The sequence below is a fragment of the Onychomys torridus genome, chromosome 10, assembly GCF_903995425.1.
Source record: "Onychomys torridus chromosome 10, mOncTor1.1, whole genome shotgun sequence".
NCBI lineage: Eukaryota > Metazoa > Chordata > Mammalia > Rodentia > Cricetidae > Onychomys > Onychomys torridus.
Genome location: NC_050452.1, coordinates 27,235,171 through 27,379,349, shown reverse-complemented (window position 1 = coordinate 27,379,349; position 144,179 = coordinate 27,235,171). Strand labels below are relative to the sequence as shown.

The 144,179-nt window shown below is 44.9% G+C and overlaps 3 protein-coding genes across 5 annotated transcripts; 1 reads left to right on the top strand and 2 right to left on the bottom strand.

The window, feature by feature from the left end:
- Positions 1-22,841: 22,841 nt before the first annotated feature.
- Spon2 (spondin 2) lies at positions 22,842-29,609 on the top strand. Of its 2 annotated transcripts, none has more exons than XM_036201090.1 (6): positions 22,842-23,087; positions 23,573-23,792; positions 24,197-24,420; positions 24,492-24,683; positions 25,292-25,466; positions 28,903-29,609. In XM_036201090.1, exons 2-6 carry the CDS (start codon positions 23,576-23,578, stop codon positions 29,085-29,087), a joined length of 993 nt encoding a protein of 330 aa, XP_036056983.1. In that variant the 5' UTR covers positions 22,842-23,087; positions 23,573-23,575; the 3' UTR covers positions 29,088-29,609. The 2 variants fall into 2 exon arrangements, with proteins under 2 accessions (XP_036056983.1, XP_036056985.1); XM_036201092.1 differs by lacking the exon at positions 22,842-23,087 and adding an exon at positions 23,303-23,327.
- A 39,677-nt stretch (positions 29,610-69,286) lies between these two features.
- Positions 69,287-74,324, bottom strand: LOC118591856 (the record flags this gene model as incomplete). Its single annotated transcript, XM_036200320.1, is given in 6 exon segments — positions 69,287-69,519; positions 69,522-72,451; positions 72,453-73,657; positions 73,777-73,863; positions 74,009-74,116; positions 74,118-74,324. Coding segments are annotated over 6 exon segments (4,770 nt in total), but the record flags the coding sequence as incomplete, so codon positions are not given.
- An 8,104-nt stretch (positions 74,325-82,428) lies between these two features.
- On the bottom strand, positions 82,429-124,820 carry Slc5a1 (solute carrier family 5 member 1). 2 transcript variants are annotated; one of them, XM_036201147.1, is made up of 13 exons: positions 124,721-124,820; positions 123,579-123,638; positions 122,275-122,379; positions 104,060-104,165; positions 102,694-102,774; positions 100,927-101,147; positions 100,593-100,728; positions 99,274-99,381; positions 95,594-95,744; positions 93,206-93,374; positions 88,321-88,536; positions 84,916-85,021; positions 82,429-82,834 (listed from the first exon to the last, which is right to left on the bottom strand). In XM_036201147.1, exons 1-13 carry the CDS (start codon positions 124,739-124,741, stop codon positions 82,611-82,613), a joined length of 1,704 nt encoding a protein of 567 aa, XP_036057040.1. In that variant the 5' UTR covers positions 124,742-124,820; the 3' UTR covers positions 82,429-82,610. The 2 variants fall into 2 exon arrangements, with proteins under 2 accessions (XP_036057040.1, XP_036057041.1); XM_036201148.1 differs by having other exon boundaries at positions 82,429-82,828.
- Positions 124,821-144,179: the final 19,359 nt, after the last annotated feature.

Sequence of the window (144,179 nt, the reverse complement as noted above, 5' to 3'; positions counted from 1 at the left end):
TGTCTGTCCTGGTCTACACGGTCTTATGCAAGATGCTGCAGATGTTACTGTTTTCGGTTTGGTTGTTTTTGTGTCTTCATTTAGAACTGATGCCTATCTGTTTTTCTCTTTTTCTCCATGAAGCATTTCTGTATTAAGTGACAATGGAGTCATGAGTTGAACTGCAGATTTTCCATCTTTTCATGCTTTAAAAGGCCTGGAATGATGCCAGGCTGACTTCCAGCTCAGAGTCAGACCTGACCAGTATGAGCATCTGCTTCTCCAGTGTGAGCATCTGCTTCTCCAGTGTGAGCATCTGCTTCTCCTCCAGTGTGAGCATCTGCTTCTCCTCCAGTGTGAGCATCTGCTTCTCCAGTGTGAGCATCTGCTTCTCCTCCAGTGTGAGCATCTGCTTCTCCTCCAGTGTGAGCATCTGCTTCTCCTCCAGTGTGAGCATCTGCTTCTCCAGTGTGAGCATCTGCTTCTCCTCCAGTGTGAGCATCTGCTTCTCCAGTGTGAGCATCTGCTTCTCCAGTGTGAACATCTGCTTCTCCTCCAGTGTGAGCATCTGCTTCTCCAGTGTTAGCATCTGCTTCTCCAGTGTGAGCATTTGCTTCTCCAGTGTGAGCATCTGCTTCTCCAGTGTTAGCATCTGCTTCTCCAGTGTGAGCCTCTGCTTCTCCAATGTGAGCCTCTGCTTCTCCTCCAGTGTGAGCATCTGCTTCTCCAGTATGAGCATCTGCTTCTCCAGTGTTAGCATCTGCTTCTCCGGTGTTAGCATCTGCTTCTCCAGTGTTAGCATCTGCTTCTCCAGTGTGAGCATCTGCTTCTCCTCCAGTGTGAGCATCTGCTTCTCCAGTATGAGCATCTGCTTCTCCAGTGTGAGCCTCTGCTTCTCCTCCAGTGTGAGCCTCTGCTTCTCCAGTGTTAGCATCTGCTTCTCCAGTGCTTCCTGGACTGATCATTTCTAGCGCCTTTCCAGTTGCTTGTATTCACCTCGTTATGTCTTCCTGATTTGGAAACTCTGGCCATTTGAATCCACCAAGGACCACCTGTGTGCTGCAGGCTTCCTGAAAGCTTTCGGGTTGCCAGCTCTGACATCTTGACCCCTTCTGGAGTCTTCCCTCTTCATGACTCCCTTCCTGTCCCTGATTGTATATGGATCTGAATGTCAACATCTAGCAAGTTCTGGATAGTGGTGGTCATCCTGCACTGGGCTTTCTGACCAAGACAGTTGATTTCAGGAAGAAGCAAGTACTTTGCCTCTTGTTTTCTACTCCATTGCTTTCTTTTACCCTCATAATCCTCTCATTTTCATGATGTATTTTTATTGTTTCCAACCTATTTCCCCTTTTTTTGTTTGTTTGTTTTGTTTTCTTTAAGACAGGTTTCACCATGTAACTGTTGTTACCATGGTTGTTCTGGAACTCACTATGTAGATCAGTTGGCCTTGAACTCACAGAGATCCACCTGCCTCTACCTCTAGGGTGCTAGGAATGAAGGTGTATCACACCCAGCTCCATTTCTTTTCTTTTTTCTTTCTTTCTTTTCTTTCTTTCTTTCTTTCTTCCTTTCTTTCTTTCTTTCTTTCTTTCTGTTTTGGGTGTTTGTTTGTTTGTTTGTTTTTGTTTTTCGAGACAGGGTTTCTCTGTGTAGCCCTGGCTGTCCTGGAACTCAATCTGTAGATCAGGCTGGCCTTGAACTCACAGAGATCCACCTTGTCTTTGTCTCCTGAGTATTAGTATTAAAGGCTTGCACCACCACTGCCTGGCAAATTTATTCTCTTTAAGATGGATATAGGATCCTTTCTATCTATTTCCACCCAGTGCTGGGGCTCTGGCTGTTCATTTCCATGGCTTTCTAGAAGCAGATTGGAGTTTCTGCTTTAAATAAATGGTCACTAGGACTGTGTTACTTCATTTCTGAGTGGTTAAAGTTGGAGACATTTTTGGTTATTTTAAATTTTGCTGGATTATAAGATCATTTAAATCAAACCACTTTCAGTTCACTGACATGGCAGATGTGGACTTCTTTTCTCTGTGACCGCATGTGCACTACTGTGTTATACACCTGTCTGTCATTCTGTTTCCACCAAGACCCCACCCTTGGCATCCCAGCCCCCTGTGGCCTCTCGCATTGTGTCACAGCGACTCTGGTCAGCACATGCTCACTGGTGGCTCTGCTTAGGTTCTTGCTCTGCTCTCTGGCTTGTGGCCATCGGGTTGGCTGCCCTTTGTTTTTGCTGGATTGGGCATATGGATGACACGTGCTAGAGATTCTCTTTCGTGCTTTCTGGTGACATTTCTGGGCTGGTGTGGGATGCCTGATCCCTAGATGACATGCCACTGTTCAAGGATGGGAACTCCAGACCTTGTCAGAGCTTCTGAGGTCACAGCTCACTCTGTTGGCAAGTGAGAGCGTTTCCCCCCATACTCTGGAAGGCCTGGGAGGGGAAGTATAGTATTCTTAGTAATGACCCAGCCTCCCCAGGCTTACTCCACCATCCCTCATCCTTTCATAGATTCCTAGGGTTTTTCCGTGGGCACGTGGCCATACACCCTCAGGTGCATTTTCACAATGGCTGCCTTCCCCATATAATGGAAGAGCTGGAAAGTCCTGGTGGGGCACTAGAAGTGTATAGTGCCCTATGTTCCCAGGGAAAGCTGAGGCTCAGAGAGGCAAAGTCACTTTCTTGGGGACACACAGCTGTTTGTGAAGAAGCTGAAATTTTCTCATCTCTCTGACCTCTGAGAAGTGTACCCAGGAAGGGCTTAGGAAAAAAAAACTGCCCCTTTCCCAGTATGCACAGAGTACCCTTATGGGTGTGCTTAATGGTTCACAGGAACAAAACAAAACAAAACAAAACAAAAACAGGCAGGAGGCGGTCCCAGGGACCATAATTCCTTAGGGCCAGGGCTGGAATGTCAGCCAGAATAGGGGCAAAGGGGACTTCACTTCTGCATCTGCCCTGTGAGACTGCCAGGTAGATGGAGTTGTCTCTCCAGCCTCCACCAGGCTGTGCCGACAGCCCGAATGCAGAGGAAGCAGCGTTGGTATGGGTACCACTTCATACATTCTCTTGAGGTGGGATTGGGTAGGCAGGCAGCCCTTTCTTTGAATCATTAGTAATAAAAATTTATTGTTTACACCTTTTAAAACACTTTTTTCCAGCTTTAGTGTTGCACACCTTTAATTCCAACACCTGAGAAGCAGAGGCAGGTGGATCTTGGTGAGTTCCGGGACAGCCTGGTCTACATAGAAAGTTCCAGCCCATGGAAAGCTACACAGTGAGACCCTGTCTCAAGAAAATAGAGTGAAAAACATCTCTTTGAGAATTCCTAGAAGGAAGGGGAGCCAGATGCTGCACAGAGCACAGGCTTAGCAGCTGCAGGGAACACCCTGGGTTTGACCCAGGTCAAGGCTTTGTCCCCTATGCCTCAGGCATCTGTCTAGACAGCTCTGTCCATCTTCCCATTCTGGACAGATGAGGACCCCGCAGAAGGTGCCGTCTCTGGCACTATTTAAGAGCTGCTCTGGGACCGGGATACAGCTCCTTTCCATTAGGGAAGTGGAACTTAGCCTGGAGCCTGGATATGAGGCACCCATGGGCAGCCCTGAGGGGCTGAGGGCACTGGGAAGTAGTGAAAGCCCCAGAGCAGGGAGCTGGAGAGCAGACACAGGCCTTTCCGATATCTTGGGGGTAAGAGAAGGGCCGATCATCCTGGGCTGTGCTGTCAGGAGCCTGCAAGGGGCCAGCAGCTGGTCCAGTTGCCTCTAGGGAGAGAAAAATAAGGACAGAGAAGATATGGACATCATCTGCCTTGTTCCAGGGGCTGCCTCAGGAGTAAGCAGCCAGAAAATGAATGTGAGACTGATAGCCTTGGAGATGGGAGATGGCCCATAGGATGGGCTCGGGCTGTACTACATTCAGAGCTCTCTCTGCCAGCTAAGCGGGAGCTGGGGCATCTTCCCCACAGCCCTGACTCCTGACCCAGAATGTGGGCAGGAGGCTGCTGTAGGGCTGGGGCTTTGCCAGGCAGCTGGGCCTGGTGTTTTTCCTTCCACTGGGCCTGGCCCCAGGCCTGTGAGCAAATGCTGACCCATATTTCCACTGCGCAGGGTGGAAAGTAGGACACCAGTGAGTCTGGAGCCAGGGTGGTGGGAGGCAGGCGGAGGTGGGAAGCCAGATGAAGCAGCTCAGACTTTCCAGGCTGTGAAGTGGGTCCTTAGGGAGGGAGTGCCCTTCCCTAGGCCTCTGGGCTTCTCTGGGCCAGGGAGGGAGGCAGACAGAGCCAAGCCAGAGGAGCTGGGAGCTGGGGGAGGGGGGCAGGTTGTGGTTCTCTGTATGCCCCAACCCGGCATTTTGAGGACCTTGCCAGGGCACAAGGACAGAATAGCTAGTTCTACTTTCTCCTACTGAGGGGCTCTGCTTATTTCCCTGGGGCTTGGGGGGCAGGTTCCCCTAGAGGTAGACCCCAATATTGGCCACCGTGACACCTGGACACAGGGCTGACTTCTTGGGCTAGCAATTCTCTTGCTCCAGGTTCTGGCCTTGGCTGTGGCCTCAGCCAGCCTCTCGCACCGGTGGTATTACCTGCTGGTAGAACTGGTGAAGTGTGTGGCCCTGGCGTGTGTTGGGTACATCAAGAGAATGCTCTGTGGCCTGGGGAGCAGAGCCTTCTTGTGGGCTCTAGAGTTATCCTTGTCCTCCTCATGAAGAGACTGAGAAGCAAGGAGAGTGTGCACAGGCAGATCTCTGTCCCAGGGAGCCTTGGCACTGCCTGCACCATACACCCCTACTCATTTTCAGATACAGTAAGGACCATCCACATCTCAGGGAATCACAACTGGAGTTACTGGGCACACTGAAGCTCTGCTTCAGAGTTCAAGTCTCCTCAGGATCCATGACCAATCCTGGTCAGCCAGCAAGAAACTACAAATAGCTCCTGTGGGTCTGACTCTGAGCTCAGATGGAGTCTGTGCTGTTAAAGTGCTTGGCTGGCTTAGGCCACAAGGAAAATGCTCGTCTCTGTGCTGGTTGCTCTCGAAACTTCTGCGGATGTTTCTGGAAGGGAGTGGATCAGCATGGAGACTGTATCTAACAGACAGGAGCCATCCTGCACTCTAGAGGTCAGCAGAGTGTCCTGGATTGGATGCTCAGCATCTTTGCCCTGATTTTCTTGTCATAAGGTGGGACAAAGACCGCTCACAGGGCTCTTGTGAGATGTTAGATCCCAGGCAAGGAAGGCGCTGGCCAGTGAAAGAATGTCTAGTGACTCTACCACATTGTGTGACTCCAACTATGAAGATACCAAACCACCTCCCCCCTTCCCCCCGCCCTCGAATATTTACACAAACAAGAGTGAGGTACCAGCTGGAAGAGAACATGAGACACTTCTGGCCCAGATACTCTGGTCATCTGCCTGGGCTGGGCTGGGCTAAGAAGCAACATGGAGTCTCCATTATATCAGAAGCTAATAAATAACAAAGGTTTATTTCTCACTTGTGTTCATGTCTTCTAGATGGCCCAGGGCCTCCTCTGCCATGACCTTCTCCAAACATCTAACTGGGAAGCCTCTCCTTTGGTGTTGCCAACGACAGAGACAGAATGGTGGCCTGGAGCATGGCAGTGGTCACCAATGACCCAGGCTGCAGTGGTCACCAATGACCCAGGCTACAGTGGTTACTGATGACCCAGGCCACAGTGGTCACCGATGACCCAGGCTGCAGTGGTCACCAATGACACAGGCTGCAGTGGTCACCAATGGCCCAGGTCGCAGTGGTCATTCAGCACATATTCTACCCTGTAAAGGCCACACATTCCAGCAGTTCCTCAGAACCTGGACCATTGATCTCCAGAGACCAGAGAAGTGCTGGAAATAAACATTTCAACAGCAGCCTGAGGCAGGAGATCTGCCTGTCCAGATCTGGGTGCTGTTCCTGCCTTGGGGTCTGAACTGTCCAGCTCACTGTTTTCCTCATCCGTTCCTGGGGCTCTCCAGAATGGCTCTTTCCTGGGAAGCAGAGCCACAGGTAGCCTGCCAGCTCCTGAATGTAAGCTGGGTAGTGGGGTGTTCCCACTACCAGTGTGGCCAGGGCAGAGAGCTATGAGAATGAGGTCCAGGGCCCGGAGGGTAAGCCAGGACTGAGAAAAGCTCACAGCTGACTCTGACGGTACAGAAAATAGTCTCATTTCTTCACATAGTGGTTGGTCAAGAGGTGCTCTTAGGGGAAGGTGGACAGATTTGCCCATATGAAAGTCAAACTTCATGTTCAACAGAAGGCATATGCAAATTTGAAGAGGTGACTCAAGATGATGTCTTCTCTACATGTATCTGCCAAAGACTCATATCTATAATCTACAAAGAACTTCCTATCAGTCAAAAGGTAGGGAGAGGGAATGGGGATGGGTGGGGAGCAGGCAGGCAGTCTAGTCATTCAGATGGCTAGGAGCATGAAGGACATCCAGAGGCTAATGTGGTCAAGACTCTCAGGCTCACCAGGAACACTCACACTCACACACTGTTAATCCCAGCACAGCCTGGTCTACAGAGCGAGTTCCAGAATAGCCAGGACTGTTACACAGAGAAGCCCTGTGTCTAAAAAACAAAACAAAACAACAACAAAATCCACAGGCAGCATCCTCAGCATAGTCAACATGAAGGAGACAGGAAGCTGGTGTTGGGGACAGTGTAGGGTAGATTCTGGAAGCTCAGATTGCCCTCACCTTTTCTCAAGGCTATGGAACAGTGTTTACAGAGGTCTTGCCTCATTTATGGGTAGAATTATTTTGGCTCTCCTGACACTTGGAGCTTCTCTTACATGCCTCGCTGGAAGGACTGCAAATTTTAACATCAGTTTTTATACTTTCTGCAAACAAACACCTCCCCCCAATGGGATCTGATATGTAGCTCAGGCTAACTTTGAACTTGTGATTCTTTGGCTTCAGACTCAAGAACACTAATTCTTCCAATTCTTTTCAATCTGTTTGCTTCCAATTTCCCTTTCTTGCCTAATTTCTCTGGCTAATAATGACAGTGGAATCTCTGTCTTGCTCCTAATCTTAGTGAGAAAGTTTTCAGACTTTCACCATTAGGTATGTTGAAGTGAATTTTTCCCACAGAGGCCATTTCTGAGATTAAGGAAATTCTGTTCTGTTCCGAATTCTTTTTTTTTTTTTATCATGAAATGTATTAAGTTTTGTAAAATGCTTTGTGCCTTTTCTGATAGGATTGTGTAGTTTTTATACTCTGTTAATATGATATTGTAGATGTAACTGTCTTGTTAAATAAGAAACACAGAGCCAATTGCAGAGTTAAAAGCCAAGAGGTCAGAGCAATAGTTAAGAACTATAAACCTTACCCTTCACTGCTGCTCCTATCCTTCCCTCAGCAAGAGATCTACTTCCTGTGTCTCTGTCTTTTTATAGACTTTCTGTTCTGCCTTCTCATTGGTTGTAAACCCAACCACATGACCTCCTCGTCACTGCCTGTCTGTACAGACCTCCAGGTCTTCTATGGTTGGCATTGAGATTAAAGGCGTGTGTCTCCATGCTGGCTGTATCTTTGAACACACAGAGATCCGCCTGGCTCTGCCTCCCAAATGCTGGGATTAAAGGCCCAGCTTCTGCTATGGCTTGCTCTGACCCCAAGGCAACTTTATTAACATACAAATAAAATCACATTTCAGTACAAATAAAATATCACCACATGATAAAGTGCATTGATTGACTTCTATGTATTAAACCAGTCTTGCATTCATTGTGCATAATAGTTTTTGATATTATGTGATTGAGTTGAGGTCACTTTGATGAACACTTTTGTTTCTACAGCCATAAGAAATATTGACCTGTTGTTTCCCTTCCTTATGAGGACTCTGTCCAGTTTGGGTATCAGGATGGCATTGACTTAAGGAGTATGCTGGAACTTGTTCCTTCCCTTATTTCTAGAACACTTGAAAAGTTAATTCTCCTTTCAATGTCTGATTAAGTCCCCATGAAGCCTTTTGACTCCTGGCTTTTCTTCATGGGAAGTTTTGTTTTGTTGTTGGGCCCATCCCCTTATTTCTAATTAAGCCTGTTCAGATTTTCTGTTTCCTCCAGCCGGTGTTGACAGTTGTGTCTTTCTTGGAATGTATGTCTTCACTCATCTATTTAGGTGGCACGTAGCTATCCATGGGCCCCTCATAAGTCTTCTTTTCTGGGAGGCCGTAGATGTGTCTCCTGTGTCACTACCCTGACTCTTCTCACTACCCGACTTGGTCTAGCTCCTCAATTTCCTGATTTTTTTTAAAAAGATGCAACGTTGTTTATTGATTTTTCTTGAGTACCTCTCTATCCTCACTAGTTCTACTGCCATACTTCCTGTCTCCCTTGCTTGCTTTCCATCTCCTTCCCTTTTCTAGCTTCTTTAGGTGGAAGCTTAGCTAGAATGTTCCACCTGCGCTTGGAAATAAGGGCAGTCACCTTCTATAGGAGGAAGAATTTAGGATCAAGGGGGAGAAAGAAAAAGAGACACCAGGGGCCAGACAGACAGACAGACATGGAGGAAGCAGGAAAGTAGGACATGCAGAATAAAAGAAAGGTAAAAAGACCTGAGGCAAAACATAGATGAATAGAAACAGTTTACATTAAGTTAAAAGAGCTAGATGGACAAGCCTAAACTAAGGCTGAGCATTCATAATTAGTAATAAGTCTCTGTGTCTTTATTTGGGAGCTGGTTGGCGGCCCAAAGAAAATTCCAACTACACATAAATATTTATAAGACAGTTTAACGACATGACTATTTAGAAAAAACAGTTATCAATAAACTTTCCCCTAGGACCTATAACTTCCCTAGCCATGGATTTTGATCATGTTTGTAGTACCAGGCACAAATTCCCTCCTGTGGAGCAGGCCTTAAATCCAATCAAAACAGTTGAGAACCCCCATAAGCATCTCTAGATGTGGGTACATCTTACCTGGTAGGTGGGTCTCAGAGCATGGAGGGTCTAATGGTAGGTAGGACCATTGTTATCTTTTCTTCCTCAACAACCTTCACATCCCTTTCCAGCAATATGAAAACTAGCCATTGGAGAGAGTTCCCTAGTCAGTTAAAGACTGATTTCTCAGCCACCCACTAGGCTGGAGCTGCCACTCAGCCGGAAGGTCCAGCCTGCAGCAGGCATGGAGCTGACATCAGCAGCTCACCCCACTGGGAGGAGGAGAGTGCAGGGCTGAGTGCTGTCTGGAGGTTGTAAGCACAATGGTCACACCCAGGGATCCTGTGGAGTGGCTGGTGCACTGCCTAGCCCCACAATCACCCGAACTCTGGGCAACAACAGGATATCCAAGATGAGTCTCGGCACTATTTCAGTATTCATGGTGCTTCAGAAACCTTGAACCAGATCAATGACTCCTTGCAATAATTACTTGCCTGTCAAGCAGTTTGGGCAAAATAATATACTATGTGACACACAGCAGATTGCAACACCACTTTAATAAATGAATGTGCAATAGAAAGATGGGAAAGTTGGCAGAATGGAGTGGTGTGCGTGGTGGAGAGACACAGAGATGCAGCGGCTGGTACGGGAGCACAGCCATGGTGGACAAAGAGGCACGTTATTGCTGAGTAGGGCCAGTCCTCAGGCTGCTGGGAGCCTGGGACCATCACCAGCCCACCTCCCCTCCCCTCCTCTTGCTGCCAACTAGGTTGGTGCTGCCGCTCAACCCACAGGACCAGCCTGCAGCAGGGAGCTGCCACTGCTGCTGCTTCTTGAACTGCTTGCCCTGATGTGGGAAGGAGAGCATGGGGTGGCATTGCTGCACACAGGCTGCAAACATGCCTGGGGGTAGGGTGGCTGGTACCAAGGGCAAGGTGGTGTACCGCATCCTGGAGCTCTTACAGGTACTGCCCCTGAACATGCTGTCCAACCACATGTTCATGCTGACTTTGAGCAAGAACAAGATACCTGAAATGAAGAATGGTTCATTTTCTGGATTAAGCTTCCTGGAAGACTGCCGTGGTTTTTGCTGCCAGCCCCGAGGTCATGTTGATATCTGTGGTCCGTGCTGTTACTGCAGGCCGTATTGATGTCCATGGTCTCTCTGTGTTGTTGCCGGAGGCCAGGTTGATGTCCATGGTCTGTGCTGCTGCTGCCAGAGGCTGTGTGGAAGTTTGTGATCCATGCTGCTGCAGGCTGCTATGGGCAAGGAAGCTCCTTTTGCAGTGGTGTTGATAACTACAGACTCATTACTGAGAATTAGAGACATGGAAGGTCTCTGTGACCACCCCTCCCCGCAAAGTAAAAGAAACAATCCAGACAGGAAGCTATAGAAGAGAGTCCTTAAAAACGGTGATAAAGATGATGAAGCATAGCTCTTCACAGGTGATAGCTTCTGGTGGGGGTGGTTGTGGGTGGGGATGGACTCAGTTTTCTTTAAGGGGCTGGCCACTGGGAGCTTGACCAAGGGCCAATGAGTATATGGGCAAAATAAATTGGACCTGGTGTATTTTTCTTTTTCTTTTTCTTTTTGAGGGAGTGTGTGCAAGGGTGGGAGGGTGGACCTGAGAGGAATGGGAAGTGAGTATTATCAGGTTCATGGTACGAAATCCCCAAATAATTAATAAAAATATTACATTGGGAAAAAGAAGATTCATTTCTCTGTGTCTTGCAGCTAAAGTATGCGGTGTCTTAGGCGATAGTTTTGCCATCTAGTTGTGGTGGGCAACCCAGAGAAATGTTAATGGCTTCTATTATTTTGGGTGCCTCTAGGGCCTATCTGACCAATAACTCATAGGGAGCTAATCCATGCTTGGCACTAAGACTTTCATTGAGGAGGCCGCATCTTCCGGAAGCAGCATTGTTCAATGATGTGGGGGTGCTTCTGTTCACAATTCATAAAAATGCTTCAATTACTTTATAAACTGGGTTTCAAAAGTCTCTTCATGCTTCTCTAGTTTTGGTTAACCTATCCTCAGCCCTTCCTTTTCCTCACCGCACTGTCTCCATTCCTGTACATTCTTCTTTGTTTTTTGAGACAAGGTGTCCTGTAGGCAAGGCTGACTTTGAATTTGCTATGCACCTGAGGTTGGCCTTGAACTCCTGGTCCTCCCACCTCCATCTCCCAAATGCTAGGATTACAGGCATATGGCACCACACTCCCCTTATTTGCTGTCTTTTAACTAATTAATATAGCTCTGGTCTTGAATTCTTAATTCAAATGATCCCCTGTGTAAGTGTTTTAGCTCTGAGGAGAAAGGTATCCTGGCAGCCAGGAGCCAAAGAATACCACAGAGTCACACTGCACAACAGACCTCACACAAGAGATTTATTAGGAAAGACACAAGAGGGTTGATGCCTCTGTTTGGGAGAGAAGCAGCAAAAAGCTGAGCAGGAGGCAGGCCTTATATAGGGTTTCTTGGTGTGTGTGTGTGTGTGTGTGTGTGTGTGTGTGTGTGTAGCTTTCCAGGATAAACAATCCAGACCTCAGACTGGTGAGATTTTGTGGCTTGATCTTAGGGTAAACTCAGTGATTGGTGGGATTTTGTGGTCCAAGCTTTTTTTTTTTTTTCCTCTCTCTGTAGGGTGGAGCTTAGCCACCTACCTCTAGGAGGGCTGGAAGATGTTAAGGACATTAGAGCAGTATGTGGGTAAGGCCTGGCCACTTGCACCTTGAGGGGCTTGCACTCTGGCCTCAGCATCCCAAGTATGGTACTACAGGGATGCATGATCATAACTGGTTTATTATTCCATTGTGTTTAACTGATACTTTAATTCAATAAGGTAAGATCTAGGTGTGTCATTTGCTTTTTGTTTTCTATGTTTCTTGTGTTCTTTTGTCCTTTCATATTAGACAAATACCTACCAACTAATTTTAAAGTTGCTGTTTTTTCTTTCTACTGTATTTTTTATTTTCTTAGTGGTGGCCCTATGGGTTACAGTTAATATATTTTTAATTTCTTAAATTTTATTTTATGTGTGTGGGTGTTTTACCTGCATGTATGTCTGTGCATTACTGGTGTGTCTGGTGCTCAAGGAGGCCACAAAAGGGCATCCAATCTACTGGAACTGGAGTTATAAGTGGTTGAAAGCCACCTTCTGGGTTCTGGGAATCAAACCTGAGTTCTCTGAAAGAGTATCCAGTGCTCTCAACCTCTGAGTCATTTCTCTATCCTCCACAATTAATATTTTAATATCTTAATTTATAACAAGTTTCAGGAGTATGTAAACATTTTACTTATATACAGCTCTGATCCTACAACCCCTCAGGATATCAGTGTTGTAAAAATGAGATTGTTGTATATCACCCATTGCTACATAATCCTAACTATTACTTTATGTAAGACTTTTGTTTTGTTTTGTTTTTTGAGACAGGGTTTCTCTGTGTAGCTTTGCGCCTTTCCTGGAACTCACTTGGTAGTCCAGGCTGGCCTTGAACTCACAGAGATCCGCCTGGCTCTGCCTCCCCAGTGCTGGGATTAAAGGTGTGTGCCAACACTGCCCGGCTATGTAAGACTTTTAAATCAGATAGAATAAAAGAGTTACAAATACAAAATAAAATTACGAGGTCTTTATTATTGTATTATATTACAATTTCCCCCACTTTTTTATTGTGGTAAAGTATATATATATAATACAATATTTATCTTCATAAACACTTTAACTATACAGAGCTTCCTGCATGACTTCAGGTGGCTGAACAGGTTAGGGTGTTTCTTTTTTCCAGCAATTGTTGCTGCTTATTTAACCTTCGGGAAGAGCCTTATGAGTCTTGTTTCAGGAACTTCCTGAGACTTGTGAGTTCTGTTTACTTTTGAAGTTTTATGAGCTTTTCTTCTCTGTAAACAAGGGAATGTTTCAATTGAGAGAAAATTGCTACATTCCACTCCACCCCTTCCTCCAAATCTTTCTCTATGTCACCTCTTCCATGATGTTCCCTGAGCATGGGTAGTATGGATGTCCATTAACGGCTTAGCACTAGACAGTGATAGTCACCTATGATTATGCATTTCTGTGGTATACCACCTATTACAAAAAGAAACCTTCCTTTCATAAGTAATTGCAGCTGACAGCATCAATAACGTTTGGGATAAGCGCAAATGTTTATAAGGCAGTTTGCCAGGCACATCACATCTATTCAACAAAACCATAACAACTACTTCCCCTGAGGCCTATGGACTTCCCAGCTACAGGCCTTTGCCCTGGCTTACAGTATACGATGTGAGTTCCCCCATGTGGAGCTGACCTTAAATCCAATGGGAAAGCAATTGGTTGTAGTCATAACAGTAGTGCCACTATTACACCAGTGGGCACATATGCTGGACGTGTTGGTATCTATTTCGCAAGGTTCACAGCTGATCAGGATAGTTGAGAGGATTCTCTCCAGCCGCCTTTATAGCACTGTCCAGCACTATGAAAGTTAGCCGGTGAGGAGGGAACTTCTTGTTTAGTCTCAGATTTATTTCTCTGTGTCCTGCAGTGAAATTATGTGATGTCTTCAGCACTGGGGTCTTATCATCTAGTTCTGGTGGACACCAATGGCAACAGCAATAGCCCTTATGGTTTGTGGGGCTTTTGGGGCACCGCTGACCAACAGTTCATAGGAGGTAACTGATATCTGCTACTGAAATTTTTACTGAACAACCCTATGACTCTTAGGATTGTCCTTTCCTGTTTATGCAAGATGCTTTTGTTTAAACTTCTTTGTTACTATTTACTATTCTTCCAGATGTTCTTACAAATCTGTAAGATCGTCAAGGATTAACATGATGTAATAAACCATTTTATAAGGGAGGCAGGATCTCTAAAGGGCTATTATCCATTCCAACTAAGTGCCGTTTGGTCTTGAGCAGCTTAAGGGGATATTTAAAAGGGGATGTTAACAACAACCAATACAGCAGGAGAAGATCTTATAACTTCTATCAATTCTTTTGTCAAAAGAGCAACATTGGGTATGGTGGCATGGGTTGGAGACACTTCTGTCCCTCTGTAATCCACAGACACTTTACATAAACTATGGACATTTTACATGTGCTGTTCAGCCTCTTCATCCCTGGGTACTGCAGCTGCTGAGGGTCTATTGTGCATTTTCCTACCCTGATGGTCTTGGAAAAGCTGGCTTGAGTTGCCCAGATTGGCTCAGGCCCAATGACTCTGCTTTAGCTGGCTATGCCTGTCACTGCAGCTGGAAACCCAGTTCTGATAGGATCCGGGACAGCACTGTGGAGTGTACCTTTCTATTGGCATATGGCTTGTGCAAAGACCTCAGGCTGGGCAATGAATCTCTACCCCCAGAATGTTTTGTATCATATACTCTGGGGTGATAATTGTCCACCCCTAGGTTAACCTTAATCTTTCTCATCTGTGTTGTTTTCTCACATATATTTAATGAACTGCTGCACATGGGGTGCATTTCCATTTCATTTTTCCATCATGTGACTGGCTTTCTCTGCATCTCACTTTAGTTCTCTGACCATCTCACGACAGTTGCAGAGTTTTTGTATAGCCAGTTCATCTTCAGGTCTTTTTATTGACAGTTTCTACTTACTTTCCCTCTGAGATGTACAATACTTTCCTGTTTCTTTGTGGGCACTGTGATTTTTGCTTTTGTTAGAATTGGGAATCTGTATCTGATAATGCCTTGATGCTGTGACGATCAGCTTCTCCCCGAGGTTTGCCTTTTGTGTTATTGATTTGCTCTCGTTCATTTATCCTAGGTTGCTTCTGGGCCAAGGACCAGCTTGACATGCAATCTTGTCTGCTCAGGCCCGCACCTTTCCCGGTGTGCATGGTATCACTTTTTAACTTTTCCCACATGTACAGTTCCCCACTGATAATTTAATCTTAGATGTCTGAGATCCCAAAAGAGGATGATGAATGGGGGTGGGGAGAAGAAGGCCTCGATCCTTTAAAGCCCCCGGAAGTTACCAGCTGGAATGGTGGGGTGTAGTAGCTACTTTACGCAGCCGTGACTAAAATGCCTAGCGGTTCCTCATGGTGGAGAATGCAAGGCAGACATGTCCTGTGATGGTAGAAGCTTGTGGTGAAGGCATCTTACAACAGACAGGAGAACCCCAGACCATAACCTTCAAGACGTTCCCTTAGTAACTCACCTCTGCAGTGAAGCCCCATACCTAAATGTTCCACAACCTCCCTAAACAGCACCACCCGAGTGTTCAAACACAAGAGCCTATGGAAGGAATTTTACATTCAACTCATCATCACAGGGGCTTGCAGCAATTAGAGACACAGCAATGACCATCCGTCTCTGTGAACTGCTGTGATCACAGCCTTGGTTAGACATTTGAGTACAGGTTACAGACAATCTGGAAGACAGTCCTTCATGGCCACTTACCAGGAATACACTCATAACCTGCTTGGTGGGGGAGGGGGTGGGACAAGCAGCTGCTAATATGGAAAGCAACTGCATTTCACTTTTGAGCCTCCCTGGAAGTTGCATACCTCCAATAGACTTCACAGTTCCAATGGAGTTATACCACCCAGACTCTCCAGCATAACTGTTATCCATGTTGGAAACAGCTTCCTGCCCACCATCTGAACCTCTTGCCCCCAGGGCCTCCTGGCTCGCTGCTGTTTGGGGGCCTATTCCTGTCTTCACATGGCTTTGAGTTACTGTCCCTTCCATTTCAATCTGAGGGGTTCCCTTGAGTATTTCTTTGGGGGCAGCTTTCCCAGTGATAAATTCTGGTCTGGGTTATTGTGAAGCGACAGTCTTTTCAGATCAAGAGTTCTTGGCTTTTTGTTGTTCATTTCATTGTCCCGTTGCCTACTGGCTTACATGGTTTCTGGTGAGGGTGAGCATTCTGTCTTCCTCCTCTCCTCCCCTACCCCAAACTCCATCTAGCTCATGGCTTCCATACCCCCAACTTCTCCTCCTCCTTATAATCCTGCTATTCAAATTAGTATGAAATCTAACGAAGTAACTCTTGCATGTGATGGATTCCTTTTCTCTTGCAGGTTCAGGATTCTTTAGCTTTTGAATGTTTAACTGTGTCTCTGGGAGGGTCTTTTTGCATGTTCCACGCCTAGAATCAGTTATGCTTCTTAGATATATAGATTACATTTTTTTCATCAGTTTTGGAAATTTTCAGCTGTTATTTTTTTCACATAATTTTTCCCTCATGAACAAAAATTCCTGAAAAGAAACTGTCTGGCTGTGAAGGAAAAATCTCCTGGAAAGAGCCTGTGTCTTTAGAGACTGATGGGCAGACTGGAAATTCAGTACCATGGAGAGATTGGGATTTTGTAGGCTCAGAGGATAATTTACTTTATCTTGGGCTAGTTTTAACCTTCTGGAACAGTCATTCCTTGCCCCACTCTGTATCTGAACTAACACCTCCTGATAATAAATAAGAACTTAGAAGCTATTAACTTAGAATTAACATCTTGTAATAATAAATGAAAACCTCTTGAGGTTTTTCTTAGCACAACACTAGCTTCCACCAATCGGAGAACTAAGAATGTCATCTATGCCATCTTGGGCCTGTAAGATAGCTCCCCCATCTCATTGGACCCATCCCTCTGGTGCACCCACCAATGTCTTTTAAAGTTGCCCTGATTTATGACTTTCTTTGTTCTGTAAAACTATAAAAACTCTGTAAAACTACTTCCACACTGGAACGTGGAATTTGGGGTAACCTAAATCTGTGTTCCTGGGCCATGGTCACTCAAAATGGCTCCAGAATAAACCATTTGTTTTTCCCTTTAAGATGAGAACCGTAACTTTTATATCGACACTCTGCATCTCCTCTTCTCCCCTTGGGACTTCAATTATGCAGTTGTTTGTGTTTGATGCTCCCTGAAAGTCTCTAGTGTTTGTTTGGTTTTCATTTCCCCGTTTTCTTTCCCGGACTGGATAATCTCAGCTCCTTTTATGGACTTTTTATTCCATCTCCTCAGATCCATCTCCTGCTGAGTTTCTGTAGTGAACTTTTTGATTCAGTTTTCGTACTTTGCAACTTCAAGATTTCTGTGGTTCTGTAATCTCTACCATTTGCTGACATCATTCCTTGGTGAAGCATCACTTTTGTACTTTATCAGATATGGTGGGATGGAGGCAGTTTGTGGCGGGACCTTCCTACATAGTTCAGGTGGGCCTGTAGCTTGTTCTGTAGAAGAGCCCGGCTTGGAATCTGTGGTAATCCTGCTCTTGCCTCCCAAGTGCTGGAATTGGAGATGTGAACCACCATGCCTGCTCTTAGATCTCTGAGCATACTAACAACTGTTAAAGTCTTTATCTAGGGTACCCAAGGCCTGGGCTTCCTCAGGAAGCTTTTGTAGCTGCTTTCTTATGCCCTGTGTATGGCCTGGGCTTCCTTCTGTTTTTGCATATTTTGCACATTTGTGCTGGAACCCGAACAGTTTGGAGAGTATAATATGACCACTCTGGAAATTAGATCTTTCCCCTCTTCAGGGGTTTCTGTTTGTTGAGGTTTCTTTAGTGACTGTCTGACTTAAGTTTGAAGTATTTCTATTCTTTGCCATGCATGGCGGTAAAGTCTTTACTTGGCTAACTTGGTGGTCAGTTAATTACTGGACTGAAGATGTCTGGAATCATTTAATCTCCCAGTTGTGGGATTCTCTATGTGTGTTGGGAAATGCTTGAAGCACTTAGCCAGGCACTTAATAAGGGTGCTAGTCCTCACTTCCTGCTTGTGAAGAGCCTCAAGGTCAGTCAGAGGAGAGTTTTCAGGGGCCTTTCCTGAGCACTGGACTTTCCTCGTTCCTTGGAATGTGCCTTCTAGGTTCCAAGGGATGTATTGGAAGTTCTCTAAGTTTCCTGTGCACTTCCTGCTGCTAAACTTTTCATTCTAGGTTTTTGGCCCCGACTTTTAACCAGCCCTTGGGCAACTGCCTTAACCATTCATTACCTGTAGTTGTTTTCAACGACAGCCTCTGGGGAAAGGCTCAGAATCAAGTTAAATAAAGACAGCTTCCCAAGAGGGAGCTACCAGAGAGGGGAGATAGAGAAAACTTTCTGGAGATGAGGTTTGAGAAGGCTCCAGTCCCTTGTCCCATGTTAGCCAATGCAGAGGCTTCGAGACTATAGTTTCACTATTAATGGAGAGGAAGTCCGGGTCTGAGGTAATTAAACATTTACCACTTTCCCTGTTTTCTTGATAAAATAACTTCACATTTACTGTTGCAAGCCTTTGGTTAGTTTCCAGAGTACCAAAAACCATGCTCAGACATTTCTTGCTTTTTTTTTTTTTTTTAAAGATTTATTTATTTATTATGTATACAGCATGTTTGACTGCAGGCCAGAAGAGGGCACCAGATCTCATTATAGATGGTTGTGAGCCACCATGTGGTTTCTGGGAATTGAACTCAGAACCTCTGGAAGAGCAGTCAGTGAGCTCTGAGCCATCTCTCCAGCCCCCCCCCCCCCCACACACTTTTAACATTTTATGAAACAGAATCTCACTATGCAGTCCTGGCCAGCCTGGAGCTTGCTATGTAGACCAGGCTGAGCTTCTATTCACAGAGATCCACCTGCCTTGGCCTCCTCAGTGACTAATCCAAAGGAAACGCAATTCCCCAAACTCTAAAAGGCAGTCCAAATATCCAGAAATGAGTTCAACCTGGACTATAGGAGGATTTCTGGAGCTAAATTAAAGGCAGCATTCCTCAGGAGTTTGTAAATCTGGTTCTCCTCTACCAAAAGTCATTTCCCTTACCTCTGGCAGAAGAGACATTTGGCTACTTGTGGCACCTATCAGCACATCAAAGCCCATGCTGGCCTCTAGGCTCCCTCAGTATCATATGTACCTGTTACACATTTCAAAGCCCAGGCTAGCATTCTGTCCTCCTCCTCTCCTTCTACCCTAAACTCCATCTAGCTCATGGGCTTCCATACCCCCAATTCCTCCTCCTCCTTATAACCCTGCTATTCTCCTCCCTCTCTCTCCTCCTGCTTCTCTCACTGTATTTTCCCCATTCTTTATCTCCTGTTATTCTCTCTTCTCTCACAGACAGCCCTGGCCATGTCCATTCTGCTGGCCATGTCCAGTCCACTTCTTTCTCTCTCTGCTCTGGACTCTTCCAGAGTCCGCTAGCTGTTCTCTCTCTCATGTCTACAACAAAAGCCTTCCACTTAACCATACCACGGAACAGTCATGCCATCAGTTCACATACCAAGTGCTGGCTCTGTCCAGACATTCCTGTCAGCTTCCTTGTTGCTTTGATGGAAAGAATTCCCAGGCACTCTTAATCTCCCCCTCCCCTCCCCCCTTTTTTGCTGAGGTCCTGGCATCTTACTTATGTCAGATATGAAGAGACACTGTGGCAAATGCTACTAGAGATGGCCAGACTGACATTTATTTTATTTTCTACCATGGGGATCTCACAAGTTGAATTTTCTGGAATGGTTTTCTCCTTTCACCTTTACCTGGGTCTAGGGATGGAACTCAGGTCACCAGGAGGGGAAGAGTCGCTCTGTTGATTTGGGAGGACATTTGTTCAGTACTCCTTCCTGGGTTGCACAGCTGTGGTGCTCACACTCACATACGGGAAGCAGCTGGACGTGGCCCCGCTTGCATCAGCTCAGAGACTGAGGCGAGCAGTCAGGGATGGGTGCTATGGGTGTTGTGGTTTCTCGTTCCCACTTTCTTCTTAGGTGTTTTCCAAGAAAGCAAAGGCCACAAGGCTGAACACAGGACTTGGCTACTGGATATAGTTCAGGCCCTGAGTCAGAGGTGCTATTTGAAATCCAACCTAGAATAGTGGCATGGGAGACAGGAAAGGAGAGAGGGAAGCATGGAGGGAGGGAGGCAGTTGGGCAGCATTGCCCTGTGGGACAAGTTCCTGAGCTGGTTGGGCCAGCAGCTAACTTTGCAGCCCAGCTGCCTGCATAGCTCTAGAAGTTGTGCCCAGAAACCTAGTTCAGAGTCTGCCTTCAGCCTACTACTGCCCCTGTGAGCACTGAACATCCTGCAGCAAAATTCAGGCTGCTTACAAGGCTGGGATGGATGTCCCCCTCTGCAGGAGATGGAAAGTAAAGCCATCGAGTGGTCTAAAAGGCTAGTGTGAATGAATGAGCAGATTCTCCTCTGGGCTGGGCTGGCTGAAGGGCTTTCCCTGAGACCTGAAGGACATGAAGCCAGATTGAGGGAGCTCTCTTTAGGTAGAGAGTTTGCAAGCAAAGACCCAGGGCTGGGACTGCTCAGTGCCTAGCAGGAAAGAGAGGGGGAGCTCACGAGAGAGCCAGTCTGGTGGCCCCATTGGTGCCTAAGGATGGAGGCAGCTTCTAGAAAGCATCTGTATACAGAGCACAGATCATGGCAGGGCCGGAGCCGGTGAGCAGACAAGTGAGTTTGGGGGGACTGGCATGTGTAGTATCTGAAAGTGAATAATTCACAGCCGGGCCACCTGGCAAGCCAGACATGCCTGAAGCCTGTGTGCACTGCAGGAGACTGCCATCCCGTGGGTGGGGATCCAAGCTTGAGTCAGCAGATGTGGCTCAGGAGCATGTCTCTGCCCAGGTCAGGCCTAGGGGCCCATGCCACACCTAGGGAGGGGTGTAGGTAGGCTCTGAAAGAGCCGTTGTTCTGCTGTGGCAGAACCCTTCCCATGTCCCATCATGTCCACGAAACTTCTGAGGCATTTTCCTCCCCAAGGGGACACTGCCACCACTAAAGGGAGTTCTTGCCTGGCTGTCCTCCTGTCCAGCCCTCCTGGGGGCAGCCCTGGCTTGGCAGTTGCAACTCTGCTTGGAGGTGACTGGCTTTGACCCATTCTCATTGCACAAACCAGTGGATCCCCAAGTCACACAGCCTGCGTGGACTGGAGGCTGGGAAAGGGGCCTCCTGCTGCCTTGGGCTGGATTGTTCACTACTGTCTTGTCCTATGGAATGGAGTGAGCTTTAGGGCCTCCAGCTGGGCTTGGGGCAGGAGCCGGACTGAAATGGGGCAGGCGTCATTTCCAATCCTCTTCCTAGGAGCCTAAGCTCCTGTCGGTGGAACTGGCCTGGCTAGCTCTAGGGACAGCCCAGTAGCTGCTCCTAAGAAATCCACACACAGGGGAATGGGGTATGTTTATCCTCATGTGCATACTGCATCTACCTGCTGAAAAAGCACAAGCAGCACTGGCCCCTGCAGCCTCCCTCCAGCAACACCATGACGTCCTGGCCCCCACAGCCCCCGTCCGGCAACACTGTGACGTCCTGGTCCCCACAGCCCCCCTCCAGAAATCCTGTGACGTCCTGGCCCCCACATCCCCCCTCCAGCAACACTGTGACGTCCTGGTCCCCACAGCCCCCCTCCAGAAATCCTGTGACGTCCTGGCCCCCACAGCCCCCGTCCGGCAACACTGTGACGTCCTGGTCCCCACAGCCCCCGTCCGGCAACACTGTGACGTCCTGGCCCCCACATCCCCCCTCCAGCAACACTGTGACGTCCTGGCCCTCTCTCCCCTGGAACTCTCGTTGGAAGTGAGAAACCTGGATCCTGTGACAAGCATGGTCCATAGCTAGTTACAGAACACAAGGCGGGTTAAAGGGAAGGAGGCCTCTGAATCAAAGGTCAGTGTTTGTGTGGAGTGGTAAAGATCCTTCAGGGTCCATAAGGTCAAGTTCGTCTCAGAAGAGCATCTGTCTGTCTCTGCCTGTCCTCTGTCAAGAGACTGTGGGATTTTCCAAGCTGCCTTAGGGCACCTTTATCTGAAAAGGGGAAGAAAGTTTTCGTCCTAATGTCCACTCAGGCTGGATTGCCTTCCCGCTTTCACTCAGCATTCTCATCCAATGAGCTGTGGTAGATACACTAGTCTAACCATCTTCTCTCGGGAATTTGTACTGCCGACAAGCCACGCCACGTTTCTAATCAATTTGTGAAATGTATGTGCTCAGCTTAAGGCATTGTGCAATTTCTGTTAACACAGAACAGCTTTGCTGTTTTAAGTGAGTTACGTTTTCTTTGCGTTTGCTGTGACTTGGTAAGTGTGGAGAGCCAGAACCCACACAGACAGAGAAGTCTTAGATGACTTGGTGACTTTCAAGCCTGGTGACCAGTGCCGACACACCGACAGCTTGAGCAGAGCCCGAGTGGTTTGTCTTTGGCCTCTAGGCCTGGGGCCTAAGTGCTGTGTTCGCGGTTCCCGCTCGGTGGCGGCGCTGTTTGTTTGAAATGAGGGTGAAGTCATCTGCTCTGTTTGCATTCTAGCCTCGTTGATTCTATTTATTCTCCCTCACTGTGTGTCTGACAGTGAGGCGTTAACTTGTTCCAAAACCCAGAATGTGTTTTGGATCAGCTCTCTGGATATTTTGGTGTGTGTGGGGGACCCGGCAGAGGCTGAGTAAGATGTCTCCACTCTCTCCTGCTTAGTTCCTAGGCTCCACAGTAGTTTTGAAAGTATTTTCCTGACACTGAGCTGCAGTAAACTCCAGAATCTACTACCCAGTCCAAAGGAGGGACAGTGGCCTGGAGGCCAGGAGGAAGCACACCAAAGAGGAGCCTTGACAACCTGAGCGGTTCAGATCTCCTTTGGCTGGCAGTGTCGGCCTTTACTGCTGTGTAGCCCAGACCCTGATGAGAAAGAAGTGACTGTCTGCCTCAAACCCAGAGCCCCAGAGCCTACTACAACTGAGCTGGCAGACCTGGGGCTCCCCAGCTCCTCACCCCCAACACACACACACTTGTCAAGTGGAAAGTGTGGGCCACATTCTGGTAACATCTGTGGCAAAGTTCAGACAGGCACCAGTGTGGTCTCTGGCCCCAGACCCCTATCCTTGAACACAGAACTCCTTGCAACAACCACCCAGAAGATTCTTGTTAGAGGAGGGAGGGGGGCGGAGAGAGAGAGAGGCAAAGACAAAGAAAGGGGTGTGGCAGGGCAGCAGCTAGCCGGAGGGGGCGGAGAGTGAGCTCAACCAGGAGCAGGTCACTGCAGTCAGAACTCTGGGATGGTTGAGAACAGCCCTGCAGCACTCCAGCAGAAAAGCTTCTTGCTTCCTTGTCTCAAGTGCCCTCTGCCACTTTCTGAGGCGGAAGACAGGAGGAGCTGGAACCTCTCTGTTGGCCAGAGGCATTAACCTTGGGCGTACATAGGATCGTGGGGCTCTGGGACCAGTCCTACAGCAGCCAGCCCAGCAGCCTGCCCTGGCTGCTCCTTCCAGGTGAGTGTGGTGTTCACACTGAAAGAGAGCCTGGCGCTCCTGGATCAGGAGTTTGTAACACTCCAGAGATTACCCTGGGGGCTGGCCATGACCTGAGCTTTGTTGGTCTAGTCATGTGCACAGCTAGTACATTAAGTGGGGCAGTCAGGAGGTGTGCGGCTCTAGCATGCTGCAATCAGCAAAGAGAGCTATGAGCCTGCTGAGGTTCTTTCTGTGCCTTGGGCCGTGATTCTGGGGACTGTAAGTCTGCAGGTTCAGGGAGGTTCTTGTAGACACGCAGTGAAACTAGCCACGTACCCCATGACTTGGTGCCCTTCTCTTCCCCGGATGAATCTGGGAAACTCTCAAAGGAACATTTTGGGGACCCAGGAATGCATTTGCAAGCTCTCACCAATCTGGGAGTTCATTCTTTTCTCGTCTGGGGCTGGATGGGCAGGAGCCTTCCTGGGACTAAAGGTGCCAACATTTCTCTCCCTCTACTGTAGGTGATGGAAAACGTGAGTTTTTCCCTGGACAGAGCTCTTTGGGCCTTCCTCCTGGCCATGCTAGGCTCCACCACAGGCCAGCCGCTCGGGGGAGAATCCGTCTGTACCGCCCGGCCCTTGGCTAGATACAGCATCACTTTCACTGGCAAGTGGAGTCAGACGGCATTCCCCAAGCAGTATCCTCTGTTCCGGCCTCCTGCACAATGGTCCTCCCTCCTGGGTAAGGGCATCCCTCCTCCTCTGCCCCACCCGGGTAGCTACAGGGCAGTGCCTGCTGGTTTCACAGCACACAGCATGGGTCATTCTCCACTAAGAAACTTCCAACACTAAAGATACTTGCTAAATACTCACTATATGCGTGGCTGGTGGAGGGCACAGTGGTCACAGGAAGGCTGGTGGGACACCAATCACCCAGCCAGGTGTGTCCTAACAACGTAAGTTTAAAGGATATTACTGTCTCTCCGGGAGTGGGTGCAGCTCCTAGCCATTCAGCCAGGGAGCTGATATTTGGGGGAGGAGGGGGGGACATGGTGTGCACTAGGGGCAGCCACCTGAGACTGAAGTCCATAGCCCCCACTGCCACCCATCCCAGCTGGCTACTCATGCAGTCAGGCCTTTGCACAGGGGCAGCTCACAGCTCTGACTACAGCATGTGGAGAAAGAACGAGTATGTCAGCAATGGGCTGAGGGACTTCGCTGAGCGCGGTGAGGCCTGGGCACTGATGAAAGAGATCGAAGCTGCAGGGGAGAAACTCCAGAGTGTACACGCAGTATTCTCAGCTCCTGCTGTCCCCAGCGGAACCGGGCAGACGTCCACAGAGCTGGAGGTGCACCCTAGGCACTCGCTGGTGAGTCACGGCTAGCTGAGGAGAGGGTATGTCCTGAGGGTGCAGCTGCTGAGCCTTCTGGTCCCATGCAGGTGTCCTTTGTGGTACGCATTGTCCCTAGCCCTGACTGGTTTGTGGGCATTGACAGTCTGGACCTGTGTGAGGGAGGCCGCTGGAAGGAGCAGGTGGTCCTCGATCTTTACCCTCATGATGCAGGGACAGACAGCGGCTTCACCTTCTCCTCCCCCAACTTTGCCACCATCCCACAGGACACAGTGACTGAGGTGAGCCGTTCACAGCCCTTCCCCTACTGCATAGGCTGCACGGTCACCCCCACTGCATGCAGGCAGCTCTGGAATTTGTGGGACAAAGGAGGTGGCTGGCTTGGTTGTGAGGATTTGTGAGGACAGGGCAAGGGCTCTGGCCTGCCCCAGGTGGACCTCTGGGCACCCCAGGCTTTGGCTCCTCCTTAGAGAGTAATCCTGTCCTTGGTGCCTGCCGGTTAGGAGTGGAATGCTGTTCTGTCAGGGATCTGGAAGTACTATAGAGAGAAGAGAAAGATGCGGGGGCCTGGCAAGTCCTTGCTTTCCAGCAAGGAGGCACATGTAGTTCTGCCTGGTGTATACGAGGAGCCCTAGAGACAAATGTCTCCACTGACAAATGTCTGCAGCATTGCCTCTGGGAGTGGCCAGTGTTCCTCAGTCTTAGGGAGAGGTCATGTGGGCACCTCCAGCTCTGCTGGGCTTGAGGGCCACTCAGATGAGACCCAAGTTGGGAGTCTTTGCTGGCACTGTCCTGCTCTTGATGCTGGGTACTGACTCAGGAGACCAAACATACACTGGAAAGCGGGCTTCCCAGACCCCCATGCCAGCTCTCCTCTTCCATCATCCAGATAACATCCTCATCACCCAGTCACCCGGCAAACTCATTCTACTACCCACGCCTGAAGTCCTTGCCTCCCATTGCCAAAGTGACCTTCGTGCGACTACGGCAGAGTCCCAGGGCCTTTGCCCCACCTTCCCTGAACCTGGCCAGCAGGGGCAATGAAATTGTCGACAGCCTCTCAGGTAATTTTCATGTTTCCCATCTTCTGCTAACCCCAGGTGGACAGGCTGAGAAAGTGTCTTTTTTCATGTCACTCTTCCATGTCACCACTGGCTGAATCAGGAAGAGAAGCCACAGTGAGTGTGTGCCCTGGAACCTGTGGGGTATATGTCATCCAAGGTCATACTAGGTCCTAAAGCCCAGTACAAGGCACAACATGTGGGTTCCTTTTGTCCCAGGTTAGCCCTTGCCATTAGCACAATCTCTTGAGTCTACAGACTCTCCCAGGCCTCCAAGGTCGCAGGAAACTTGAGCCTGAGCAATTTCAAAGGGGAATTCTTGCTTTTCTTTAGGAGATGGTATTAATTTTTAAAGGTTTAGCACTTGGTGGATTCAAATACTGTAGATAAAACTTTGACAATATCTACTGTTGAAACACCCTGAACAACAGAAAAAGACCCCAGATACAGTTAGGAGGTTGTATGCATCAGAAATGCACCTGGTGACCTGCATGTCATAGCTGATGGAGATGGATGTGAAAATTCAGAGTTAGGTTCTAGCTGTGCCTCCACTGGCCAAGACAGCAGAGGGTATTGGAGGAAGCAGGACACTCCCTTGGGGGCTTGGGTCCTGTCTGGCTGTGGCCAGTGCAGAGTTCCCAATTCACCAGGGCCAGTCTAGAGTTCTCATCTTTCCATGAATAATTTGAGAGTCTGCTAATAGGTACCTTGGGCATTCATCCCTCAGGGGCATCAGCTGGAGCTGAGAGAGCTATGCACTGAGGGTGAGAATCATAGTTCCCTCACTGCACAGCAGTCTCCAGTCAGTCAGATGCTCAGCATCCCCTTGCATGAGGGTGTAGAGAATGACTGGGCCATTTGAGGCCATGTTTCTCCAGTCCTTAACACTGGAAGGGTAGAGAGTGCCTCTCATCTGTTGGCAGGCCCCAGGATGGGTGAGAACCCCTTCAGAAAGCCATAACTTATTTTCTTAAGGAGTGGGGAATCAGCCAAGACCCGCCAAGCTTCAAAGCCGTTTCTACCTTTGGCAAGAACTGAAGGAGGCTCAGCAGCCAACTCATTTTCCTGGCCACTTAGGACAGTCTCTGCCCTGATGCATTGGCCAGGCCAGGTTCTGGCAGGGGGGTGAGCTTGTTGATGGGCTATGTAGCACAGGCACTTGAGGTGTGTATCTCCCACCCCCAATCTTGATGGACAGTCCTGCAAACACTGGACAGTGGCATCACCTGGGCAGACATGGTACAGTCTTGTGGGAAGAGCCAGTTGCAGGCAGGCCACTGGAGAGGTCCTTTCGCCTCACCATTGGGGCACTTAGCCACCTAATCAGGTGTGGGATAGTAGCATGCTGGGAGTTCAGGGGACACAGCACAGGTAAGGACAGCTGGTGGAGGGTGACGTGCAGAGGAAAGGGTGGGAGTGGATGCAGCCCTCTGCTCTGGCTGGGGACCACATCTCTGGTGACAGGGAACTTTGGGGAATTCTACCCATAGTTACCACTGGATGGCATAGGAGCCAGCTGAGCACTTCCCCACCCTGTGTTGCTGAGCAGCACATGGTACATTGTCCCAAGGTGTTCCCTGTCCTGAAAAGCCATTGCCTATAGCTGGGGCCTCTTACATCTGCCCACATCTGGTGTGTTCTACCTAATTCCCTCATGTCCTCATGACGGCCGGTCTGTCAGTGGAGCAGGGGCAGAATACCTGGCAGGGCCCACATGAGTTTCTCTTGCTACTTTTGGCTCCCCAACACCAGACACCAGACCTTGCCCGGGGTGAGTGTATCCAGGAAGCGCCCACCAGGCACATGCCTGCACCTGTTTCACTTTTGATCACACAAGGGTCTTCCTGGGTCTGCTCCTCACAGGGATCTGCAGGGTTCAAGAGCCCCATTTGGGAGGTTCTCTCTGCAGACCAGGGCTGCTGCAAGCATTCAGTCAAGCTGACCCTCAGCTGCTACTTCACTGTCAGGAAGCTGGGAAAGACTCAGGCTTCCAGCCCCATCTGGAAGATGGGGGCTCAGGTATCTCATCCAGGCCGGCTGGCTGAGAATGAGCGCTCACTCAGGCAAGGTTCTGGGCAAAAATTGGGTCTGTTTGTCTTTCCAAAGGGTCTCTGTAGGCCCTGTTTCACCCTTTCTTCTGTGGAGAGGGCTGTTTCAGGAGTGGCCTACCTCATCTACTGGGATATTCCAGGTACTGTATCTGGCATCCCCAACCTCCTTATGTTCCTTTCTGAATTCTTCCAACATCTGACTTGTTTCTGGGAGTCCCACACACTGATTGCAGCAGCACAAGGACTCATAAAAAAATGGGGCCCTGCTCTGGAAGCTGCTAACCTGGCTGCTGCCAGTGATGCACTGTCTGTTCTCTTGTGACTCCAGTGGCGGTGGGGGCTCCTGGTCTCCTGTCGGTGATTGTCCTCTGGGGGCTGGCTGGCTAGTTTAGCATGTGCTGGATATAGGGTGTAGCTGGAGTTTTCTCCAGTCCTGCCTGGCCCAGGGTCAGGACAAATCTCTCTCACCCGCCAGTCCCGCAGCTGCTCAGACCCAACCAAGTAAACACACAAAGACTTACATTACTTATAAACTGTATGGCCGTGGCAGGCTTCTTGCTAACTAGTTCTTATATCTTAAATCAACCCATTTTTATTAACCTATAAGTTGCCACGTGGCTTGTGGCTTGCCGGTATCTTAACATCTTCTCATGGTGGCGGCTGGCAACATCTTTCCTCCTCAGCCTTCCACTTCCCAGCATTCTCTTCTCTCCTTGTCCCGCCTATACTTCCTGCCTGGCTACTGGCCAATCAGTATTTTATTTATTAACCAATCAGAGCAACACATTTAACATGCAGAACATCCCACAGCAATAGGGACATTTGCATTTTGCTCAAGAAAATGGAAATTACCAGGTTATTTAGCCACAACTCCAAACTGATAATTTTTAAATTTGTGACTATGATAGAAGCAGAAGAAGCATAATAAAAAGGAACACTGTTGAAAATGTGTGAACCTCCTGGAGGGGGGTGGGGAGGTAAGGTCCCATAACCCAAAGGATTTTCTGGCATTTGTAGGTCTTCAGAAATGTCAGTTATGAAGGTCACTGTGGCTGGATAGCCACCTCCCCTCAGAGAGGCCCTCACTGTTGTATGCCTTTTCCGCAGCTGGGAGGATCCTAGGACTCAGGCTGTTGCAGTTACCCAAGGTTTCCTGAAGTTCATGTCTAGGAAGGAACAACCCCAGCCAGTCATTTGGTTCTTGTTTGAGTCTGTATCAGTGATGCCTGTCATGCATCTTGCTCTACACTCCTGAGAAAAGCCTTTCTTTCAGACTTTGGAGCAGAGTTGTCTCCTGGGATGGGTGCACATGTGGGGGTGATCACTTCTGCTTTTCCCAAGTGACTCCTTACAGAGTAATCACTGGGTCTCCCCTGTGCTTTGTCTAGTTCCAGAGACACCGCTGGACTGCGAGGTTTCCCTGTGGTCATCCTGGGGACTGTGTGGAGGACCGTGTGGAAAGTTGGGAGCCAAGAGCAGAACTCGTTATGTCCGTGTTCAGCCGGCTAACAATGGGACCCCCTGCCCCGAGCTTGAAGAAGAGGCTGAGTGTGCCCCCGATAACTGTGTCTAACCCCAGATTTCCAGTAGCTATCCCTTAGGGTCCCCTCAAGCCTTGGTCTCAGATCTGGGCCATAAAGCATTCCTGGGAGGCACAGGCAGACAGGGATAGGAACTTGGGCAGTTTTGCACCATTTCCCACCATGGCTGGGCTGATGAACACTCTGGACACAGAGGTCCTCAGTGGCAGGTAAGAGACAGGCTGCTTCTCCCGCCGCAAGATCCCTGAAGGCTCATCGTCTGCTCTAGAGAATGTCTCATGTAACTTATTACTGTGGTGGAATGCTGCCTTTGATGCAGAGAGCTAGCACTCCAGGAACAGGTAGAGGATGCTGTAAGCTTGTGAGCCCCACAACCACACCATTGTCAGATACCTCAGATCTGCTGCCAATGCACCTGCTCCTGGAGGCCAACGATGCAGCTTCACATTGCTCTTGGCTTCAAACAGGGGTGACCACAGGAGAAATAGATGAAGAGGGACAGTTTCGGAAACTTGGCCCTCTGGTGTCACTGATCCCTTTGCATTTGAATAAAGGCTGTGTTCCTGAAAAATGCCAGAGCTGGTGCTCCCACTTTTCCTGGACACCCTGTAGCAGAGGTGCTCATGGGTATGTACAAATAGAGGTCACACATTCACAAGTACCTGCAGCAATGTCATGGCTGCAAAGCGGGTGCTGAGCCGGAGATGAGGATGCAGGCTCATGGAACCTGTGCTGAGGACTCAACGGTCAGACAAATCACCAGGAAAACAGTGCTAACTCATTCCAGACTCTACCACACAAAGATGGCGTGACATAGCGGGATGTTCAGAGCAGCGCCCAAAGACCTGTCACAGCTACAGCGGCCCTTGCTCTGTTCCTTCTTTCAGAGAAACAACTCGACTGGCCATGAACAGGCACCTCTCGGGAACCTGAGTGCAGGCCCCTACCTTCATATATGCCCCTGTGCCTGCTTTCTGTCATTGTGACAAAGCATCCGAGACAACCAATTTAGTTTCAGTTTGGAGCATCTCAGTGCATAGTCTTGCAGATCTACTGTTTAGGACCCCAGATGGGGTAGTGCATCATGGCAAGGAGGGCACAGCAGAGAGAAGCCACTAGCCTTGTTACTGACATGAAAGAGGAAAGGAGTGATGATAAGGTCTTATCACCTCCTTCAAGGATGCTTCCCAATGATTTAGGGACTCCCAAGAGGCCCTGTTTCCCAAAGATCCCACAGTCTCATACTGCCACTCTAGGGAACCAGCCTCAACACATGAGCTTTGTAGACATCCCAGACGCAACTGAAATGGCCTTGAGGGCTCATGTTGACCTGCCAGGGCCTTTCCTATGTGTCAGGACTGCCTCTTCCCCTCCCACTGAATTCTGAAGTCACTCTAGCATCTGACCCCAGGCCAGGGGAACTCCGGGGATATCCTCCTAGCCCTGTCCCACCAGCTTGGATATGAAGACCATGTCCTTCTCGCTTCAAGAGGACCCTGGTGGACTACTCTTCTGACTGATGGAGAACTTTGCTCCTGATGTTTCCAGAGTCAGTGCCAGGCCCACTTCCTACCACTATTATCATTGAAAATTCTTGAACATGAACCAAGATCACAGGGTCACAAGTCTGGAGAGTGTCATGGAGATCTGAAAAACCTTTATTAAAAGTTTTCCTTAAGCATTTAAGAGGCTAGACAGGAGGACTGCCATGAGTTTGAGGATAGCCTGGGCTACATAGTGGGTTAGAGTGAGATCTTGTTGCAAAGAAAACCAAAAAGAACAAAGAAAGAAAAGAAAGGAAGGAAGGAAGGAAGGGAGGGAGAAAGAAAGGAAGGAAGGAAGGAAGGAAGGAAGGAAGGAAAAGAAAAGGAGGAAGGGAGGAAGGAAGGAAGGAGGACAGACAAAGGTTTTCTCTAAAGTTCCCTGGAGGGTAACACCAGAGGAACTTTGGAACAAGGAACATAAGACAGCCTGCAGGCTGTACTGGATATGTCCCCAGGAACATGTGGTCACCAGCCAAGTCACACAGAACACCAGCCTTAGGCATGGCATTGACAACCCATTAGAACAGACCCAGGAGACACTAGGGTTGGAGTGATCAGGATATCAGTAGGGTGTATCACTCCAGGAGCTCAGAGCCCAAAAGAAGACCAGGGAGGTGTCAGTAGGGTATATTTAAACCCCAGCAGATGGACTTGATGATGACAGGTACGAGACCAGACTCACAAAATCATGAGCTGCTATGGAGTCTCCAAAATCCCTGAGAACACTGAGTCTGGTGGAGCCCCTGCTAGATGCCAGCCACATCTGTCTCCTTTCCCTCACAGAACCTGTCGCTGGATGGGGCCCCAGGAGAGTTCTGAACAGAGATCAGTGAGCGGTGGGAAGGCAGGAGAGGGAAGAGAGACACCCTCAGATTCACCCAGGAAGGTCAATGAGACCTCTGTGGAAGAGGTGCAAGGGACATCTACTGACCTGTCTATTGACAATGTAACATACATACAGATCAATATTTGGCCTGCCTCCAGAGGCATCTGAGCAATTGACCCCATTCCAGTCAGCCCACGGAAGGGAAGAGCTGAACAAGGAAGGAAGCCACACTGAAGGCCCTATAGAGGGTCTGTGACCCTGTCATGCCCTGAACAGTGCAGGGTAGTTGAAGGCATGTGGGCCAAATAATGTGACCTGGTACCTGTGCTGATGTCTGCTCAGTCCACTGGCCATATGGCATTGGGTGTTTAGCGGCTGCAGACATCTGCACACAAGATAAAGGAATCATGGATGACAGCCCCCTGTGCTCTGAAACAGCAGGTGACAAACGGGCCTGGCGGGCTGCGGCACTGCAAGGGGGAATGTGGACATGGTGGGAGGGGTGGACACTGGAGACATGAGAAAGAGTGTGGGATGGCATCACCGAAATGCTGCCCCAGGCTCCCAGCATCCTCCACCCTCACAGGACAGCCAGTTTCTTCTATCTGATGGACACACCCTCTGAGATACTACCCTTTCCAGAGTTTTCTCTATACTTCCCAAAGTAAGAAAGCCACGGAACCAAAGCAGGGATGGTGCCTTAGTTCAGGTTTCCGTTGCTGTGACAAAACACCATGACCTAAAGCAACTTGGGGAGAAAAGGGTTGGTTTTAGCTTATAGTTCTCAGTCACATTTATCACCAAGTCAAGTGGGTGAAGGAACTCAAGCAGGGAAGGAACCTGGTACAGGAACTGAAGCAGAAGCCATGGAGGGGTGCTGCTTCTTGGCTTGCTCCCCCTGGCTTGCTCAGCCTGCTTTCTTCTGTAACCCAGGACCACCTGCCCAGAGGTGGCACCACCCACAGTGAGTTGGGCCCTCCTGCGTCAATTATCAATGGAGAAAATGCTCCACAGTCTTGCCTACAGACAGTCTGATGGCGTTTTTCTCAACTGATGTTCCTCTTCTCAAATAACTCCAGCTTGTGTCAAATTAACAAAAAAAAGAAGCAAAAATAAACGAACAAACAAAAGGCCAGGACATTGTGATTGTGTGTGTGTGTGTGTGTGTGCCCTAACGCAAGTGTGGAAGTTGGTTCTCTGCTTCCATCTTCAAGTGGGTTCCAGAGATTTAACTCAGGTGTCAAACACGCATGGCAAGTGCCTGTACCCTCTGAGCCACCGTACCACCCCGTATCAACAAAGCAAACAGACACAATGTCCAACCCCTACATAATGAAAACAGCTGAGCTAACCAAGCCATGCTTCATGACTAAAGACTTAGTTCAGTGGTAGAATATTTTCTCAACATGTGCAAGGTCATGGGTTCCATTCCTAACACCTACAAGAAACCCACAATAAATGAGGCATACTTGGGATGAAAAATATCACTTGAATAACTTTGCTACACACACACACACACACACACACACACACACACACACACACACACACTTTCTAAGGGAATTAGTAAAGATTTAAGGAGAATGACGAAGGAATATTAGCAGCTAGCCATCTGGCACAGCTCTCTAGAAACTATTATAGGTCTATGGAAGAATAAAATAAATAATTCAATGAATACCTGTGAAGGCTAATCTTGATTGTCAACTTGACTACATGTGGAATTAGCTAAAACCCAAGCAGCTGGACACACTTGTGAGGATTTTTCCTTGATTGGATTGTTTGAGGTGAGACGACCCACCCTAAAGCCAGACCTTTTGAGGTGGGAAGAACCACTGGCAATCTGGGCCAAATCTTCTGGTGTCAGCCAATACAAAGGTTGTGGAAGAAGGAAGCTTTCGCTTTTGGTCTGCTTGCCCTCACCCTTACTGGCAAGTTCGTCTATCTTGCTACTGAGGCATCCTTTGCTTGTATTAGAACCTACGTCTTCGGGACTCTAACACAGACCAAAGACCAGCTGAGACCTCCAGCCTCATGGACTGAGCAACTACAGGACTCTTGGGCTTTCCCTCAGGAGACAGCCATTGGACAAGCCAGACCACAACCGATAGTCCACTCTAATAAATCCCTTTTTTAATAAATAATTTTTTCTTTATTATTATGTGTTTTAAATTTTATACATCAGCCACAGGTTCCCCTGTCCTCCCCCCTCCCCCCCAACCTCACCTTCCCCCCAACCCCTCCCCTCCATTCCCATGTCCTCCAGGATCAGGGCTCCCCTGGGGATAATAAATCCCTTTTTAATAGATTCATTCTATCAGTTCTGTTCCTCTGGAGAACCCTGAATAATATAATACCATTAAGAATGGTTTTTAAGATAAAAGACTTATAAATACCTAATCAAAGAAGTTAAGGAAAATTATTTTTAGATTGTAATGTATACAAGAGTGTGAAATGAACTCATTATTCTTGTTTGTAGGTGATTTTAGAAAACTGAAGTTTATAGCAATGACGCTCGAGGAAGCAAACACCTTCATGGATACGTCCTTCCAATTTGACTTACTACTAGTAGTAAGTGTGTGTGGATGGGAAGGCACACACACGACTTGGTGACATGTGTGGAGGTCAGGTGACAATTTCTGGGAGCTGATTTTCTTCTGTGAAATCTGGGGAATGAACTCGAATCCTGTGTCCTGTGTGTTGAGCACTTTCACTAGCTGAGCCATCCCCCTGGCTGCACTGACATTTTCATATTAAAGATTTAATGTTATTATATCACAAGGACAGGAGTCAGAGAGAAGGAGCTGTTACTGGTCAAGAGAGGCAATGTGACTTTCAGAAACAGTAACGACAGGGACAATAGGAAAGAGGGCTGCCTAGAGATGCCTGGAACACTTCCTTCTAAAAGCCATACAAACAAAATCAAGAGTTGTTTCTCTAGGGCACCTACAGCAGAGTTCAGGTGCAGCAGGCTGGTAGACATGTGAGAGAGAATGAAACCGAGCCCACGGCATCTATGGATTCATTTATTGGGGTCAAGCCCGAGCTAAGCCAAGAATGACAGATAGCCAAGGAAAAGCAAACAGGAGGCCCCCGAGGTTCTCATTCATGACCTAGATCACCAGGGATTCAGGCCATGAGTCCAGTTGGAGAGTTAGATAATCACATTACTGCTCGAAAGAATGAGGCTTTCACTTCATGGAGCCATTTTGGAACCTACTCACCCGCCAGCTCCCTGGTTTCCTTGGAAGCAGCTGAATATCCCTGTCCACCTATTCCAGCTTCTAGGAAGCAGCCAGAAGCTGTCTTGGAAGCAATTGGGTGACACCCCCCTCCACTCAGGTGCTCTTTATCCAAGCTCCAGTGGCTCAGTCTGCCGAGACTCCCAGGAAGCCCCGCGGTATTCGCTCATCACTGTGACAGACAACACCAGGAGGAGAGGTCTGTTTACGTTCAGTTGAGAGAGTGTGGTACAGTGTGGCAGGGAAAATGGCGTGGCTAGCACAACTTGGTCTGCAGCACCAGCTGCTATGGCACAGCTGGATCACAATCTCAGCAAATGAGGAGGTAGAGAACAGACCAGAAGTGGCGCTGGACTAGACCTGGTGAAGATTCACCTCTAGGAGCTTACGCCTGTCAGCCAGGCCCAATATCCAGCCTCCCAGAACAGCACCAGCAGCATTTAGGAGCAAATGTTCATTCAGGGAGGGCTCACAGACAACCCAAAAGACCCAGTCACCTTTCCCGGCCCCAGAACGAGTATTTCTAGTGCTGGAGTCCTCTTCATACAAAGCAAATATCATTCTATCTGAAAGGAGAGACAGACTCCATCACAACAATAGTTGGGAACTCCACAGCTCAGGTGCATTGATGGACAGATCACATGGACAAAAAGAATCAACAAAGAAACCCCTGAGTATAACAATACTATAGACAAAGTGGGCCGTACAGATATTGACAGGGCACTTCATCCGTGATGACTGTTCTCGGTTGTCAGCTTGACTACATCTAGAATGAACTAAAATACAAAACTGGAGGGCACACCTGTAAGGGTTTGGTTTTTTTTCTTTCTTTCTTAATTTGAAGTAGGTATATCTACTTCTAATCCAGACCTCTGAGATTGGAAGACACAAGCCTTTGGCAGGAAGACCTTTAATCTAGGCCACACCTTCTGCTGGAAGTCTCTCTATATATGGACACAGAGAAAAGAAGCTTTTGCTATTTGCCTGCTCACCCCAGTCTTGCTAGCACATCCATTAGAGCTTACCTCTTCGGGATTCCAGCATATACTGAAGACCAGCTGAGACATCCAGTCTTGTGGACTGAGCAATTGCTGGATTCTCAGACTTTCCATTCCCAGTCACCATTGTTGGATTAGCTGGACTGAAGACTGTAAGTCGTTCTACTAAATTCCATGTCTATACATGTGTGTATAGATATACATATATACATACACACATATATATTCACTCTGTAAGTTCTGTTACCCTCGAGAACATATTAGCACCTGGAACGTTCTCCACAAGGAGCAACAGGTATGTTAGATACATCAGGCAACAAAACAAGTCTTGGCAAATTCAGAAAAATTAAAGTCATAGCTCATAACTTTTCAGACCCCAGTGAAATAAAACTAGAACTCAATAAGAATAATTTTAGGAATGAACAACTACATGGAAGGTAAACAACACTCTCATGGACAACTGATGGATTGATGAAGAAATTAAAAAGTAATTTAAGAATTTATTAAAAAGTAGAAATAAGAATGCAGCATACTCAAGCCTACAGCAGCACTAATTTTTTTAGTGGTGCTGCAACTCCATGGATTGCTCTGAGAGGTAGTGAGTTAGCAGTTCTTCCTCTATGTGCTGCTGGGGATTTCATTGTCCTCACAGTCAGGAATGTGTCTAAACACAGATCCACCCAACACCAAACCCTCAAAACAACAAAAATCTCAACAGCTGCCTTCTTTATTACGCACTTCTGAGATCAGTCAGAGCAGCGGATTTCATATGACTCCCAATGTAAGTCCGTGCAAGACTGCTAGGAGACACCTGCTTTAGCAGTGGTGACCCTGAAGTCTGCCGACCTCCCAATACTCAGAAGCTCAGAAACCAATCTCGGTGCAAACTTTCCCACTTGTTTCAAAGTAGCCTGTAATTGAGTATTGAAGCATTCGTACACAGTATACACTCACACTAAAAAAGTGTGTTCGGGACTAGGGTATAGCTCAGTGGTAAAGTGCAAACATGTGTGAGGCCTTGGGTTCATTCCCCATTACTGCAAAACAGAACAAAATGAAACAAGAGTGTGTATAGAAACTGGAGAAATTGACAACATGTCCGTAGAGCTCCATGGAGCTGTAGCAAGCCCACTGGCTGGGGTCCTGTAGTTCCACCTAAATGTAAACTATGCACAGGTGAAGGGAAGTGCTTCAGGGTAGCAGTCTTGGGTTCTCAGTGTCTAGGACCTGGCATCTGGCTTGACACATCCAGAAGCTCACAGTTCCGAGTCCTGAGAGCGAGGGGCCTTTTGCTCTAAGCTTTACATGCTCAAGGTAGAGGCTCGTTGCTCTGGTTTTTAACCACAACTAGCCAGCCACACTTGTTCCCGATTCAACTTGGCAGGTACTGTAACCAGCAGGAAGAAGTAGTGGGCAGTGGGTCTCAGGTTCTGGAACCCTCAGATCTACCTCCTCAAGTGTTAAAACTTCACTAACGGTACAGTTGTTAGGCTTAAACTATTGGGACCTTCCATCCTTGAGAGCAGCTAATGTTGGAGCTTTTGGAACTCGGGTGTTTAGAAACTTGGCTCCGAGGCTGGGACCCTTCTAGCCACCAGGCCCTCTAGTTTGCCTTCTCCAGCCCTCCTCAACCTTCTTTCTTCAGCCTTTGCGTTCTTCCCTCTCTACCGTCATCTCCTGCTGTATCTCTCCGATTTCTGTTTTCTCCATCCACTTTCTGGAATGCTCTATCTGCCATCTCATTGCTATTGTTGTTATTGTCACTGTCTTCGTGGAGCCAGTCCACTGCTGCCAGCTTCCTTATTGCCACTGCTCAATGCCACATCCTCTTCCAGTTACCAGCTCACCCCAGTCTACAAACGGTAAGACCAAAAGGAGGCAAGAAAAGGCCATCAGGAGAAACCTAGTGTTTCAGTACCAGAGGGCAGCACAGGCTTGTGTCTTGGTTATAGTGGTCTTCTGTAGCTGCTGGGTCCTCAGGGTGACTTCAAAGTGTCCAAAGCAGCTTGGACAGCTGCTGCCAGTGAAAGGGTGGCCTGTCTGCCCAAGGCCGCCAGGCATAGGAAAGGACAGTTTTCATCCGCTGCAGAAGGCGTTAAAGGGTAGTCACAGTGAAGAGTTCATGGAAGTTCGACATGGAACAACTCCACTGGCATTTAGCAGTATGCAGTAGCATTTAACAATATTTAACAATGCTTACTTAATTCCTGGTCCAGAAGACGTGAGTCCCTCTGCTCTGTCTCAGAGTGATCTCTGGCAACTTCTTCTACTGTTAGTACAAGGTCTGAGAGTCTGCAACCGTTTTAAAAGAAAAGGCTTTAAAAAGCCAGGCATGGGGGTTCACATCCCTAATCCCTGCATTTAGGAGGCTAAAGTGGGAGAATCATGAGCTTGAAGCCAATTTAGGCTACATAGGAAGGTGAAGGCCAGTGTGGCCTCTAGGAAAAGACTTGTTAGGAGAAGAAGGAGAAGAAGAAAAAGAAGAAGGAGGAGGGAGAGGAGAAAAAGAAGAGAAAGAGGAGGAAGGGGGGAAGGAAGAGGAGGAGGAAGGCTTAAAAAAAAAACAAATTCCACTGGCTGGGGATGTAGCTCAGTGATAGAGTACTTGCCTAGCAGGAGAGAGGTTCTTAGGTTCAGTTTGTCATACCACAGAAGGAAGAAGTGACACTGGATGGTGCCCTGCGAGGTCACTAAGGGACTGCCACTGACTGTCTTATGAGTCTTCTCAAGGCCAGGCCTCAGCTAAAATCCATGCTCTTTCTGGGCACGGTGGCACCCAGGAGGCAGAAGCAGGCAGACCTCTATGAATTCCAGTCCAGCCTGATCTACAGAGTGACTTCCAGGACAGGTAGGCAGGGCTACGTAGAGGGAACCCTGTCTCAATAAAACAAAACAAAAAAGCCAACAAAACAAACAAAAAACAAATTTAAAAAACTCCTAAAACCAAAAAAATGAAAACCCAGGCTCTTCCCACTTCTCAGTGCAGAGAGGTGGGACTTTGAGCCCCGGGCATTAGAAGAGTCCCTGGAAGCTGCCAAGCTAGTGAGCTTCTCAAACGCTCTAGTCCCAGAAACAATCACTCCTTCCTCTCTCCACACTTCCATGTCCTCTTCCCACATCTCACATCCCCCTCCTCCTCCTGCCACGCAGTGGAGGCAACCAGAAAACTTCAGGCTGGCCACTAGGGCCAGCTCTGGGCTCCACGTTGGGATCCTTGTAAAGCAGGGCACTCAGGCTTCCCCCAGCCCACTGACCTGACAATAACTGTCACTGTATCAGCACACCTCAACATCCTTAAAAGCCAGCAGGCTGCAAGGACCTCTGACATCATCATCCCTGAAAAGGCCCCGAGGTCCAAATATCTTTTTCTCTGGCTCACTGGGGTTTGCAGCAATTATCTGCCCAAGTCTAGGTACTATACGTCACTTCTTACAAAAATCAACTTGACAAAATTACTCACTGAAATGCAAACGCCTACTAAGCAGTCCCTTGTAACTGGTCCATTTCAAAGAATGGGCCACCAGGAGTGGTTAAGGCTATAGAGATGGAAATGCTTTTCATTTTCAGCTGCTTTTTATTTCCATGCTGGAGAGCTAGAGGAGACATGCCAAGGGACATGCTGATAGCAGGTGGGTAAGATGGATTCTTCTACTGCAGGCTGAGACACAAAGTCATTTTATGGCATCACGCTAATCTCCTAAAGTCTGTATTATTCAGCAGTAGGTATAATGCTAAACGTTTCTTCCTGCGATAGTTTATCGAGTTACAAAAAACTGACTCGAAAATTGCCTTGAGGGTGAATTATATAATTTATAATACAGGAAGCCTACTCTGACACCTTGGAATCCAAGCTTGATTTGTTTTCTGGGCTGTCAGATTTCCCCTCAAGCAGAAAATCTCTGATGTCACTTAGCCTGCTAATTGTGGTTGAATATGCAGAGCGTATGTGGGGAATCTTGACCTGTCCTGTAAAGCAGGGCACACAGCTCAAGTCTACAAGCACTCAGCTTTCTGGAGCCTACTGCACCCATGGGTAGGGAGTACCACGAGGGAGATTTGCCTCACAGAACCTGACTTTGCCAACTACCCTGTCACCACATTGATTTCTGTGTGCTCCCAGATGCGAGCACATTTCTACACAGGTGAGCCTCACCTGCTTCTGAGAGAGACACAAACATCCAGTAGTTTCAACATCATATAGAAAGTCCAACAAGTCTCCCAACATGTAAGTTGGAATCACACCAAATTTCCCGATTTGAATGCAAGGAGAAAATAAAATTTAAATGTAGCACGAGTCTTCGCAAATACTGATTATGTATTTTCATACTCTCTTCTCTTGATTAGTATTAAATTCTTTCAGTTCACCTTGACCATTATCCAGTGTTCTATTTCCAAGACTAATAATCTGGTTTGAAAATATTAAGTAAACGCAACAAGCATGGAGGCAGAGAACAGAGATGGTGTGAGGCAGGACTCGGAGCAAGCAAAATGGGAAGGCACACACTAGAGGGCAGCTGAGTAGTTCAGTTTTCCTGGCAGTCACTGAGGGAAGACAATGCGCTTTAGGCCAGGGACTTTGATCGCTACCCTGGTTCCAGATATGAGTCCTGCCACCTAACACTGAGCATGTCCCCCTACCTCTTCTCTGGGCTTAAAAAACAATGGAGATGATGTGACAGCGGATACGTCCTTGGATTATGAGGCTGAGCCTAGCACACAGGAGACTCCGGTGTCTGCTCAGTGTGCTCTGGGCGGGTGCACTCCTGGATACCTGGAGAAATCCTGGCACACTGATCAGTTTCCTAGTAAGTCATGAGTTTTCCAATCTGGATGTCAAGGAGCCATGAAGGAATAAGAAGAATGAGTAATCTGTCCATCCTGCCTGCTGCCCACGTTTGTGACGACAAGCTGAAGAGTCCCTGGGCCCCTGGAGTGGGGAAGAGGCAAGACCAGCGCGGCTGCTGTGCTCTGGCTGCTGCATGCTTGTCCAGGAGCTCCCCTCTTTCAGTGTGCTGATTTCTCATGCTTCAGGTAGCCTCCCTGACCTTCACACCTCTCTTTTCTCGACTCTGGTGACACACACACACACACACACACACACACACACACACACACACACACCACTCCATGGAGCTCTTTACACTGAGTTCAGCTTCTGCAACTCAATGTTCACTATAGGAAACTTTGAAATGCATCAGGTCGTGAGGCATGCTTAGAGAAACATCAAATTACAAGACCCCAAAGACAAACAGGCAATAGAGGAAGATCTACAGACAATTCAGAAAGGGACTTAAAGAGTTTTAACCACTCAAAGAAAACAGGGAAACAGATGAAAATAAGGGGAATTTTAACTATTGGAACCTTTAAAATAAACTCACATTTACCCATAGGAACGGGAAACTCACGGCGAGAAGACACTAACGAAGGAGGCTGAATGTCAAGCTGGAAGAGGGTGCAGCAGAAAAAGGAGTGAGAAACCAGAAGAGTGTGAGAGACACAGAGCCGGGCAGATGACCACACTCGTGCCTGAAGCCCACATGGAGAAAATGTAGAGAAGGCAACAGGGGCCATATGCAAAGAGATATGAAAACTGACGGGATTTAAAGAGCTTGGAGTGTCCAGAGGAGGGTGAATGTGGGGAGCCACACCCAGGCATACCACAGCCCAACTGTGGAAGGCCCACTGGAGCCTCTTATCTCTAAATTACCACTGCATTTCCGCATATACCAGACTATTTACTAATATCCTACAAAATACAATTCCTAACATTTAGTTTTAAAAGTCCCTTTAACGGGAACATTTTTTGTATGTTTATTTTTTCGTTGTTGTTTATGACATGTTATGAACCCCTATGGTTAAGCTAGGATTTGGCTTAGTTCCGTTTGCTGTGTGAACACACTAAGGACAGCTTCACCAGGTTCACTGGAGTCAGTCAGGCATGCCTATGTTGCCTGTTGTCAACAAAGGTTCTGTGTTCTCACATCCCTGCTCCACTGAACTGGAAAGCTCACAGAGCCTGTGATACGCCTTGGCTTTCCATAGCGCACATGATCACAAATATGCACCTATCTTAATTTTGAAGTTACTAGTGAGATGCAAATACGTGTTTAAAATGGTCTGGAATTGCTGGGCTATGGTGGTGCATACCTTTAATCCAAGCACCCGGGAGGCAGAGGCAAGTGCATCTCTGTGAGTTCAAGGCCAGCCTGGTCTACAAAGTGAGTTCCAGGACAGCAAGAACACACAAAGAAACCTTGTCTCGGAAAAAAACAAAACAAAACAAAACAAAACAAAACAAAAAACCAATAACAACAACAAAAACCAAAAACAACAAACAATTTAAAAAAAAGATCTAGAATCTGTGAAACCTGAGACTGTGTCCTAAGGCCCTACAGATACAGCAAGAACTATATGTGGAGTCTCATGAAATGTACTCTTCTAGAAAGTTCAGGAGATGACCTGACAGCCAGTCATCAAAGTATATTTTTCTCATTAGGACTAAACACGGACCACAAGGGACCTGAGAAATCTACCATTTTAGAAACAGAAAATACTTTAAAGTCACTTTGGCTGTCTGGTAGCTGGTGACTCTGAGCCATCTTGGTTAGTAGCAGACAAAGCGGCCCTGGACAGGAAAGCCCCTGGCGTGTGTCTGGCCTGCCGCAGGTGCTCTGTCAAGGCTGGTTCCCACCTCTCTGGGGCTTTGTCTCCAACCTTGCTAACTTGGCTTCGGAGTTCCTGCTCTAAGCCTGATGGAGAAGCCGGTGTGTGTCTTCAGCGCTAGTCCGCCCTGAACGAAGAGGTGTCTAAGTACGAGCCTGCCTTACCTGCTGGAAGCTGAGAGGGGGCACTTGTCGACTAAGGGTACTACAGCCAAGCCCAGCATCAGAAACCCTGGCCTGGAACCTTCTGAGAGACACATCTGTGTATGTGATCTGGAGATCTTTTTTCATTTCTTCTTCATATTTGTTTGTTTTTACATCCCTATTGCAATTTCCTCTCCTTCTTCTCCCAGCCCCTCCCCCATTTTCTCTATTACCCCCCGCCCCCCCCCCAATCTATTCCTCCTCCACTGTTCCTCTTCAGAAAAGGGCAGGCTTGGATATCAATCATGGATATCAACCAGCCATGGCATATCAAGTTGCAGTGAGACTTCCTTTTTTTTAAATAAATATTTTATTTTATAATTAATTTAATTTTACATATCAGCCACGGATTCCCCTGTCCTCCCTCTTCCCACCCCCGAGCCTTCCCCCTCACTCCACCCCCCATTCCCACCTCCTCCAAGGCAAGGTCTCCCCTGGGGATTCAGTCCTTCCTGGTAGATTCAGCTGAGGCAGGTCCAGTCCCCTCCTCCCCGCACCAAGGCTGAGCAAAGTGTCTCAGCATAGGCCCTAGGTTCCAAAAAGCCAGCTCATGCACCAAGGATGGTCTTGGTCCCACTGCCTGGGGGCCTCTCGTTCAAGCTGTTAAGAATGGATGGGGCAACCAGGTAGGAGGAAAGGGATTAAAGCACCAGAGAAGAATGTGAGAGTATGGGGGAGAATGTGTCTTTTCTCCATGTGTTTTGAAGCCCTTGCCATGTGGTGAGCACAGTAGCAAGGCACCGTGTCCACAGGTGACTGTGTGGAAGCTTCTATCTCAAGTTGTTCACTCTGCACACTCTGTCCCTGGCTTCCTCCTCCCATAAACAATGCTTCTCTTCTGACATCTGCTGGCCACACAGGGTATGGCATCTCCCCCTGTTAATCTTGAGGAGGGGAGTTGCATGTGCGTAGGACCAGAAGAACCTGGGCAAAACCAAGCAGAAACCACCCTCTACTCCTTCTGATAATGTGATATTCCAGGAACACTGGTATTTTAACAGGAGGCTCAAACTGGCGTTCATCAGTTCAGAATCCCTCATTGAGCATATGCTTTAGGACACGCTTTCATTCGACTCACAAATATTTACGGAACCTCTACCACGTAGCCAAGCCCCGCTCTATCATCTACCACATAGCCAAGCCCCGCTCCATCATCTACCACATAGCCAAGCCCCGCTCCATCATCTACCACATAGCCAAGCCCCGCTCCATCATCTACCACATAGCCAAGCCCCGCTCCATCATCTACCACGTAGCCAAGCCCCGCTCCATCATCTACCACGTAGCCAAGCCCCGCTCCATCATCTACCACGTAGCCAAGCCCCGCTCCATCATCTACCACGTAGCCAAGCCCCGCTCCATCATCTACCACGTAGCCAAGCCCCGCTCCATCATCTACCACGTAGCCAAGCCCCGCTCCATCATCTACCACATAGCCAAGCCCCGCTCCATCATCTACCAAGTAGCCAAGCCCCGCTCCATCATCTACCACGTAGCCAAGCCCCGCTCCATCATCTACCACATAGCCAAGCCCCGCTCCATCATCTACCAAGTAGCCAAGCCCCGCTCCATCATCTACCACATAGCCAAGCCCTGCTCCATCATCTACCACATAGCCAAGCCCCGCTCCATCATCTACCACATAGCCAAGCCCCATTCCATCATCTACCACATAGCCAAGCCCCATTCCATCATCTGCCACATAGCCAAGCCCGGCTCGAGGCTTATAACAAGGCTGGAGGTTAGAATAAAGGGGAATAGAATGTCTCCTGCTCTCTAGCACTTCAAAGAGCATAGATGAATGCATACTTTGTCCCCAAGAGGCATGCACAGAGACAAACACGCTGGCAAGGACAGTTCCTTGGGTGTGCTTGTGGGACTAGCAATGAGCAAATCCTGCAAAGATAAGGTGTGGCCACTGTCAGAACAGTGGCACTCCAACCATTCCAGCGGGTGGCAGCCAGAAGGGTGAGCCACAGGGGCTTTGGTGCTAGAGAAATGGAGACCCCCCCCACCCCTGAGTCCATACACAGCAAGGCTCTGGAAGAGACTCAGTAGGAAAGACACAGCTAGAGCCAGATGTTTCTGAGAATGGCAGACACACAACAGACCTCTAGGTCATGTTTGGAAGGTGAAATTCCACACTGACTGAGTTCTTCTCCAGGAGCAGTGAACACCCTCAGCAGAATGGTTTGTCACCTTCGGGGCCCTGCTGCCTAAATTGTGCAGTGTTCCCCATGTACTTGAGAAGAAATGCACACTCTACGGTTGCCTCGCACAATGATCTCCACGCGTTAAGAGGGTCTGTTGCTGCTGCGGTTCCCTGTTGGCTTCCTGCCCAGTTCTATGAAGTACTCAGAGGGCTGTGGGAGCGTCAGTTTGCCTGGTTCTTTCTTGGATTCTGTCACTGGTCCCCATGTGTTTGGAAGCATTATCATTTGGTGAACTTCTGTCTCTTCTACCTCTGTGTGCGGTCGCTTATCCCCAGTAACTTTTTTTTTTTTTTTCTGTTGAGACAGGGTTTCTCTGTGTAGTTTTGCCCCTTTCCTGGAACTCACTTTGTAGCCCAGGCTGACCTCGAACTCACAGAGATCCTCCTGCCTCTGCCTCCTGAGTGCTGGGATTAAAGGCGTGCGCCACCACCGCCCGGCCCCCAGTAACTTTTTGCTCTGATGTGAACCATCCCAGCTTTTTTTAAGTCATGCCAGACGGCCTGTCTTCTCCTTCTTAGCCTCCTGCCAGCGATATGTTCAAAATGGTTTTCCCATAGACTGCACTGTGGCCAGGTCATTAAAGTCCATCCTAACAATCTTTGTCTAGTCCCTGTTTAGACTATACCACACACCTTGTAATGATTAATAGCAGAAGTTATGCCTGCCATTTTATTATTTTCTTTTCATTCTTTTTTGCCTCCTGTTTCCCATTTCCTATCCACCTGTGGACTGCTTGAACATTTTATATTTTACTTTGCTTTATCTCTAATGTTTTCCACTGTATATTTCTATAGTTTTATTCCTCATTAATATCTCCTAGTATGAATATCTTATCGTTTTAAGAGGGACATAAAACCTTAACTATACTACTTTTAATTGTTTTAAATATTGTCTCCTTAGACACATAATGACACAGCAATGTTGCAATTTTGCTTTCAACTGTCAGTACTTTAAAAAGTGGAGAATAGCAGGTGTGGTGCTGTGGGACAGCACTGGGGAGGCAGGGGCAGGAGATCTCTCGGAGGCCGACCTAGTCTACATAGTAAGTTCCAGGCCAGCCGAGGCTATACAGTGAAATCCTGGGATGGAAGGCATGTACTACTGTGCCTGGTTAAGAATTCTTTTAGCTTGGCCTGGGAGAGATGGCTCAGCCATTTAAAAGCTGGGCTCACAACCAAGAATATAAGCATTCTTTGAACCCAAGTGTCGGTGAGTTTCTCTTTTTAAATCTTTTTTCCCTTTCCTTTTTTTTTTTTTTTTTTGAGCTGAGGATTGAACCCAGGGCCTTATGCTTGCTAGGCAAGCGCTCTACCACTGAGCTAAATCCCCAACCTTAAATCCTTTTTTGTTAAATTAATTTTAAAATTCATTTTACATACCAACCACAGTTCCCTTTCCCTCCCTTCAGTCAGCTCCTCACCTCCCCCAGGCAACCCCCATCCGCTCCTCAGAAAGGGTAAGGCCCTCTTGGGGAGTCAACAAGGCCTGGCTCCTTCAGTTGAGGCAGGACCAAGCTCCTCCTCCCTGCATCAAGGCGGAGCTAGGCCTCCCACCATACGGAATGGGCTTTAAAAAGCCAGCTCATGCACCAGGGATAGAGATAGATCCTGGTCCCACTGCCAGGGGCCCCACAAACAGACCAGGCCACAAAACTGTCACCCACATGCAATAGATCAGTGCCTTATTCAGTCATCACCATCAGCTTTGCAAGAGCTGCTGCCTCACTGAAGCAGGATAGTCACACAAAACACCTTTCTATCATTCAAGAGACACCTTCATGTCTCCTTTCTATCATTCAAGAGACTCCTTCCTGAGCACGGCAGCAGCCTCTGGATGTCTGGTAATACAGCTCTTCCTTGGTGGGGGCCAGTAGAGGATCATAAAAGTCATCATGGTTGACAGATGCAGATCTTAAGTCAGAGCCAAGTTTACATGCTGATTGTCACTGACAGTTACAGTCATTAGAAAGTCTTGTCGATATGAGGTGTAACAGTGACTGCCACGTCACAGCTGTGCCAGCCCAAGTCTCTGCATTGCTCAGTCACAACTCATGCACAGTTGTGCTGCAGCTGTGTTCAGAGGTAGCAGGATGCAGCTGAGCTTTCATGGAACAGGACAGGTGTCTCTCTAGAGAGCAAGAAGTCCCTTGTAGGAACTGCAAAGTCTCATTCTCATGAAAACTAACCAGATCATTAATTGACCCAAGCTCAGTCTACACATTTGATCACTTAATTATCTGCTACATAAAAATTATGCCACTGGCTATCAGTCTCAAGTCCACACTGAAGATGGACTAGGAATGTCCTGGCCTATTTCTAAGCACACCTGATACCTCATGGACGAAGTTCCACTGGGACCAACTTTTCCCTAACTCAAGTCACGACAGTGATCTTCTCCCCCTCCAGTGTCACTTGCTCTATCAAAGCCTTGTTTTCTCTTCCTATTCCCCAGGAATAAACTATCCTAAAGCATCTCCAATACTTATTTAACCAGATTAGCATTTCCCTTGGGCTAAAAAAAAAAAAAAATCAAAGCCAGTTTGCCATTTTCAAAAGTCAGAAGAGAATAGTTCTTTAAAATACTTGATTCCTGAGTTGGGTATGGTGGCATGCACATGTAGTCCTGGATACTCAGGGACCTGAGGTAGGTGGAGTTTGATCCCATAAACTCAAGGTCAGTCTGGGAAACACAGGAAGCCTCTAACTCTTTTTTAAAAATCACAATTGATTGAAACAACATTGCCTCCTAAAAGAGAAGAATTTTTTTCAATCTGTTATGTTAATAGTTCAACTCTATTCTTGGACTAGGAGAGTGACAACATTCTTGTTCCAGATGTCTGATTTTTTCAGGAAGTTTCTCTCCATTTAGAGATAAAATGACAAGTAACAGCTGTAGTTTCAATGTTTCTTACAGTCTCAGAACCCTTGAGAGTCCTATGAAGTCAGGCATGGTGAGATGGAGAGGCAGGGGATCCCTGAGTTTAAGACTAGACTGGTCTACATAATAAGTTCCAGGTGATCCAGGCCTACATTGTGAGACCCTGTCTCAAAAAAATAGTCCTATCTTACCCCCCAAGAACCCCATTTCTGCTTGGGACAGCATGTTCAGAATAGTGTATTCTGTCTCCAGCCTTGAACATCTGCTTATTGTTCTGGCATGAGATCGACAACCTGGCTAAGGAGAATGAGCATTGCCAACAATAGCAATAACTACGGGCCATATAAACCTCTACATTCTGCATTCCATTTTCATTTCCAATAGTCCTGTCCCGCTGTAAAGAGGTTAAATGACTTACGTGATGTCATTCTGTCAACAGTGATGACACTGAGATTTTTAAACCCAAGTATGCTCTTTCTTTACACTAAAACAATAGGTATTCAAAAGTATTTACTGAATTGGGCGTTCTTGAAAAAGGACCATATAGAGACTCAAATATGAAACAAAATATCAGAAATTCAAATGAACATGGAATTTTTAAAAGATCGATTTTATGTGTATGAATGTTTAGCCTGCGTGTATGTATGTACACAACACACGGTCTTGATGCTCAAAGAAGTCAGAATAGGACTTTGGATTCCTGGGAACTGGGGTTTTGGATGGTTGTGAGCAGTCATATGGGTGTCTAAGCAAAATCTTGGGAATCTGAACAAAGTCTTCTGTGAGAGCAACAAGTGCTCTTAAGCGCTAGGCCAGCTCTCCAAGTGTTTTCCATTCATTTTGACATTTTGTCCTTTTTCATTTGTGCTGTGGATATCGCTCTGTGTAAATAAAGTGCTGATTGGCCAGTAGCCAGGCAGGAAGTATAGGCGGGACAAGAGAGAAGAGAATTCTGGGAAGTAGAAGACTGGAGAGAGACACTGCCAGCCACCGCCATGAAAAGCAACATGTAAAGACACTGGTAAGCCATGTGGCAAAGTATAGACTAACAGAAATGGGTTAATTTAAGATAGAAGTAGATAACAAGAAGCCTGCCATGGCCATACAGTTTCTAAACATTGTAAGTTTCTGTGTGCTTTCTTGGTTGAGTCTGAGCGACTGTGGGACTGGCGGGTAAGAGAGATTTGTCCTGACTGGGCCAGGCAGGACAACTCTAACTACACATTTGTTTGTTTGTTTTGAGACAGGGTTTTTCTTTGTAGCCCTGGCTGTCCTAGAACTTGCTCTGTAGGCCAGGCTGGCCTCAAACTCATGGAGATCCACCTGACTCTGCTTCTCGACAATTTTTTTTTTTTTTTTTTTTTTGGTTTTTCTAGACAGGGTTTCTGTGTAGCTTTGCGCCTTTCCTGGAACTCACTTGGTAGCCCAGGCTGGCCTCAAACTCACAGAGATCCGCCTGGCTCTGCCTCCTGAGTGCTGGGATTACAGGCGTGCACCACCAATGCCCGGCCTGACAATTTGTTTTTAAATTGATGTATTTAGACCATTGACAATTAAAGTGATTATTGATATAGTTTGGGACTAATATCTACTAGGTTAATGTTTTCTATGATTGCCCTTGTTCTTCATTCTAACTTTTATTCCCCTCTACTCCCTGCTTTGTGTGGTTTTAACAGCACTTTCTAGAATCTCATTTCCTCTTAATAGTTTCATTAAGTCCTTGAGAATCTCATACATGTATACATTGTATTTTGGCTGAATTTATCATCATTCCTCCACTAACTCCTCTCACACCCATCCCTCCCAACTCCGTGTCCTCTTTTCTTTCTTTTTATAGCCCACGGAGTGTAATTTGTGTTACCAACACACTCGTGGGTGGAGGGCCATCCTCTGGAGCACGGCCACATTCATAAAGAAAACCGACTCTCTCTTCCCCAGAAACCATCAGTAGCCTCACTCTGTGCTGGGATGTCAACTGGCTTGATATCGTGCAGGTCTTGTGCAGGCAACCCACTGAGTGAGTTCATGAGCTGAGCAGTACTGCTACATCAAGCTTTCATTTTCCTCCGGTCACCTCTGACCTCCGGCTCTTAGTCTTTCTGCCCCTTCTTCTATGGTGTTCCCTGAGTCCTGCAGGGAAGGGATGGGATATGAAAGTTCCACTTGTGGTTGAGCTGCCCCTCACACTCACTCTGCGTTAAACCAATTGTCAGTTCTTTCCATATTCTTTTTTATTTTTTAATATGCATGGGTGTTTTGCCAGTTTGTGTGCCTAGTGCCTCTGGTGGCCAGAAGAGGACGTCAGATCCCCTGGACCTGGAGTTATTGATTGTGGGCTGCTGTGTGTGTGCTGGAAATCAAACCTGGCTCCTCTGAAACAGCAGTCAGTGCTCTGGCTAAGTCGTCTCTCCAGCTCTGCCTCTCCTTTTTGAAGTGTATATCAATCACCCAACTTTTAAAATCTTTCCTAAGTTGTCCCAGAACTGGCAATACACATTTAAAACAAAGCCAAGTCCACTTCAAATAGCAATTTGTTACTTTACATCATGTGTAAGCGCGTATAAGCTAAGTATTCCCAGTCATCCTGGTTTTGATACCATCTCACTTGTACGTAAATTATTATTTTATTAGGAAAATTGTTGCTAATATCTGAACAAATTATTATCTGTTAGGTAAATGAAGAACAAGGATAATTTAATTTTACCTCCACTTGTTCCCTCTCTAACCCTCACCTTTTCTTTACACAGATTTTTATCCCTGCAAACCTGCCCCCTCCCCATCCTCTTCTCTTTGAAGAACTCCCTTTAACATTTCATACCGGTGACAAATTCCCTCAGTTTTGACTTTTCTGATGCAATATTTCTGGTCAACTCTTGGAGGATAATTTTGCAGAGGCCTAAGTTGGTGGGCTCCTCTCCTGTGACACATCTCCCCCCCCACACACACACACCTTGTATGATTCGGAAAAGTTAGGCGGACTTACCTTTACTCCTCGGTAGGTAAAATCCCCCTCTGGCTCCTTTTCAGACTTTCTGGCTCCTGTCACTTTAGTATGATGTAGCCAGTTGTAGTTTTGTTGATATTGCTGTTAGTTTTGCTTTGGGCACTAACCCTGCATGATGTTTCCCCAACCCCTTACATCCACGTCTGGCATCTGACATTAACCTGAAGTGTTCCTTTTTGCTTCAAATCCCCTTCAGGCTTTGGGTCAAGTTATCAATGCTGCTTTAACTATTTCTTCCTCTCCTTGATCCTTCTCCTTCTGACACCACCATCTGCATGTTAGGTTTTTATAGTTTGCCCACACTTCTTGGATATTCTCTACCACTTATTTTTCTTTTTTCTTTTCAGTTTGAGGAGATGGCCCATTCTCAGACTCAAAGACCTTTTCCTCAGCTCCAGCCAACCACTAAAGAATACTTTTAAAGAGACTTCCCTTCTTTTTATGGTGTATTTTGTCTCTGGCATTTACTTTTTTAGAACTTCTCAATTCCTATGGCCCACTTTTCTGTCATGGTATCTACCTTTTCCATTAGATTCTTTAGCATCACTTTTTAGAAAACTTCTTGACCTGGTAATTCTAATATCCTTGCATCCAAGCACTAGTGTTTATGCTGTCTTCACACATGGGTTCCACCTTTCAGCATGGCTTGTGATTTTTGTTCAAAATACAGACATGATGTGCCTAGTACAAGGGACCTTGTACCAGCTTCTGTATGCTTTTGCTCATACGTTTTTTTTTTTGCTCTGGTGAGTTGTGATTCCTCGTATCCATCTGTCTGTCTCTCCAAATTGTGAACAGAAGTTTATCATGTGAACTAAATTCTCTAAACCACCTAAGAACTGATGATTTTTAGTTTGTTCAGATTTTGCTTGTTAGGGTAGATCTCTCTCTCTCTCTCTCTCTCTCTCTCTCTCTCTCTCTCACACACACACACACACACACACACACACACACACACAGACGTATGTGTGTACTTTTACAATGATTTTTTTTTTTCGACAGGGTTTCTCTGTGTAGCTTTGTGCCCTTCCTGGAACTCACTCTGTAGCCCAAGCTGGCCTCAAACTCACAGAAATCCACCTGCCTTTGCCTCCCGAGTGCTGGGATTAAAGGTGTGCTTTTGATTTTTATAAAAATAGTATCCTATAAAGTCTTTTCTTATAAATCAGTATGGAGAGCCGTGTGTGGTGCATCTGTAATCTCAGCAGAGTCAGACATAGAGGATTAAGAGTTTGATAACAACCTAGGACAGTGAGGCACACACACATCCTGCACCAGTGCCTGGACATCTTTAGTAATGGTGCCTGTTTCTTGATTTCTTTTGCTGTTACATATGGTTCCTTAGCTTGTTTGTTCTTTATTTCAAAGCCACAATTTTGCTAGCACAGTAGCACAGTAAATATTTTTTATATGTAACCTTGTATACTTGCGCATGTTCAGAGAACACTTTTCTATAGGTAAATTTGCTAGGGCAATAATTATATATTTTGTAAGTTTCAACATACATTGCTTAACTGCCTGAAGATAGACTTTCTTTTCTGCTGAGCCTCAAATAATGACATGGAGACTTCTTATCAACTATGAAAGATCAGCCTATAGCTTAGGCTTGTTCCTAACTAGCTCTTATATTTTAACTTAACCCATTTATGTTAATCTATGTTCTGTCATGTGGTGTTACCTCTCTTCCATTTTGTCTCTCCTGTTTCCTTTCTGTGTCTCCTGGCTTATTTTGTGCTTTGATTATTTCCTCCTACTTCCTCTCTCTTCCCGGAAATCCCATCAACCTCCTGCCTAGCTATTGGCTATTCAGCTCTTTATTAAAACAACCACAGCAATATATCCCCCACAGTGTTCAAATATCCCACATCACTGCCCCTAAACAGTTGCCCCGTTCTTCCAGCAGTGTTTGGAGGTGTTTATTCCTCCATATTATCCAAGAATTTTTAAGTTCTTAACAATATGACAACAAAGGATGTTTCACTATAGTTTGAATTTTTATTACTTGTAAGAATGGATATTTTTCATGTTTATTAACCATTTTATTTCTTCCTTAGGACTGCATAATTTTAGTACACCTATTAAAATTAAGACTGGAAAATAGAGAATAATAAACTGTCAAAATTCTCAACCCTTGGTGCTATTATCCAGGTTATATGGTGCATAAGGGATGTTCTATTTTACTTCACATTCACCTGGTGAACACATCATTTGCTTAGGATCTAATTCTACATGGTTTGTGTCATTCTGAGGGAGGAGGCCAGTGAGTCCATGCCTGTGTGTCTCGTGGTTGAACACAATATCGCTATTCAAGCATAAGATTGGTATGCAGAGCCATCACGCTCAGACTGACTGGAAACTTATTAAAGTTCAGTGTCCAGATCTCAGTGCAGCAACCACAGAGGGAGCTGGAGAGCTTGGGAGGCATTCAAAAGAGAGCCATAAAGTTGATTAAAGGGTTTGAAAAATAAGAGCTGAGAGTGAAGGTTAAAAGAACTGTGGTTACTCAGGCTTGAAACCAAGTGATGGCCGAGGGCTGAATTAATAATGGAATTCTAATAAAGAAAACTCTTACATGGTAGATGGGTGATTGGCTATTTTCTAAATGTGTTAAGAACAGATGAAGAGCATCTATACTTGAGCATACACAAAGAGAGACTTCCCCAGAGCATTCATAAGATTTTCTAAGCACCAGAGGCATTTACATGACCGTGAATTTGATGTTCATGAAGGTGTAAATATACTTTCAGGTCAACTGGTTACTGCACAATTCATTGTTATTATAAGAATGACTGGTGGATAGTCTAGAGAACTGAGTGGCAGTGTGGGCAAAAAAGTAGATGAAGATGATGTGACACCTCAATTGTGAAAATCGGGGAGAGATACTGGGAAGACAACAGCACAAAGAGAAGCAAGGGAAGAGACCGAGACGTTCTAAAAAGCATGCCGGGGCCCACCTCTTCCGTTTGTACAGCCATCTGCTCACGTCATTGAGTTTGAGGACACTGCCCTGATGCAGCTATTGTTCAGGCAAAAGACAGAATTAGTGAAGTTGCCTTCAAGCTTCGGCATCTAATTGAACAAATGAGCAAATACTCAAAGGACAAGACTGTCAGTCCGTCTGTCCATCTTATTTGATCTCTTCCTGTCATAAATTCATTTCTCAACAGAAAACCTTTGACCAAGGAAAGAAAAAGCTGCTCATTCCTCAGTCTTTCTAAGCTAGAACGGTGCAGGTTGAAGGGAGTCAGAGAGCCATCCTTCTTCACTCGTAGGGACCATGAGGTCCTCTAGGAAAGGGGGGAAGACCCATCTTTCTTCACTCGTAGGGACCATGAGGTCCTCTAGGAAAGGGGGGAAGAGCCATCTTTCTTCTCTCTGTGGGACCATGAGGTCCTCTAGGAAAGGGGACTGAGGCTCATTTGTCTTTTCATCCTCCAAACTTACTAGCAAAGTGCTCACCCAGGAGTAAAGGGTGTGAACTTCCAGAATAAATAAAGGACTGCTTGCAGACATCCATTCACCTGTAGAGACCTAAGTGTGCATACATTCAGGATTACACTTCATTCTTATGACATCAAGTGTTTTCTGAGTCACCGTGCTCAATGGCTCCTGGTCAGACATGGGCTCAAATCTTGCCTGTGTTATCCCCAAGGTTCAGTTTCTTCAGCTGACAAATAAGGACCAGGTCATTAGACAAGGCAGGCAAGTATGTGCCATGGAGCACAACATAAAAACTTAAATGATGAAATTCTGTCACTATTAAGTGATGCACAGTTTGCCTGATAATAGAAAAATGTATAAAGTAAAAGATCAAGTTCCTGCATTTTACGTCAAAGCAAAAGAATAGATTTTGCTGGGTTGCTGTCTCACACTGGGTTAAATAACAGATTCCAACTTAGAAAATGATATTCTACTTTTCTATACGATATTAACTGGATAATATTAAATACTGCAAATGCACACAGCAACCTTCTCCTCAAAAATCACACATGAAGCACTAAGAAACTAAAGCTATTTATTTATTTTCTGCATGGGACCATGAGGAAAATTTCCAACTGACCAGTGAAGATACAAATAGAAATATTTCATGATAGGCTTTTGTACAAATATTAATCTTAATCTCAGTTGGAGTCTTTAAAATGAATCACCTTAAAGATTTCTTCATAGCTAAGTAGCTTGTTTAAAATATTGTAATTGAAAGCAAATAATTTGCATAATGCTTGATTTAATAAACCAAAACATATGCATAAATGTGTGTTAATTTTATGATTTAAAAAATATTAGTGGGGTTGGGGATTTATCTAGTGGCAGAGAGCTTGCCTAGCAAGCGCAAGGCCCTGGGTTCGATCCTAAGCTTCCAAAAAAAAATATATTAGAGCTGGGCAGTGGTAGTGTACACCTTTAATCCCAGCACTCACAAAGCAGAGGCAGAGACAGGCAGATCTCCAAGTTCAAGGCCAGTCTGGTCTACAGAGTGAGTTCCAGGACAGCCATGGCTACACCGAGAAACTGTCTTGAAGAAAGCAAACAAAACAAAACAAAAAGATATTAGAAGTTGAAGTTAACATACCAGTATTTTTCTTTGAGGCCACCAACCAGCTCCCAAATCAAGACATGGAGATTTTTTATTTGTTCTGAGTTGTTCGGCATTATCTTATGCATGTCCCACTAGCTCTTATAACTTAACCTGTTTCTCTTCATCTAAATTTTGCCTCAGGGATTTTTACCTTTCTTTCCTTCTGTATATCTTACTTTCACGCTTCTCCTGGCTGTCTGGCAGCTGCCTGGTTTCTGGCCCTGGGAGTGTCCCTCTCTTTCTCCCTTTTTCTCTTCTCTCCTCTTCTCTTGAAACTAGATTTCCCTTCTGCTGAGGATAGCGCTCTGTGTAAATAAAATGCTGATTAGCCAGTAGCCAGGCAGGAAGTATAGGCAGGACAAGCAGAGAAGAGAATTCTGGGAACAGGAAGCCAGCCACCATGACAAGGGAGATGTAAGGTACCAGTAAGCCATGAGCCACGTGGCAAAGTATAGATTAATAGAAATGGGCTAAATATAAGAGTAAGAGCTAGACAATGGTAGGCCTGAGCGAATGACCAAGCAGTTTAAATAATGTAAGCATCTGTGTGTTTATTTTATAAGTGGGCTGTGGGACTGACAGAGCTTGGTGGGGGCTGGAGAGAAGCTCTCCAGCTACACCCTTCTATTTATTCTCTCTGCCTGCCAGCCCCAGTTATCCCTCTCCTTCCTAGCTATTGGCCATTCAGCTTTTTATTAGGCCAATCAGGTACCTTAGGCAGGCAAGGTGAAACAAAGGCAACATATCTTTACGTAATTAAACACACATCTTTATATTGTTAAACAAATACAGCATAAACAAATGTAACACATTTTTACACAGTTAAAATAATATTCACAACTTAGTGTTATAGAATTGCATTTATGGTGAAATGTTACTTTAATAATATAACTTCTGAATTTGGTAAGAATAAGCACACCATCTTATTTTAAACTTGATGTAAATCAGCAATGACCAATGAGCTAGAGACACAATTTTAAGTTATCTGATCATACATTAAAAATGATTTTACAAAAAGCTACAGTTTTAACCCTTGTGACATATAGTAAACTTCATATCTAAAATACTGTCAGGCAGGGCATGGTGGCATGGGCCTGTAGTGCTAGCTCCTAAGGAGCCTGAGGTAGGAGGATTCCTAGTGCTCTCAAGTAGAAAGACCAGCCTGACAGCAAAAGGAGACCTAACCTCACAAACATGACAGCTCAACACAAAGAAACCAAGAGCTTTCCTCTTAATGTACACTCAGTACAAAGTTACTAAAAGATATCTCATATCCTTTCATTCATGCTAAGTGTGTAAACCTGGGTTCTGTCTTACACACACACACACACACACACACACACACACACACACACACACACTGCAATTTGGAGCAGCCAAAATTGAAGGGCTTGATGAAACTCAGCCACAGTGCTGCACAGATCAAATAATATCCCATCCCCAAATCATCCCATTAAGAAAGAGTCACCTGAATCCCAAACCCTTGAAAGACAGTAAACGTTTCCACATACAAGTAAATAGCCCAAGAAGGTCATCACACAGCCTCTACCAGTCCTTGCAGACTTATGAAGTGAGGAGGAGAGATATGTAGGATATACATCTTCCTGCTGTTTCAACCTGGAATGGTCTCTCAGATGGCCATGGTCTCTTTCCCCCACCATTTGGGTAGGTCTGTATGAGTGTCCTCTTGGTTGTTCTATGTAACGTGCCCCACTACACACTTGGATTTCTCTCACTGCAGACTACTTTCCACTCAACCACCAGAATCCCTTTTAAATGCACATAAGAAACACAGCAGTTCCTGGTCACACATGTGTGCCTATGCTCAACAGATGCATGACTTATCATAGAATGACCTCTGTAATGTGCTCAGTGTGTATCATGTATACTGTGCTTATGTCCAGGAAGTAAGATTCAGGGAAGTGGTTAATCTCCATGTGTAGTGTCCTCTGATGGTTTCTAGTTTGATCTGTCTCTTCACATATGTTCTATAAGCAGGGTCTCTCAGACCAGCAATGTCCCAGACATCAAAAGGTACCCCCTGGATGCTCTTACAGCAGACATATATTTATGTGTTGACTTATTTGACGTTAAAACGGGCCATTACTAGTCTCACACATGAAATACAACACCAGTGCAGTATTAGTCAGATGATTACAAGATGCAGGGGCAACTGGCCTCTGGCAGGAAAGCCTCTGGGGACCTCAGAGCAAAGCAGAAGGAAGTGTTGGAATTTGCCTCCCTGAGGGACCACAAGGAAGAATGAGTTCAAGCGAGGTGGCTTTCGTGCAGAGGTAGAAAGGAATAGCTAACTTGAATGTGATTGATGCTACAAGACACTGGAAAATCTCTGCCTTTTAGACTCTGGGTAATATGGTCATGTCTGTAACAGTAAAGACCACCCTGGATAGGGCAAACTCCTTGTGCTCCTTCCCCTTGTAGAACCTCCCAGAAGACAGAACCAGGGCTGCAGACAGAAGGAAAAGTCCCTCAGAAGGCAAAGAAGGTCCAACAAAGATCTTCCCCAGAACAGGAACCCCCAAGACCTATGTCCTTCTGTCTCTGGACCATTGAGCATTTTTCCACCATCTTACCTAGGTCCTATTAGATATTGAGCCATGATGAGGGCCCAAAGATAATCCTTATGGTCTAGTTCATAGGTTGCAGATCAAATCAGGACCCAAAAGATAGGGTCACATGTTGCCAGAGAACCCGGGCAGTGACATGGGAAGTGACAGTGACTTTGGTGTGTCCCACTGGGGAGAACCTAGGTATTGACATAGAAAGTGATAGTTGCTTCAGTTCTTCAATTTTAGAATGGTAGTGTTTAGTCTCTACCATTGCCTGGTAGGAGGATATAACTTGTTTTTTGTTTTTCTTAGAGCTCACAGTTAAGAGATTGCCTTGAATTTCAAATTAGATGTAGGCTTAGGACTAATTAACAGTTTGGGGGTTGTTAAAGACTATGGCTTGTAGCCATAGCTCAGTGGTTTAGAGCACTGGCTACTCTTCTAGAGGACCTGGGCTTGACTCTAACCACCCACATGGTGGCTCACAGCCATCTGAAACTCCACTCCCAGAGGATCGAATGCCTTCTTCTGGCCTCCACAGTCACCAGGCACGTATGTGGTACACAGACATACACATAAAATGCAATAATAAAATGTAAATTTGGATTATATTTTATATTAGAAGGTTAGCAAGACTTTGGAGACAAGAGTGGAAGGTTGTGGTTTAAAATAGGTTCACCTGGTACAGTGCCTGTGAACTTTAAATCCCAGCACTTGAGAGGTAGAGGCAGGCAGAACTCTGTGCATATGATGCCTACATAACGAGTTATAGGAAAGCCAGAACTACACAGAAGACCCTGTCTCAATAAAATAAAACAATGGCTATGAAGTTGGAGGTGTCATGGTTAACACCAACTGTCAACTTTATGAAATCTAAAATCACCTGGGACACCTTTCGACATGTCTGAAAGGATTAATTGGATTAGGTTAACTGAGGAGGGATGACTTGCCCATTATTGGTGGACTGACTTTATAAAAAGAATTAATGTGCTGTGCACAAGCATTCATTGATTGCTGCTTCTTGACTGTAGATAAAAAGTGACTGGCTGTCTTCAACCCTGATGCCGTGACTCTATGATGGACTTTACTCTGGAACAAACTCTCCAGCAGGTTTTTTTTTTTTTCCTCAGAGTATTTTTTATCATAGATGTCCTACTTTGCTTTTTGTTGATGTGAAGAAAAAACCCACAAAATTTTACAAAGTAACTAAGACAACTATATTGGTGAAATTATTAAGGCCACTCCACGTAGTTAAAAGGGAAGTTTATTTTGTGGGGTAACTCACAAGTGAAGGGATAGGTAACAGGGTCTGGGAAAGGTGTAGCACAGTCCAGCAGTGTCCTCTGAAGAACTCTGCTTGGTCCACCTCCAGCGATCAGGGTCCAGGAACCAAGAGCAATGGTGCATCCAGATCTCGAGTCTGCAGGGTCCTCTCTTGGCCCCGCCTTGTAGGTGTGACAGTAACTGACGCCTCAATAGGGGCTGGAACTTCCAGATCAAAGCTGGAATGGCTACCCACTACACAACTGTTCAGATAAGAGTGCTTAGCCAGGCAGTGGTAGCACACACCTTTAATCCCAGCACTTGAGGGCCATAGGCAGGAGATCTCTGTGAGTTCAAGGCCAGGCTGGTCTACAAAGAGAGTTCCAGGACAGCCAGAGCTACACAGAGAAATCCTGTCTTGAAAAACAAAAAACAAAACAAGAAAGGTAAGAGTGATATATCCATGGGGTCAGAGAGATGGCCCAGTGGTTAAGATCACTACTTGCTGCTCTTGCAGAGGACCCGCATTGAATTCCCAGCATCTATTAGCACAGCTCACAACCACATGTAAGTATAGCTCTAGAAGATCCAGTGACCTCTTCTGGCCTCTGCATGCATATGATGCACTTAACAGGCAGACACACACACACACACACACACACACACACACACACACACACACACACACACAGAGAGAGAGAGACAGAGACAGAGACAGAGACAGACAGACAGACAGAAATAAAATTAAAAATAACAAATGATCTATTTTAAAATCAGAGTGCTATGTTCAGAAAAAATTACTATTCAAACTTTATGAAGAAATAAGGGCATTTCGAGACAAGCACAGGCCAGAGCAGTGCGTGGCCACCATGTGAACACACCAGAATATACTTGTGCTGAGACATTTTTTTTTTTGTCAACTTGACACCAACTAGAGACACCTGGAGAAAGAGAGAACCTTGATTTAAGAACTGCCTCCACCCGAGTGGCCTGTGAACATGTCTGAAGCATTTCCTTGATTCGTGACTGATATGGAAGGGCCCAGCTCACTAGTAGTAAGGCCACCCCTGGGTAGGTGGCCTTGTGTTGTACAAGAAGCAAGCTGAATAAGCCATGAGGAGTAGGCAATAAGTACACTTCCTCTACGGCTCCTGCCTCTGCTCCTGCTTAAGTCCCTACCCTGAATTCCCTCCAAAATGGACTATGATTAGGACATGTAAGTTGCTTTGGATCATGATGTTTACCCCAGCAATAAAAAGCAAACTATGGGAATACTTGACAGAATAGTGTAAACAAAGGGCAAAGATGGTCTTAATCATGAGAACATAGAAAAGAATAAATTTCAGAAGAGATCATATTATTTCTCCCCATCTGCTATACAGTGGTTTGAATAACAATGCCTTCCATAGGCTCATATATTTTAATGCTTAGTCATCGAGAAGTAGCACTACTTGAGAAAGATAAGGAGGTATGGCCTTGGAGAAAGTGTGTCACTGGAGGCAGACTTTGAGGTTTCAAAAGCCCAAGTTAGGCACAGTGTCCTTCATGCCTGTGGATCAGGATGTAGCTCTCAGCTACTGCTCCAGCACCATGTCTGCCTGCATGCCACCATGTTCCCTGCCATAATGATAACAGACCACTTCTGAAACTATAAGCAAGTTCCAATGAAATACTTTTTAAAATAAGAGTTGCTGTGGTCATTTTGATTTGCATTTCCCTGATGGCTAAGGATATTGAACATCTCCTTAAGTGTTTCTCTGACATTTGAGATTCTTCTTTTCAGAATTCTCTGTTTAGATCTGTACCCCATTTTTAATTGGATTATTTGGTTTGTCAATATCTAGTTTCTTGAGTTCTTTATATTTTGGAAATCAGCTCTCTGTCAGATGTCAAGTTGGTGAAGATCTTTTCCCATTCTGTAAGCTGCCATTTTGTCCTATTGATGGTGTCCTTTGCCTTACAGAAACTTTTCAATTTCATGAGGTCTCATTTATTAATTGTAGGTATTAGTGCCTGTGCTATTGGTGTTCTATTCAAGAAGTGGTCTCCTGTGCCAATTTGTTCAAGATTATTTCCCACTTTCTCTTCTATCAAGTTCAGTGTATCTGAATTTACATTGAGGTCTTTGATCCACTTGGACTTGAGTTTTGTGCAGGATGATAAGTGTGGATCAATTTGCATTCTTGTACATGCAGATATCCAGTTAGACCAGCACCATTTGTTGAAGATTTTTTCTTTTATCCATTGTATAATTTGGCTTCTTTGTCAAAAATCAGGTGTCCATAGTGTATAGGTTTACATCTGGGTCTTTGATTCAATTCTGTAGTAGAGTTTAAAATCAAAGATGGTGATACCACTGGAAGCTCTTTTATTGCACAGGATTGTTTTGAATTTTTTCCATATGAAATTGAGTATTGTTCTTTCAAGGTCTGTAAAGAATTGTGTAGGTATTTTGATGGGATTGTATTGAATCTGTAGTGTTGCTGGAATCTAACAGCTCCCTTGGGGGAGGGAGTGACAAGGTGCGGCATCAACAACACAGACACTGGAAGTCAGCTGAAGGCAAACATCAGATTCAGGGAGGAAGGTATATAAAGTTTTCGCCATTGTTGAATAAATGAGTCTGCTGTTTGCCTTCAATGGACTCATGGTGTCTGTGCCATTGATGCCTTCTCACCCCCTCCCCTGAGGGAACCATTAGAATCCAGCAACATCTGGTGCAATGTAGAGCTTCTGTTACTTTCTCTTTCCCAGTGCAGATTCTTCACTGTCTCCTTCCTTTCATTCATGGTGCTTGACAGCCCTCCCAAGATGGTGTGTTTTGGTAAGAAGACCCCTCAGTGTAGTATTCTTTCTGTCCCTTCATCAGATAAATGTTAGGACACCAATTTCTTTCCCTCTTTTGTGTTGTCTGTCATGTTTGTCTGCCTGTGCTGTTAGGAAGGCACATTTGTTTTTTTCTGTTTCGGTTTGCCCAGTGCCTCCATATAAGGATTGACCCCCCCCCCACAGGGGGTAAAACCAAGGCTCAGCTCCTGATCACCATCCCTCATCCAGAGACACCATGTGGGCATAGGGCCATAGCCTGAAAAACCATTGAAGTCCCCCACTAAGCACAAGACATAAGGGTCCAATACAAATTCCACCCCTGTTGACTGTCCTCTTCTCTCTGACTGTTTTTTGCTTACTGTTTCCCTCTAAAAGATGGTTAATCTTTTCATCACCCCCATCACTTCTATGATGGATATCTCTACAATATCCAATGATGAGAAGACAAACAATTTGGGCCATGTGAAATCTGTCAAGGAGAATGCAGCTGTAAGTTTGGGCCCTGAAAAAAAATCTATCAAGGAGAAGGCAGCTGTCATTAAGTCATGTACTACTTTCCCCTATGCTCCACCACCATCATGGGTAGCTATGCCTCCGTTGCAGTACTCTTGGGGCTATCTATCCCAATACCACCTGCCTCAGGAGGAGGCTACTTTCCTTCAGTGCCAGATGCTTTACAACCCTCACAGCCTGCACCACTGTCAGTCTGTAGGCCCATAGAAGTCTTCCCAATCAATATGGGCCCAAATGTCAATGTCCAGCCCTAGATTCTCACCTCCATAGCTGATCTCTCCCTTATCTGGAAGACAGCCAATGAGTCAGGCCCAGATTCTCTCTATTTTCAGCAAGTCCTTGATCAATGGTCCATGCAGTTACAAACCTATTTCGACAAACTTATTTCGATTGATACCATTTGCTTAAAGCTGTGTTGGAGCCTGAAGTCTTTCTCAGTTGGAGATTGGCCTATGATGATCAGACAGAATCCCAGGCCTGGACAAACATCTTATTTAACATCCCAGTGACCTATGATATACCCATAGGGCTCAGGGAATATATCCATCCTGTGTACCAGGCACAGATTGGCTTGAATGTGTATTTTCAAAAGGTGTCAGACCTGGCCCTCAAGGCCCTCAGAGCCTGTACTCCCTGGGACCCCTCAGCTTACTTTCACAATCTTATCCAACAGCCAGGGGAACTCTTCACTGGCTTCCTGGCCCATGTCAGTGAGGCAGAAGAGCACAGAGTGGATGTGGGCCCCACTAGAGCTATGTTGATTAAACAGCTGACTTGGGAGGGGCTCAATGTCCAAACCCATAATTTGGCTGCAGCAGTGCATAATAAGGACATACAGAAATGGGCGCAGGCCACTAGAGATCTTGACCCCATCACTGGGTCCATTGCCACTCTTACTACCTTCCTGGATGCTCTCATCACTGACAAGCAGCATGCTAATGACACCTTTTGAGGTGAGGAACATTAGTTTAGCAGGCCTAGAGCCAGCTAAATATATTAAGGGTCCCATGGTCAGCTAAGTTTCTATATTATTTATTACAGCTAACACAAGAACTTTTCCAATTAAATAAAACAGGGGCAGAGGTTATGGCCTTTGGCTATTTTTGAAATGCTTTGGCATGATATAAAAAGACTGATCCCTGGATTTTCACTTATGTTTTGATTGGCAGGATGGTGCTTACAGCACATTGGGAAACAATGGGCAGTCACTAAGGTGACTCTACAGGTGTTAATGGCTCTTAAACAACTAACTCACATCCCTCCACAGGAGGTTATGTATACCTTGCTTTCTGAAATTCAAAAGGCCTGATCCTCCCCATTTGGGGTGACTCCCCAGAGATGGATGCTCTTTGGGGACTGATAGTCAATGACAGGTAAGAGCTTGTTTGGAAAGCCAACCTAAGACAGGCACAATCCAGTTGCTGAGCCCCCCCCCACCCCCCACCCCCAGCAGGGTCAATAAGACCAGAGCAAAGAACTCTGACTTCCACTGAGCACCCACATAATAAAGTAAAAGGGTAGTATGTAGTAGGACAGGCTTATAGGGTCAAGGAAATTGGCTCAAACCAGTAGCCAAGGCATGCACATAACTTACGTCCTTATGAGCCAACCTGGAGTCTGCCTGAGGGCCTAGCAACAGGCTCTGTCAGAGTTCCTGATCATGCCCAGCCAATGAGAGATGACCATACAATGCCACCAGATTGAGACACAGACTGGGTTCTGAGAGGAAGATATACAAGGCCTTCCCTGCTATTGAATAACCGAGTCTGCTGTTTGCCTTCAACTGACTCCCAGTGTCTGTGCTGTTGACTCCACATCTTCTTACCCCCTTCCCTAAGGGAGCCATTAGGATCCAGCAACACTGTAGATTGCTTTTTGTAGGAAAGCCATTTTTACTATGTTAATCCTATCAATCAATGAGCATGGGAGATCTTTCCATCTTCTGATATCTTCAATTTCTTTCTTCAAAGATTTGAAGTTCTCATTATACAGGTCTTTCACTTGCTTGGTTAGAGTTACCCCAAGATATTTTATGTCATTTGAGGCTATGTAAAGGTATTGTAAAGGGTGTTAATTCTCTGATTTCTTTCTTAGCCTGTTTATTGTTTGTATATAGGAGGGCTACTGATTTATTTGAGTGAATCTTGTATCCAGCCACTTGACTAAAGGTGTTTATCAGTTGTAGGAGTTCCTGTCTGAATGGCTAAGATCAAAAACACAAACAATAACTCATGCTGAAGAGGATGTGGAGCAAGAAGAACACTCTTCCATTGCTGGTGGGAGTGCAAACTTGTACAGCCACTTTGGAAATCAGTGTGGTGGTTCCTCAGAAAACTGACAATCAACCTACCACAAGACCCAGCTATTCTACTCTTGGACATATACTCAAAGAATGCTCAATCATATCACAAGGACACTTGCTCAGTTATGTTCATAGCAGCTTTATTTGTAATAGCCAGAACCTGGAAACAACCTAGATGTCTCTCTACTGAGGAAATGATAAAGAAATTGTGGTGCATTTACACAATGGAGTATTACTCAGCTGTTAAAAAACAAGGACATCAGGAAATTTGAAGGCAAATGGATGGAACTAGATAAAATTCCTTCTGAGTGAAGTAACCCAGATTGATAAAGACAAACATGGTATATACTCACTCATAAGGAGATATTATCTGTAAAATAAAGGATGACTAAGCCACAATCTACAGACCCAGAGAGACTAGGTAACAAGGAGAGTTCATGGGAGAACACCCAGATCTCCCTGAGAAGGGGAAATAAATGAGATTTCGTGAGTGGACTGAGGGCAGGTAGAGAGGAACATGAGTGATCAGGTTGGGGGGCACGGAGAGGTTGAGTGCTTAGGGGAACTGCTGGGAGGGGGGTATTTCAGGTTGGGATGGAAGCCTGATGCAGGGGAATCTCTCAAGAGTCTATGGGGAGGACCCCAGCTTAGACTCCTACCAATAGTGGATAAGTAACCTGAACTGGCTATCTCCTGTGACCAGACTGGTGCCTGGCCCAATTGTCATCAGAGATATCCTCCAACAACTGATGGAAACAGATGCAGAGACCCACAGCTAAATATTAGGTGAAGTTCTAGAATCCTGTGGAGAAGGAGGAGAAAGGAGTATAGGAGTCAGAGGGGTCAAGGACAACATGGAACTCCTGGTCTTATAGGGGCTTGCAAAGACTGAACTGACAATCTCAGGGAGCCTGAATGAGACTAACCTAGGCAGTTTGCATATATGTTACAGTTGTGTAGCTTGGTCCTCTTATGGACTCCTAACAATGGGAACAGGGTCTGTCTCTGATGCTTTTACTAGCTTTTGGGACCCTACATCACATACTGGGTCACCTTGCCCAGCCTTAATACATGGGAGGTGCTTAGTCTTACTGTAACTTGATATGCCATGTTTCATTGATGCTCATAGGAGACTGGCCATTTCCTGGATGGAGGCAGAAGAGGAGAGGACTGGGGAGGAGGGGAATGGGGGAGTGTAGTTGGAATCTTAAAAGTTCTTATTAATAAAAACAAACCTGAGGCCAGTTATTGGGGTGAATGCTGGAAGATCAGAGAAGCAGAACAAGCCACAGCTTCCTCACCTCGCCAGTTCCTCAGCTGGTCTTGTTTCCTCAGATTGGTAGCGCCTGAGTCCTCATCCAGAATGAATCTCAGCTGAACTGCTGCTCCAAAGCCTAAAAGCTTAACCAGCCAAATGCTTAACTAACTTAGTTCCTGGTCCTCAGGCCTTATATACCTTTCTGCTTTCTTCTATCAGTCCCTGGGATTAAACGCTGGATTTCTGGGATTAAAGGCTGTGTCACCACGCCTAGCTGTTTCTGAAGTGGCCTTGAACTCAGAGATCTGACTAGCTCTGCCTCCCAAGTGCTGGGATTAAAGGCGTGCACCACCACCGCCCAGCTTCTGCTATGGCTTGCTCTGACCCATTTTCTAGCTACCATTTCTGGCTCTGTTCTAGTGGCTGTCTGTTCTCTGACCCCAGATAAGTTTATTAGGGTGCACAATATTGTGGGGAACACAATACCACAGGGGAGAGGGACTGGGAGGGGAGGAGAGGAGAGGCTGCAGCAGAGATGTAACATAAATAGATGAATGTAACAAAGAAAAAGTTGCTGTGGTCATGCTGTCTCTTCTTGGCAGTAGGACAGTGACTGAGACACATTGCTTTTAGCTTTGGTTTGTTCTTGTTTTCTGACACCCTAAGATTCATCATTAAGTCATTTATTTATATGAGATCTCTCTGATTTTTTAATTTTTCTTTTTAGTCTAGGCATTTAGAGCTATAAAGTGCCCTCATAGGACTGCTTTCATTGTATCACACAGGATTTGGTGTATTTTCATTTTCAGTTATTTCTAGGAGTTTTTAAATCTACTTCTTGATTTTTGCAGTGACCTATTGTTAGGGTCGGCGTACAAAACAGAGAGCTTCACTCCGATATCGGGTCACAAATGAAGCTTTATTTTTTAGGCACGAGGCTCGTGGGACACCAGCGCGAGGAGTAGCTGGTGACCCCGAGTTTAAGGCTCACAGGCCTTTTATGAGGCAGTTCTACCAGGGCAGGGGAGTGGGGTCCCTCAGAGTGCAGACACCTCGACGCCAGATGTCTTCACGGTCTTTTCTCAAAGTCTGGGTAGGTAAACGAATTCCAAGCTTATCTAGCAAGGGGTTATTTGGCAAGCATTCTTCTTAAGCAATTCATCTTGCAAACACAACCCCAGGGGTTATTTGGCAAGCATTCTTCCCAAGCAATTTATCTTGCAAACACAACCCCAGGGGTTAATTGGCAAGCATCCTGTTAGCACAGCATGGTGGGCTAACTTTTCTGATATGGGGCGTGGGGGCAGAGTGCAGTATTTCCCACTGAATCTGCAATTAGCCCTTACAATGGCCCTTTCATTCCTCCCTTTCTCTTGTGCCGGCCTTTAATCCTAAAGGCCACTGCCAGATACGGCTGGTATCGTTGCCTCAGGACCATCATCTTAACCCCATTTACCTGGGATCGTACGAAAGCCGAGATTCGATTGAGGATACATGGTCCAATCATGAGGATAAGGATTAATACAACAAGTGGTCCTGTGAGGGCTGACAATAATGTAGTTAGCCATGGGGATTGATTATACCATCCCTCAAGCCAGCTTTGAGAGCCTCGTAAGTTCTTTTCTCTGGCATCTAATCTTTCTCTAAGTTTGGTCATCGATTCCCTCACCACACCTGTATGATCCGTGTAGAAGCAACAGTTTTCCTTCAGGGCAGCGCACAGACCACCTTCCTTTAAGAACAGTAAGTCCAGTCCTCATCTATTTTGCAGGACCACTTCCGATAATGAAGTTAGAGACCTTTCTAAGGCAGTAACGGAGGTCTCGATTGCTCTCAGGTCTTGTTGGACTGCCGCTTCTAGGATCCCCAACTGCCTAGGGCCTTCAATTAATGCTGCTGCTCCGGTTCCTACCCCGGCTAGCACTCCTGCTCCTAGAAACACGGCTAGGGTGGCACTGACAGGTTCTCTGGGGAACCGAGTCCTGCCCGCAAAGTGCTCCTCGAACTCTTCAGCTGGGTAATAGACTAGCCTTGGATAGACTCGGACGAGGACGCAAAAGTCTCGGGACTGGTTGAAATTAGCAACCGAGACACATGGGGTGAGTCCTGTGTTGCATGCCCAGTAAAGACCAGGGGCTGGGACAAGGAAAAGAGACTGATCTGTGGAGGTGATGCTTTCTGTTTGGGCACAGAGATTTCTCTCCGAAGCAGTGGGGTGTCCCAGACAAGTTCCCAAGCCAGTCACTTCAGGTAAAGTTAACATGTGTTTTGTCCCCCAATTACAGCTAGTCGAGGTATTGTAAGTGAATTTTGCACCTATAGCCATTCCCTCATAGTAAGGGGGGCTAGCTTGAAGACAGAGCCAACAGGACTTAGTGAGATTGGGGTAGGTCGAATTTAAAGCCTGGTATCCTCCTCTTATTAAGTCCACGATCTCTCTCCTGACCCTGGGGGTGAGAGATTCACCGGAGGGTCTGGGATATCCTGTGGTGAGGGGTGGACCTCGGGTTGGAGGGTCTGGGACATAGGGGTGTGAGGTCAGACCGTTTGTTGATAGACCTTAGGTGGGAATCCCTTTTGGTCCATAAGGACTGTGTTTGGGCCGACGGCTGTGCGCGTTAGCATACTATCCTTATTTAACCTTATCTTAAAGAGGAGCCCGAAATCATCTCCATGGGCATAGAATCTCAGACCCCAGGTTCGGCCCCTATACCAGTCGGCTAAGGATGTGGACTTTTTCCCTTCAGCGGTGAAAGTTATGTTTAGTACATTGCATAAAGGGGTGCTCTGGCATCCAGTGACATGTCTACCCTGCGATTCAAGGTTCCCAGGGGGGCAGGGATTGTGGGGGCCAAAAGGGCTGCTAGCTGGTTCAGGATGAGTGACATTTTGGCCTACCTGGATCCAATCCCAACTAGAGCTAGGTTTCCAGTATGTGGTTCCAGTGGTTTCGCACGCCCAAGCCTTACAGTATAGGGATTCTGGTCCCCCGCACCTATGAATCCACCCTCTTTTTCTTCCATCTTGGGGGCATACATAGAAAGGTAAATAGTTAAGGAGACACCTCCTCAGGGGGGTGGCACATCCCTGAATCCTTCCCCTGGTCAGCAAATCATTAAACATTCCCCCTCTAACTGTTAGGGGAAGGACGCTACCAGGTTCCTGTTCTGGTAGGTCCCAGGTATCTAGTCGGCTGCCAATTGGCAAATGTCAGGTTGGAGAGTTGGCCACCAAGCTCCCAACGGGTGGCTTGAGCTAGACACTGTCCATACCACATTTCCCGTCCCAGATATCACTTGCCAAGTTCCCGGTGGGGGTTTGTCTGGCCGGCTTCTGCGCCTAATGCAGAGCTTGAGGGGATGCTCAGTCCGCTCCACAGTCCAGTCCAAATCAGCATCCAGGTCAGGGGCGGGGGCAGGTTTGAGATGGGAGCCATGAATCCAGGCAGCAATCCCGTCCACCTTGACTGCCGTCGGGGTGGTCAGCAGGACTTGGTATGGTCCCTTCCACCGGGGTTCCAAAGTCGGCTGCTGGTGTCTGCAGATGTATACGAAGTCCCCCACGTGGAACTGATGGGTAGCGCTGTCCCACCGGGGTGGTACGCCGCGGACAGCTGCTTCCACAGTGTATGTTGGACAGATGCTAAAGCTTGCAGCCTGTCAGACAGAGAGGAAGGCATGATTTCTCCTTGCTGGATGGTTAGGTTCTTAACTGGGGGTGCACACCCAAAGAGCAGTTCAAAGGGGGTAAGACCCATGAAGGAAGGGGTATTTCTAGCTCTAAAGAGGGCATACGGTAGGAGCATCATCCAATCTCTAGAGCCAGTCTCCGTGGTCAATTTGGTTAAGGTCTCCTTAATGGTTCTTTCTACCTGTCCAGAACTTTGGGGTCTGTATGCACAATGCAGCTTCCAGTCCATCCCCAGTATTTTTGTCAGTCCCTGCCTTACCTGGGCCATGAACGCTGGGACATTATCTGACCCAATTACCTGAGGCAGTCCAAATCTTGGGAAGATTTCTTCCAGGATTTTCTTAGCGACTATTGCTGCAGTCTCCTTTTTGGTGGGGTAGGCTTCTACCCATCCTGTAAAGGTATCTACAAACACTAGCAGGTACTTTAGGCCATACTTAGCTGGCTTTACCTCGGTGAAGTCTACTTCCCAATGCTGGCCAGGGCGGGTTCCTTGTAGTCTTTTTCCGGGGGCCAGTTTCCCAGGATATGCATTTACCTGCTGGCAGGCCCGGCAAGCAGCTACCACCTTCTCTGCCATTTGTTTCTTCTCAGATGGGGAGAGAGTCTTATCTTCTGCAGTCAGCTGGATCAATTTTTTGCTGCCCAGATGGGTTAATTTGTGGATCCTTTCCAGAGTATCTTTCAGAAGTTCCGGGGGTGGAGCCTCTTCAGGGGCTGGATCCTCCGGAGTTGAGGCGTGAATGGTCAGGCTCCTTGGATCCCGGAGGGCAGCCTCCTTTGCCTCTTGATCGGCCTTCCTGTTTCCCGCGGCCACTGGGGAGTCCCCTTTTTGGTGCCCAGGGCAGTGTACGATAGCCAGCTCTCGGGGTAACATTACAGCCTCCAATAGGGCCTCAATTTCTCTTTTATTTTTAATTTCTTTTCCGGCTGAAGTTAACAGTCCCCTCTCCCTGTATATGGCCCCATGCACATGCGTGGTTGCAAATGCATACCGGCTGTCTGTGTAGATGGTAGCCCGTTTACCGGCTGCCATGGTAAGCGCTTGGGTGAGCGCAATCAATTCGGCTTTCTGAGCCGAGGTTCCCTCTGGGAGGCTGCTAGACCAGATGACCTTATTTTTGTCCACTACTGCCGCTCCCGCTCTCCGCTGGCCCTCATTTAGGAAACTGCTGCCATCTGTATACCATATCAGGTCAGGGTTGGCCAGCGGTTGGTCTGTTAAATCTGTCCAGACCCCGGTTTCTTCTGCCAGAAGGGCACCACAATCATGAACCGGCACCCCCTCCTCTCCTTGTTCAGCAATTGGGAGGAGGGTGGCCAGGTTTAAGACATCTGGAGGCCCGAAGGTGATGTGGTCCCGGTCCAGAAGAGTCGTCTGATAATATGTGGCCCGAGCATTGCTAAGCCATCAGTCAGACGGCTGGCGGACAATGCTCTCCAATGCATGGGGAGCTATAACAGTCAGATGCTGTCCCAAAGTTAATTTGTCCGCGTCCCACACCAGCATGGCTGCCGCAGCCACCGCCCTTAAACAGATTGGCCATCCCCTGGCCACAGGATCTAGCCGCTTGGATAGGTAAGCGGTTGGTCTTTTCCACGGACCGAGGGCTTGTACTAGGACGCCAACCACCACCCCACCCTTCTCATGCAAGTACAAGGTGAATGGCTTACTCACATCCGGGAGAGCGAGTGCCGGAGCGGATAAGAGCGCCCTCTTTAACTTTTCGAATGCAGCCTGGTGTTCTTCCTGCCAGACAAAGGGGGTCTTTTCTTTTAACAAGGGAAGGAAAGGCTCCGTGATGGCAGCGAACCCTGGAATCCAAAGCCGGCAGTACCCAGCTGCACCCAGGAATTCACGTAACTGCCGGCGGTCCGTTGGAGCAGGTCTGCTGGCCACGGTTCGCTTACGAACGTCGGTGAGCCACCTCCTCCCTCCCTCCAAGGAGTAACCGAGGAAGATGACTTTGTTTTGGCAGATCTGCACCTTCTTGGCAGACGCCCTGTACCCCAGCCTGGCCAGGGTATCCAGAAGTTTCTCAGTCCCTTGTTTGCAGGCATCCCGAGTCTCAGCTGCCAGGAGTAGATCATCTACATACTGGAGGAGGGTGACATCAGGGGTGGTTTCTCGATACTCCCAAAGGTCTCGGTGTAGGGCCTCATCGAAGATAGTTGGAGAGTTCTTAAATCCTTGCGAAAGTCTAGTCCATGTCAGTTGCCCTGTCCCCCCTCCCTCAGGGTCTGACCATTCAAAGGCAAAGAGCTTTTGAGAATCGGGGTGGAGGGGGAGGCAAAAAAAAGCATCCTTTAAATCCAGTACAGTATACCAGTTGCGCTCTGGAGGTAAGGTACTCAAGAGGTTGTAAGGGTTGGGCACTGTAGGGTGAATGTCTATTACCCGGGAGTTTACTTCTCTCAGGTCCTGGACTGGTCTGTAGTCATCTGTTCCTGGCTTCCTTACCAGCAGGATCGGAGTATTCCACTCTGATTGACATGGTTTCAGTATGCCCAGTTCCAGAAACCTCTTGATGTGGGGTTTTATGCCTTCTCGGGCTTCTCGACTAAGCGGGTATTGTCTTACTCGCACTGGTACCGCGGTGGGTTTGAGGGTGACCACCACCGGGGGTTGCTCCTTAGCCAGTCTGAGGCCCCCTGTCTCTGCCCACGCATTAGGGAACCTATGAATCCACTCCTCGTGGTACGGTGAAACAGTGGCTACAGAGGCTTTTGCCACTGCTCCATACAGCCGGTATTCCTCAGCAGCTGGGAGTTCTAGTGTGAGGAGATGGAGGTCCCCTACTTTTGGGTGGGCAAATTTTAATTCTGGGCCCCGAGGTAAAGGAGATCTGAGCTCCCAGTTTTGTCAGGAGGTCTCTACCTAATAGGGGTGCCGGACAGTCAGTTAAGACCAGAAAAGAATGCTGCACAGTACCTTTTCCCAAGTTGACTGTTCTCTGGGTGGTCCAGGGTCTCTCTCTGCTTCCATTTGCTCCTTGGACCAATGACTTTTGGGTAGACAGAGGGCCTAGTGGATGCTTGATGGCTGAATAGACTGCCCCCGTGTCCACCTCAAAGTCCACTGGGGTCCCCTCCACTTCAAACGTTACCCGGAGTTCGGGGAGGGGGTCCGAACCCTGACTCCCTCAGTCCCCAAGGGCGAGGACCTGCCGGCCCCGCCCTTTCTGCTTCTTAGGGCATTCTCTGATCCAATGACCCTCCTCTTTGCAGTAGGCGCATTGATTTGGTCCCAAAGGAGGACGGCCTCCCCCACCTCCTCCTCCTCACCCCCGCGGCCCCGGCCCGTCTCTTACCGCGGCTGCAAGAATCCGTGTTAGATCCCGATTTTGGCGTTTCCGCTGCTCTTTTTCTTTTTCCTCTCTTTGTTTTTCTAACCAAGCCTCTTTTTCTTCCCGCTTATAATAGACTTTTTCTGCCTCTTTAACCAGGTCCCTCAGGCTCAGCCCTTGTAACCCATCTAATCTTTGCAACTTCCGCCGTATATCTGTGGCAGACTGCCCTATAAAGGCCATGCTCACTGCTCCCCTCAATTCCTCTGACTGTGGGTCAAAGGGTGTATACCTTCTATATGCTTCCATGAGTCTCTCAAGAAAGGCAGAGGGGGTCTCTTCAGGCCCTTGAAGAACCTCGCCTACCTTAGCCAAATTAGTGGGCCTTCTGGCCGCTGCACGGAGACCTGCCATTAGAGTCTGGCGATAGAGGGACAGATGCTCCCTACCTTCTGGAGTGTTCGGATTCCATGTTGGGCGCCACAGGGGAAAGTGCTCATCAATGAGATTGGGGAGCTGAGTTGGCCGCCCGTCCGGTCCAGGGACCAACTTCCTAGCTTCCAGGAGGATGCGTTCCCTTTCTTCTGTGGTGAAAAGGACCCCCAGAAGTTGCTGGCAATCGTCCCATGTAGGCTGGTGGGAAAACATGACGGACTCTAGGAGTCCAGTTAGGCGGGAGGGGTCTTCAGAAAAGGGTGGGTTATTGTTCTTCCAGTTATACAAATCTGAGGAAGAAAATGGCCAGTATTGGAGGGCAGGCATGTCTCCTCCAGCCCCATCATCAATAGTTCCCCCAACGGGGCGTAGGGGCAGTGTGACTGCCAGTGGGGCCTCATCATGAGGGCGTGCCCTTTTCTGGCGGGTGCCCTGTGCAGGCCCCGAAGGGGAGACCGGGGCCGATCCGGATCCTGCCCCCGCTGGCGGCGGTGGCGATCTGTAAGGCGGTGGGGGGTCTAGGTCAAGAGAAATGAGATCAGCCTGGGACTCTGGCAGGGATGCAGGTGTCGGGATCAATGGGGGAGGGGAAGATTTAGGCGAATCAGAGGTTTTGGTTAGAAGGAGAGAGGTATGATCAGTAGGTGGTGCAGATGGGCCAACCTGAAATGACCGGACCCACTTAGGCGGGTCCACAACTAAATCCTCCCAGACCCAGATATAGGCTTGTTGGTCTGGATGCCCATGTGAACCTGGAATGAAGATTTTTTTGTTTGACTGCTCTGATTATATTAAGATCAAAAGTACCATCTACCGGCCACCCGACTCCGAAGGTGGGCCATTCAGACGAACAGAAAGTCTGCCATTTCCCTTTCCTCACCCAAACCGCCAGGTTCAACACGCGGTCCATCACTGCCGACCAATGAGAGAGGGTTAGGGACAAAGGGGTGGAGGCAGACTTGGCGGCCGACTGTCCCATTCCAAACAAGTAGATACCGACACAGAAGGACACAAAGATAGAGACACAACACACAAACAAGACAAGCCGGCAAAATGGTAGGGAAAATGAAGCCAAAAGATTGTCTATTGGCCCCGGGCCGTCTGAAAAATCTCCTAGACAAAAGGGAATCAGACAGGGCCCCTGTTTCAGGGTCCCCACACTCCGGAGCGTCCTCCAGAGCTGCAGCCTGTGGGTTCAGGACACGTCTGTCCCCCACCGTCCAAGGGTCCTCACGGGCCGCTTGAACAGCTGCTTCTCTGCCGACTCACCACCGTTCTTACCAATCTCGGTGGGACCTCCAGATGTTAGGGTCGGCATACAAAACAGAGAGCTTCACTCTGATATCGGGTCATAAATGAAGCTTTATTTTTTAGGCACGAGGCTCGTGGGACACCAGCGTGAGGAGTAGCTGGTGACCCCGAGTTTAAGGCTCACAGGCCTTTTATGAGGCAGTTCTACCAGGGCAGGGGAGTGGAGTCCCTCAGAGTGCAGACACCTCGATGCCAGATGTCTTCACGGTCTTTTCCCAAAGTCTGGGTAGGTAAACGAATTCCAAGCTTATCTAGCAAGGGGTTATTTGGCAAGCATTCTTCTTAAGCAATTCATCTTGCAAACACAACCCCAGGGGTTATTTGGCAAGCATTCTTCCCAAGCAATTTATCTTGCAAACACAACCCCAGGGGTTAATTGGCAAGCATCCTGTTAGCACAGCATGGTGGGCTAACTTTTCTGATATGGGGCGTGGGGGCAGAGTGCAGTATTTCCCACTGAATCTGCAATTAGCAGAGCTAGTGGGGGGGGGGCTTGTTTCCCTTACAATGGCCCTTTCACTATTCATCTTTAAATGGTGTGCTATTTAATCTCCATGAGTTTATGTGTTTTCTGTAATTTTTTCCCTGTTATTTCTTGTTTTATTCCACTGTGGTCAAATAGAATACAAGGAGTTATTTTAATTTTCATATATTTGTTCAGACTTATTTTGTGTTCCAATTCATGGTCTATTTTAATGAGGTCACCATGGACTTTAGAGAAAAATGTGTATTCTGTGGTATTTGGGTGGAATGTTGTGTAAAAGTCTATTAGGTTCATTGACCCTATGACGTTATTTAATTCCAGTGTTTATCTGTTTAATCTTTAGTGACTTGTCTAATAGTGAGAACAAGGACAATGACATCATATATTATTACTCTGTTGGGATTAGTTTGTGATCTTTCATCTAGTAGTACTTGTTTTCTGAATTTGGATCTGTCTGTGCTCAGGACATATATGCTTAGAATTGTAATAAGCTCTCAATGGCTTGTTTCCTGAGTCAGAATGAAACGACCCTTTGTCCTAGTTAGGATTTCTATTGCTGTGATAAAACACCATGATCAAAAGAAAATTGGGAGGAAAGGGTTTATTTGTCTTACACTTCCACATTGATGTTCATCATTGGAGGAAGTCAGGTCAGGAACTCAAACAGGGCAGGAACATGGAGACAGGCTGATGTAGAGGCCGCAGAGGAATTCAGCTTACTCTCCATGGCTTCTTCAGCCTGCTTTGTTATAGAAGCCATGACCAACAGCCCAGGGGTGACTCCATGCACAATGTTCTGGGCCCTCCCCCATCAATCACTAATTAAGGAAATGCCCTACAGGCTTGCCTACAGCCTGATCTTATGGAGGCGTTTTCTCAATTGTGGTTCCTTCCTCTCAGAGGACTGTAGCCTAGTTTGACACACAACTAGCCAGCACACCTCTTTATTTCTTCTAACTAGATTTGATTTGAAGTCTGTTTTGTCAGGCTTTATAATAGTAATGCCAGCTTGTTTCCTAGTTCCATTTGCTTAGATTACCTTTTCCATACTTTCATACTATGATACTGTCTGTCTTTAATGGTGAAGTGTTCTTGGGGACAGCAAAAATAAAAATCCTGTTTTCTCATCCAATCTGCTAGTCTGTGTCTTTTGTAGGGCAATGAGACAATATTTAGAATTATTATTGAAAGGTATGCATTGATTCTTGACAATTTGTTAATACTGTAGTCTTTTATATTTTTTAGTCTTCTATTTCTTTCTTGCTTTTTTTTTTTTGAGACAGAGTGTCTCTACATAACTCTGGCTGTCCTGGAACTTTCTGCATAGACCAAGTGGTCCTCAAACTCATAGAGATCTGCCTGCCTTTGCCTCCCAAGTGCTGAGATTAAAGGTGCATACTTCAGTCTTTTATTTCTTAATAATTATATTAGCATAGTTAATTTTTCCCCTGTTGGCTCTTGGGAGTATTTTTCCTTTTTCCTTCTTTCTTTCTTTCTTTCTTTCTTTCTTTCTTTCTTCCTTTCTTTCTTTCTTTCTTTCTTTCTTTTTCTTTCTTTTTTTTTTTTTTTTTTTTTTGAGCTGAGGACCAAACCCAGGGCCTTGCACTTGCTAGGTAAGCACTCTGCCACTGAGCTGAATCCCCAGCCCGGGTGTATTTTTCTTTCCCTTTATAGTGAAGTATTCCTACTTGTATCCTCTGTATTTATCTTGGTAACTATAAATTTATTTAACCTGTTTTTATCATAGAACGCTTTGTTCTCTCCTTCAATTCTGATAGATAGTTTTGCTGGGCATGTTAGCCTAGTTTGACAGTAGTGATCTTTCAGAATGTGAATTACATCTTCCCAAGCCCTTCTGGCTTTTAAGGTTTGGATTGAAATGTCAGCCATTATTCTGATGGACCTGTCTTTATATGCTGTTGGAGGCCAGCTCCAGCCTGTCAAAGGGTTCTTGGAGGGAGGAGAGAGGAATGAGGAAATATTAGATAGAAATTAGATGGGAATGAGAAAGACAGAGACACAGGATAGGTTTGGAAGGGCCCTGGGTCAATACCCAGTCACCCTGAGTTTAATCATGATGGGCTTTTATACATTAGCAAAGGGAGGAGCAAAAGGTCTCCCCCTTTCAAGATCAAAGCACAACATACAAACAAATGTAGACCTTTCAAAATACCTGGTAACCACACCCTGGTCAAATCATCCCATTATGCAGCCCTGCTGGGTAAAGCAAACTCATACTTTCTGACCTTGAAGAAGGCCATACTAGGGAACCTCTGTGGCCCCCACAATATGCATGTGATCTTTCTGCCTTACAGCTTTTTAATATACTTTCTTTGCTCTATATACTCATTACTTTAACTATAACATGATCTATGGTCTCTTCTCTGGTCCTGTTTGGTGGTCTGTGTGCTTCTTATATCTGGATGGGCATTTCTTACCCTAGATTTGGGCAATTTTCTCCTATTACTTTATTAAAAATATTTTCTGTGCCTTTGGCATGAAATGCTTCTTTTTCTTTTATACCCCAAACCCAGCTTTTTTCATGGTGTCCTCATGGTCTCTGACCTTCTGTTCATTGTTTTAAATTTACCATTGACCTCGACTATGTAATCCAATTCTTCTACCTTGTCTTCAGGCCTGATAGTCTGTTCTCCACATGAGTCAATCTATTGATGATGATGCTGTCTGCTGCATTTCTTATTTGACTTATTGAACCTTTCATTTTCATCATCATTTTAGTTTAGTTTTTTATTAGAAAAGGAGACATATATAAGAACATATGTTCTCTTTTGTTATAAGTTACATAAAGTTGTAAAAAAACACACAAAATTAATAAAAATGATTATTAAGATGTGAGGCAGGAAATGGCAGCAAATGTTAGTGGGGAAAGGAGAAAGGCAAGTTGCATCTTTTAAAATATTTTTGTTATTCTTCAGAATTTCATACATATATACAATGAAATTTGATCATATGCCACCCCTACTTTCTCTCCAACTCCTTCCACATACCCCCCCACCAACATGTCCCCCTTTCAACTTCATAACCCAGTAAGTCCAGTTAGTGAGGCCCATATGTGCATGGGCATTAAGTCACCCACTGGGCCAAGAAACCTAACAGTGGCCATACCCTCAAAGAGAGAGAGAGACAGAGACAGAGAGAGAGGGGGGGAGAGGGAGAGGGAGAGAGGGAGGGAGGGAGAGGGAGAGAGGGAGAGGGAGAGAGGGAGATTTCCTTTTCAATCAGCTATAACCTGCCAAAAGCTCTTCAGTAAGGAGAGGGGCCTAGAGATCTTCTATCCCATCTGTGTGAAATTTTGGTTGGCTTGATCTTGTACAGATCTTGTGCAGGTGCCCACAGCTGCTGCGAGTTCAAGATTACAATTGTCACATCATGTCTGAAAGATGTCATTTCATAGCATTCCTCCAATGTTCTGGGTCTTACATCCTTTCCATTTCCCTTCTGGGTGTTTCCTAAGCCTTGAGAAGTAGGGTGTCTGATAAAGATGGCCAACTTGGGGTTGAGCACTCAGTCTTTGATTCACAGCATTTTGACCAGTTTAGAGTCTCTGTATTGTCTGCTGTCCATTGAAAAAGGGAGCTTCTTGACCAAGGTTGTGAACAGCCCAGGTCTATTGCTAGAAACATAATTGAATTCTATTGTTCTCACATCCTGAATTGATTTTTTTTTTTATCTCATTCAGCTCTTTATGTTCTCTTGGAATTCATTCAGGAGGCTATTCATGACTTCTTTGAACATATTTATAGTCATTCTCTTGGCTTTCTTTCCAAGTTTAAGTTGCTGTCATTGAGGGTTATACTATGATTATCTTTTGTACTGGGATCTACTCATACAGAATTCAGTCACTGGCTAAGTGTTAGTGTTATTGCTGTTGCTGTTGATTCAGCTCACCTGCAGTGGAAGTGTTTGTGGTCTCATAAGAGACTGGGTTGTAGATGTTGAGATGATAATTCCTTATTCTAGATGGATGTTTAGGGCATGAGGCCCAATTCTCAGACCTCTCCTGAGAGTTGATTACTATCTGCAACAATAGTTCCCATCCAGCAATAAACTAACTATGAAGAGTAGCAGCTGAGTACAACACAGTCACTCCTTAATTACCAATTGCTTTAGGAAATAAAGGAACAGCATTAGTACCACACAGTATTAATGCATTGGTTATTGTGGGTATAAAAATAAGAAAGAAATATCACATAGGAAGTGGGGGGGCATACATAGAAGGGGGGTGGCTGAGTGGGGAGAGAAAATTTGGGAATGGGGGAGATGTGGGAGTTTGGGTAAGGTAGACAGAAAAGAGAGGGGGAAATATCCACTCAGATAACACAACAGCCTCAGCTCCCAGGAGGCTGAGTCGCAGGAAGCTAGGTAGGTTTAACTGGCAACTTCAGCCAGTCTAGAATCACCTGGGAAGAGACCCTCAACTAAAGAGTTATCTAGGTAAGGCTAGCTCCTGTGCTATCTGTGGGAATTTTCTTGTTACCCTGAGTGTGGGTGTCACCATTTCATGGGCTGACCTGTATACAGGTGAAGCAAGTTAGCTGAAAGCAGGCAGGCAGACAGCATGGGTGCATTGTTTCTCACTTCTCTTGGCTGTAGATGTGATGTGACTAGCTTGAGTTCCTACCACAACTTCCCTGAAATAGTGGACCACGACCTGGAATTATAAACTGAATAAAGCCTCTCCTTCCCCCATGTGGCTCTATGTCAAGATACTTGTCATAGCAGCAGAAGTGAAACTAGAGCATCCTGTAAACCAGGGAGCATCCTGTAAACCAGAGAGCATCCTGTAAACCAGAGAGCATCCTGTAAACCAGAGAGCATCCTGTAAACCAGGGAGCATCCTGTAAACCAGGGAGCATCCTGTAAACCAGGGAGGCCTCTGTCCTTAGAGACATGGAAAGAAAGTTACAGAGAAATGAGAGGAAAGGCATGAATAGCGGGGGACTGAGGAGACCAGCTACGGTGACCTTGGGTATTGCATAAATCAGGAATAGCTACAGAGGGGAATGAGAGCTGTGTGGAGACAGGCTGCAACCAGAGTCTCTACTCACTCCCTAACCTCTGAGGGCGACTGTCAGTGTGAGGCTGAAATCTCACTGCACTCCCTTGTCTCTGAGGATGCTCTGGCTGGGGGACCCAAGTCTTTAACCTTGGAGGGGGACTGATGGAGGAATCCAAAGTCTCAGCATACTCCCTGACCTTGGAGTAAGGACTGGAATGTTGGCAAACTTCCCTGGCCTTAGAGGTGACTGTGGGAGGGGAGCTAAGACTTGGTACACTCCCTAACCTCAAAGAACCAACTAGAAGATCCAAAGTCCTACAACAATGTCTGAACTCAGAGGACAACCTGCATTTCAGGCTGAATAGATACATTTTTCTTGACTTGGGATATGGTTATGTTGCCCAACTTATCTCAAACTCTGGGGCTCAAGTGTTCCTTCTATTTGGGCCTTTTTAGTACCTGAGAGTATAGGCTCACACCTTTGTACCTGGCTTTGGCAACAATTTTCAATTGTTCAAGTGTGTGTGTGTGTGTGTGTGTGTGTGTGTGTGTGTGTGTGTGTTACCCATATCTGAATGCTAATCACAATTAGGATCACTATTTACCTGTAATTTCAAAGTTGTTCAAATTTTAATGTTTTTGTTTTTATCAACATAAATACCCTTTAGCCAATGGGACTATAATACAACTTAATATAGCATCTACATGGCATTTTCATGCATGTGACTCCCATCCCCTTTTCAAAGTGTCTTCTCCACACCACAGGACATCCTATAAGCACCAAGATTTTCCATCATTCCTAAAGGAAAACACACAGTTCAGACAAAATAATTTATTACAATATATACAGTAAATCATTGGCAAACAATCTAGGTAGTTTACAGTGCCCTTCCCAGCACAAACTTCAGTTCCTCCACTCTTTCCTCTCACAACCTACCACAAAGCCCACCCAAGATGGCGCTCTGTGCAGTGCCGGCCATGACGAAGAATTCCCCAGTCCCCCTCTTCCCAGCCTAGCTGCACGGGAACAAGAGGATCGCCGTCAGGTCTCTCCAGATTTTCTTTCTTCTCTGACAACAAGCCATCCACTTACTCTTGGAACCATTTCTATGCCCAATCTGCACTCAGCTCTTTTCTAAGCTAGCTTGAAACTATTCTACATGCTGATTTCCTAACTTCAATGGGATCATATTACAATATAATTGAGATTTTGCAAGTATAATTTTAATTAATTCATTAATCTTAAGTTAAATGAAAATTATTTTTCCCATGGAAAACTAGCTCAACATAAACATTTTCTTCTATCTAAAACCACCAAGCACTGCCATCCAGAACTCGGCCATCTGCCCTAGCCTTGTCATGGGATGGTCACCAATCAGGACACCTTAGAAGGCAACCATGGTGGTCATGGGAACACATGGGAAAGAGGAGCTCAGGCTGATTGTGTCAGTGATTCCTGGGAAGGTATGCTGTACTAGGGTAGCGTATGTCCCTGCAGGTTAATTTGCTCTGTCCTATCATGAAGTGTCAACTTCTCAGTCCATATTTCATGTCAATATCAGCACCATGAAGCATTCTTCTCCATAATAGACACCATAGATATACTTTGTGTGGCCACAAAAAAAAAAAAAATTAAACTAAGCAAGGACCAGGGAGCACCCGTCAATAAATGCCATAAAAATCATGGAGTCATTGAGCATTCCTGAGTGGCTAAGACATTTCAGGCTCAGTAAACACCAAGGTGAGTAACAAACACAGGATACACACACTGGGCATTTCTTTAAAGACAAGAAAATTCCCAGTACTTAAGATTGTCTGCACCCCCAACTGGCATGAGTCCCAGCACTTTAGATAAATACTGTCTCCGTGAGACCACCACTTTAAAGAAAAATTCCTAGGACCAGGTCTTTATCCTCAGCTTCTGGGCATCCATTCATTTGTCAAATTGATTTTCTTTTTACTAGGAAAAAAATCTAGAGGTATGTGATGACAGGGGAAAAGATTTCTTTTAAAAAAAAGAAGAAGAAGAAGAAGCTGGAGGGGGAGGGGGAGGAAGGAGGCGGAGGTAGGACACTGACAGGAACCAGACTACAATTTTAAAAAATAGTATTGAAGGATTATAAACAATAGTTACAAGTTGGATGTCCTGAAGCAGGGCAACATGAGGCCACACAGGTTTCTATGTCTAAGTTTGACTTTCCCTAGATCTGGGTCAATTCCTCCCTCCTCTAAAGCTCTAATAGAAAGAGGTAAGTGTGCCCCACCAGCTTCAAATGCAAAAATTCACAGGGATGTAATTATTTTCCTCCAGCAAGCCTAAAATCACATATATACATATTTTATCCCAATGGGTAAAATTTACAACTGGCCGATTTCCCCTTACCACCACAGAATGGTCTAAAAGGAAATAACAAATCCAGACTTGTCAAGTCTACAGCAGGAGGCGGGATTCAAGCAAAGTAGGCATAGCAAAAGACAGCGACGGCCAGCAGAATGATGCCGTTGATGTTCACCACGGTCCTCCACAAAGGCTTCTCAGAAGTGTCAGTCATCTTTAGCTTCATGGCTGCCTCCTCTTCCTTAGTCATCTTTGGTCCTTTTTCCTGGTCCAGCCCACAGAACAGGTCATATGCCCTCCTAAAGCATCCTTTCTTCTTTTGGGGAGCTTCTGTGTCTGCAGAAAGGCATAAAGGGATTATTGGGTGCAAAGCCTAAAGCAGTGGCTCTCAGCCTTCGGAATGCTGTGTGACCCTTCATTTTCGTTGCTACTTCATAACTGTAATTCTGCTGCTGTTGTAAACTGTAATGTAAATATCTGATATGCAGATGGTTTTAGGCAACCCTTGTGAAAGAGTCATTTGACCCCCCCCAAGGGGGTCATGACCCACACGTTGAGAACCACTGGGCTAAAGGGACTAGAAAGGGTTTCCTGGGAAGATGGGATACTACAAAGTGTTTACCATTCTATAGAAGCATCCCAGTTCTCTTGTTTTCAGGGATGGAAACTGAATACAATGTTCAAAGCATGAGACAATGTTGAATTGGATTCTGCCTTCGCATGATCAACTAGTCTGAGTCTTATCTCTTCCAGGACCAATAAAAAATGTGTTTTGATTTGGAATAGTCAGATAATAGATTATGAGAAGGACTTGCTAACTATGAGGAGATGGACAGCTGACTTAGGGAGAACGTGGTGAACCCACCTCTGGAACACAGAGCTTGTGTCTGTTTGCTACGTCACTGGATGGCAGTGAGGCTGGCCTGACTCAGAGAGTTGGCTGCACTTGCCTGTGCTAAGGTTTCACAACAGGCCCATCTGGAGGGGAAGGGACTACTCTGCACAGGTCCCGACGCAGAACAACAACAGTCAGTACTTGTTGGGCTGAAAACATGCTGATGGACATTACTCCGAGCGGTGCTGACACCCAAAGAGGTTGCCCGACAGAGGAGCAGATTCCCTCATTGGAGGTCAGGTGTGGCACTGGAGACAGACAGACATAGTGTCATATGCCAGCTCTGCCAGTCACCAGCTGTGAGATTCACTCTGCTCTACATTTTATCACAGCGTTGAGGGACTACTGATTGGCATGTCCTGGTTTTTATAAACAACTGCTATGTTTTGTTTCGCTTTGTTGGGGGTAGAAACACAGTCTCAGTATGTAGCCAGGCTGGATGATGGGTATGTACCACCATTCCTAACTCACACACTTATTTAAAAAGAGCTTTAGTGATCAAGTGCATCTGTATACCAGAACTCTAAAGTGAGGTGATGAGGGCCAATGGTCTCTAGGCCATAGTGAGTTAGACATCTAGTGGGCCCCTAAGCTAAGAATCTTTGTTTCTGATGCCAGATTCATAACTCATTCTGCTTCATCCAGTGCTGTCCTGAAGGTGCCTTCCACTTCAGCACCAGATCAAGTGCATGGGCCTGACTGCCTCACTTTCCCAGACGTCTTCTGCACACCATACACACACGTTCCCATGTGTATGTATGTCTCTTCCACATAGAGAGGAAATGTTGCAACACTAAAGCTGAAGACAGCCTTAATTTAAAGGGTAAGCCTGGGGCTAGAGTGGGGTAGCTTAGAGATACCTCTCCTCACAATGTGCTAAACCTAAGTAAGGCTTGATTTCCAGAACTGAAAAAAAATCACAAAGGATAAGTCTATGGACACTAAGCATCATCTTAAGCATCCAGAGAAATTTTCTTTTCTTTTCTTTTTTCCTTTTGGTTTTTTGAGACAGGGTTTCTCTGTGTAGTTTTGCACCTTTCCTGGAACTCACTTGGTAGCCCAGGCTGGCCTCAAACTCACAGAGATCCACCTGGCTCTGCCTCCCGAGTGCTATGATTAAAGGCGTGCACCACTACCACCCAGCCGAAATTGGATTTTCTAATCTAAAGTGGGGAGACATAAGATGCCAAGAGCCTCTGGTCCATACCCCTGTTGTCATCAGAAGTCAACATAGCTTTGCACACGTCTCTGTCTCAGGCCATAGGATATGTCAGTAAAGCCCTAACTCTGCCCCGCCAACTATGCTCCAAATCAAGAAAAAATTATTCTTCATTCACTGATTCAACAAGTTCTGCAAAATATGAGGAGTGAGGCAGCTGAAAGTGTTTCTCCCTCACCTTCACCTATTTGGTGAGCCTCCTCAAATGCATATCTGACTTTCACCCTGCCCTCCCCAGTCCTCAAGGACATGAGCATTGATGAAGGCATTTGCTAGAGATCAGTAAATGGCTTAGGAACACACCTATTTCAATTGTATCCTTAGGGTCCTCTTGAATGTGCTCATCTTCTGCATCCAGGTCAATACGTTCTTCTTTGCTGTTACGTAGACTCCAACACAGACGGTACAGCTGCGGAGAAAGCAGAGCAGATTCCCAGAGTGTGGTGACATACTGTGTGCCCTAATAAACTTGCCTGAAGATCAGAGGACAGAACAAGCCACTAGATTAAATATAGAAGCCAGGCAGTGATGGCACACACCTTTAATCCCAGCATTCAGGAGGCAGTGAACTCTGTGAGTTCAAAGCCACCCTGGGGTTGGGGATTTAGCTCAGTAGTAGAGCGCTTGCCTAGCAAGCGCAAGGCCCTGGGTTCGGTCCTCAGCTCTGGAAAAAAGAAAAAAAAAAAGCCACCCTGAACTACATGAGATTGACTCAATCTAGGAGAGAAACACCCGGGCAGTGGTGGCACACACCTTCAATCACAGTACTTGGGAGTCCCACGCCTTTAATCCCAGCACTAGGAAAGCTGAGACAGGAAATGATATGGTGGGTGGAGAAAGGTCTTATAAGGCCTGAGGAGACAGGAATTAAAGCCTTTCTGCTGAGGAAAGCTGATCAGGCTGAGGAGTCCTAAAGGTGAGAGGTGGCTTGTTCCTTTGTCTCTCTGATCTTTCAGCTTTCACACCAATATGTGGTACCGGGTTTTTTTTATTATAAGACCATTCAAGATTTGAACAACACCAGAAAGATCTAAATAGGCCAAGAATTTGGGAAAACAAAAAAAGTATACACATGAAGACCGGAAAAGCATATGGCCTTTCCATACCAAGAAAACATGGATCACTGTCCCATTGACATCCTAATTAATATATATATAGCATAAAGAGAGAGGCTGAGAGACTGCCTCAACTCATCCCTAAACAACACATGTGCATCTTCGCCTCCAAGGCTCAGGGAGAATCACCGAGAGAGGACAAAAAGAATGTAAGCGACCAGACGGAAGGAGTGCTGTGAACAGTGTCTTTCTGACGTGACACACCACTGTCCTCAGGAACTCACTGCAGCAGTGACCCGCACCAGTTGTGGCCTGTCACCACTTCCTCGTGCATGGGGAAGGCACTCGTGAGACCCCACCCCGTGTAAGGGACGGTGGACAGTCACAGAATGCTGGAGAGGAAGTGTCATTTTCTTCAGTGGTATAGCCAGTGATAAGTTCCCATGTTCTGTCTGACTCCCCACTCATTCTCATGTAAGCAGCCTTAACTAAACTCTGTGAGTCAAAAGATAAGATTCGAAGTTAAGCGAGGGCTTGTTGGAAAGAAAAGTTTCAGGACAGACATGGGATGACAGATGGTAATAGATGGTGTAAATGGCCAAAATTCAGTATATTCATATATGAAAGTATCAAAGGAGTAAAATAATATTAATAGTAATAAAACAAAAAAAAACAAAATAAAAGACAAAGTGAAATAAAAATAAAATAATTGTAGAAATACTGGGCCAGTGAGATAGCTCAGTGAATAAAGGTGTGTACAGGCAAGTCTTTAGACTCGAGTTTAATCCTGAGGATCCACTTGAGTAGCAGCAGACCACCTCTCACAAATTATCCTCTGACCTTCATGTATACACTGGGGCATGCAGATGCCCCCCCCACATGCACAAAATATATAAATAAAATGGAGTTTTAAAAATTAAACATCTCATGAGAAGAGACTGCCTTAAACATAAATGTTTGTTATGTGGATGAATTCACTTTTCTCCTGATAAAGGAGTTTGTCCCTCTCAGCACTGCTTCTAAGAACAGGACTAGAATTCATCTTTCCAAACCAGCATTGTAAGATCTTATTATGGAACACTGCCACATTAGGGAAATAAAAACTGTAAACATGAGCTATCAACACAGGATAGAGCAGGGCCAGTTTCCACTGATAAACTTTGGAATGTGAGGTAGGAATTTGCAAACTCCTGTGAGAACCAATGCCATACTTCCATCCCAATCATGCTTTCTGGTGAATGTCTTGCTTTCTCCACTTCACAAGGAAGCTCAGAGCTAAATATGTTTGAGGCTTCAATACTTTTGAAGACTGAGATACAGCAAAATGTTTGATACAATGTAAAGATCTCTACCACAGAGCCTGCAAAGGACGAGCTGGCGAATCTGCAGCTATAAACGTGGATTCTGGTTTACAATATAAGGTTGTCTCAGATCTTGATCATCTGACAGGGAGGTTAAAGGGATTCCATGGGTGTTTATATTTGTGTATGCTGGAGTAAATTGTTCATACAATCCTTTTCCCACAGATAAATGCTACATTGGTTTCACTTTTTTGTTTTGTTTTGTTTTTAGCTCTGTTCCCTTATAAACTTGGGAACAAGAGAATGCTGTATGTGTTGGGTCATGAGACTATTTTGACTATAATAAAATGGGTTCCTTATTGATTATCCTTCTTTGAATTGTTAAAGCTATGAAATAACTTTAATCCAGTGGCAGCATATGCAGCTAAAGAAGTGTTTTATGATTGCTGAAGGCTTGAAATGGGTGGGCATTGATAGTGCATTGTGGTTTGAATGTCCAAAACAAATATTGGAAGGCAATTGCCAATTGACAATATCAAGAGTGGGGTTTTCTTTAGATAATCTTTGGAGGTAAGTAATCAAATTACCACTTAATACTGTTATCCTTGGAGAACCTTTCTGATTAAAAACAAAAAGATGAAGTTTGGCCCCTCTCCTTTCTCCCTCCCTCTCGCATGCAGTTTCTGTCATGACGCCAGCTGCCACGTCATTATTCTGCAAAACCCCCACCACACAAAGCCTCTCAACCCTGGACTTCCCAGCATCCACATGGTGAGAGACATAAACCTCTATTATTTGTAATATTATAAATATTACTTATACTAGTATAATTATAAATATTGTTTCTAATATTATTTATAATCTACCTAGTCTGTGGCATTCAATTAAAGCAGCAGAAACAGAATAAAACATATTGTTAAAAATGTCTCATTTAGGAAAAAGTCAAAAAGTAAACCATAGTTTAAGTGGTTTCCCTGAGTGGGTGATTTTTGTAACTAGGCATGTCCCTTTCTAGGACTTCTGGATGATTTGGCCATGGAACTTTCACAAGAAATACAGCTTCTTATTTTGGCCATGGACTTCTAATCTAGAGTATTATGTTGCCTGTGAGTGCCCTCTCTTCACGTTGTATCTGTCACTCAGGAAGCCGAGTCTACAGAACAGCCCAGACTGAAGTCTGGGCTCTAAGGATTTGCACCAGACAGTGTCGATACAGCAAGCATTCCATGTTTCCCATCCTGAATGCTCCTACATGAAAGCAACGATAAGCTGGAACTATTTCGGTCACGGAGAGTGTGAGCTGCTCAGAGGGGTGTGGAAGAAGGGCAGGGTTAGCTCAGATGGATACTCACATGCACATCAGGAATGGGCTTGGTGAGGAAGGAGACGATCAAGATGGTGATAACACAGACAGAAAAGAGGATGATGGCGAAGTACAAATAGTGCACCCCGCAGATGATGGTGGGGCAGTTGCTGGGCTCCATGCAGCTCCCAGTTCCATAGGCAAACTCGGCAATCATACGGGAGATTCCAGCAAAAAAGCCTAGAATCAGTCCCCAGAAGGCTCCCTGCAAAGGAAACCCCTGGGTTAATGGTGCTGAAACAAGAAAGCAACTGACATGTCCCTAAGGAGCAGAAGACAGAGATGAAGAAACAAAGGAGAAAAGGTTCCTCCCGGCCATCTGAGGCCAAGGCACTGAAATTCAGATTCTGGCCAGAACTGGTAAGTAGCACTTTTGGTGATATATATGTATATGCATATGCATATGTATATGTGTGTGTAACAATAGTTAATGAAAAAAGAGACCACACATTTGAAAGAGCAAGTAGGAGTATACTGGAGTAGAGGGAGGAAAAGAAAGTGATAAATGATGTAATTATATTATAGTGAATACTTCTTCTTTACTTTTACCTCTTTGTTTGTTTGTTTGTTTTTGTTTTGTTTTTGTTTTGTTTTGTTTTTAGAGACAGTGTTCCTCTGTGTAACAGTCCTGGCTGCCTGGAACTCACTTTGTAGATCAAGCTGGCCTTGAACTCAGAGATCTATCTACCTGTCTGCCTCCCAAGTGCTGGGATTAAAGTTGTGCACCACCACCGCCCAGTTTACCTCCCTTTGTGTATGCAACGTCACTAAGTTTAATCTGAGAGTGAAATTTTACTATGTGATTGACATTAAATTTGAGTGGGGTTTGTGTGTGAGAAATATAAAAGACTTTTCAAAGCTGCCAATTTCATTTTTAGCGACCTGTTTCCACGCTCCTTTCCTCTTTCTTCCCTCCCACTTTCCTCCCATCCTCTCTCTTCTTTTACCTGTTTTCTTTCTTTCTGGCCAGTCCTCACCTAGAAAACCATACCTCCTTCCAAAGGCCACATTTTGAAAGGGTCAGTGACAAATTATAGTGTTATCAGCAAGATGGTCAAAAAGAGACTTCACGATATTCTTCAAGTGTTGAGCACTCCCTTTGCCCTTTGTTTCAGTGGCTACCTGAACTCAAATACTTTATATTTCAAGGTATCATCTTAGTTACTTTTCCTATTGCTGTGACAAAACACTGTGACCAAGGCAACTTATAAAAGAAAGCATTGTAATGTGGGGCTCACAGTTCCAGAGAGCTAGAGTCCATGACCATCATGGCAGGGGGCATGGCAGCAGACAGGCACTGGAGCAGAAGGGGAGAGCTCACATCTGTTCCAAAGCACAGAGTAGACAGAGACAGAGCCATTGGGGACTGGCATGGGCTTTTGAAACCTCAAAGCTCATCCCCAGTGACACACCTCCTCCAACAAGGCCACACCTCCTAATCCTTCCCAAACAGTTCAACCAACTGAGGACCAAGTATTCCAATATGAGCCTATGGGGGTCATTCCCATTCAAACCACCACACACTAAATTACTGGCTATTTGATGATGCCGTCTATGCTCATCTCCCAGGATCCTTGTCTGTGTTGTTTTCTCTGTCCAGACGAGTGTGGAGTGTATTTTCCTGTTCTAGGCTAAGTAAGTGATTCAGAACTAGGTGGGCGTGTCCTCCTTTCTGTGGAGACACCTCCCTGTGAGCACTGATCCAATCTCTACTTCATCATTTATTCATGTCTCTAGCTCCCCATCTGAGCTTAGAGCTTGCCTGGAGAAAGAACCAAATGTTACTTGCTTTCATTTGGTAGTGCCTAGCCCGTGTCTGAAATCTGAAATCTGGAAGTTTCTTTAAGACGAATAAATTAAAATGGGAAAAGGGAAAAATAGGTTTCCCATTATTCTGCAAACACTTTTCCTTTGAAGTTTTTCTTTCGTTTTGAAAGATTTGTTTTATGCTTAGTTGTGTGTATGGGGGTGCACATGTGTGCAGGTGCCTGTAGAGGCCCAAAGCATCAGACCCCTACACCTGGAGTCACAAGTAGTTGTGAGCCACTGGATGTAGGAGTGGAGAGCCAAACTCCAGTCCTCTGCAAAAGCGGTGCATGCTCTTAACCTCTGAGCCATTCCTCCAGACCCACAAAACAGTCTTAGCTTTCGCATTTTTGACTCTGTGTGTGAGTGTGTGTGTGTGTGTGTGTGTGTGTGTGTGTGTGTGTATGCACACACACATGATGTGGGGGAAGGGTTGTGCACACTACAGCATGCACATGAAGATCAGAAGACAGTTCTGTGGAGTTGGTTCTCTCTTTCCACCTCGATGTGGGTCCTGGGCTTGAACTCTGATCATCAGGCATGGAAGCACTGTTACCCACGTAGTATCTCACTGACCCACATCCTTCATTTTACTTGAAAGAAACAGCATTGATGAGGCTCTCCTTTCTTCTTTTTTTCTTCTCCTGCTCCCCGGCTCTTCCTCTTACTCCTCTTCCTTCACCTCCTTATTTTAAGTCCTCCCTCTTTACAATTAACCTCTCCATTCCTTTATCCTTCCAAAGCTCTTGGCCTGTCTGGAAGCCATATTTTCCTCAAGGCCTTGAGGGATGCCTCACCAAACGCCATTCCTGGCCATTCCTAAGGACTCTGGCAACCTGTACCTGCTGTTCTCCAGACTCCACCCCAGGGCTCCTTGACCTTGGTACCGTGTTAAACTGACATGAACAGATGCTACACATGGTCTTAACCAAACTCCTAGAAAAGAGCAGCCTTGGCTCTGTGGTAGTGCTGACATGTATTTTAAGATGTATCGCTTATGCCTCACTGTTACTCACCAGATCTGTGTAAACATTCTAGACATTACCTAATGTCCTGCTTGAAGTAAGGGAAGGCAAAATCTCTTATAGCTGATAAGCTGTGGAACTCTATGACAATCCTTAGCTTTAGTATTTGGAAGTGTTGAACTGAGTATCCTTGTGGACTACTGCAAGAATAAGTAAGGCTTTTGGACACACGGTTTTAATTTGTATTTTAGGAATCTCCAGTGAACCAGCGCTCTGATAATCTCTTCTAAACTTATCCCAGGATATGTACTTATCCCAAGGTATATACTTATAATGTACTAATCTGTGAAAATCAACTCCAGGTTTAATTCTGCTATCTCTGGGTCTGTTCATCTATCTCTGCATCCAGGTGTGTGTTATCAGAACATCTGGACTATCTTCTTCATGGATGATGAAGGAAAAGAGGCACATTATGGATTTGTGTACCTCAAAACTGTGTACTCCAAAACTGTGTGCCTCAAAACTGTATACCTTAAAACTCTACCAAGGTACCTCCTTGGTAGAGTATTCATCTGTTTCTGCCTACAGGAAGAAAATTAAAAAGCATGTCATCGTTTGTATTGTGTCAGACAATTAGCCTGACACTTGGGTAGCAGCCACCTTTTCCTGTTCTTCCCATGTGGGTGGATGGCTGAACAGCACATCCATCTCTAGGTATCATGTCTATTGTACTTTAAACTTGGCATCACCCTCCTACCAGGTTAGTCGACTCAGACTCACTAACCTGGGTTTCAGTGTGCTGCTCCTACCCTGGTTTCTCAGCTCTGCCTCCCATTCTTCATGCACATAACTCCATCTCTGGACGGGTTAAGCTCCTTACAAGGCCCTCCCTTTCCCCTTTCCACACTGGCCAAGGTTGTGAGCTCCATCTTGGATGCCCTCTTTCTTCTTGACTTTTAATCCTTTCTGCCCTGTGCCCTCCAAGGAGCCTTCCCTGAGAGTTTTGGTGTCTGTTGACATGGCCCTTTTTGAATCCCTGCCTACTTACACTTTGTCCCATGTTTCATGGCTCATTTGCCATCTCTCTTACAGTTTCACAGATGAACTTCTTGACAAGGACTTTGCCCCTCACTGGGCCCTGAAGAATTCTGACGAAAAAGGCAAGTTCACATTGTAGGTAACATCCTCTGGTGCTGTTCACCCAGGTACTACAAACAAGACTTCCTAGTGGGAGCCACATAGTCAGGTCAGAATTACAAAGACTGGATGGATAGAAACAGGGATGCCATACTCATGAGAAGCCATATGTGTGCAGAGCGTGCAAAGTCTTATTGTGCAACAAAGAATTCATACAGCAGAGAAAGCTTACTCCATGAATGTAGAAAAACCTCCTGTCTGCCCTCCCACCAGAGACTTCAGAGTGGAGATCTCCCTCATAAGGACTGTGGGAAGCCTTCACTTGTAGCTTATACATACATATTCATATAAGAATCCATAGTGGGGAAACCTTATATGTGTAATAAGTATGGTAAACCATGCACAAGTGAACCCATGCTGGAGAGAAGCCCTATGAATGTGCAAAGTAAAGTGTGTGGCCCTCATCTCTAGCTCATACCTCATGTGACACCACACAACTCACCTTGTCAAAGAGCGAGGGAGGGGAAGCCCTCTGGTCATAGTCTATGCCATCCCCTACCCTATAGGAGACACCCTTGTTCTATTTATTCCTCCCATATGTTTTAAAGTTAGTTTTCTGGAAGGCAATGTAAACACAAGCATTTGAGAGACTAATTCAAAGAAGATAAAACTAAGTGCCTAAATGGAAAATGTTGGATAGAAAACATACACTATTAGTTGAGACCTTGTAGCAAGGACAAGGGGGTCAGAGAGAAAGTGGATCTGATACTAACTCCTGAGGGCTCATGCCAATTCTCAGTGGGCCTCAGGGTTTCTTGAGGCATACCCAGTCAAAGCTATAACTGCACATCCACTTCTGTTTGAGATCTCTGGAATACAGAATCCTTCTCACAGAGAATATGCAAAGACCCATAAGCGACTGCTGCAGCACATGGGCTTTTCTGGAGCTGCTAGAGTGACACCTACTGGTTCATTGACTCTCTTGCAGAAAACAGCGAGCAGGAAGACAGCTGCAATGGGTGGCCCCAAGTAACTGGTGATAGACTGGATATAATCAAAGAGCTGTCCACTTTGAGCAGACTGCACAATAGGAACCCAGGCAATGCTGATGCCAATCAGTGCGAGGATGAACAATCTGAAATCAAAGCCCACAAGAGCACATCAGTGTTCTACATGATAAATATTATACCAGTAATATAGAAGCACATATGCACATACTACAGTATCAGTGCTCTACATGATAAATATATACCAATAATATAGAAACATATACAACATTAGCATATCAATGTTCTACATGATAAATATATACCAGTAACAAATAAACACACACACAATACTAGCATATCAGTGTTGTACATGATAAATATATACCAATGCTATATAAACACATACACACATACCTATATGTAGGTGTTATCAGCAAATATATATGCACACACATATTATATAAATATATACATATTTCATATTACCACAGTGAAGCAAATTCATTCTGGAGGCTTTTTTCTTCCTTACTCTGCTTAACTGAAAGTCATCTGTGTCTATGAATAACTGAGACACATTTGACTTTCAAAAGGCAGCTAGGCCCAGTGATCTAATGCACAAAAATCCCACTTTGAGAAGAGTCAAAGGTAGGTACAAGGTTACAGACTCGGGAGTAAGGTAATCATGGATTCAAATTCTCATTGTTCCTTCATGAAACATGCTACTTAATCTCCCTCCAAGTCTCAAGTTCTCCAGCTGAAAACTGAGAATAAAAGGTTGGGTGAAGATTAATGAGATAAAAACATCTCACAAATAGGAGATTTAAATTTAAAATTTTTTTAATTTAAAAATTAAATTTAAAAAATAAAATATTCTTTCTTCCTTTCTCTCTCTCTCTCTCTCTCTCTCTCTCTCTCTCTATTTTTTGAGACAAGGTTTCTCTGTCTATAGTCCTGGCTATCCTGGAACTCTCTCTGTAGACCAGCCTGGCCTTGAACTCACAGAGATCCACCTGCCTCTGACTCCCAAGTGCTGGGATCAAAGGTGGGCATCACCATACTCGACTCTAAAATTAAAATTTTTTTAATTAAATAAAAAATTTAAAACGCCATCTTCTTTTTTCTTCTTTCTTATAAAGTCTTAACAAAGTTAAAGAATTAGCCAGGGAAGATTTTAAGGGAACAGTCTAGTCAGGAAGTAGCCAGGTCTTTCTAGCTCTCTTCTTCTTTACTTCATGTTGGAAAACTATGGGAGATTCTCTTATACACTCTTATTTCTTGCTCACTTGGTTTAATTATAAAGAAGACTAGTTTCCCTACCCCATGCATATTTAAAGCAAATGAGTGATGTTTTCACATAGGTCTCCCTCTGGGACGGCCTTCCCATACCACCCACTGCTTACCTAAACCCTACCTGCCATTTTTGACTCCCAAATCTCCCTCTACCAAACCTTCCCCTATTGCACTGAGCCATGCTCATGTCTCCCATATCTGGGTCCTGGATTGCTCTTACAAACCATACAATTGCTTCATGCCACTGTGAGCTTGTTTAGTTTGAGCAAACCCAAAGCCAGTGGTTATTGGATGCACAATATATATATATATTTGAGATTCAATGCAATCATAGGACCAGGAGATGTAGAACTGTACAAGTCAACAAACTGGTTTTCTTTCTAGTAGACACCTTCTAAGAAAAAACCAAGTGAGGTCTCAATGCTGCTCAGTAGAGTGCAAAGTAGTAGATGCTCTGCTGTTCAGATACCCTTTTGTGGGGATAGGTATCCTTATTTTCTCAAAAAACAAGGAATAGGGATGCAGCTCAGTGGGAGAGCATTTGCTAGTCCATGCACAGTACCAAGTTTGATCCCAGCACCATTTATTAAAGTATATGTGCATATAGCTGATGCTTTGTACTTCACAGAGTATATTGAGAACTCTGTGGAGGGACTTAATCAGCTGCAGCCGGCAATCCTGGCTCTGCCCAGCCCAGGCCTAGTTAAGATACAGATAACTTCATTCTAGTAACACTCATTAGTAGCCTGAGATAAAGAAGTTGATTTCTTACATTTCTTCTAACTCCAGTGGGACACTGATTAAATGTTTTCAATGTAAAATGAAATGCCAGGGCTGGGGTCTAGCTCTGTGGTACAGTGCTCACCCAGAGTGTACAAAGCCCTGACTTCAATCCCCCATTACCACAGAAAATAAAAAGAAAGTGCCAGTGAAGGTTAATATAACTGGCCACAGAGACAACTCCGATTATACCAACTATCTGCCAATCTTGCCTAACTGAACTACAGCGGGTAGAATTTTTTGTGATCTTTTCAGCTTCCCTGGTACATGGCAGAGTGGAGGAAGCCGCATTTACCTTCCTGCAATCATGAGCTCCTTCTCAGATGCTCCCTTCCGGATCTTGGTGTAGATGTCCATGGTAAAGAGGGTGCTGGCACTGTTGAAGATGGAGGTCAAGGAGCTCATGAGTGAAGCCATCATCACTGACAACATCAGGCCTCGAAGTCCTGGAAGAGAGAGAGGTTTTGAGTGACATCTGTCACCCCGACTCTCTGTTTCTTGTGCAGCAGCACCCATGGTTTGTGTGCCTTTAGAAACCATGCCTGGCTCCTCAAATCCATTCTCCGGGAAGAACAGAGAGGTTTTAAAAACTGGACTGTAGCTTCAAACTCTAAGACCACAGCAGACAATGATTTAGAGACAAGATAAACATTGGAGACTTTTCAACTAAATGATGATGATGATGATGATGATGATGATGATGATAGTGATGAGTGTGATGGTCATGGCAGTGGTGGGTATTTCCAACCAAGGGGACTTTCATAAGGACTCTCACCAAAAAGAGTCATGATACAGCAGAAGGATGTCTAAACTAGATTGAAAAGAGAATAAAAAGACATCCATGAATGGGAGCCTAGAGAAATGAGCAAATCACATCTGGCAAAGCTGTAGCATACAGAGTGTAATGGCTGCTCATGGTTATCAGCTTGACTACATCTGGAATTAACTAAAACCCAAGCCCCTGAGTACAACTGTGGGGGATTTTTCTTAATTAAATAATTTGAAGTGGAAAGACAGACCCTCCTTTAATCTGGATCTTTTAAGGTGGGAAGATCCACCTGTAATCTGGGCCACACCTTCTGTTGGCAGCGTATATAAAGGACTTGGAAGAAGGAATCTCTTGCTCTTTGCCTGCTTGCCCTCACTCTCTCTGGCAAGTCCACTCCTTCACTGGCACTGGAGCCTACTTCTTAGGGATTCCAGCAAACACTGAAGACTAGCTGAGACACCCAGCTTTATGGATGGAACAACTACTGGATTCTGGGACTTTCTGTTGGAAGACAGTGATTGTTGGACTAGCTGGGCCACAAGCTGTAAGCCACACTAATACATCACCTGGTGAAGTGGGTCTATGACACAGTCGGCCTGACCTGCCACAAGATCTGTTTAAACTCTGCTGACATCAGCTTTGCCATTGAGGACTTGAGCAGCATCGGGACAAGCAACTTAATTCCCTCTCATTGTTTTATTCTTGTTAGATCTGCATTCACTTATCCGCTCAACAAAGGTCTACTAAGTATAATTGTACAGCAGCCTAGCCCACCCCCAAATCATGGAATAACAGACTGAGTAAGGCAAGAGGGCAAAAGCAGACAGGAAGTACAGAAAAGTAAGTACATGATAATTAGGAGACAAAATGGGCAGAAGTGATGTGGATTAGTGGGGGAACACTCGCTGGCTGAAAAGCTGAATCTACAAGTGGAACCCAAAAGAGGCAGCCTAAGAAGATGGGGAAAGAGGCGAACTGGAGAGGATAACATTATGAACCCAGAGAGAAAGGTTCGAGAAAGACGACAAAGACAACTGATGATGACATTAAATGCTACTGAGTGACGTGAACGGAGGGACAGGACACGTCTATGTGGTCTAACATGGGATTCAGGGCTCACAGAAGCCAGGTGACAGCCGAGAGGCCAGAAACACCAAGTGCAAACACAGCGTTTTGCTGCCTTGCACACTGTTCCACTCTAGCACCATGTGCTAGGGTCTCACGAGAGCAGAGGGGTGCAGGGCCAATTTCCAGCAAAGACCAGTGTGACTGACTGCTGCTCATCGGAACCTTAATTAATAAGCAGCCAAGTTCAGTGGAGGAGTTAAATACTACTCCCACTCTTACATGAGTTGAATACAAATGCTCTGCCCAAGATTGTGCATAAAGCTTGTGGAAAGAAGTTTACAAAGAAAGCTAGCCATGTTGGTAAACACCAGTAATCCGAGCACCAGGGAAGCTCAGACAAAAAGACTAACATCAATTCAATTCAAGGCCAGCCTGGGCTACATAAACTTTATAGATAGATAGATAGATAGATAGATAGATGGATGGATGGATGGATGGATGGATAGATGGATAGGTAGATGGATAGATGGATAGATAGGTAGGTAGATAGATAGATAGATAGATGGATGGATGGATGGATGGATGGATGGATGGATGGATGGATGGATAGGTAGATGGATGGATGGATGGATGGATGGATGGATGGATGGATGGATGGATGGATAGGTAGATGGATAGATGGATAGATAGGTAGATAGATAGATAGATAGATAGATAGATAGATAGATAGATAGATGGATGGATGGATGGATGGATAGATGGATAGGTAGATGGATAGATAGGGAGATAGATAGATAGATAGATAGATAGATAGATAGATGGATGGATGGATAGGTAGATGGATGGATGGATGGATGGATAATAGATGATAGACAGACAGACAGATAGATGGAGGAAAGGTTGAAAAGGTGGCTCAGTGGATAAGGTATTTGCTGAATAAGCAGGAGGACTTGAGTTCAGATCCCCAGTATCTACACAAAGCCAGGAACTGTAGCACGTATCTGTAACTCAGTGCTGATGGGGAAGATGCAAATACTGGGGCTCCCTAGTCAGTCAATCTAGCCAAAACTGAAAGCTCCTGTGGGGGACTCATCCCCATCTTTTTTTCCCCAGGGTACTCTTGAGGAGTGAGGGGTAAAAGATTTAGATAGAAATATAGAGCAGGGAGAGAAACAGATAGAAATGCAGGATAGCCCCAGGAGGGCCTGGATCCTTATCCACTGGCCCCTTCTGTCTCTTCTTCTAAAGGGCTTTTTAAAGGAATGTCAAGGGGTGGAGCAAAAGACCTCCCCCTAGCACAGCCAAGTGCAGAGCCTTCCAAACACCTGGTGACCATGCATACAGTCAGTCCATCCCCTTACACAGTCCTGCTGGGTAAAGCAAGTTCAGATCTCACTAGGAAACCTCTGTGGGCTCCCACAAGCTCCAAGTGCAGTGAGATAGCATGTCTTAAACAAACAAACAAACAAAAACCCCATGGCTTAAGGCTTATGGGACATCTTGGAAGATAGGATAGAAATATTATAAGACCCAGAGGACCAGGAAATCTGCTGTAAGACTGTCTCCTTGAAATGACAGGGAAGTTTCATGCATGATACCTTAACAATATGGCTGCTTAAACAAGATTTTTATCCATTTATGTTTGAACACTCAGGTTGGTTCTATAACTCAGCAATTGTGCACAAGCCTATGATACACACTAGAATACAGTTGTCTCTTTAACATAGTGGTTTTGTTCCCTTTGGATATGATCTCTGTATGGAGAATGTTGAACCCTATGGTAGGTCTACTTTTAATTTTTTTCCAGGAACCTCCATACTGTTTTCTAAAATGGCTGTTGTAAGTTATAACCTCTTTGTTTAAGTGCTTTAAATGACTATCTAGATAGTCATAAAAAGGGAATTTCTGCCCCCACCCCAACAAGTTTTTATATTGTTTCCTTTCTTAGCCCGACTAAAGGACAAGACCTAGGACAATAGACTCCAACTGAACCATATGTTATGGACAGTAACTCAAAAACACAGAAGTGGGGCTTTTATCTTAGAGCACAGCTCTGGCTTGGAAATAACTTTGTCCCAGAATACACCCAAAAGTCTAAGTAGAGCTTAAACCAAATTGACCTCCCAAGAAAGTCTCACCATTAGGCATGAGCTCCACCACCAAGGTTGGATAGGCGATGTTGGTACAGCCAACAGGGGTTCCGCAGTACTTCTTACATTCTGAGGGGATGACACAGGCGATTTTGTCTAGAAAGAGATGAAGGGTTGTTATCAGCAAGTTTTCATTGGGTCACAATGGGTTCAGATGGTTGCAGAATGTTTACCGTCTTAAAGCAACACTTCAAACAAGATATTACCACCCAACACCCGAGATCAGTGCCAGGAAGAGAACGCCTCCCAGCTAAGCCATTCTGTGTCATATCCCAGGCCTGTTTCTCCTAACACAGCTTGAAGCTCCCACAGCAGAGAAAAATGGCTCTTAGGCAGAGGGGAAAAAAAGGAAACTAAGAAATGATCTGGTGAGAAGGGAGGAGACACTGTCTTCTATCTTAACAGCTTGGTGATGATAACTGTCTTTTTTTTTCCTCCTGAAAATCATGGTTATTTGTGACTCCTAGTTTTGAGGTTTATTTTGAATAGCTCTTAAGCATACAGTCAAACACCTAGAAAACTGTGGTGACTCCCAAGATGTGAGAAATCTGGTGTAGAAATAAGAAAGAAATAGACTGGGAGGAGAAGGGAGAAAACTCTAGAAACTTATATAGAATTCAGCTCAACAAACATCTGTTAAGTACTCATTTAGCACTGCACTGCACAGCATCAATTCACCAAAGTAATATTTTGTAAATAAATATATGCAGTAGCCATAAGGAATGAGCCATTCTGTTTGCTAAACAAGTGTCTCTCAGTATCCACACGTGACTGGTTCCTGGGTACTCTTCTTTCCTTTCCTTTTTTTTTTTTGAGCTGAGGATCGAACCCAGGGCCTTGTGCTTGCTAGACAATGTCATGACTGTGGGAGATTAGAAAAATAACAAGAAGGCAACTGTCGATGTAAGAAATGAGGGAATTGCGTCTCTCCTTCCACCTTGTAGGCTCCAGAGATCAAGTTCAGGTTGTCAGGCTTGGTGACAAGCCTACTATCAAACTTTAAATTTTTAAAACAAAAATAAGGGTTGGGGATTTAGCTTAGTGGTAGAGCAAGCACAAGGGTTCAATCCTCGGATCAACCAATCAATCAATCAATCAATCAATCAATAATAAACTGACTTAAAAAGAGACTTGGAAAGGCAACACCAAGATTTCTGTGTCTCTGAAGAGCACACTGCCCGACAGAGGCAACCCTGACCCTTGGTAATCATGGCATGAAAGAAAGATTATCAAAGGAGCCAGAGGGCTTCCAGAGTACCATACAGCTAGCAAAGTAAAAATGGGCTGAGCTCTGGTAGAGGAATTACCTGTGTATAAAATCCGGCTGATCATCCCCGTCATCACCATGAGGAACATGGGCATCAGCTTCATATAGCCACACATGATACAGCCAGCCTTCACATGAGACATGTTCTTAGCTGAGAGGCAGCGCTGCACAATGACCTGTCAGGAAGATCCCAGTGAGGAGCTGTGCAGCCCAGTGACACTGTGAACCTCTGACAGCCCAGCTTCCCTCTTTTGGGTCTTTAGCCTTGGTCCCCAGAAACCCACAGACCTTCCTCTCCATACTCAACCCCAACAGCCTGCCCAGTGGGAGTCTCCATCATGTACCCTGTCTACCTGCATACGCAGATTGCATACCTGATCTGTGCACCAGTACCACAGGGAGAGGATGCCCAGGCCAAAGATAATCCCAGGCCATGGAATGTCTCCCTTAATAGGATCTCGGAATATATGGAACGAGTCAGCCCTGGGAGTGTAGCATTCTTCCCTGATGGTGACATTTCCATCAGAAACCACACTTGGAACGGCTTTCATGTACTTCTCCATGAACGCCTCATACCCTCCTACTTCATTGAAAGCTGAAAAATATTGGTACAAAAAAGAACACTGTGAACAATTTAATTCCCTATAGTGATTTCATGTATAAATACATTAGACACCAAGAGGATACCAGCACAGGAGAACGCTCTTGAAGTTTGCACAGTCTGGGGCAAATTACCTTCCCTCTAGGCCTTGGTTTCTCATTTATAAAAATGGGAGTGTGAACTCTGCCCAGCCTTCTTGGAGACACTGACATTTCAAAGCAACACCCTGTGGAAGCACCCTGACTGAAAACCACATAAAAAGAGGAAATGTCTTACTAAAAGAAGACCTCAGCTTTGGACCACATGCAGAGTGTTTTTTCTTTAAATCCCAGCTGTCAGCCATGGTCTTTGGAACTCAGAACACAGTTAGAGACACACAGTTGCCTTCTGGAGACTGGCCACAGGCCGGACAGCAGGTCCCAGGGATAAACTGGGAATGGGTGAGGGATCAGAACTTTTCCACCTCTCAGCTCAGTGTTGCATTTTAGCCTGTGCTTGCCGACCCCACAGAGCCTACAGGGGAGACCAAACGAAATCCTCAGAAAACTAAACCTTAGGGTGTAGACAAGGGCCTTTGAATGACACCCAGAGGGTCCTATACACATGAAAAGCAACATGTGCCTTCTATCTCCTCCCTAGCAGCCAGGCTTTGCAGTGCTGTCTTCTACAGACAGCACAATTTCAAGAAATGACAGGAGGTGCTGACAGTGGATGAACAATTTTTAAATTTTGTCAACTGAAGCATTAAAATGAAAAATCACCTGTCACCAACAATGCCTAAACACTGGATTTGTAGCATCACAGTGTATGCAAGATATAGTTCCAGCCTGAAAATACAGCATGTAAATCTGTCTCTTGATGAGTATTAGCCTTATTCATTTTTACCCAGGTTCTCTGCAAATACAGCAAGCACATTACCGCAGGCCTACCCTGGAGACCCCTGAACCAAGCTTTACAGAAAGAACAGGGGGCAGTTCAAGTATTCCTCGGGTCTGCTCCAACAAGGGTCCTACAGAGGCAAGGTGGTTCCCATAAGGCTGGCCACTCAGGGCTGGGCCAGTGCCCTGAGCTAGGCAGAGTGTAATGGGATATTTATACACTGTGTGAAGATATATTGCTGTGATTGGTTTAATAAAGTGCTGATTGGCCAGTATCTAAGCAGGAGAGACAGGCGGGATTTCTGGGGAGAGATAGAGGAAGAGGAGGAGGACTCTAGGTACACGAATTACTCCAGAGATGCCAGAGATGAAGAAGTCAGATGAACAAAAATGGAGAATAGGTTAAAAAAAAAAAAAGCCATGAGGTAGAACAAACATTAATAAAAGCAGACTAAGTTATAAGAGCTAGTTGGGGGAAAGCCTAAGGTAAGATCAAGCTTTCATGATTAATAATAAGTCTCTGTGTCATTATTTGGGAGCTCACTGGTGGGACAAAGACTCGATCCAGCAGAGCATGCAGGCAGGCAACCCAGACTTGCTGTTCTCTGATCAGAACTCCACGCCTCTGCCCCACCTCCTCAGCTAGCCTTAACCCCACTTACCAAACACAGTCAGGATAAGAGACCCCACCAGCATAATCGCTGTCTGCAAGGTGTCTGTGTAAATCACCGCTGCCAGGCCCCCTAAGCAGGCAAAAAGACAGTAGATCACATGGAGTGGGCAATGCCCACCTGCTCCCTTTCCCTGCCCACTACCCTCTCTTTACCACCAAGGCACCTGCCAAGGAGCCCTCCTCCGCCCCTGCCGCCACCATCTGCCCACCTTCCCTTCCTCCCTCCCTAATCCTGCTGCAATATTCTTCTACTGGGAATGTTTCTAACCTTCACCTCTCACGAAAATACCTACAAGGCCTGGGAAAGGGCGGGGCGTTTGCCTATACCCGAGTGGAAAACACTTGTGGTGAGCTTTCTAAGCTAGGACTTGGCTCAAAAGAATGCTTGCTCCTTTTTACTCTGTAAGGCTGGAGATGGAACCCAGCCCCTATCCCGTGTGTGTGTGTGTGTGTGTGTGTGTGTGTGTGTGTGTGTGTGTGTGTGTGTCTGTACATGTGTGTACAAGTGCATTTGACAAATGTGCTAACTGTAAATGATCAATGACATTCCCAACCTCTCTAAGTAACTTCTTGCCCTCAGGTGTACAGGGCTCCCATGGAGCGGCAAGCTCTACTGTTGACCTTCCCCTTCATTCCTGCCATCCTCAAATCTTACTCCAAAACTCTGTATATCTTCCTCCCACTTCAAAATGGTTCCCAAACTAGTCACATTAGATCTGTGCTTCCCAAGGACTCTGTACCTGTTTATACCACCATGCTTTGTGTCCCTTTCTCCCCACTACTTCCTAGTAACCACCTTCTTCTGGTACCTGCTGGTTCGCCTTGCTTCTGAGCCACGCCATGTCCATTCCCACCCCCATTCTCTGCCTCTCTCTCTCTCTCTCTCCCCCCCCTTCTCCCCCCTCCTCACCTCTTCCCCCCCCCATCTCTGTCTCTCTTGTTTTTGTTTGTTTTCGAGACAGGGTTTCTCTCTGTAGCTTTGGAGGCTGTCCTGGACTAGCTCTGTAGCCCAGGCTGGCCTCGAACTCACAGAGATCCGCCTGCCTCTGCCTCCCGAGTGCTGAGATTACAGGCGTGCACCACCACCACCCTGGCCCTCTTATTTTTTCCACCTGGCAAACCTCTAATTGTTCTAACTTAGCCACATTGCCCTACAACCTTCAGGGCTAAGCTCTCCCCGAGTGCCTGGGAAAGGTTGTCCTGACTTTTCCAACCAGCACGGGAGCTTTCACAGACATTCACAAGGCTTACCGCGGAGACCAAGAAAATAGCCATTCTAACCCTACCTCCTTTATCCTTCGCAAGTGCCTAACCCCAAGCCAGGCTTGAGCTGCCGACCGCTTAAACAGACTGACCTGTAATTGTATAAAGGGCGGTGATTGCTAGGAGGATAAAGATGGCCAAGTATATGTCCAGGCCCAAGGCTAGATTGATGAATATGGCTCCAGAGAAGATGTCTGCCTGAGAGGAGAGAAACGAGACAGAGGTAAGAGGTGAGAGAGGTCATCTGATCACAGGGGCCATAAAGCAAGCTTTATTCCTGATAGTAGTATTTCACAAGAAAAAGGACTCTGTGCTTAAAAAAATATCTATTAAATGCTAGATTACACAAATTGAAAGTGGCTTCTGTTCTGTGCCACGCATCCCTTCACCTTTAATGTGTACCAGAGGCTGTGACTATGTAGCTGAGGCTCATGGGACAAAATGCTTCACAAACGTGTGTGTGTGTGTGTGTGTGTGTGTGTGTGTGTGTGTGTGTGTATGTGTGTCTATCAGCATCCCGCCCATCAACTGCTGCTCTTAACCATTACTCCTGGCTTTTACACATCAGTGTGCACATGTTTATAATCTCTATCCTCAAAAGCAAGTCTGAGTGTTTCAGATCTGTGCGTGGGAAACCCAACCCCCACTGGCTGCTTCTTCAGCAAGATTTTAATTTTACCTGCCTGGCCCAAAAGGAGTTCATCCAGAACACTGAGTGCCCTTTGCACGTTTCTAGTGCTTCTGTCTATACTGGCTGATGTGATTTTCACTGCTGAATTCGCTATGTTCTTTGTTGTTTTTGTTTTTCGAGACAGGGTTTCTCTGTGTAGCTTTGCACCTTTACTGGATCTCGCTCAGTAGACTAGGCTGGCCTCGAACTCACAAAGATCCGCCTGCCTCTGCCTCCCGAGTGCTGGGATTAAAGGCATGCGCCACCACCGCCAGGCTCACTATGTTCTTTATACGGTTCTCCCAGGCTTTCTTCTCTGCCTCTAGTAAAGTGACCTGGCTAGATGGTATGCAGTTGCTAATATAAACCAGCAGAGGGCATCAAAATACTGTGCTTCCAGGAAGGAGATTAAGATTAAGATTACCATTAATCCTGGTATTCTTTTTAGATTTGCAGGTACAGACATTAGACTCCTCCTCCACAGAGTATATGAGGGGTTTTTTTGTTGTTGTTTGTTGTTTTTTAAATTGCAAAAAGTAGACACATTTTAGGAATCTAAAAAAGGAATCCAGCCACACTTCTTGGGAAGGGGCCAACAGGGTTGGACTCGGCTCTCTTACACACCCGCCCCCCAACCCCCATTCTCATTGCTTTCTTCCTTACTCCATTGCAGTTTCTCAAAGCCTTGCTGTGTTCAGGTCCTCTACCGCATCCTTCTGCACTCTGCTATGGTTTCAGTGTGTCCCTAAAAGTTCATGAGCTGATAACGCAATGCCCAAACTCACACGCTAATGCTATTTGTAGGTGAGGCCTTTGGGCGGGGGTGTAATTACGATTAAATGACACCGAGAGGGCAGGACCCCGTAATGAGACTATTGGCTTTCTAAGAAGAAGGAAAGAGAGCCCGGACTGCAAGCTCCTTTTCACCCTGTGGTGACGCAGCAAGAAAGCCCTCACTAACTGCTGGCACTGTGCCCTTAGATGTACTGCTTTCCAAAACTGTAAGACATCTCTGTTTTTTATAAATCTCAGGTATTTTGTTACAGTAGCAACCCACACTAGACCAAGGGACCCTCCCAATGGAATCTCTAGTCTCCTGCCTCTACTGTTTCCCCTAATACCAGTTCCATGGCTGTGTGCTAGAACTTGAGTCCCAAGAGGGAGTCGTCCTGCCCTCCCAGCCTTCTTGGGGCCCCACATCTTAGCTGTAGTTCCAGACATCTCAGACCTCCCCTGCAAGATACTCTCACCCAAAGAGACCTATGTCACCACCATTCCTGGTGAGGAAGGATGGACAGAACGAGGAAATAAGAAGAGGGATGGTGAGTCTCTCTCTCTCACACACACACACACACACACACACACTTGCAAAAACACACAAGTGACATGTGTGTGCATGTAACTGCTTAAGTATTGATTAACCTAAGTCTTATTTTATCCAACATAGATAAAGGAAACTTTTGGGCTGGAAAAAAAAAAAAAAAAAACCACAACACTAATATAAACTCTCCCTCTCATGAATTCTATCCTTGGGACACCAAAAACCAGGATTCCTGCTGAGAATGCCATAGCAAAGTACGTCAAGTCGAGGCAATCCACCTTAGCCTGAGGGCTCTGTGCAGTGGATTTCAGCTCTTCCTACCTGCCTCAATTTTTCATTTCCCTGGAATTCTTTTCCCTCTTCCTTTCCAGGGAATTTTAGTTTACAAAGGGCTGCCACAGGCATGTGTTGTTTTGATACTCAAAAAGCGCTGGCATTTGCTCATTTCTGCCTATGCCTTTGACAATGCAGCGAGACGTGAGATTCTCAAGTCAGCTGTTGGACCCCACGAAGTTCTCTTAGTGGGAAGAGATCATGTGTTAACGTATGAAGTACAAGCTGCCAAGGAAGGCTCAAAATCTTGTGATATTACAAGATAAAAAGTTAAAACTTCCACAACAGGGGCTCAGGGGTTCAGAGCACAGACTGCTCTTCCAGAGGACCCCGGCTCAATTCCCAGCACCCACATGGCAACTCACAACTGTCTATAACTCCAGTTCCAGGGGACCCGATACCCATGGCACAAACATCAACGCACATAAAAATAAATTAAAATATTTTAAAAAACAAAACAAAGCACAAAACGTCAACAAGTGATGAGTAGTGAGAAAGCAAATAAAGAGATGAAAACCTTGAAACGGCCAAGCCGCCATTTGCAGAGTCACATGACCTCACTGGCACAGAGAATGCCCCGCTGAGTTCAAGCTAAATGCGGAAGGACATGGAGAGAGCAAAACAAGAATGTCACGCTGGAAAAGCACAACCAGAAGTTAAGAGGCTTGCTCTTTTGTGACAGCGGAGGAAAAACAGATACAGTGGTTGGAACAAAGCATAAACTTTGTGGGTGAATCACAGAGGGAGAAGAAAGGATGGATAATCGAGCTAAGATAAACTTCAGCCATCTGCTATAGCTCAGAAACAAATTGAAGGGACCACCAGGGAAAGTGGAAGCCTTGGAGGCAAAGAAAGAACTGGAAACAGAAAAGATGGTGTTATGTAAACAAAACGTTCTATCTGAAGAATCTACAAGGCTTCAAACAATGACTAAAGGATATTCAGAGAAGACATAATGAATTTCCAAGTCTCATCCCGGTTCCTAACATGTCCGTTATCAGCCTCTGCTCCTGGCCTGGAACTCCCCTTTCCTCAGAAGTGGAGAAATAGCTTCAAAGGGAACTCTGTCTACTTCACAAAACACCAGAGACTGGAGAAACTTCGATCTCCTGGCAATGGTGGGAGAAAGGTGAAGCCAGAGGCTCAGCAAAGTGTGAAGATGAGCAAGTGGCAGTGAAATCCTCCACTACTGTTTGCCACAACCCATGAGCCACCTCAAGAAAAGGTCCCAGAGACATGCTATGCTGCCTAACCCCCAGAATGTGAGGGTTATACTAATGAAAGGGAAGCATTCTGAGAGTTTCAGAGGTAACTAGAGTGTGTATTGACAATCTTTTAACAATATAAAAATAGGAATTAGTTAATTGAGAAATCAAGTTCTCAAATTATTAATTTTTACTTTGTTGAGTGTTTCTGGCATTTCGCCTGAAATATGTCCACCTTGAATTCCTTTGCCCTCATCTTTGAGATATCTGCTTGGCAATAACAAGATCAGTAAACATCGGACTTATTGTATACAAAAGTTATAAACTACTTAAAAGTCTAAAAAATTCTTTAAAGTTTCTAAATAAATGCTCATTATAGAAATCTTTACCTTTTCTAAGAGCTCTGCACTTAGGTTATCAAACAACTTAATAAATATTTTTGTACTTAAAAAGTATTGGTGCTTGTCTGGCTATGGTTTCAAGGTTGATCACTATGTATTGAACAATCAGCTAGGTTTATTCTCCTCCTCCTCCTCCTCCTCCTCCTCCTCCTCCTCCTCCTCCTCTTCCTCCTCTTCCCTGGGAGTGAGTCCCTCTCTCAGTCAGCAGTTGACTGCAGTTCTTAGTTTAGGAGTGGGACCCCATGAGACTTCCCTTCTGTGTTAGCAATCAGTTTTAATGCTGCGATGCTTCTGTCTTGTTTATGTAGCCATTATACAGACATATACAAGCATATAGATATATAGATATAGATATGTATATACACATATACATATGACAATAACAATTTTTAAAAGACTATCAATACAAGAGAATGGTGATATGGAAGGGGTTGGAGGAAGAGGACTTGGGAGGTATTGGAAGAAGAAATGGAAGGGGAAAATAATGTGATTATATTTTAATTCAAGTTCCAGGAAAGGCACAAAGCTACACACTCTGTCTCAAAAAACAAAAAAACAAAACCAAAATGTATGAAAAAGCCATCCATGCCTCCCCCGACCCCAGCCTGCCAGATCTAGCATGGGTACCACATCTGGTACGCTGGCCTACTCTGGCCAGCCCTGCCTACACCAAAACCAACCTCTGAGCTACCACCAGTACCCGGCCTATCTGCCACCAACTACAAGTCCCTTCTGTATTGCATCCAACCTCTCCAGCCAGCCAGACACCCCATTTCCTTTTCCAGGATCCATCCCAGTGAGTTTTCCTGATCTCCCCACCACAACTTCTCCTGAACCCACCAGATATAGCCTAGGCTCAACATCCAGTGCCCATATCTTATCTTTCTACCCAGATGTACACCCACATGCCAGGCATGGACCAGGAAGCCATCCTGAACACCAGTCAGCCCCCTCTGTCCACCTGACCTTCCACCTGATCCGTTTGCAACCTCTAGGCCCAACCCACAGGCACAATGTCCTCTTGCCTGTCTATCCTGCTCTGTCCATATCAGACTTAGAACTAACAAAAGAAGTCCATATACCACATGTCATCACAAAAATCCAAATAATGTGAAAGGTCAAGCCAGTATCCTCTTTCCTTCATCCACTATTCCTGTAGAAAGGTTCACTAGTGAGAGTTAGCTAGATGAACCCCAGGACACAGAATTTAAAAGAGCAATCATAACTTCATCAGCGAATTTGAGGAGTTTAAAGAAGACACAAACAAACAGTTTGATGAAATTAAGGAGACTAAACACCTGAGATCCAGGACAGCCAGGGCTATGCAAAGAAACCCTGTCTCAAAAAATAAAAAAAATTTTTTTTTAAACCCAATCAGAAGAGATAGAGAAGCACACTATATACTCATCAAAGGAAAAATCCAACAAGAGAATGTTAAATTCTTAACATCAAGCACCAAATTCAAGGATACCCAAGTTCATAAACATACATCTGAAATCACACATCAACCCTTGCACAGTGATAGCAGGTAGCTTTAATACACCGCTCTCACCAACAGACAGGTCATCAAGACAAAACACAACAGAGAAATGCAGACACTAGTTGACATCGTAAAGCAAATGGACCTAGCAGATATTTACACAACATTTCGCCCAAACACAAAAGAACATACCTTCTTTTCAGCAGCTCGGGGAACTTCCTCTGAAATTGACCACATACTCAGGTACAAATAAAATCTCAACAGATACAAGGAAATCAAAATAACACCTTACATTCTATCAGACCACCACAGATTAGAACTGGATGTCAACCACTACAAACAACAGAAAGTTTACAGACTCAAAGTCATTACTGAATGAAAAATGGGTCAGGACGGAAATTAAAGACTTTCTAAAATTGAATGAAAATGAAACCACAACATGGCCAAACTTATGGGAAACAAGGAAGGCAGTTCTAAGAGACAAGTTCATAGCCCCGTAAGTGCCTACATCAAAAACTTGGAGACATCTCATATTAGTAACTTAACAGCATACCTGAAATCTCTAAAAAAAAAAAAAAAAAAAAAAAAAAGAAGAAGAAGAAGAAGAAATCACACCCAAAAGGAGTAAGGGCAAGATATCACCAGTCTCAGAGCCAAAAATCAATAGAATAGCAAGAAAAACAATATAAAGAATAAATGAAACAAGGAGTTGGTCCTTTGATTAAAAGTCAATAAGACTGACAAACTCTTATTCAAATTAACTGACGGAGGAGAGAGAAGACCCAAATGAACAAAATTAGACATGTAAAGGCTAACATAATAACAGACACTGAGGAAATCCAGAGAATCATGATGAGATACTTTAAAAACCTAAACTCCACCAAATTGGAAAACCCAAAAGAAATGGATAATTTTCTCAATATGTACCACCTGCCAAAATTAAATCAAGATCAGATAAGCAATTTAAACAGACCTGTAACACCCAGTGGAAATAAAAAGCAGTATTTAAAAGTCTACCACCCAAAAAATCCCAGGGACAGACAGTTTCAGTGAAGAATTTTACCAGACTTCAAAGAAGAGTTAACCTCAATATCCCTCAAATTATTCCACAAAATAGAAACAGAAGGAATATTGTCTAGTTCTTTTTACAAGGCCATAGTTGCTTGATACCTCAACAACATAAAGACTCAGCAAAGAAAGATAATTATAGACCAATTTCCCATATGAACATAGATGCAAAAAATATCAATAAATACTTATAAACTGAATTCAAGAACACATCAAAAATATCACCCACCATGATCAAGGAGGCTTCATCTTAGAGATGCAGGGATTTTTTGACAAATGATAACAATAAGTATAATCCACCAGAAAAACAAATTGAAAGACAAAAACTACATGATGATCTTATTAGAAGCATAAAGGGCCTTTGACAAACTCCCTAACCTTCCATGATAAAAGTCCTGGAGAGAATAGGGACACAAGGGACATATCTTTACACAATAAAGGCAGTTTCAGCAAGCCCATAGCCAACATCAACTCAAATAGAGAGAAATGTGGAATATTCCTTTACACTGTGAATATGTATGATTGGTTTAATAAAAAAGTTGACTGGCCAGCAGTTGAACAGGATAAAAGTTAGGTGGGAGAGCCAAACAGAATGATGGGAAGAAGAAGAGTGGGGCGGAGGAGTCTCCAGCAGATGCAGAGAGAAGCAAAATGAGCATATCATACTGAGAAAAGGTACCAAGCCACATGGAAAAACATAGATAAGAAATGTGGGTTAATTTAAAATGTAAGAGTTAGCTAGTAACAAGCCTGAGCTATTGGCTGAGCATTTATAATTCATATTAAGTCTCTGTGTCAGCCATTTGGGAGTGGCTTGTGGGACAGAAACTTTTGCCCGAAGAGAAACTCAAAGCAATTGCACTAAATTCAGGAACAAGATAAGGCTGTCCACTCTTTTCACATGTATTCAATATAGTATTTGAAATCTTAGAGCAATAAGACAACTCAATGAGATCAAGGGGATACAAATTGGAAAGAAAGAAATCAAAGTATCTTTAGCTGTAGATGGTCTGATAGTGAATATAATATATATAATAATATAACATAATATATATAATATAAGTGATCCTAAAAATTCCCCAAGAAACTCCTACAGTTGATAAACATTTTCAGCAAAGTAGCAGAATACAAAATTAACTCTCAAAAATTAGTAACCTTGCTATAAACAAATAACAATTGATCTGAGAAAGAAATCAAGGAAACAACACCTTTCACAATAGCCTTAAAAATATAAAATATCTTGGGGTAACTCTAAATAAGCAAGTGAAAGACTTGTATGATAAAAACTTTAAACACTGAATTAAGGAAATTGAAGAAAATACCAGAACACAGAACTATCTCCAATGCTCATGGATCAGTAAGATTAATATAGAAAAAAAATGGCCACACTGCCAAAAGCAATCTCCAGATTCAGTGCAATCCCCATCAAAATTCCAACACAATTCTTCACATATCACGAAAGGACAATTCTCAGCTTCATATGGAAAACATAAAAACCCAGGATAGTTAAAACAATCCTGAATAATAAAGGAACTTCTAGAGACAGCTGACCTGACCTGGTGGGAGCTCACCTACTCTGGATGACAGCTAGGGAGCCTGCATGGGACCCACCTAGACTCTCTGCATGTGTGTGACAGTTGTGTAGCTTGGTCTGTTTGTGGGGCTCCTAGCAGTGGGATCAGGACCTGCCTGGCGCTTGAGCTGGCTTTGGGGAACCCAATCCCCAAGCTGGGTTGCTTTGGCCAACCTTGATTCATGGGGAGGAGCTTGGTCTTGCCTCAACTTGATGTGCCATGCTTTGTTGACCCCCATGGGAGGCCTGCCCCTTTCTGAATGGAGACAGAAGTGGCTGTGGGGGGTGTGCGTAGAAGGGAGGTGGGGGTAGGGAACAGGAAGAGAGAAGGGAGGGGGAAATGTGGTTGGTATGCAAAATAAATGCAAAAAATTTAATAAGGTAAATTTAAAAATAAAGGAACTATTGGAGGTATCACCAACTCGGACTCAAATTGTGCTATAGGACTTACTAATTAAAAACTGCATGGAATTGGCACAAAAACAGACACATGGATCAATAGAATTGAATTGAAAACCCAGACATAAATCCACACACCAATGGACACCCAAAATTTTTTATAAAGAAACCAGAAATATACACTGAAAAAAAGACAGCATCTTCAACAAGGGGTGCTCATCAAACTAGACGGCTGCACGTAGAAGAACGCAAATAGATCCACACATCATCCTTCATGAAACAACTCCAAATGGATCAGTGGCCTCAACAGAAACCAGATACACTGAACCTAACAGGGAAAAGTGGGGAATAAACTTGAGCACATTGGCACAGAAGACAGCTTCCTGAACAGAACACTGATAGCAGAGGCACTAAGATCAACAGTTAATAAACGGGACCTCATGAAACTGAAAAGCTTCTGTATGGCAAAGGACACCATCATTCAGACAAAGCAACAGGCTACAGAATGGGAAAGATTTTTACCAAGTACACATCTATAGAGGGCTAATACCCAAAATATACAAAGAACCCAAAAAAACTAGACATCAAGAGAAAAACAATTAAAAAATGTGGTACGTATTTAAACAGAGATTCTTTAAAGAAGAAACTTAATGTTCAACATCCTTAGTCATCAGGGAAGTGCAAATCAAAACTACTTGGAGATTTCATCTTACACCTGTCAGAATGGCTAAGATCAATAACACAAGTGACAGCTCATGCTGGTGAGAACATGGAGCAAGGGGAACACTCATCCATTGATGGTGGTAGTGCAAACTTGTATGGCTAGCCACTTTGGAAGTCAGTGTGGCAGTCCATTACAAAGATAAGAATCAATCTGTTTCAAGATCTAGCTATACCACTCTTAGGCATATACCCTAAGGACACTTCATCTACCAGAGACACTTGCTCATTCATGCTCATAGCTGCCAAGTATGGGGGATATAGTCCCAACTGGATATCTCTTGTCACCAAATGAAGTTTCCAGTACCAAGAATGGGTTTTGTCTAATTGAGTTCTTGGCCAAAGGGGTCCCATGGGAACCCCAAAACAACCCAGGCTATTTCCAAGTCTGTAGGTTACTCTCCAGAAACTGACAACAAGGCCCTATAGCTGAAGACAACATTTATACAATGCACTGAACCTTGAGAAAGAGAGGTGGTGCCTACATAGAGCCTTTACCCCTATGGGCTAGTGTTCTTGGTACTGAGAGGTACTCTGCACGCTACCAAAGGAGAAATGTAAACACCAACCCATCTACAAACATTCCATCTACAAGGGTGTCCTGCCTGCAAGATATACTAGTACAGCAGTGTCACAAAGCTTGTAGAAGTAACCAACCATTATCTGATTTGATGTAAGGCCCACTGTACAAGATAGAACCTATACCCAACAATGCTTGAGTGACCAAGAACATGAGACTAGATAACCCAGATACCTAGGGTAAAACCAAACACTACTGTTCTACTAAAGGAACATAGCGATAAAATGACTCTTAATGACATTCTGCTGTATTTCTAGATCAGGGCCTTGCTCACCTGTCTTCATGCAGTAGATGAAAACAAACACAGAGATCCACAGTTGGACAATGTGCAGGGAGTGAAAGACATGAAACACTTGATCATAAATAGGATGTCTCCTTCAAATCTCTCCCTCAGGGCTTAGAGAACCATTTGGAAGAGTAGGAAGGAAGTATAAGGGCCAGAGGAGATGGAGGACACCAAGAAAACAAGGTCTCCTAAATACAACAGGACCTATGCACATATGAACTCACAGAGGCTGAGGCAGCCTGCACAGGGCCTGCATGGGTCTCACCAGGTAGTGACCTGAAGCTGAAAGGAGGAAGTGTTCACATGACCCATCCCTAACCCAGAAGCTGTCTCCAGTTGATAGCCACTCCCAAATGAAAATTCAGTTGTCTGCAAGGGAGTCTCCCTGGGAAAGCAGACTCCTCCTAAGGGCAGGCTGCATGCCCAGCAGTAGATGGCCAGCAGAAAATGAACTCAACAGCTCCTTTGGAGATTCCCTGTCTCATAACGTCACGTCGGGGCTTTTTCTTCTCTATCTCTCTTTTTTAAATTTTATCCTTTTCATTTTTATTTATTCATTCATTTTTTTATCCTACAGGTACTTTGTATGTATATTATGGCTTCACGTTCCATGTTCTTATAAGGTTTCTGAGTGTGTGAACAAGCGGTTTCTGTGCCTATATCTGTTTCTTGTGCCTTTTCTTGGGCTCTTTTCCTTCTGGTTGTTGGCTTTGTCTGACTCCATTGTGTTTATTTTTGTTGTTGTTGTTTTATCTTTTTAAGAAGAGAACTGAGATGAAGGGTTAGATACCAATAAGTTCTGGTTTATTTCTTTTTTAAATAAATTGCTTACACAAATAAAGTCCGAGTGGTAGATATAAAAGTGCTTGTCATACTGTTCTTTGTACTTTTGTGTGTATGAAATGTTGTTTGGGGCAGGGTTTTGTTTCCCACTTATGAAAATGGTGGGTGAGTTAGAGAATACACTACCAGCCTTGATATAAAGAGCCCTCTTATGTCTTCACTACATCTCCTAGGTCATCTCAGATTGCTGCTTTGCTAAGATTTGCACCAAGAGAGAGAGAAACAGACCAAACAAACAGGAGGGAAGAACAAAAGGGAGGAGGAGGAGGAGGAGGAGGAGGAGGAGAAGGGATGAACTTTCTCAGTGCTGCTTAGCAAGACCAACTGGAAGTAACAATTTTAAAGTATACCCTTCAAAGCCAAGAACCAGCAGTCCTTCTCTACAGGGGGAGGAAGCCAGGCATAGTAGCATCAGCCTATAATCCCAACTGCTAGGGACCCTGAGGCAGAAAGATCATCAGCTTAAGACCTACAGAGAGGCTAGTCTGGGCAACTTAGGTGAAAATTTGTCTCAAAAAAAAGAAATTAATTTGGGGCTAGAGAGACAGTTCAGAAGTTAAGAGCACTAGCTGCTCTTCCAGAAGACCCAGGTTCAATTCCCAGCACCCACATGGCAGCTCACAATTATCTATAACTCCTGCTGCAGGGGACCTGACACCCTTGTACAGACATATATGCCGGCAAAACACCAATGTAAATAAAATACAAATAAATAAATTATTCTAAAAAATTTTTTTAATTCAAAACAAGAAAATTTTAAATATCTCAGTGGTGGGGTGATGGCCTGGCATTTACAAGGCCCTGGGTTCAATCCCCAGTAATACAAAACACACCCACAGAAGTGGGGAGGGAAATTGTTCGCTCTCATTATCTCTGGCAAAGGCTGGGGAGACAAGAGCCTACTACAACATAAACACATCGGCTTGTGCTTTGTGGGGTTTCCAATAAAACCCTGTGTATAGCAGTGGGTCAAAGGTCGAGCTCAACTCAAGAGCAATCATTCCTATCGAGTTGAGAGGTGGGCTGAGCTGTGTCTGTGGGACTCTTGGGGAGCAATAAAACATGGACCCCATTGGGAAACCTCTGAGAGTAACAGAGCCTTGGGCAGGTTAACTGGTCTTAGCTCAGAGATTTAAAACCCTGGGAGTTATATTTTATTATTTTATTTTATCTTATTTTCCTGAAACACACTGTGTAGACCAGGATGGCCTTGAACTCACAGGGATCCTCCTGTTTCTGTCTCTGAGTGCTAGAATTAAAGGGGTGCACCACCATCCCTGACCCAACCCTGGGACTGTGTGTGTGTGTGTGTGTGTGTTTCCTGCCTAACCCTCTGATCCTAACCAAGACAGCTCTGATCATCCAGTAAGCCCTTCTTGGCAATGAGGATTCAGATGGAGAAGCTTTCAGATTTCTCTTTCCATTTGTCAATGTGAACAGTCCAGGTCCCCAGCATCAAACATTAAGCAAGAGCAAAAGCTTTTACGTCTACCTAAAGACCTGAAGTGTACAACGGGGTTGCTGTAAAAAGTTTATTGCAGTCGTGATCTGTGATAACAGCTCCAGGAAATAGAAACCAGGACATCCCGTTGTCAGGAGATTCATAAAATCTGAAGCTTTATCTCAACTGATTATCCGTATTTGAATGAGATAGACCATGTCAGGAAATCTTGCAGAACAAAATGGCTCTTGCAGATTGATGCGGCAGGTGTTCAAATGAGCCAATAAAATTCATGGAGTGCAAAGAGACACGGTCACAAGATGGCAGGCCACAACTGAGGTCTTCGCTGACCTGCAATTCCCTTTATTTTCTTCTTCTACCAGTCACACACCTTCTAAATCCCTACATCCTTCCAAGTCCCTCTTGGCAGGTCCTTTGCTATTCCCTGTCTAGATATGAGTCTCACAAACCATGTGTGCATGCACACACACACACACACACACACACACACACACACACACACTCACACAATGGTTAATCTTTGTTTAATATAAATCCTTACCACGTGGTTTGGGAACTAACTCTGTGTCTAAGAACCCTGTGTTCCTGAACATCAGGCTCCCAACAGGTGCAGCTGACTTCACTGCCATTTTTCTAAAATATTATCCTATGCTGCAAAGTGAACCTAAAGCCAACCAAATTTATGAGGACGTCTTGCTTTCCTGTGCACAGGCCCTCCCTTTACCGCCATTACACACCCACTCTGAGGCAGATGCCTCACACAGTCCTTCCAGAACCTTCTTCCAGCCATTCGGTGACAGGGTGCATTGTAACCCTCCTCACTTTCCCTGGGGTTTGGGTTTTGACCTAACGTCTGTAGAGGAATATAAGAGTCATACAGTCATATGACAGAGAGGACGTTAGGACAACAGACTTGGGTGTCAGGAAACCTGCTTCTTATTCCGTTCTGTTCCTGCTGAACCTCACAAAGCCCTTCTCTGCAGTTTGTCCATCTGTAAACTGGGGCCTAGGCCACAGGAAGAGACAGTCTATCCCTTCCCAACATTCTCTGGCTTCTTCTCACCTGAACACAGGGCAGAACTGTGAGACTGCAAGCTTTGAACCTGGACAGTGCTGGACAGCTGTGTGTCTGTCTACCAGCTGTGTGTGCACGTGTGTGTGTGTGTGTGCACGTGTGTGTGCACGTGTGTGTGTGTGTGTGTGCACGTGTGTGTGTGTGTGTGTGTGTGCGCGCGCACATGTGTGTATGCCGAAGTGCGTGTATTCACATACGGAAGTCAGAGGGAAACATTCCAAGTCTGTTCTCACCATCCAACTCACAAAGGCAGGAACTCTCCTGTTTGGTTCTCTGATCAGCTACTCCAGGGTAGCAGGCTCACAAACCTGCAGCCAGTTCTTCTGTCCACTTCTCTGTGCCTGGGCTGGGATTACAGGTGCCTTCTGCTGCATCTGGCTTTTTATATGGGTTCTGGGGGTGGAACTCAAGCCATTGGGCTTGTGTGGCTAGTGTTTTTATTAACTGAAGCCACCTCCCCAGCCCTAGCTGTGTGGCTTTTGAGAAAATCACCTGACATCTCTTGGACTCAGTTTCCTCTTTCATGGTTTAGAAAATAAGATGCACACCCCCAGCCATGAAGTACACTGACGAGAACCAGAGGCAGTGGGTAAAGCCCCTAGAGGGAACTAGAGTGGCACTCAGGCATCTTCATGTGCACCTTTCAAGACTTCTTTGGGATGGTTGTTCAGTCATTGGGTGAAACAAGTATTGTGTTGGCCAGGGCCTCCAGCCAGAAGCCTCTGAAACCACACACAGAAGTGGCCTGCAACTGTGTACAAGTCCATTGCCAAATGTTGGAAACAGTACCAGCTGGAGGACCGGCTCCTTCGTTCATGCTGGGCTGCAAGAGGCTGGGCCTTGACTGCCTGGGGGCTCTCAAGTCCAGAGAGGTTTAATCAGTAACCTGAAAAGTGGGTGAGGTGATAAGGAGGGAAAGGCCTGGCACTAGTTTGTTTATATGACCGCCCCTATACCAGTCTAAGGGCAAAGAGTACCCTTTCCATGGCAACTGCCGTCAATAGACTGTCACCAGCTTGAACTGTGGCTTGAACACTGACCTTCAGAAGGGAAAGCTGTGTTCCCTTTCTCACACACTCACACGCTCACAACTAAACTAAGACCCAGTTCCCTCTGAGTGTCCTGTCCCTTCTAGGTGTCCCCCAACCCCACTGTTTACATCCCCTTTGCTCTTCTCACTTGGAGTCTCCCCTCCCTTATGAAGCCCACACTGATGACTTCAGCATTCCTAGCACGTCCCAGGCAAGGCTCTGCACACTGGTTTGTAGTGAAATAAGGACAGGAAAGTCCAGGGTTTTTTTTAATCTTGTAACTAAACACTCACCCTGGAAGAGGGAAGGAGAAAAAGGAAACCACAATCAAGCTGCTACCAGTTGAGGACATCATCAGTCTGCATCACAAAGTGATGTAAAGAGGGATAACATTCCCGATTGTTAGCCCCAACTCCTAAGACCAAGTCCTCTCACCCTCACCCATGAGAGCATGCTCAAAACCACTCGAGGGAAACAGTGGTTCCTTCAACCAATAGTGTTGGAGGGTTGAGTGTCCACATACAAAAGAACACATGGACCCTACTTTATATACACAACTTAACTCAAATTGATCAAATCCAGGGAAATAAAAGATAACACTCATAGGAGAAAGGCTGAGAGGGCTCAGTAAATAAAATGCTTGTGCATACACAAGAACCTTAATTCAAATCTGTAGGCCCCAGGTAAAAGGTAGACATGGCATGTGTTTACAACCCCAGCGCAGGGGTTGCTGACAGGCAGATCCCTGGATGTGGTAGCCAGTCAGTCTAGCTGAATGGTGAGCTCCACATTCAGTGAGAGACCCTGCCTCAAAAGAATGAGGTGGAGAGCAATAGGAAAAGACATTTAACAATGATTTCTGGCCTCCCTATGCGCATGCAGGGTGTACACACACACACACACACACACACACACACACACACACAGAGACACACACAGACACACAGAGACACACACAGACACAGACACACAGACACACACACACACACACACACACACACACACACACACACAATTTTATTTAACTCTTAATAGAAACCATGAAAATAAATCTTCATTTTCTTGAGTTTTACAGCAAATTCTAAGAAAGATCACCAGACGGTGGTGGCGCACACCTTTAATCCCAGCACTCGGGAGGCAGAGGCAGGCAGATCTCTGTGAGTTCAAGGCCAGCCTGGTCTCCAAAGCGAGTTCCAGGAAAGGCCCTGTCTCAAAAAAAAAGAAAAAGAAAAAGAAAAGAAAAGAAAAAAGAAAAAAAATCACCAAAAGCGTGAGCAACAAGTACAAAATCAATCATTCTGCCAAGATGTAAAAATCTTCGTGCATCAAAGGATAGTGTCCAGAAAGTAAAAATATAAATGCTTGCAAGTTATGCACCTAGTAAGGGTCTAGAGTCCAGAACATTATAGAGAACTTGTATTATTGAACAAGGAGACAAACAATCTAATTTTTTAGGTCTTTGCATGTAGACCAGCCCAGGGGTAATATGAGGGAAAAAATAAATGTGGTATGCTAAAAACTTTTAAAAATATTTTCTTTGAAGAACAAGTAGTTCAATATGTCCTAACCCTATGAAAATATTCTTAGATAATCAAGAAATTTTGGGCATGCCAAACATTAAGTCATCTGAATTTTTAATCATATTTTTAAAAGTTTTTATTAAATGTTGTAAAAGCATAATGTTTTTTGGTTCCAAAAGTTAAAGGTGTGTGCTGGAGAACTGAGAGTAAAATCCTATGAATTCTAAAATTTGATTTATAATACTGCTGAAAAAATTAGAAGGAAATAAAGGAACCAAGAATGGCCAAGTGTCGCTCTTGTTAAAGTCGAGCAATCCGCAGTGGTTTATCAGGCACAATGATGTTTTAAAGTTTTGTACAGAGAACACTCTGCTGGGATCCAGATCAGGTCATCCCTCAGTTCTCACCAGAGCTTCCTGAGGAGCTGGGAATTAACACAGAGATCCACAGCTGGACAACACACGCACAGAGAGGGAGACTTTGGAGCACTCTACCCTAAATGAGATGTCTTTATTGACCGCTCTGCTTGAGGCTCAGGGATCCATGCAGAAGAGGAAAGTCTGTAAGAGCCGGACATGGTGGATGATCCCAAGCCAAGAATCATCCAAATATAGTGGGGCTGATGCACAGAGACTGTGATAGCTTGAACAAGTCTAAGCTAGACAAAATCCCAGCGCTTAGAAGGGAAACTGGATACAAAGTCCCACCTCTAATCAAGAAGCTATTTGCTATTGATACCTCCAGGGAGAGGGAAACTCAGTGTCCTCTGATGGAGTGTCACTGGGTCCATGAAACGCTCTCCAGGACAGGCCTCATGCTCAAGGGAAGCTGGCCAACACAAAACAGACTCCAAGTTTTTGTGTGTGCTTTTGTTGTTGTTCGGTTTGGTATTTTTTGTTGTTTGTTTTGATGTTAGGATGTTTTTTTTTTCTTTTTTGAGAGGGAGAAAGAACATGAAATTGGGTGTGTAGGGAGGTGGGGAAGATCTGAGCGTTGGGGGGAATATGATCAAAATATTGCATGGAACCTTTAACGGTTCTTTTCATTTCTCATTCTGCATATGGAGGAGCTGGAGGGATGGTTCTTCCAGAGGACCTGGGTTGAGTTCCCAGCACCCATATCGAGTGGCTCACAACCACATGTGACTCCAGCTACAAGAGGATCAAGTGCCTTCTTCTGGCACGTGGATTCACACGCACATATCCACACACAGATACACAAACACCCACATGGCAGTTCACAGCTGTCTGTAACTCCAGTTCCAGGGAATCAGATGATGAGGCACCCAGAGTGTACACACACACACTCATGCACACACACTCATACACACACACTCACACATGGAAGAGGATGGCACAGGGGAGAGTCAGGAAGGCAAAACACCCATAAGCGAGTTCCAGGAAAGGCGCAAAGCTACACAGAGAAACCCTGCCTCGAAAAAAAAAAATCTGTTTCTAAAAGTTTAATTTTTTTAAACCCCACATATAAATGAGATCTTGAGCACCTATCTTTCTGGGCTTGGCTTATTTCATTTAACATAATGGCCTCCATGTTCACTCATGTCGTCAAATGATGAGATTCCTTTCTTTTCTTTTCTTTTTTAAAGATTTATTTATTTATTTGTTTGTTTGTTTGTTTGTTTTTTATTTACTATGTATACAGCATGTATCCCTGCAGGCCAGAAGAAGGGCACCAGACCTCATTACAGGTTGTTGTGAGCCTCCATGTAGTTGCTGGGAATTGAACTCAAGACCTCTGGAAGAGCAACCAGTGCTCTTAACCTCGGAGCCATCTCTCCAGCCCCTGAGATTTCTTTCTAAGACTGAACAGTGGTGTGTGTGTGTGTGTGTGTGTGTGTGTGTGTCTGTGTCTGTGTGTCTCACAGGTTTCCACCTACACTTGTTGATGAGCACTTTTGTTGACTCTATACCTTGACTATTGTAAATTAGGCTTCAGTGAACACGGGAGTTTGGTATTTATTTACATGCTGCTTCCATTTCCTTTGGCTACATACTCAGTGGTGGGGGTGACAGCTCACATGACATCTCAGCCCCCCTTTAATCTTCTCTTCAGAGCAGCTTTTGCTGACCTTTCATGAGCCTGCCACACATTCAATTCGCACCACAGTGGAGGACAAGGAGTCCCACTGAGCTCCGTTGGCTCCTTGATGTATAAAAGAGGACCTTCCCCTCAGAAGCAAGAAGGCTTAGCGCACAAAGGCCATAGAAATGTACAGTTGCTTCTTGGTGGAACAGCATATGTGGGATAGAGAGAAGATGGACCAGTGGCCAGCCTCCTCTCCCCCAGGCCACCCCACCTCACCCCTGGCAATGCACTCACTGAGATCTTGGTAAAGATGTAAAGCAATAAGGACAGAACGGAGAGGTAGATCTGGATCCGCTTGCCTCCAAACCGCTTCCGCAGATACTCAGGCATCGTCACCACCTAATGGGATGAAACAGAGCCACAGTGAACAGAGAGCCCAGGGCAAGCACATAAGTGGGGTCTATCCTGGTGTCAGAGGCTCGGGAATGTGGTCAGGGATCCATACCCCTTTGTCAGCCCAGCAAGTCTACAAAGCAGCCAGATGCCATTTGCTGATTTCAGTTCTACATACCCTATACAGTAGAGGTAGAGAGGCCCTAACATTCAGTTGCAATACATCAAAAGTATTCAAAAACACATGTTTTCTAATAAACACATGACTGGACATAACTAAGGAGGCAGATGCTTGCCCTGGAGAAGGTGCATGCAAATGCACATATGTGTTTGTGTGTTTGTGTGTGTGTGTGTGTGTGTGTGTGTGTCTGTCTGTCTGTCTGTCTGTCTGTCTGTCTGTCTCTCTGCAGTTGTCTACATCTGTATGTATTTTTTTCTATATAGTTTATCTACTGCAAATAAGACAATGGTAGCCTCTTGCCAACGCACCAAAGAAGTTGTCCAGATTGAAAGTGACTGTCACCTTGTTCTACACAGGCAGTACAAAGGATTGCAGCTGTAGGTCTTCCCGAACATTCTGATAGTTCTCTTCTGCAAATTCCAGCCACTCCTCCTGTTTTGCTCCCTAAACACTTAGCCTGTTGTCTTCTGGGACCAATATGTCACCAGCAATCTGTGAGCCTTCAGGCAGTATAACCTGCAGAGTTTGCCCTACATCACCTTTGGCTCCCAATGTATACACTTACATGTCGGAGGGGCTTATGTATGTCACTGAAGAGGTGATGATAAGGCTATGTTTGATCAGCCACATGCTCCAAAATGGGAGGTGATGGTGTACATAAAAGGAGGACATAGCTCTTTTACTCACCCTGTTTCCTTTCTAGAGGAGGAAGTAAACAAGATCATAGCAGTGTCGCACAAGAACACACCTAGAGAGATGGTGTGGGATGCTTCAGGGGGCTCTGAATGAAGTAGGGTCACTTAGGGACTGTCCTAGATGGAAGAGGAGTGAACCTGGGCTGAAACAGGGTCAGAGGACTGCTTAATACTCCTGCAGGCAATCAGGAGCTCTTTTAAAACCTAGGGATGAAAGCACACCCGGACTATTCTCTGTCATTTATGCCATAAAGTCTCCTGCGGCTTCCAAGAGGGTCAAGTTTGCACGTGTATTGCTGATGAGGGGAGATAGCAGAGTGGGTACTTACCCCAGCCTTGATGTAGATAGGGACGAACACCCAACCCAACACGACCACAAAAACCAAGGCCTGCAACCCAAACAAGAGGTGAATTCAGATCAGGAGAAACTGACCCATCTCTGCCTCTCTCAAGAGACCCTCAACTACTATAGAAAAGTCCCCCCCAACCCCACCTCTCTCTCTCTCTCTCTCTCTCTCTCTCTCTCTCTCTCTCTCTCTCTCTCACTTCGCTACTTGCTTGGCCTACAGCAAAAGCATGTGAGCGACAGTGGAACCCAGGACGCTGCCTATCAACACAGCCCAGACTCCCAGCTGGAGTTCTGAGTTCTCTTTCCTCTCTTCCCTGGTTTATAAGGAATAAAATTTAGAGGGGAAGGGGAGGAAAGAAGGGAAGGAGAAAGAAAGGGATAGAGGAAGGGAGGGAGGGAGGGAGAGAGAGAAGGGAGGAGGGAATGAGGGAGAGAAATGAAGGGAAAGAAGGAGAGAGGGAGATCCAGTAGCACTTCCCAACCTCTAACATGGCTAGAGGAGGCCTCGTCTTTTAAGGACCAAGGGGAAAGAGAGGGGTCCTGTGACTATCATAGCAAACGGACCTCTTGTACGAAAGCTCCTGGAGTAGAAATCCCCCATCTGCATCCAGGGTGGTTCTGAGGATCCTCTGAACATAGACTGAGCTGGCCAGCTGCCAAGACTGCTGTGATCACATACGGGAAGCTTAGTCCTTAGTGTGGAAGGTGGCAGCACCTTCATGAGGCAGCAGAGCCCATGGCCAGTCCTTGAGTCTTTGAGAGCACTGTTCACAGACGTGACTGGGGTCGTTCTAAAGGGACTCCTTAGTCGTTCATCCCTGAGGGGCGATTTTTACAAAAGCCAGTCTTGGTTCTATCTAACCCATCTTCCTGCTGTGGGTGATGTCCCCCCCCACACACACATCACTTGCCATCCACAAGAGGTTACACAGTCCAGGGGGAGCCTCACAAGAACCTGTGCGATGTTGTTTACACTTTCAGCTCTAGTGGCTGAGTAAGTATCTTCTCTTTATAAAGTCAACCTGCCTCCCACATTTCATTACAGTGATGAAAAAGAACCTGATACAAACCCCTTCCCACCCCCCACCCCACCCAGGACGCAATGGCTCAGGGATCACTCACGTTCCATTCAGAGCCACCCATGGCAATGCCTGAGGCTGCTCCTGTCCCCGCCAGCCCCACAAAGTGCCCGCTTCCAATGTTACTGGCAAAGAGGGAGGCTCCAATCTGGAAACATAAGCAAACAAATAAGTTAGGCGAGTAGAACCCTCAGGCTGGGACAACAGAAGAAGAGACATGACAGCCAGATGAAGAGACATGAGCCATCAGAGGCCAGCTGGGGTCTTGATTATGTTGAAATCTGTGGGACCAGTTCCCACAGCAGACATGGGACTTAAGAAATAACAAAAAAAGACAGAAAGGCTTGAAGGGGGGTAACAGGACACATCTACACGTCAGACCATCTGTGGGTCGTTTTTGAACCTGATTTGAACTGTGAGGAGGACTCGGGAAGTCCCACAACCCACCAGGGTGGCCCTGAGTCGTCTGTGAGCCTGTCTGCTCAGGAGCAAGGCTGAGCCATTCACCTCCACATCCTTGTCAGACCAGGTGGCCCAGGACCTTGTCTAATACAGGCTTTCAATGAGCACAGACAATGCCCTTGAAGGAAATCATTTAGACCTCAGACACCTTGTCAAGAAAGCGTAGTTTCCAGCCATTACATTTGGGGATTTTATATGCTCGAAAGTAACACAAGATAATACTAATGGTAACTATTCTCTAAGTCCACATCACATTGTGATTTGTGATTTTTTTTTTCCACAAAGGTCCTGGAGATGCCCAAAGAATAATCACACTTTTCAAGAACACACATGGGTGGTGGTGGTGGCGGCGGCGGAGGTGGCGGTACACACCTTTAATCCCAGCACTCGGGAGACAGAGCCAGGTGGATCTCTGTGAGTTCGAGGCCAGCTTGGTCTACAGAGCAAGATCCAGGACAGGCGCCAAAACTACACAGAGAAACCCTGTCTCAAAAGACAAAACAACACCAAAAACAAAAGAACACACACATATACCTGAAGCAGTTTGGGAAACAGATTAGCAGAGTAGACATCAAATCCCCAAGAACAGGGGACAGGAGAATGAAACTGAAAACAGGCTGTGAACGGGAGCTGAAGAAGAGCCTGTCAGCCAGGGGCCTTGGAGAGACGGCTCAGCAATTAAAAGGACACATTACCCTTGCAGAGGACTCAAGCTCCCAGCACCCACGCTGGTGACTCACAACCACCCATGGCTCCAGCTCCAGAGGATCAAAGCCTACTTTATTCTGCTGGTACCTGCACCCAACATGCACAGTTCCACACACAGACACACATAATTAAAAATGAAATAAATATTTTTAAAAGAATGCCAATTTTTTTTTTAAAGAAGAAAAATGTCAACTGAGATAAGAAAAGGATTTTGCACTCCTTAAATTACAATGAAGCTATCTATGTCCCAATAAACCCACCAGTCAGTGACCTCTGAAGTCTTCAGCTACAAAGTGGACCTCACCAAAGGGTGCTGCAGACCTAGGAATCCCACATCTTCCGGTGGAGAGGTGAGTAGTGAATGCCCTTTTCCTCATTAGCACTCCATCCTTTAAGAATATTTCTAGTACCATGGGTCAGAACAAGTCTAAAGAGAAACAGCTTTTGGTAGAAATTTCAAGACACAGGCTTGACATGAGAGGCATTTCAGTCAGCTCCAGTCAGTTTACAGACTTAGATGAGGAAGTAACAGATTATTTTAATCCCAAATGGCCCCCTGAGAAACATAAAGGAAGATTAAGGGGACCCTTGAAAGACGCTGACCTTGTGGGACAGATTCAACAGCAGGCTTGGTAGGTGGCAGAGATTCTACCCCCTCTGCCCTAGGGAGAAACCTGCTGTCATTTCATTCAGGGTCTTATTTAGGGTAACACAATATTATCACACTACGAGACCTTCTGAGAACATAAACTAGGGCCATTGAAGTTTGCTATGCTCTCCCCTAGCTTTCTGGGGTAGCAGCTAATGTTGCAAATAGCTCTCTTTCCTATGACTCACTGGAAACTAAAGGGTTAACCTGTGCTAATTTTAAACTTAGAAACTGCTTTGCCTTGGAGCTCAGAGTTCATTTAAATACCAAAACAAACCTTGCAGACAATGTTGATTCAAAAACTGAAATGGTGATTTCCCCAACATAACCGATTCCTTCAGCTCTCCTCCTATAGCTGCATTTAAAGTGTCTGTCTCTCCCTCTTTCTCTTTCTGGGTTGACTGTTACTATGAAGTTCTTGGTTATTTACAAAAATCTTGGCCAAGTCCAAGAACTTCCAGTTAAGTCATTTGGAACCAGATCTACAGGAGGAGACTGTAATTCTATTCTATACGGGGTTTCTTGGATCCCAAAGATGTTTAGAGACTGAGGAATCCTGACAAAATAAACACTTACTCCCTTTCTGAACATCTGCCTTTCTTCTCCCTGAACCTAAATGCTCAGCTTTCCTTTCAGCCAGCATCTTCACCCTCCCCATCCTTATCTTTCCTGATGGCTGGCTGGCCTTACACAGACAGGCTGATATAGCTTCAATACAAATCCTTCTCGCCTTTAACTTATGAATCAACTACTTTAGGTTTTTTTTACTGTGCTTATCTTATTTCATGACACGTGATAAAGGATTTATTAAATTATCACTCTCCTTATAGACTATATTTCTGATTAAGAGCTCTTGCTTCTTTATTAAAATAACTTCCATACAAACTTATTATTTTTAAGGCTAAACATAACAGGGATAAAACTTAAAGTTCTAAGTCTATAAGGACAACTAACTTATAAACTGTTAAGACTAAGTTTACTTTAATTATGAACTATGAAAGATAATTGAAATACACAACTTATTGATTTATTGGCCAACTTAAATTATAAACTATTAAGAATAAGTTTTACTTAAATTATAAGCTATTAAAAATAATTATTAGAGGGCTGGAGAGATGGCTCAGTGGTTAAGAGCACCAACTGCTCTTCCAGAGGTCCTGAGTTCAATTCCCGGCAACTACATGGTGGCTCACAACCACCTGTAATGAGATCTGGTGCCCTCTTCTGGCCTGCAGACATGCAGACAGAGCACTGTATACGTAATAAATAAATAAATCTTAAAAAAAAAAAAAAAAAATTATTAGAGCTGGGTGGTGGTGGCGGCGGCAGTGGGGCGCACACCTTTAATCCCAGCACTTGGGAGGCAGAGGCAGGAGGATCTCAGTGAGTTTGAGGCCAGCCTGGTCTACAGAGTGAGCTCCAGGACACCCAGGATTGTTACACAGAGAAATTCCGTCTCAAAAAAACCCAAAAAAACAAATTATTAGGATACAAGTTAAAGCTTGATCATCTTATAATGATCAAATTCTCTAAAGTATATAAAACTATATTTACATACATGATAAGTATGCTAAATATTAGTATGATAAGTTCTTTACTTAGCTCCCTGGCATTTAAAATGTTTAAGCTTCTCACTATAAACAAAACTATGCCATGCCCCTTATTGCCAGGATTTTGTCCAAATTATACTTTGGAATCATTTAGATTATATTTCCATTTACCAAGTCTGAAGATAATTTGCCTTGCTGTCAAATTTCAAATAAAAGATAGATCATCAAACAGATTTCAAAATAACCTTTTACTATTCCTTTGTTTAAAGAAACTCACTTCACATTGGCTACTCTCAGTAATTAATCACTTATATCTCCTGACAAATTAATACAAAGATGCTTTTAGATGTAAAGTTTTTAATAGGATATGTAGGCTTAGATATAAAGAATGTTTCAGAAAATTAAAAAATAACTTAGGTTATGTGAAATACAAGTTATTGGGACAGATAACTATAACATAAACATCTAGATATGTTATTAATGATAATATGAGTCTGAGTAAATAACCTAGATATTCTGAGGATGCATGCCTAAATTAAGTCTATAGTTATGGGATAATTCATAAAGGTTTAAATATGGATAAAGTTTTAATGAGGTCTGAGATATATAGGCTAAAGGTATGGGCACACATACAAACAATGTTTTATGCAAGTTATAGAGGTCTGAGGATGAAAAGGCTTAAATAATGATAAAGGAAAGGGTCAACAATATTGGATGGGCTACAGGAATTGGTCACAGTTCAAATTACAAGCTTCTTCTCTCTATACACTCAGGCAATTCTATGACATATACAGCAACAAGTTAGATTAGTTTAAGCTACCATGCCAGAATTTAAATAATATCTACAACAGTTTTGGCCTGAGGATTTTTATTGGACACTCTGATGTCTGGGCTGATGAAGATTTTATTTTAATTCAATGTCCTTGTAACCACAGAAGCTGCCAATCTGAGTATAGGCTGTTATTTACCTCTAGATTCTTTTTTTTTTTTTTTGACCAAGCTGAGGCCGGAACACAATTGGGCCTTGGTTTTATGAATAAGTTGATACAGTTCCAGGTCCTTTTGATAAATCCTGTTTATCAATGATGTCAAAACTTAAAGAAATATGATTGGAAATGATAATTCTGTTCTAAATATAGCTTGTTAATGTTAACTAGAGGTAAACAAGATTTGAGATCTATAAAAGAATAAAACATGTTTCAGATTTCAGTCTCTTGTTATCTTGCTGTTTTGTTGAGACTCCAGAGGTTCATAATTTTGCTCTGACAAAGTATCACCACTGTTATCACGTTGCTAATTAAGGTTTTTGTCTCTTAAGGAGATTCTTGTAAAATTCAGAAGCTCTAAGTTCACCATCGTCCACAAGCCAAGAAGGACTCGAGACCTGACTACAGTTTGTTTTCCCACATACATTTTTTTTTTTTTTTGCAGAGGGAAGGTTTCCCTCTCTCCCTGCCCTTCTCTCGTCTGCTAAAACCATGTATTTAATATTCCAAATATACACTGAAGAGAAAAACTTTCCTCTTTAAAACTCCTTGACTTCACGTTCTGCCATTAACATATATTTGTTCCAGCAGAAATTCTAGTCATTTAAAGAGTTCCAGGTTGTCATCCTCTGGGCCACGAATGTGCTGTCTAGCTGCAGGTCTGCATCCTGCCCTCCAGCCCACATGCCAGGGGGTTCTGCTGTATTCTCCCAGTTACCTCTCAGCATAGACTGATTCAAATGCCTCCTGCATGGACAGCACATGAAAAACGTGCTCTTCCCAGTTTTCCACTGTGTTCCAGCCTTCTGAACACCTGACTTCACCCCATGTCAGCATGAAGTAACCATGAGCAAATTCTATACTCCCATTCCATTTTTCTTACAGAAAATTTCTTACCCACAGACTGAACTGCCTTTTAACAAATGTTCTATTATTAATTGCATAAATTCTGCCCATGATCCTAAAATGTATATACTGTCAGACATTCTCCTTATGTATTTCTGTCGATTGCTCTATATGTAAATCTTGCTATGTATACCTTGATATATATTGATACTATCCTCTCATAGCTAAATGGTTTATTTGCCTTGACTGCAAATTTAAATTATTTGGTCAACTTCAACTGCAGCCTTGGTCCTACAAATGCTCATGACTAATTCAGGTAACTCTATTATCTAACAATGCTTCATTAATATACAGATTACTCAAATTAGTACCACTAATCAAAGATTAATAGATAGAGTTAATATTCTAAACTAACCATTTCCTTTTTTATCATACTTGAAATCATAATATTTAGACATACTTAATCATATCATGCCATACTAACCAAGGATAGATTTTTGTTACTCCTCTGCTCCTTTCTGAGTCAGAGATATTCTATTCTTTTTTTTAAATTTTATTTATTTATTATGTATACAGTATTCTGCCTGTATGTGTTCCTGCAGGCCAGAAGAGGGCACCAGATCTCAGTACAAGTGGTTGTAAGCCACCATGTGGTTGCTGGGAATTGAACTTAGGACCTCTGGAAGAGCAGCCAGTGCTCTTAACCACTGAGCCATCTCTCCAGCCCTAGAGATATTCTAATTATATACAACTATACCTATTAGATAGTTAAACTAATTCTCAGCTTGCCATCTATATAGATTGTTGATTGATCACTAATCATAAATACTGATTAGTGATGATTAATATTAAATATTGATTATAAATATATTTTATTGTTATAAATATGTAATTGATAAAAATATTGACTAAATATCAATATTAATTACAGGTTATTAATTTCAAAATCATTATTTATTATTATTCCAGTCATCTCCAAACTTTTAACTTATCCACATAACTTGCTGCCCTAGAGAGAATTACACATTCTTTTTTCTTCTTTTTTTATTAAAAGAAAAAAGGGGAGGTATTGAGAGCTGCTGCTAGCAAAAGACCATGGGAGTATACAGCAGGTGACAACTAGTGCTCAGAAGGTCAACCTATCAGAACCAAGGGTTGGAGGAAACCATCATGCAAGGTGTTATGGAATTACTGCCTTTTGAATGAATTGATTGTTTCTTGTTGTAAAATTCTTGTACAATAACAACTATGATATCTCCCCAATTACTGTGCATTTCCATGTAATGTCTACATGCATCTCAATATTATGGGCACACATAATTGTGGATAGTCTAGAAGGCGGTTTCTTATTTAGCTGTACAACTTTTATGAATATAACCATATTAAAATGTGCTTCATAACTAGTTCTATTGTTCCATGTGGACTGTAGACACTTGGAGGTCTTGTTCTCCATCCTTAGCCACTGACAAGGCAAAACTGGCCAGACAAAGTGTCCTTGTAGAACTTCACAGAGCGGAAGTGCAGGTGCCTGGCCTTGTTGGATCAAAGCCCTTCAGAAGAATTAGAGCGAACGAACTAGAAGTGATAGAACAGGTGTCTGGCCCTGGTATGTCTTAGTCCTTCAAGAGATCAATAGCACCTATGTTGCCCTCAGCTTCCTCCAGCAGCACCTCCCCACTCTGATTCAAAAAACAGTTAACACTTTGTATTTATTTCTACACCAGTTTTTAATGCAAGATTTTAGACTAAGTAGACTAATTCTGTATAGGTCCTGAGATTCAGGTGATTAACAGAAGAAGGCTGTTAACTGACTAACCATGTCTGGATAGTACTAATTACATAAAATAGTACACATATTCTTTGTCTTTTCCTTAAATCTCTCATTGGTTTAATATCTTCTCTTGTAACCCTTGTAGCTCTCCCTTTCGGGGATAGCCAGAACTTTTTACCACCTACAGCTGCTGTCAATCACCAAGTAAGCTGACCAAGTCTTTGCCAAGTGTGACTCTCATCAGAATACTTGTCTCTGAGAGTTGACTTTGTAGTTTTTACTAACGAGTTGTTAGTGAATAGATGTATAGACACTTGGGGGGAGGAAGAGAAGGGAAGGGCTAAGATATAACATGAGAGAATGAAAATGAGAAGGGACATGGAAAGAACGAGATAGAACCATGAGAGAACAGAGAAGGGACAGAGAGGAGTGAGGCTGAGAACAGAAAATGCGTAGACAGAGTTGATTTAGAAGACTAAAGTGAATGGACTAAAGAGCTCTGTGTGCTTGGATTCATTTGTTATCCTCAGATTAGCATCCTCGCCGTTTGTAGCGTCTGTTCTGGACCCTGGTTGCAATCCCCTCATGGCAGGCACCTGAGGGGAATTAGTTAGGAGGAAGCATGTCACTGGCTTTGAAGTTTAAAAGTCTCTCATTCCCAGTGTGCTCTCTCTGCTCTGTGATTGTGGTTTAAGACATGATCCACTCCACCATCATGAACTCTAACCCTCTGCAGCCATAAGCCCAAACAAACCCTTACTTTTGTAAGTTGCTTTGGTCATGGTGTTTATCATGGCAGCAGAACCGTAGCTAAGACACCAGCCTACCTTAAAAGTGCTCAGAGAACTCACATCACCCTACAGTTGGACATATTCATCCAGTATTCTATAATTACATGCAGCATGAGTCTTAAAAGTCTTATTAATAAAATCAAACCAGAGGCCAGTTATTGGGGTGAATGCTGGAAGATCAGAGAAGCAGAACAAGCCACAGTTTCCTCACCTCGCCCGTTCCTCAGCTGGTCTTAGTTCCTCAGACTGCAAGCTTCTGAGTCCTCACCCAGAATGAATCTCAGCTGAACTATGTTGCTCCAAAGCTTAACCAGCCAAAATGCTGAACCAGCCAAATGCTTCTAGTTTCTGGTCCTCACGCCTTATGTATCTTTCTACTTTCTGCCATCACTCCCTGGGATTAAAGGCTGGATTTCTGGGATTAAAGGTGTGTGTCACCATGCCTGGCTGTTTCTAATGTGGCCTTGAACTCAGAGATCCAGAGGTATATCTGTCTCTGGAATGCTAAGATTAAAGGCATGAGCTACCACTGCCTATCCTAATGTTTAATATTGTGGCTGTCTTGTTTTCTGACCCTAGATAAGTTTATTAGCCTGCACAATATTTTTGGGAACACAATACCACATTTCCTCTGTTTTGTCTAAAATTAAAAAAGGTTTTAACTGGGCTGGAGAGATGGCTCAGAGGTTAAGAGCACTGACTGCTCTTCCAGAGGTCCTGAGTTCAATTCCCAGCAACCACATGGTGGCTCACATCCATCTGCAATGAGATCTGGTGCCCTCTTCTGGCCTGCAGTCATACACGCTGTATACATAATAAATAAATAAATAAATCTTTAAAAAAATGTTATAACTAATACAAGAAAAATCATATCCAATAAGTATATACAATATACACAGTCAAGATTATATTACCGATGTCTAGTCCATTTAACATTTGACAAATTCAGAAAAAAACTCCATTAACAATGTCAATTCCAGTAACATTTGATAAAGTCAGGCAAAAAAAATTTTATTACTTATCCTATTTAAAACAAGTAGTTCCTTTTTAAATGTAGATTCAATAATTGGCCTTTTTATCTGATCATATCCACATTCTCTCTTTTTTCTTTTCATAATAGCTTCAGTAATCTACCTTTTGTCATTTTTATATTTTTCCCTTTCTCTTTTTAGTGTAGATTCAATGATCCACCCATTTATCCTATTATTTCTTTATCTTTTTTTCTCAGGGTAGATTCAGTGATCTACCTCATATCTATATTCTCCTTTTTCTTTTTTAATAAAAAACTCTATTTTGGGGTTAATTGTCAAGTCCTGTATCATTTGTCCAGCCGCTGCATAATGAGAAAGTGCAGGGCTTGTTTCAAGTCCTTGTTCAAGTAGTTTGTCAGGCTGGATCATCTCAGCTAGCCATCTCAAAATTGTCCTGAGTAGTTTGTAGTCCAAAGCCGATCTTTCCGTGGTGTTAATCAGCTTAATGACTTTACCATAGTCCATGTGGAATCATCATTGTGGGATCCTGTCATCTTTTTGAAGATTTCAAAGTCACTGTTAGGCATGGTCATGGTTCTCTGCAAACTTTTTTTTTTTTTTTTTTTTTTTTTTTTTTTTTTTTTGCCTCCTCTGTGGTTTGGAGTAATCATAGTCTGATAATTACATGTTGAAAATCCCTTGTAACTTATTGACTGAAAAACATAATGTATGTATCAGAAATCTTTCACACCATCCTACACTCCAAAAGATGAACCATAGTAACACGGGGGCCATCTGCATTTTATTCCATTTTTACTACTTAGAAGAAAGGAGACATTTTCCTAAAGTCTCCAAATCTGGAACAAAATACACATTACCAAAGCAGGAAGATACTCCAAGAAACTGTCCTACTTATACCAGCCTGTGTCTCCAGCACGTGGTAGCTGTGCTTGGTGACAAGTGCTAGCCAAAGCAGAGGGGGGTTCTTGAAAACCAGACAGAAGAGCTCTCAGAAGGGTCAGGAGAGGACAGGGGTGACCATGAATTCATTCAAGGCCCCAAACAATGACAATGTAGCTCCTATAAAATGTCAAGTCTTGTTCTAGACAGAGGGGATTAAGTGCTGATTAACACAGACAAAACCTATACTCACAAGAAACTTGAACCCCAAAACAATACCAAAGAAAAGGCCAGAGAACAGTAACACAGAGTATGACCCAGCATAGTGAAGAGCCAGGAAAGCACCATCTGTGGGTGACACCACAGGGTAAAGACCTGGATGATGCCGGGGTCAGTCACCTCTGTAGAGGCCAGACTGAAGCACCAGAGGATGGTGCTCCAAGTGGGCCTGAGTGCACGGCTGAAGAGACCAGAGTGGATAGAGTGTGATGAACAGGGAAGGGCGGATTTCATTCTAGGTATACCAGGAAGTCACCACAAGATTTTAAGACCAAAAAAAAAAAGACATTTAATTTGCTTTCTAAATTGTGTTCTAAGAACTGTTGAAAATTGTGCAGGGAGTGTAATATGGGGAGACCACCTCTGCAGCCCGGTGAGTGAGGATGGCGGCTTGCCCTAGGTGAGGCAGGACCAGCTTGAGGATTGGGAGTTATGCTTTAAAAACCAACCCGACAGCTTTTGTTGGTGGGTTTGATGAGGGAAAGCATAGCCAAGGCTGAGAAGGTGAAGGCCACGCATTAAGAAGAGGAAACTTGTAACATTATACAGAATGAGCAGGGAACATACATACACATATATGTACATAACAACAATTAAAAAGAGGTCACGAATTTGAAAAAGGGCATGGGAGGGGAGGGTTTGGAGGTAGGAAAGGAGAGAGGAAATGATGTAATTATAGTATAATCTCAAGAAATAAAAGACCTGTTGTTTTTTAAAAAAAAAAAGAATCTAGGGGTTATATTGTTTAAAAATATGAGGTTGGTATGTAAAATGAAAAATGTAAAATAAATAAATAATTTAAAAAATAAAAATGTCAACCTCTTTCTGACCAAGCACTGATGAAGATAATAGTCCAATTTTAACCAGAAATTCCCTCCTTTTAATGTCCTTTAAAATGTCCCAAATCTGGTTTTTTCCCCCAAAGAAGAAGATTACTCCAAGAAAATGCCCTAATTATACTAGCCCCCATCCTGAACCATTATATCTTAATTCGTCACCTCTCACCTGTCTAGTTATGAAGCCCAATGTTGTACAGCTGAAGACTTAATTATCAGAGTTATTAGAAATTCAAGAGACTTCTCTAAAGTCCTCCCCCTACAGGAGGCGATGGACGTCAGCGCATCTCAGGCTGTCCTGACGCCCACTCCTCACATCTGAGGAAGGGATGGAATAAAGTCGGGCGCATTGCTGGCACTAGAGTATGCTGGCACTGGGTTAGCCTCATTTATGTAAGGAGCACTGCTTTGAGCTCATTCCAGATTTGATCCCACCCTCACCCCGTGACCTGCGCTCATGACCTGCGTTCAATCATCAGCAAAACTCTGACTGTCTCCACAATGTTACTGACATCTAGCACTCTCTTGCTTTGTTTTGTTTTGCGTTTTAAGATTTTTTTCCCCACTCCTAGTCTTTTAAGGTAGACAGATTTGTTTATGAAATGACTGTTTTTAAAAGCACACATATTTTAAGTCCAAACAATGGGGTCAAATCCAGCAGTGATGAAATGTCTGTGACAAAACTGACCAGTTTTAGCTTCAACCTGGTACTTAACAATTCACATAGTAAGAGGTTTTTACAGATAACCTGCACCCTCTTAATTAACCGGGCAGCATTTTGTACTATGTAATAGGATTTTAAGGCCACCATATTCCTTTGGGACAAACCCTTTAATGATTTTAGTATCACTTACTCATTCTTTTGAAGTGTAAACTGTCTTAACTGGATTACAATTAATTACAGATCATTTTTAAATACACCATTGCTACCATATTAAAATTATTTATACTATTTATATCCAATTATAAATATTATATAAATCCAAATTCACAGACAAATAAACACACGTGATGCAGATACCCAAGGATCATGTTCTTCTGTTAGCTGTCACAGTTCAGACATGAATCCTCACTGTGTGAACGAAAGTCAGGCGCAATTCTTCATCAGAGATGAAGTGGGATTGTCAGGCACCTTCCAAAGTAGATCCTCAAGCCAAGCCAGCGGATGAGACGGCAGCAGAGATAAAGAAACACCTTCAGAAAGTCCGATGAGAAGATGCCTTTCTCCAGAACACTGTGTTTCTCCTGCAGAGAGTAGGAGTAAACACTTTGGGTATTTAAAAAGGAACTCCTTGGGGGTTGTGGGGGAGGTGGATATTTTCTGGCCAACTTATCCAATCCCATATCCAATCTGAGTTTTTCTTCAAGATGCTTTCAACTTCTCTTCTTCTCTCAATGTAATCTTCCTCAGGCAGAATGCTGTTTTTCTCTCCAGTGCTGTGATGTCTGTTCAGCTCTGTTGGTATCTTGTGGTGTCTGGAGTGCAGTGGGCTGTCATAGTGAAGGCTCTTGGATTCATCCAGTGGTATTTTTCTCCATGTTACCATTATAAATAGAGACAGAGGCTAGAACGCTGCTCCCATTCCCATTGCTGAATACAGGTCTACCCAGGAGCCCTGCAGGCTGCAGGTTCACCTCCCCAATCAACAACACGGTGGCTCAGCAAAGGGCCCTGGGCCCAACTGCTGTGAGGGCCCAGGGTTCCAGTTCATACTCTCTACATCATTCTTGGCTGCTTGCCATTATCTCCCAACAAGAGACTGTGTGTGTGTGTGTGTGTGTGTGTGTGTGTGTGTGTGTGTGTTGGAGGGAGAAGGTGGAGAGAAAGAGACAGAGAGAGAGAGAATGCATGTGCGAGCATGCACATTGTGTGTGTGTTTGGGGGGGCGGGGGGCTATGATGTATGAAGGCCAAAGCACAATGTGCAGGAATCAGCTTTCTTCTTCGACCATGTAGGCCCTAGGGACTAAACTCAGGTCTTCCACCGAGGCACCCCACCACCTCTACAACATTTTCCTACATCATTTCAAGTCTCTCCCTCCCATGGGTCACCCCCATCCACACACATGTTCAGCTCCGTGGGCCTACTAGGCAGACCTGGAAGCCCTGTAAACTCAGGGAGATTTAAAAGCTAATCTCCTCTGGAACAAGTGCACTCGAGTTGCAGTTGGAATTCCTTCTCACCCTCCTTACCATCTAGGTACTCACAACACTTGAGAGCCTCGCCACTTCTCATATTACAGTTCTTCAGAAGGCAATCAAGATGATGGCTTACTAATGACTGTCATGGATCTATCTCTAGTCAGTATCCACTTTCTCCCATCTCACTCCCAGAGGACAACTACTTGACCCTTGAAGACAGTTTGTATTTCAAAGCCTAAAGTCCAGTATGACTTTATCTGGAGACAGGATTATTTCGAAGCTTATCAGGTTAAATGAAGTCATATAGGTGGAGTCTTGTGATAAGATTGGTGGCATTATAAAAGAAAGAGAGGAAAGCAGAGATCTTTTACTGTCCCCTCCGTGGCCCCACCACACACACACACACACACACACACACACACACACACACACACACACAATGAGGCCATATGAAGACTCAAGAAACAGCAGCTATCTTCAAGCCAGGAAGAGAGATCTCACCAGAACCAACTCTGGTTGCACCAAATCTTTCAAACCTCCCCTCTGAACACCAGCTCCTTGGCAGGAGTCCCAGTCCCTCTAATTCCCATCACTATGAGAAGAGCTGCCCCTCAATTATTCGGACCATTTACCAAGGACAGCTTGCTTCTCGCTGCAATTTAGATCTCTGATAAGACCAATTCAGTTGTCCATAGCACAGTGACTCTACCATTAAGATTTTCACTTCAGTCCCTGCAGGGTTTGACACAAACTGAATGGTTTCCTGTGAGCCTCCTCTTAAGGGAAAATTACTTATACCCAGAGGAAAACATCTGGCTGCATCATCTCTCCCTGCTCTTAATGTTAGTGCTAGAAGGTAATGGGATTACACATATCTCCAAGACCAAAGACAGACATTGTTTAATGACTATGCCTTCAATGAGTGACTTAGACCTAGAAATGGGCTCCCGGAACCAGAGCTACTTACAGAGTCTTCTTCAGGCTTCTCAGCTCCACTTTTGAGACTGCCATGTCTCAGTTACCACCCAGACTTACTGAATTAGAGAAATAAGTCCCTCCAGGTGATTCTTACTCACAATGGAATGTGAGGAGCTGGCCTTGTTTTGTTCAAAGCCATCAGTTCTCAGCCTTGTTTGGAGATCATTTGGGGAGCAGAAGGGCTGTCTCTAACTACACAGAGCACTCAGATCAAGTGTCCTTTACCTGCTGAGTTGTAACCACGAGTTACAGAGTTAAGGTCTATAACCATGGTATTTATCCTGCCCAATGGACGACACTATCATTTCTGTCACATGTCAAAATATAGCATGTGGTCTGAAAGAGGGTTTGACCATCTCACCTCCGAAACCCCAGAACTGCTAATCAAGTTAAGATTTCCAAGCTGGTCTCAGGTCACAGCCATGTTATTAAACAGTTCCAGTGGAAACTTCCTGAAGTGATTCAGCAGACTGTAGCAAAGCCTGCTTCAAATAACACCCTTAAGGACGGGAATACAAGGATTCCCAGATTTGGGCGCCACAGTGAATGAAATTCCAGCACTCAAAGAAGTGGATATTCCCAGACTACCTTGGGCTGCATAGCAAGTTCCAAGCCAGCCTGGCTGTGTAGTGACATACAGTCTCACATGAAAAAAAGAGTTTCCAGAAGGGCATCACATAGTTAGGCTGTCTAGCCAGTGACCTCCCGGGGTCTGGATCTGCCTATCTCCACCCTATACCTCATCCCTAGTGTTGGGTCTGCAGGAGTGAACTATTGTATCAGATTTTACATGGGGACTGGGGATCTGAATTCAGGTCCTCATGCTTGCTGTCCTAGTCAGGGTTACCATTGCTGTGATGAAACACCATGACCAAAAGCAAGTTGGGGAAGAAAGGGTTATTTGGCTTATAATTCTACATCACAGTCCATCACTGAGGGAAGTTGGGATAGGAACTCAAACAGGGCAGGAACCTGGAGGTAGGAGCTGATGAGAAGCTATGCAGGGTGCTGCTGACTGGCTTGCTCATCATAGCTTGCTCAGCCTGCTTTCTTATAGAACCCAGGACCACTAGCCCAGGGATGGCACCACCCGCAATGGACTGGGCCCTCCCCCACCAATTATCAATAAGAAGATGGCCTACAGCAGATCTTCTGGAGGCATATTCTCAACTGAAGTTCCTCCTCTCAGATAACTTCAGCTTGTGTCGAGTTGACATACAATTAGCCAGCACACTTCCATAGCAAGCATTTTACTCAGAGCTAGCTACCTGGTGTTGTAGATTATACTCAAACAGGCAAAACCTCTTCAATGATAATGTTTGCTTTTGACAAGTACAGCCTCTCTTATATTTGTGATATTTCTAGTTTAGAAATAAAAATGCAATTCCTTCTACTATACCATCCTGGTTAGTAGGTATGGATGCTCTAGGTTTTTTTTGTTGTTTTTTTTTTTAAACTCTGCCTTAAGAACATTATGAGAGACACAATGAGGTTTCACTGGGACATTTACTACTGTGCTACTTACAACAGTTGAAAACAGGAAAGCAGGTTTCCATCTACAATGCCCTACAATAGGAACATTTTATAAATTTGATAAATTAAGGTTCATACTTAATGACAGAATACTATGCAGCCATCAAATTAATGATGGCTTTGAAATTTTTGCTATAACATGGGAGATACTCATAGTAAAATGTAAGCTAATATAACATACAGCCAGGCATGATAGCAATGCCTACAATACCAGACCTGGGGGTCTGGGGCAGGAGGATCACCACAAGTTCCAGATGACCCTGGTCCACATAGTAAGTGCCAGATCAGTTAAGCTATGTCAGAAAACTTATCACAAAAAATCAAAATGGAGACAGGTACGGTAAAGAACCCTGTAATCCCAGCACTTCAGAGGACAGGAGTGTCAGGAGAACAGCTACACACTTTGAAAGCCAGCAAGGGCTACAAGAGACCTTGTTTCAAAAGAACACAAGAGATAGCTTCATATACTATAGCCTATGTACCATATGATCCTCAAAATATTTAAGTGCATGTGTGTGTGCATCTATATACATGAATTGATGGATATATATCCAGATTCAGGCATGCTTATGTTTGGAAGAGAAAACACAGAGCACATATTCATTTTTACTTTTTAGACTTTTCTAATTTCTTTACAATGATCTTATGAAATTTAATTATCAGAACACAAGTCTTTAAACCCTCCAGCTCTCTCTCAGACTCACTGACAGAGCCTGAAGCCTGAGAACAAAGCAGGCAGGTGAGTTCAGTATTGGTGTCGTGTAAAAATGTCACCAAGAGCTGGTAAGATGGCTCATCAGGTAAGAGACCTGTGGGGGACCTGCCCCCCACTTTTCCTCCAGGGTACTCCTGAGGAGTGAGGGATAATAGATTTAGATAGAAATATTGACAGGAGAGAGAGAGAGACAGATAAAAACACAGGGATAGCCCCAAGAGGGACTGGATCCTTATCCACCGGCCCCTTCTGTCTCTTCTAAAGGGCTTTTTAAAGGAATGCCAAGGGATGGAGCAAAAGACCTCCCCCTAGCACAGCCAAGTGCAGAGCCTTCCAAATATTCGGTAACCACACAGGTAACACACACATGGTCAATCCATCCCCTTATGCAGCCCTGCTAGGAAACCTCTGTGGGCTCCCACAGAGACCTCACTGCTACATTTGACAACCTGAATTCAACACCTGGAACCTAAATGGTAGATGAGAAAATAAACAAACAAAAAGTTCCCCTAAGTTGTCCTCTGGCTTCCTTCCACATGCATGCATGGCATGTGCCCCTGAACAAATACATACACAGGCACACACTATGTAGTTATTTAACTAAACAAAGAAATGAATTAAAAGTGGTAAAGGTCACTGACTGCTAAGCATAATTACACTTTGTATGAGGAGAAGTAGAAAAGAGTTGTTTATATCCAGCTCAGCTGACATCAGAGCTTGGAGGTGAGTACACCCAACCCTGCTGTTTTCAAATGAAAACAAAACTTTGTCACCAAGGAAAAAAGTAATTCACTCACACACTGACTTTATCTTTACCACATGACCTGAGGAAAGCAGCAGCCTGTGCACACCCAGGACCCAGCAACAACAGCCATGCTTGACAGCACAGTTAAGTGGCATAGACTCCTCCTGAGCACAAGGGGTGCTCTCCAACATGGTTCTAGTCTTGCCTTCGCCATAGCAAATTACATGACCTGAAATCAGTTGCTGTAACACTTTGTACTTCAATTTCCTCTATTGTAAAGTGAGAATAAGATCCCTCTTCACCAGCCAGGTGTGGTGGAGTGTACCTATAATCCCATCACTTGTGAAGTAGAGGAGGAAGGATAGATGACCAAGACCAGTCATGGCTATACAGCAAGTCTGAGGCCAGCCTGGGCTATGTGAGAGCCTGTCTCAAAACAGAAAAGGGGGAGAGAAAGAGAGACTGTCAGTCTCCCTCATAAGGCGTTGTCAGATGTGAAGTGGCAGATGCGGGGAGTTACTAAGACAGTCTTCCCTACAAAGACACGCCATTGTGGAGAAGTCCTAATACTGCTGTTACCAGAGTGTGCTTTTATAGACTGCGCTGTAGTTCCTGAAAGACTCCAAGGTTTTTCCTTTCAGGAACAAGATCATCATAGCTCAAAAGGAAAATGTTCTCAGCTAACTTTAGGCAATTGCTTTCTTTGTTAAAGGCCATGTCATGTCCAAAATAGCCAGTACTTGGAGCTGGCTCTCTGCTTCCTGTGTCTGTCCTCCCCTTTAAAGGACATCAAGATTCCAGGGCCTCCTCTCTATTCACTGGGTCATACTATACACACTCATCCAGTGATGCTCAAGCATGAGCTACCCCAGAACATGAAATGTGCATTCGCCTCTGCATTTCATGTAACTATGGAATGCTGTTGTATAAATAGGCTCTACTCAGTATTTGGCACATGCTGTGGGATGTTCTGTATGTTACGTGTGGTGTGTTGCTCTGACTGGGTAATAAATAAAACACTGATTGACCAGTAGCCAGGCAGGAAGTATAGGCAGAACAAAGAGAAGAGAATTGGGGGAAGTAGAAGGCAGAGGAGAGAGACCTGCCAGCCGCCGCCATGATAAGCGAGATGTAAGGTACTGGTAAGCCACAAGCCACATGGCAAAGTACAGATTAATAGAAATGGGCTGAATATAAGAGTAAGAGCTAGACAATGTTAGGCCTGAACTAATGGCCAAGCAGTTTAAATAATATAAGCGTCTGTGTGTTTATTTTATAAGTGGGCTGTGGGACTGACAGGGCTTGGCAGGGGCTGGAAAGAAGGTCTCCAGCTACAGGCATACACTCATGTTACAAGTGTATTGATTGTTTGAAATTCAGATTTAACTGACCATCCCATATCTTCTAAATATATTATCCTATATCTTGCTAAAGCTGGCAACTCTAATCAGAATCATCTGAAGGTTAATTAATATGAATTGCTGGGACACATCCCCAGTTTCTGACTCAGTAAGTCTAGGTTAGGACTAGAAAAATTGTGTTTCTAACAAGGGCCCAGATCTTGCTGGTGCCGCTGCCCTGGGTACTACTCTTTGAAAGCACCATCCTGGATAAGACAGAAAGGAAAACACTAACTTCTGTGATGTCTCTGTTAGGCCTTTATCTTGCATAGTGCCCACAACAGCTCTGTAAGGCTGGAGTTATTCTCTTCCTACCTTCATGTTTAGGGAGGAGGGGCCTGAGGGTTACAGAATAACTTGTCCAAAGTTCCATAACTGATGGGGGCTAAAGTCTACAGACTCAAGGAGAGAACACAGCATCACACTGACTTGGATTACCCCCCACCCCTGCCCCCCCACCTCCCACCCCCCCTCACCCTCCCGCCTCTTTCCAGGGTATACTCTCCCGAAGTCCCTAGAGGAACAGTGTGGAATAGCACCCTTCTGTCCATCTCTGGGAACTCTGACACAGCACGGGCTTGTCTGAATTGTTTGTTTTCCCAGCCTTCCTTCTTTCTCTCAGGAATTCTGGTTAATCTTGATTGGCATCTTTTTTGTTTGTTTGGTTGGTTGGTTGGTTTCATTTCATTTGGTTTCATTTTATAGCCCTGACTGGCCTTGAACTCACTATGTAGACCAGGCTCTGGCCTCAAAGTCACAGAGATCCTCTCCTGCCTTGCCTCCCCAGTAATGGGATTAAGACATCTCTTCTCAACATGGAAAGTTTGGAGAGATTTGACCTTTAACCTTTGAATTTTGCCATCTCTTGGGGATAGTACTTCCTGGCTTTGGACAGAAAATAAGGTAAGGCTCATAGGTTCAGAATATTTTATTTCTAAACCTCTGGTAAACATTTAGACTGAAGCTTTGCTCAAGTCATCATAATTTCCGTTTACTTTGGATGAGCTCATGTCCCCAGAAACAATGCCTGCCTCCCAGTCATTACCTCTGTACACATTTCTCCCTACTCAAAGACCCAAAAAGGTAGGAAATCAGGAAACCATTGCCAACCCTGGTGCTTTCCCAATGGTTTTTGGCACAAAAGGCAAGTAAAGTTGTTCAGTGGCATTAAAGGTCAAAGAGGTCACATCAACAAGCCAGCCCCCAATCTAGATGAGCCTATGTTTGGACTCATTAGTGG

Bases quoted from the DNA above. Each gene is read 5' to 3' on its own strand.
- Spon2 (XM_036201090.1), top strand. From the start codon at position 23,576: ATGGAAAACGTGAGTTTTTCCCTGGACAGAGCTCTTTGGGCCTTCCTC. The intron at 24,421-24,491 runs GTGAGTCACGGC...GGTCCCATGCAG, and splicing joins TGCACCCTAGGCACTCGCTG to GTGTCCTTTGTGGTACGCAT. The intron at 24,684-25,291 runs GTGAGCCGTTCA...TCCATCATCCAG, and splicing joins CACAGGACACAGTGACTGAG to ATAACATCCTCATCACCCAG.
- Slc5a1 (XM_036201147.1), bottom strand. From the start codon at position 124,741: ATGGGTGGCTCTGAATGGAAC. The intron at 122,380-123,578 runs GTAAGTACCCAC...TCATCCCATTAG, and splicing joins CTATCTACATCAAGGCTGGG to GTGGTGACGATGCCTGAGTA. The intron at 100,729-100,926 runs GTATGCAATCTG...TCTTCCTGACAG, and splicing joins GGTACTGGTGCACAGATCAG to GTCATTGTGCAGCGCTGCCT.